At 37.8% G+C, this 139,564-nt stretch overlaps 19 protein-coding genes and 1 pseudogene across 27 annotated transcripts; 10 read left to right on the top strand and 10 right to left on the bottom strand.

The window, feature by feature from the left end:
• Positions 1–2,218: 2,218 nt before the first annotated feature.
• On the bottom strand, positions 2,219–3,828 carry LOC120007262 (zinc finger MYM-type protein 1-like). The gene is made up of 2 exons (XM_038857464.1): positions 3,670–3,828; positions 2,219–3,572 (listed from the first exon to the last, which is right to left on the bottom strand). The coding sequence occupies exons 1-2, from the start codon at positions 3,792–3,794 to the stop codon at positions 2,219–2,221; spliced, it is 1,479 nt and encodes a 492-aa protein (XP_038713392.1). The 5' UTR covers positions 3,795–3,828.
• Positions 3,829–5,995: 2,167 nt separating this feature from the next.
• Positions 5,996–7,029, bottom strand: LOC120007588 (universal stress protein A-like protein). Of its 2 annotated transcripts, none has more exons than XM_038857917.1 (4): positions 6,702–7,029; positions 6,518–6,621; positions 6,316–6,449; positions 5,996–6,227 (listed from the first exon to the last, which is right to left on the bottom strand). In XM_038857917.1, exons 1-4 carry the CDS (start codon positions 6,883–6,885, stop codon positions 6,146–6,148), a joined length of 504 nt encoding a protein of 167 aa, XP_038713845.1. In that variant the 5' UTR covers positions 6,886–7,029; the 3' UTR covers positions 5,996–6,145. The 2 variants fall into 2 exon arrangements, with proteins under 2 accessions (XP_038713845.1, XP_038713846.1); XM_038857918.1 differs by having other exon boundaries at positions 6,316–6,434; positions 6,702–7,018.
• Positions 7,030–23,760: 16,731 nt separating this feature from the next.
• Positions 23,761–26,191, top strand: LOC120006891 (E3 ubiquitin-protein ligase MARCHF8-like). The gene is made up of 7 exons (XM_038857009.1): positions 23,761–24,027; positions 24,124–24,195; positions 24,544–24,608; positions 24,734–24,893; positions 25,626–25,706; positions 25,791–25,901; positions 25,989–26,191. The coding sequence occupies exons 1-7, from the start codon at positions 23,893–23,895 to the stop codon at positions 26,058–26,060; spliced, it is 696 nt and encodes a 231-aa protein (XP_038712937.1). The 5' UTR covers positions 23,761–23,892; the 3' UTR covers positions 26,061–26,191.
• A 96-nt stretch (positions 26,192–26,287) lies between these two features.
• Positions 26,288–36,424, bottom strand: LOC120006888 (DNA mismatch repair protein MSH6-like). The gene is made up of 21 exons (XM_038857007.1): positions 35,348–36,424; positions 34,772–34,856; positions 34,333–34,435; positions 34,182–34,235; positions 34,030–34,104; positions 33,559–33,627; positions 33,349–33,432; positions 32,730–32,924; positions 31,794–32,341; positions 31,586–31,715; positions 30,613–30,704; positions 30,307–30,485; positions 30,023–30,225; positions 29,815–29,916; positions 29,171–29,333; positions 28,525–28,814; positions 28,313–28,450; positions 27,862–27,941; positions 27,653–27,752; positions 27,181–27,310; positions 26,288–26,875 (listed from the first exon to the last, which is right to left on the bottom strand). Exons 1-21 carry the CDS (start codon positions 36,138–36,140, stop codon positions 26,628–26,630), a joined length of 3,861 nt encoding a protein of 1,286 aa, XP_038712935.1. The 5' UTR covers positions 36,141–36,424; the 3' UTR covers positions 26,288–26,627.
• Positions 36,425–37,775: 1,351 nt separating this feature from the next.
• Positions 37,776–39,960, bottom strand: LOC120006890 (ribosomal RNA small subunit methyltransferase-like). The gene is made up of 2 exons (XM_038857008.1): positions 39,547–39,960; positions 37,776–38,771 (listed from the first exon to the last, which is right to left on the bottom strand). Exons 1-2 carry the CDS (start codon positions 39,859–39,861, stop codon positions 38,028–38,030), a joined length of 1,059 nt encoding a protein of 352 aa, XP_038712936.1. The 5' UTR covers positions 39,862–39,960; the 3' UTR covers positions 37,776–38,027.
• Positions 39,961–52,354: 12,394 nt separating this feature from the next.
• LOC120008004 (bZIP transcription factor 53-like) lies at positions 52,355–53,620 on the top strand. The gene has a single exon (XM_038858506.1). It carries the CDS (start codon positions 52,889–52,891, stop codon positions 53,327–53,329), a length of 441 nt encoding a protein of 146 aa, XP_038714434.1. The 5' UTR covers positions 52,355–52,888; the 3' UTR covers positions 53,330–53,620.
• Positions 53,621–56,670: 3,050 nt separating this feature from the next.
• LOC120007435 (probable glutamyl endopeptidase, chloroplastic) lies at positions 56,671–61,902 on the top strand. Of its 3 annotated transcripts, XM_038857659.1 has the most exons (12): positions 56,671–56,977; positions 57,310–58,288; positions 58,535–58,666; positions 58,785–59,084; positions 59,162–59,620; positions 59,734–59,799; positions 59,938–59,998; positions 60,092–60,241; positions 60,364–60,501; positions 60,718–61,031; positions 61,136–61,201; positions 61,485–61,902. In XM_038857659.1, the coding sequence occupies exons 1-11, from the start codon at positions 56,686–56,688 to the stop codon at positions 61,161–61,163; spliced, it is 2,919 nt and encodes a 972-aa protein (XP_038713587.1). In that variant the 5' UTR covers positions 56,671–56,685; the 3' UTR covers positions 61,164–61,201; positions 61,485–61,902. The 3 variants fall into 3 exon arrangements, with proteins under 3 accessions (XP_038713587.1, XP_038713588.1, XP_038713589.1); XM_038857660.1 differs by lacking the exon at positions 61,136–61,201 and having other exon boundaries at positions 60,718–61,019; XM_038857661.1 differs by lacking the exon at positions 61,136–61,201.
• A 1,808-nt stretch (positions 61,903–63,710) lies between these two features.
• Positions 63,711–65,797, top strand: LOC120008089. Its single transcript, XM_038858602.1, has 2 exons — positions 63,711–64,346; positions 65,023–65,797. Exons 1-2 carry the CDS (start codon positions 63,785–63,787, stop codon positions 65,565–65,567), a joined length of 1,107 nt encoding a protein of 368 aa, XP_038714530.1. The 5' UTR covers positions 63,711–63,784; the 3' UTR covers positions 65,568–65,797.
• Positions 65,798–68,736: 2,939 nt separating this feature from the next.
• LOC120006975 (protein trichome birefringence-like 6) lies at positions 68,737–71,528 on the top strand. Its single transcript, XM_038857102.1, has 5 exons — positions 68,737–69,639; positions 69,800–69,992; positions 70,097–70,287; positions 70,746–70,904; positions 70,999–71,528. Exons 1-5 carry the CDS (start codon positions 68,915–68,917, stop codon positions 71,315–71,317), a joined length of 1,587 nt encoding a protein of 528 aa, XP_038713030.1. The 5' UTR covers positions 68,737–68,914; the 3' UTR covers positions 71,318–71,528.
• Positions 71,529–72,127: 599 nt separating this feature from the next.
• LOC120006976 (F-box/LRR-repeat protein At3g26922-like) lies at positions 72,128–74,333 on the top strand. Its single transcript, XM_038857103.1, has 4 exons — positions 72,128–72,229; positions 72,324–73,160; positions 73,249–73,392; positions 73,668–74,333. Exons 1-4 carry the CDS (start codon positions 72,179–72,181, stop codon positions 73,977–73,979), a joined length of 1,344 nt encoding a protein of 447 aa, XP_038713031.1. The 5' UTR covers positions 72,128–72,178; the 3' UTR covers positions 73,980–74,333.
• A 537-nt stretch (positions 74,334–74,870) lies between these two features.
• LOC120006973 (histone-lysine N-methyltransferase EZA1-like) lies at positions 74,871–83,533 on the bottom strand. Of its 4 annotated transcripts, none has more exons than XM_038857099.1 (17): positions 83,430–83,532; positions 82,824–82,925; positions 81,959–82,233; positions 81,197–81,358; positions 80,216–80,300; positions 79,936–80,091; positions 79,766–79,813; positions 79,616–79,687; positions 78,269–78,921; positions 77,819–77,969; positions 77,403–77,623; positions 76,959–77,090; positions 75,998–76,085; positions 75,817–75,864; positions 75,613–75,741; positions 75,375–75,452; positions 74,871–75,310 (listed from the first exon to the last, which is right to left on the bottom strand). In XM_038857099.1, the coding sequence occupies exons 1-17, from the start codon at positions 83,466–83,468 to the stop codon at positions 75,119–75,121; spliced, it is 2,631 nt and encodes an 876-aa protein (XP_038713027.1). In that variant the 5' UTR covers positions 83,469–83,532; the 3' UTR covers positions 74,871–75,118. The 4 variants fall into 4 exon arrangements, 3 of the variants coding, with proteins under 3 accessions (XP_038713027.1, XP_038713028.1, XP_038713029.1); XM_038857100.1 differs by having other exon boundaries at positions 83,457–83,500; XR_005470119.1 differs by lacking the exon at positions 74,871–75,310 and having other exon boundaries at positions 75,417–75,452; positions 76,959–77,107; positions 83,430–83,533.
• Positions 83,534–84,848: 1,315 nt separating this feature from the next.
• Positions 84,849–86,772, bottom strand: LOC120007261 (DELLA protein RGL1-like). The gene is made up of 2 exons (XM_038857463.1): positions 86,334–86,772; positions 84,849–86,200 (listed from the first exon to the last, which is right to left on the bottom strand). The coding sequence occupies exons 1-2, from the start codon at positions 86,770–86,772 to the stop codon at positions 84,849–84,851; spliced, it is 1,791 nt and encodes a 596-aa protein (XP_038713391.1).
• A 2,993-nt stretch (positions 86,773–89,765) lies between these two features.
• On the top strand, positions 89,766–92,227 carry LOC120007260 (annotated as a pseudogene).
• Positions 92,228–92,789: 562 nt separating this feature from the next.
• On the top strand, positions 92,790–94,206 carry LOC120007917 (probable WRKY transcription factor 69). Its single transcript, XM_038858404.1, has 3 exons — positions 92,790–93,114; positions 93,220–93,357; positions 93,533–94,206. Exons 1-3 carry the CDS (start codon positions 93,032–93,034, stop codon positions 94,098–94,100), a joined length of 789 nt encoding a protein of 262 aa, XP_038714332.1. The 5' UTR covers positions 92,790–93,031; the 3' UTR covers positions 94,101–94,206.
• A 1,953-nt stretch (positions 94,207–96,159) lies between these two features.
• On the bottom strand, positions 96,160–100,503 carry LOC120007916. Its single transcript, XM_038858403.1, has 7 exons — positions 99,982–100,503; positions 98,456–99,174; positions 97,480–98,116; positions 97,289–97,389; positions 97,103–97,192; positions 96,877–97,004; positions 96,160–96,592 (listed from the first exon to the last, which is right to left on the bottom strand). Exons 2-7 carry the CDS (start codon positions 99,104–99,106, stop codon positions 96,454–96,456), a joined length of 1,746 nt encoding a protein of 581 aa, XP_038714331.1. The 5' UTR covers positions 99,107–99,174; positions 99,982–100,503; the 3' UTR covers positions 96,160–96,453.
• A 2,249-nt stretch (positions 100,504–102,752) lies between these two features.
• On the bottom strand, positions 102,753–105,622 carry LOC120007259. The gene is made up of 5 exons (XM_038857462.1): positions 105,277–105,622; positions 105,053–105,186; positions 103,887–104,924; positions 103,050–103,583; positions 102,753–102,830 (listed from the first exon to the last, which is right to left on the bottom strand). The coding sequence occupies exons 1-5, from the start codon at positions 105,620–105,622 to the stop codon at positions 102,753–102,755; spliced, it is 2,130 nt and encodes a 709-aa protein (XP_038713390.1).
• Positions 105,623–110,081: 4,459 nt separating this feature from the next.
• Positions 110,082–113,163, bottom strand: LOC120007115 (F-box/LRR-repeat protein At2g42730-like). 3 transcript variants are annotated; one of them, XM_038857297.1, is made up of 5 exons: positions 113,024–113,163; positions 112,198–112,300; positions 111,209–112,081; positions 110,961–111,104; positions 110,082–110,591 (listed from the first exon to the last, which is right to left on the bottom strand). In XM_038857297.1, exons 2-5 carry the CDS (start codon positions 112,258–112,260, stop codon positions 110,262–110,264), a joined length of 1,410 nt encoding a protein of 469 aa, XP_038713225.1. In that variant the 5' UTR covers positions 112,261–112,300; positions 113,024–113,163; the 3' UTR covers positions 110,082–110,261. The 3 variants fall into 3 exon arrangements, 2 of the variants coding, with proteins under 2 accessions (XP_038713225.1, XP_038713226.1); XM_038857298.1 differs by lacking the exon at positions 112,198–112,300; XR_005470146.1 differs by lacking the exons at positions 110,082–110,591; positions 110,961–111,104; positions 111,209–112,081; positions 112,198–112,300 and adding an exon at positions 112,530–112,707.
• A 794-nt stretch (positions 113,164–113,957) lies between these two features.
• Positions 113,958–116,768, top strand: LOC120007258. Its single transcript, XM_038857461.1, has 3 exons — positions 113,958–114,689; positions 114,789–114,935; positions 116,556–116,768. The coding sequence occupies exons 1-3, from the start codon at positions 113,958–113,960 to the stop codon at positions 116,766–116,768; spliced, it is 1,092 nt and encodes a 363-aa protein (XP_038713389.1).
• Positions 116,769–117,044: 276 nt separating this feature from the next.
• Positions 117,045–119,044, top strand: LOC120007257. Its single transcript, XM_038857459.1, has 4 exons — positions 117,045–117,989; positions 118,249–118,342; positions 118,512–118,674; positions 118,903–119,044. Exons 1-4 carry the CDS (start codon positions 117,168–117,170, stop codon positions 119,042–119,044), a joined length of 1,221 nt encoding a protein of 406 aa, XP_038713387.1. The 5' UTR covers positions 117,045–117,167.
• Positions 119,045–119,396: 352 nt separating this feature from the next.
• On the bottom strand, positions 119,397–120,956 carry LOC120007256. Its single transcript, XM_038857458.1, has one exon. It carries the CDS (start codon positions 120,954–120,956, stop codon positions 119,397–119,399), a length of 1,560 nt encoding a protein of 519 aa, XP_038713386.1.
• Between the last annotated feature and the right edge of the window lie 18,608 nt (positions 120,957–139,564).

The raw sequence follows: 139,564 nt of genomic DNA, 5'->3' as shown, positions 1-139,564 counted from the left end.
GTTCCCCACAAAAGCCGTATCAGGCTGGCTCGTTAGACTATTGGGAATCGACCCAGTTAAATTGTTGAATGAAACATTAAATTGGTCAAGTTTCAAGTTCAAATCCGGGATCGGCCCGGTAAAATGGTTCTCCTCCAAATACAGAGTAGCCAACCTGGTCAGATTGTTAAAGCTCAGCGAGATCACACCGAAAAAATTGTTCTTGGCCAAATTGAGGCGAACAAGGTTTTGCAAAGAGAACAGAAAATTGCGGAGAAGCAAGTAGAGATTCCTCAGAGAAGCAAGTACAGCTATGTCCGAAGGAATTGAAATCATGAGAGCATTAAAGCGGAGAGAGAGCGTGTGGAGATGCGTGAGGTTGCCAATTGCAATGGGAAGTTGACCAGAAAGACCCATTCCAGGTAACCGCAGCTCGACGACTTGGTCTTGTTGGCAGGTCACACCAGCCACCAGGCCATCTGCAGGGGCTGTCGGAGATATTCCAGAGGAGGGTCACATGGGGAGAGAGAGGCGTAAGAAGAGATACAATTTTTTATTTTATTTTTTCAAAATTTATTTCTTTTGCTGAATATGCCACATGTCATTTTTATTTTTTATTTTAAAATTCATATATTTTTTATATTACACATGTCATTTTTATTTTAAAATTTTGAAAAATTTGTGACATGTCAACAAATTCCGGTAAGAAATTGACCGGAATTAGACTAAAATGACTTAATTGCTTAAAATTAGAACATTGAGTGACTCAATTTGAAATTTCTTTGAGTAACCTAATTGCAAATGAGGTATCTTTTAGTGACCAATATGCACTAAACCTTCAAAATAAGTTTCTAAAACTCAAATTCATTTTGATGGTAATATTTCCATAACCCTAATTAATCTTATATTTCCTTTAACACCACCATAGATGATGAACCCTAGTGTTAACTCGCACTCAGTCCACATCTGTTGCTGGCCAAATGTATTTGCCCAAGTAGTCTATTTATTGGATACTTTTTCAGTTTTCAGTTCAATTGAAATGGCGAAGTCAAAGAACCGCACCGCCCATAACCAGTCTTACAAGGCCCACAAGAATGGAATCAAGAAACCCAAGAGGAACAGGCACACCTCAACCAAAGGGTCTGTACTTGCTTCGGACATAATTTAGTTTTTTTTCTTATTTTTCGTGTTTTTATGCTTCTGATGCAATAAAATTTCGGTTTTTTTTCCCCTTCATATTTGATAATGTTGATGGACCCCAAGTTTTTGAGGAACCAAAGATAGTTTATGAAGCATAACAAGAAGAACGATGGATCCGAAACTGAAGATTAGAAATTTGAATGCAACATTCTCTTGTTTGGCATTGTTGTGTTTATATTGGTGTTAGACAATATTATGATATAGTTAGTATTGATCAGAACTTAAATTTTTTGCTGGATGATTCTATGATTAAGGAGTAGAGCCAATGCTTTGATTTGCTGAACTGCATTGTTAGTGTGTTGGCTTGATGTTGAATGTCTGCCGAGTTATCATCCATTACATTGTTATGCTTCTTATGTTGGTAAATTCTTTTTGAAGTGAATAATAAGTCAAATCCTTTATTGAAGTTCAAGTAATTTAGGAGGGTCATTCTTTTCTATGAGCGTACTGGAAATTTTAGTGAAGAACAGGTGGGTAAGGTTTAGGGATTTTGGCTATGGCACTCACTTGTGCCAAATGCTGTTTTTATGGGAAGTGAACTCAATGAGGTTCTAGCAGCGGAATCACTTGGCGATAGTCTAATTGGTTTATCTCTCCAAATTTAAGGCATACAATTCCCAAGGTCGGGAATTCAAACCAACCAGTTGAGATATTTTCCTATGGAATTCTTGTTCCGTGGGCTTGTTCCACTTCCGATTCCCTACCCGCATGGGTTTCAAATATAAACGAGACACCATTCTTATGGGAATGAATTAAATCAGTTCCTTTATTGGTTTCTCTGTTGAACTGAAATTTTTACCATCCCTACCATCAGGGGTGGAGCCAGGAATACATGTTAGGGGGGACTGTTAAGAGTTGGTGGGGGTCCGGGGGCGCTGCCCCCGGAATTTTTTTAAGGAATCTTTACAATATTACACCTATTTAAGATACATTATCTTGATATTTTGATGGCATAAAAGGACCCAAAATGTCAAATATAAGTTCATTATACATATTGAAGTTCATGAAACAGAAGAGCATAAACAATATAACATAATATCTATTGAAGTTGTGCCCGACGATACTTCAAAGAATAGAAATCATCTATTACTGAATCTAAGTTGACTTTCTCAGCAAGTTCTCTTTCAATGTAAAGAACCATACAATCTGCAAGAAATTCATCATCCATTTTGTTGCGAAGTGCTGTCTTAACAAGTTTCATAGCTGAAAATGCTCGTTCTGTAGACGCCGTCGAAACAGGAAGAGTTAACACTAAACGAATCAATCTCTCAGTCAGATAATAGTTCTGTGACTTTCTTGATATAACTAATTTCCGACATAATTCGAAAAGTGTAGAAACTGTTTGAAACTCACAATCGAGTATTACATCATACTGATAATGTTCCAACTCACATCTCAATGCATGGATTTCTTGTGAACTAAAATCTTGAGGATAAAATTTACTTGCTAGATTACATATGTCTTCAATGTTAAATGCTTTGAAGGAATCACTCGGATCCAAAGCAGAGCTGAGTGTAAGAAGTTCTATAGTTTTCTCGTTGAATCTACTATTTAACTCCGTCAACTGAAAGTCAATTACCTCATTGAAGACATCAAAGTGATAATGGTGTTCAACTGTAATAGGATCTTGTCGTTGACAAGAACGACGCACTCTATAACGACCACCCATATCAGGAATATCAATGTCATGTTGACAACAAAATAACTTCACTCTCTCAAAAAATGTATCCCAACCATCTTTTCTTAATTTCAAAAGGAGAGTTTTCGTTGTTGAAATCAACCTCAAAGCATTCAAGATATCCAAGGATTTACGTTGTAGAGCTTGGCGAAGTACATCTGTGATTCCCATGATTTTATCAATCAAATGCAAGACAAATATGAACTCAAATGTCGTAATTGCTGCATAAACACCACTAGCTTCCCCACGTATAGAGCCAAATGCCCCATTCTTACTGAGATTTTCAAGAACTTTGCATGATGCACCATACATTTCTATCAAGCTCCTAACAGAGTCATAGTGAGAGCTCCAACGAGTAGCTCCAGCTCGTTGTAGTGAACTCATTTGATTAGCTCCTCTGCCAGATTGTCTTTCTCCATTAGCCAACATTAGAGCAATCTCATCCCTTTGAGCAGATTGTAACTCACTGATGCGTTTAGGAGAAGAAACCACAACATTAACGGCGGAAGTAAGATGTGAAAAGAATTGCCAAATGCAAGGCATCTCCTTGGCTGCTGCCACTAATGCTAGTTGTAGTCGATGAGCAAAACAATGAACATAATATGCATATGGACAATCTTTGAGAAATAATGCTTGAAGTCCATTCCAAGCACCCCGCATATTACTAGCACCATCATACCCTTGACCACGCATCATGTGAACATGGAGATTATACCTTGCAAAAAAATTAGAAAGCTCAACGTAACGCTATAATTCATAAAATAAAAATTGGTGACAAGAAGCTATTTAAATCAATAACATGGAGATTATACCTTATAAGAATATTAGAAATTTCCTTTTTTAGCGTAACTGCTGCAGTATCACTAACACCCACAACATCAAAGAAACGCTCAATTAGAATGCCCTCGCGATTAACAAATCTTAACACAATGGCCATTTGCTCTCTTTTAGATTCATCTTAAGCTTCATCAACAAGAATACAAAAACTTGCATCCCCAATTTCCTCACGAATCATCATTCTTACTTTGTTAGCAAGAATGTTCAAGATTTCCTTCTGCATTTGTGGACTAGTATATTTGGCATTTTGAAGGGCATTATCCAATACAACCTTTGCAATGTCATCATTTAAGGTAGCCATCATCTATAGCATTTCAATAAAATTTCCTCGATTTAATGACTGACGGGATTCATCATGGCCTCTAAAAGCACATCCCTGAAATGCAAGCCAACGAATACTCTGAATTGTTGTCTTTAGGCGCAACCTATCTTCATGACATCTTCCTTTGATTGTGCATTGATTGCCTTGTCAATATGTTGAGTTGGTTTCATTAAATCCTGGACACATCTCACACAATTGTTATGTGATGAGGATACACTCCCAACATGAACAAGAAATGCACATTTTTCACCGTTATTAACTCTCTTCCAATTGTTGAACCCTTCATTAACTAAAGCAGAGCTACTTTTAGTCTCAATGATGAAACACGGAAAACAATATGCTTTATCCTTAGAAGGAGAATACTCCAACCATGGAAATTGTTTGTACCAAGCATATTGAAATCGACGATGCTGGTCCCTAACTTCTGTCCCAGGATACTCAGAAAGTTTTGGTTGAAAAGGCCCTGCTTTTAGATATCTCCGTCTGATCTCATCTCGTTGGTTAACTGGATAATCACTAATTGGGATACGCAAGCCTGGATCTCGTTCAAAAAAAAAGGTGTCTGAAATGTGCACATTAGGAATTGAGCTTTCAACTACCACGGTTTCAGAAGTCACATTAGGAATTGAAGTTTGTGCTACCTCAGTTTGTTGATCATCATTAATACCATCTTTCTTTTTAAAGAAGGAAAAAAGAGTTTTCACTCTTTTAGTTGATGGTTGCTGATGAGACATTATGTTTATAACCTAAGTAAACAAAACAACTTTAACAATCAATTTAAATGCAATGGCATGTCACCCACATGCCTGGGATTAACAAAAAATCTATTAAATGAAATTTAAATGCAATGGCATGTCACCCACATGCCTGGGATTAACAAAAAATCAATTAAATGAAATTTAAATGCAATGGCATGTCACCCACATGCCTGGGATTAACAAAAAATCTAACCTTGATAGTAATAGGTTGATTTCTCCGCTGACAACTTCGATAAACAAATGAACTTTCTACAAATTGAACTTTCTACAATAACAAAATAATCAATTATCAATAGCTATCTCCATTCTAACCAAAGAAACACAAAATAGTAGAGGGAATGATTTCATATATTAATATACAGAACTATAAAAGAATTACAATTTACAAAAAATAGGGAATCTAAAGTGAAGAAATCAAACCCAGTATGCGAGTCTGGGTCTGGGTTTGGGAGGATTTGAGCAGAAACGTTGACTTTGTGAATCTAAAGCGAAGAAATCAAACCTAGTATTAGCTACGGCATACGGCGCTTGATAGAACGACTGAACGACAAAAACTGGACAGAAACCCTGCCTTTGTGAATCTTAGCTTCGGTGCTTGATAGAAGATTAGAAAGAGATTCTAAAAAATTGGGCTTACAAAGAGTTTCTTGTATGTTGTGGGCATGATTTTTTAATTCTTTGTATTAGGTCATAATAAGATGGCCTTCTTCAATTCTTAGTATTATATTATACTTATAAACTTCAATATAACTAATACAAGTAAAAGTATATGTGTATCGGTATAACTAATATATGAGTAAGTGTATTTTTTTTTAAAAAAAAAATCTGGGGGGCTACAGCCCAGTGCAGCCCCCCCCCCTACCTCCGCCCCTGCCTACCATGAATTAATGTCTCTGCTTTGTTTACCTGCCAGTATGGATTTCTGTTTTGTCAGTGTTCTACATGTCAGAAATATTTGTTCTTATCATTTTCCTAATCTTCTTTTTTTGGTAGGTAAGCGGGAGTGGGGGCTCGAACTCCCAATTCGGGTATATGCCTTACAACCACCTTGGGCTGAGCGGTTTCAAGCATGGAATCAAGGGTTGTATTTGACGTAGTTACAGTGCTATGGGCAGGCCTGGCCAGCATTTCTGTTAAGTAAATTCTCTTGCTCATACAAACAAATTCAGATCTTTTTGTTTATCTGGAAACAAATTCAGATCTTAGAGAAAGCCCTGGATCTTTTGATGAATAAGCTTGCTTTACTTTGTATTTCAATGCTTTGTTTCCTGTCAGATATACAAGATTGTTTACATTGTGCTTCACAAGATAAGTTCTTCTATATGCACATCCGTCCAGAATACTTGCATTGTACAGAATCCTGGTAAAACTTCACTTGTCGTGATTTTTCACGATCACCACCGGACACTTGACATTCTTAGCACAGTAATCACTCACACTTCCAAGGAAAGCTCTGCAACAATGAAATTCAGAGGCCAATTTCAGAAACTATGAAAAAATATGTGGGGGAACAAAAAACACCCTTTTAGGAGCCAGTTTACCTCTTTAAGAAGCCATAGCCATGGCTTCCCATGACCAAGGTGTCAGCTTCAAGTTGCTTCACTGCATTACATATAACATCCTTAGCTTCTCCGCTACCGACCACTCTCTCCACGTCTATCTGCACCATGCCCATCTGTAGTTGTCTTAGACACTGAAAGATATGGAGAAAGGAACCAGAGAGAGAGAGAGAGAGAGGCTTACACTGAAGTTTCTGTATACTGCTTCTGCTCGTTCCATTACGGACCTAACCAAATCAGTACCATACTTCTCCAGAGTTGCAATTAAATCATTGGAAAACAGATACCCTGAAGACAAAATACAATTATTAGTTTCAATCTCAAATATTTGGAGTCAGTTACATAAATCTGATCTGATAGCTGCAAACCTGGAGCATCAATGGAAGAGTAGACTGGAGGTGGTGGTTTAACATAGAGAAGGACAAGTTTGCAATCAGGGGTATGAGAAACCAGGTTGCTGAGACACCATGAAAGAGCATACATGCTCTCTTCACTCTCATCTACTGCCACCACTATCCTCTGCTCTTTCTTCTTCATGTCCACACCTTCCATTATCTCAAAATCTAAGAATAAAAGTTTCTCTCTCTGAAATGTATTGGCCTTAAGAAGTAATTGATAAAAAAGCAAGAAGAAATCAAGCGTTTATATAGATACAAGTTTGTGGGTTGTCTGGTTTCCAGGTTCAGTGGGTTTGATGAAATTATTGATCAGCGGTTTTTGAATAGAAAACGACTCTATTGTTCAATATGTTAGCAAGATAGCAGCCAACAACCAATTTGGGTCCAGTCTGTCTGACTAGTAAAGCAACTAGTTAACTAGTCTGAGCCTTCTAATAGATTAAAATACTGGTGAAATTTAGCTTACGATTGGATTTATTGATCTGAATATGGATTTGGTTTGTAGAACTGAATAAATTTGGTGCATTTCTCTCTTGATGCTAGAGCTGTGACTGTGGTGACTTCACCTAAAGCCAAAGGAATACAAGTTGAGCACTGGTTAGGTGTAAGTCATCGATATGGTTGATAAGTAAAGATTCAATTCTTCAATAAAGAGAGCCATTTTAAGAATAAAATCATGTGGGTCTTGGACCTAGAGCGATGTATATTCATGCGGTGCTCTCATGCGTATCCGAATGATAAGAGTGTAGGAGCACACCAGAAATGTGACATTTGATTGTCGCAGTTGAATCCCAGCCAATCCCACTTGTGCTTGGAAGTTGGAATAGAAATTTTCTTTTTCCTCAAACTTTTTGGGTACGAACTTGTTGAATTATTTCAATTATTGGCTCAACTCATCAATGAGAGCGGCAACTTGCTTTTGTCAAGGAAAGTGGGCCGCTGAAATATATAAAACAAGTCTAAAAAGTTCAGGATTGACAGAAAGGCAAGGATATTGACATTACCTGCAAAAATAATATCTCTAGTGAAAGACCCAGTCAATTATTGAAGATATTTAAAAGAAATCGACTGCAAAATATCTCTAATAATGAAAGAAAGGGGTCTGGGGTCTGCTATAAATTTTTTATGGGTTTCTAAAATTATAGCCATTCGATTAAATTACACTAGATCTCACCGTCTATTCAAATTACAGTGTGGGTTGCTGTAAAAAATTTACAAGACTCCCGGAACCCGAAAGAAATACTCAATCAATTATGAAAGATATTTAGAGATAAGTATCACAGAAGCCCTTAAATTTATCAACAAGGGTTAATTCAGCCCTCGTGTTTTTTTTTTGTGTCAAATCATCAATCCCATCACAGCCCTTCGACTTCAACAAACAATCCAAAGAAGCCCTTGGAACACTATTCCATCATAATATGGCAGACGTGGCAGATAACTGCTAACATGTAATTTATTATTTGTTTTCAATTTCCACATGACAAACACGTGGAAAATGTTCAATGAAAATATGCCACTTGTCAAAAGTAAATTTATGCTTAATCATTTTCATTAATTTTTGAAATATTATTTTAGGATCTATGAAGCCCTTAAAGTATTTGTTATGGTTCAATTAAGCTCTTGCATTTTAAGAAAAATGGTCGAACGACCCTTATTCGAAACAGCAAAACAATAGATATCCAACTTCCATCAAAAGTTGTCATCTTCCATAAAAACTTGAAAATCCATCTCTAGCAACCTCACTCTTCTCTCTCATCTGCCTCTTCTCTCTCAAAGCTTCCATCTTCAGTGACCATTCCATCTGATCGGCGATCCCCAAAATCGGTGTTCTCTTCTTCTCTCTCATTCTTCTCCTCTCTTTTTCTCCTTCAATACTGCCATTACCGACAGCCCTGGTGTGACAACTCGACTCGAAATTCAAGTATACTAGGAAACAACGAAGAAAACCCATCTCTGGCAACCAGCTTCCATCTCCGGCGACCTCACTTAGATTTGTAAATTGAAAGTCAAGTTGATCGATGACACCCAAAATTGAAAGCCCTAAAATTGGTGTGTCATATTGGAATGAAATCGTGTGACAATTCAACGAAGAAGGCAGTGTAGAAGAACTTATGGAGCAAGAAAATTGAAGAACTCAAAGAGAGATAATTACTTGGTGAGGTAGGGGTGTCCACCAGGTGGTAAAACAAGGCCCGACCCAGAGACCTGGTGATTATCGGACTGACCCAAATGAATTCTTACTGGTCTGGGTCTGACCCGACCCGATCTTGCCTTAACAAGTCCGGGTCCCATGTGCTTTTTTGGGATTTTCGGGTTAACGGTTGACCAGATAACCCGGTAAGAAAATTGTTTTAATTTTAAAAATATATTTTATGTGATTAATGTGGTATTTTTATGTGATTAATGTGGGCTTGTGGCAATGGGCTGGGCCTGTTAAGGATATCGGATCATCCGAAACCCTACTCGAGAAACCCGGTAACCATGTGATCCCTTAATAGGGTTACCAGGCGGATCACTCCATTGTCCAAAACACCGGGTCTGCCAAACCCGGTTCTATAACCCGAAACCCGGCCCAGTGGACACCCTTATGGTGAGGAGGAAGAAGAGAGACGGTGACTATTTAGGTATAGTGAGGCTGTGAGGGTTTTGATTTTTTCCTCTTTTTTTTTAGTTTTTTTTTTTTTCTAAATATGTCATGTTAGTAAATACACATTACTATTTTTAACAAATTAAAATATATGTCAGTAAATGGAGTCCACATAAACCCTTTTTAACAACAAATGTGAACCGTTTGTTGAAGTCGAGGAGCTGATTTGGCATGAAAAAAAAAACACGAGGGTTGAATTGACTATTTTTTCTAAATTTAGGGGTTTCTGTGATACTTATCCTAATTTATTTATTTTTTTAAAACCAATTTTAAATAAATCATTGCATTTAGCAAAGATATTACTGGATCAAATCATGTACCAAGGGCCCACAACTTTCTTTATGGCCACCGAGCGGGCCCAATATTTGGGCTGGTCTGAATGTTTGATTTTCTGATGGGCCGGTCTGTTATGAAATTAAAACATAGCCTTTGGTCCAATAGGCCCTAATCTTCTAAAACATCGACTTGGAAAGCTAAGAGCATCCACAATGGGATGATTTTGAAGTACTTGATATGATACTTTCTTGATAAGTTAAGTGCTAGATATTCACAATGGATATAATGGAGTGTATTTTAAGTACTTGAAATATTACTTTTTTGATAAGTATAGCGCTACATGCACACAATGGGTGAAATGTGGGCATTTTATGATACCGCAGGTAAAGGTGGCTTACACCTTCTTTGTTTTTACTCTTTTTTTTCTTATCGGGAAATTGATTCAAGATAATGCTATTAGGGTTGGGACTGGGTCGGTTTTACCGGCCGTTACCGGTCTGCCGATAAGCAACCATCAACCAACCCACAAAGTCAGACCGATAATATCACCCGACCCTTGTATAGATGGGTCGATTGATGATTTTGAAATACCTTAAAGTCGGTTGGCCGATAATTATCGGTCAACCGACTATTTAAAAGAAAATAATTAATAATTAAAATAGTTATATTAATACTGTAATTACAATACTTATTCTAATACTATAAATAGTCTAATATTTACTAGCAATGATAATTACAATACTTCTATTAATACTGTAATAGTCAAATTAATATTGATTTTAGAGTTAGATACTCGGTACTCTCCTACACTTCCATCACTGCCCTTCCTCCTCCCCTACCTCTTCTATTCACTTTTGATTCCTAAATTTCCTCTCTCTTCAGGGCTCAATCTTTCCTTACCTCTGCAACTGTACCAATCTCCAATCTCTCAACTTATCCTCCAATGCCCTCTGGACCCATCCCCGCTGATTTGCAGTCTCTCGTTAACCTCATCGTCCTCAACCTCTCATCCAATCACCTCAATGGCGAGATCCCTCCACAGATCTACACTTACCTTACCTAAATGTAATCGATCTCCACAATAATCTATTGACCGGGCAGATTCTGGAGTAGCTGGGTTTTCTTGTTTCGATCATTCGATGTGTCTAACAATCTATTGTGGGGGCCTATTTCAGTGAGCTTGGGGAACAGGAGCTGTAGTTTGCCGATATTCAATGCTTGTCTGTGATTGATTTTTGAGGCAATTTAGGAAAAAATGAGAAGAAGTGAAGAACTCAAGAAGAACACATCGATCGATTTGCTTTTAGCTTGCAACTCTGTCATCTCACTCTCACATGGGTTTTGTGACTGAAATTGCGACTATGTCATCTCACATCTACTGATCTGCTAGCGTTTGTGCCTTGTGGTTGTGACTTATGGAAGTGGAATTGAAAATCAAAAATATATGCAAGTTTTATGTTTTACAATTGCATACTTGCAGGTTGACGTCGGGTCTACCAGCAACCGACCTAGCAACCGTTCTGAAAAAGTCGATTGTCAACCGGCACCCGACTCATAAAAGTCGAGCTGATAATAGTTTCTGCATTTTGACAAAATCGGTTGATCGGGTTGGTTGCATTATCAGCCGATAATCAACCGAACCGACCTAGTCCCATCCCTAAAGGCTACAATGAATACCGCTTTACACGGTCAATCCCGAACACGTTAGTCCCCATCCCACTGGCACTGGGTAATCATAAGGAAATTTGTTAGATATGGGAGTTGAACCTTGAAAATAGTTAAGCCCTACAACTTATCACCCAACCAATTCTCTTAGTTTTGAGGTGACTTGTCTCAGTAACATCATTTAGTATTTATTGCCTACATGTTGTGATTAGAGCATCCAGAGTGGTGCTCTCGAAAATTCCTCTCTAAACTGGGTTCATATATGCATTCTTATAACTATCTTCAAACAATTTCTATGAATGAGATCCACTATAACCACTCTCCAAACAAAAAATGCTACAATTGTATTCACTAGCCTCTCCAAAAATGACAAAAAAAAAAAACTAAATAAAAATCAGCACATAAGGGTCACCATTTGGCCCATAGCCTAGGCCCGACCCGGGTCCAAAGTTACATTGAGCCTGGGCAGCTCAACCCTATACACGGGCATGCTTAGGCTCAATTTCTGGGTCGAGCTTGGCCTGAAGCCTGACACCTTGGGCCGAACTCTGGCTGGCTTGAGGCCCAACCCAAAAATGCCCTCTCTTCTTCACAATTTCACTCGTCTCTCTGTCTCTCATCTCAAAGACTCAGACGAACAGTACACTCTGTCAATGACCGTTGCTTTTGCCCGTTGGACTGGCCAAGCGTAGGTGGTCCCTAATAAGGATGAGGTTTGCAATTGCAGAGACCAGTCATCACTTACCAGAGTTGTAGACTTACAGATTTGCAGGCGCAGGTGATCGTTGCCAAAATCCGACTGTTTGCTTCATTTTGACCATTGGTTCATCAACCTACAAATATCCCCTTACCCATTCCCATTCTTCACAAATCTATCAACTTCTCAGTTCTCAATCTCAACTCTCAACTTCTCAGTTCTCAATCTAATTTGGCCTCACAATTACAAGAACATATACGCGAAGCTGAACTTAATAAAGAAATGAAAAACTTAAAGTTGTCAAGACCGGAATGGATTGAAAATAGTTCTACTGATGCTAATGAATGAATAGTCATAAATAATAAATTGTAGCTTAATAATTATGTTTTTATCTATAATAATATGAGAGTGATGCAAATGATTAATAGGTATATTGTATATAGGTGCCAACCTAGTTGGGATGTATATATTAATATATATGATGCAATTTTACTTTCTATAAAATATTTTTCAGTTGTATAAAAAATTTAATGCAATTATTCAATTGTCTAAAAATTTAGTGAAATTATTCAAAAATACCCAAGTAGAAATTCAAAAATAGTCAAAAATTTTAAAAAGTTAAAACCCGAGGCTCAAATTTCTTAGGCCTAGGGCCGGGCTTGGGGTTAATAATTTACCTCAGGCTCAGCCTGAAGCCCGAACTAGGTTTTTGGGCTTGATATGTTTGGGCCGGCCCGATGTCGTGCCCTATCGTCACATGACTCTTTAAAGAGCTCGCTATAGTAGCGAGCCCTCTAATGATGGCTCAAAAATTAAGAAAAGTGGGATCTATTTGTTGAGCCCTTTAGCATCCACAATGGGCATTGTATCAAGTGCATGAAACTACACTTTATGGTAAAATGTAGTGTTAGAACTTTACAATGGGACAAAAATGACACTTGAAACTAACTAATAAATTTAGACACGCTCCATTTAAAGAGTATACTATAAAAAAACATGTACATAAGCAGAATCCACAATTTCTATCATCTTTTTTTCCCTTTGTTTTGTTGAATTTCAAATATTGATGGTGTGTGTCATTGTGATTTTGTTGAATTTCAAATATTGATGGTGTGTGTCATTGTGAGTGTTTCATTATCTAGCCATTGATATTATCAACAATGGACAAATTTTAATACATATGGAGTACATCAAGTGTCCACCACAGCACACCCATCTCCAAATTTTAGCCACCTGACATAATAACACTATTTTGGCAAGCCTAATGTGAATTCTCTTAGGCCCAACACTACGCTTAAGTATTCTCTTTGGGCCTCTAAATGATTAAAAGGAACTCAAGTAAATTTAAATAGCAAATGCCATATAGGTACCACTTTAATAATTATGGACACATGTGTCCACTTCAAAAGCTCTTTTCCACATAAGTATCTCTTTTTCACATAGGTGTCTCTTTTAAAAAATTAATAATTTCATATTTGTCATTCTTCTTCAATAGGTATAAACGTAAGAATTCCTAGATCTAAGAAATCTCCCCTTCGTTTTCACCACCGCCATCGTCCATCTCCACCGTCGCTCCTCCACCACTGTTGCTCCTCCACCACAATCTTCTTCGTTTTTTTATTCTTTATCTTCTTATTTTTATTCTTCCTCTTCTCCATCTTCTTAGATCTGAAATGTAATATAAGATCTAATATCGTAATCTGAGATGCACTGAGTTCAGATCTAAAATTGTACAGATCTGAGACCGTACAGTTATAATGTTATAGTTTTAAAAAATAATATTATACAATCAAATAATTTAACTTATTTTCTTAATCCTCTATGTTTTGAAACTGTAAAACTATATAATCAAAATATTATCATTATATGACGTAGATGGATTTTTTAATGTCTATGTTACAATTTGAAATGGTAACATTACACGAACAAAACGAGCCAACTTCGGGTCTCCTTTTTCTGTGATCGTTTTGGATAAAATCTGGCGGGGCATTGTGCATCTTAGTGAAGGGAGTCTAACAACGGTGGTGGTGTAGCGAACCGTAGCCGTATCATCTGGATTTGAGACTTTTTATTTCATGTTAAAACAGTAACATGAACTGGTATATAGTGAGGGGTAGTGATGTAATTGGTATTTTCATGGGTACTTATTTGTCAATGTATTTTTTGAGTTGACCTAGATTTCAAAATGTCTCCTTAAAGGTATCGGCCTGAAACTTCCCCTTTAAATATCTCTCTCTAGGTTGAAATTCTTTCATTAATCAACGTAATGTTCAGTTGTAATTTTAGTTGGGAGCTCCATGGTTGATTCCTTATATAAACATTGTACAACTCTTGAGGACTGATTCAAATTTCCAGTACTCAGAAGATTTACAATTGATAAAAAAAAAAGGAAAAAAAAAAGAAGCAGAATGTTATAGAATAGCTAAAAAGGTGAATGAGTATAATGAAGCCTCCAAGACTCAAGCCCAAACCAAGCTAGCTACTGCAACTTAAACCAAGCTGTCTCTGAGGCCCAATGGCCCATCTACTTTCAAACTCTGATCCGTATGAATCAACGGATATGTTGTCAGTTGTCATAAGTTCTCTACTGTCATACGTTTTCTAGCCGTTGTCATCTTCAGCTTTATCATTGTATATATATCTATCTTGTAACCACCATATTCAATTAATGAAAATCATCTCTTCACATCACTTTATGGTATCGGGCTTTTCTTCATGCTGCAAATCTACCTTTTTCCTTTTGATCTTTTGCTTTCCAAACTGCCTCCTATTTGATAAATCGCCTTCCCTTATCTGTTAACACTCCTAGCACCCCATTTCAACTTCTTTTCAATCAATCCCCTAACTACCTTAAACTAAGAATCTTTGGATGCAAATGTTTCCCTTGGTTGAAGCCCTATACCAATCATAAACTAGAGCCACGTTCCAAAAGCTATATTTTTGTAGGATATTCTACGTCTCAGAGCTCATACAAGTGTCTAGACCTTACTACCAATAGAGTGTACCTCTCCAGACATGTCCTATTCCATGAAACAGTTTTCCGCTCTTATCAATTCCCTTCTACTTCCTTCTCAGATTCTCCTTCTAACACCTACACTCCCAAACTCTTTGTTCTTACTACCCTCCCACTCCAAATTCATGCCCTTCATAATTAAATTTCCCTAGCCTCAGTGCTCCCACACCTATCCCTACCACTACTGATGATCCACCTCCTTTACCTCCTTCCCCCACTTCTCCTCCACCTATCCGTTCTCATAGCATGACCACTAGGTCTATGAACCAGATTTTTAAACCAAAAACTACTCATCATGTTACTCTTCATCCCTTACCCACTACTATTGAACCACGTACTGTTAAGTCCGCTCTTTCCCAATCCCAGTGGAGGGTGGCTATGGCCATTGAATTGAAAGCTCTCCAGCATCATAAGACATGGACTATGGTCCCGCCTTCCTCAAATATCAAACCCATTGGTTCTAAGTGGGTCTTCCATATTAAACGTCATCCCAATGGTTCCATCGCTCGCTACAAAGCCTATCTTGTAGCACAAGGTTTTGCATAAAGGCCTGCCTTGGACTACACTCAGACCTTCAATCCGGTTGTCAAGGCTGCGACAATTTGAACTGTCCTTTCCATTGCCATTACTCTGAACTGGTCTATAAAGCATCTTGATATTAACAATGCATTTCTTAATAGTCCCTTGTAGGAAACTGTCTATATGCATCAACCAAAGGGCTTTGAAGACACTGATCATCCTAACTATATTTGTCAATTGAAGAAGTTAATTTACGGGCTCAAACAAGCCCTACGTGCGTGGTATCATGCCTTGCGTTCCTGTTTGGTGAACCTGGGCTTTGTTAATTCATTGGCTGATGCCTCTCTTTTTATTCTCAAAGAAAATACTGATTTAATGTATATTCTTGTATATGTTGATGATTTTATCCTCACTTCTTCCAATTCTGCTTTGTTATGCAGGGTAACTACTGCTCTAGCCAAACAATTTTCCTTAAAGGACCTTGGAGATCTCTCATACTTCTTGGGTGTTGAAGTTATTCCTACTGAGCATGGCCTATTTCTTTCCCAGCACAAATATATTTGTGATCTGCTTGATAAGACTGACATGGTAGGAGCTAAAATCTTCAATATTCCTCACCCAACTCACTTATTTACACATTCTGGCGATGGTGTCCCCTTGGATGATCCTACCCAATATCGTCAGGCTTTAGGCAGCTTACAATATTTGAGTATCACACGTCCAGACATCTCCTTTGCTATCAATGGACTTGCTCAATTCATGAGTGCCCCTACTGAGGTCCACTAGTCTCTCGTAAAGCGAGTTTTGCGTTATCTCAAGGGCATTATCACTCTCGGTATTACTATCTCCAGATCTCCTAACTTCAACATGCATGCCTATTCTGACTCTACTATGACTCGTTCTCCTGATTTCAACTTGCAAGCCTATTCTGATTCTGACTGGGCTGACAACCCCGATGATCGATCCTCTACCTCTGCCTATCTTGTCTTTCTTGGCTCCAATCTCATCTCGTGGCTATCTCAGAAGCAGCGCGCCATTGTCGGTTCTTCCACTGAGGCAGAGTATCGTTCTCTTGCTTCTATTGCATCTAAGGTAATTTGGCTCAAACATCTCCTTCAAGAACTACAATGGCCGGTATCTCAACCTTCTATAATTCACTATGACAATCAAGGTGCCACACAGCTTAGTCATAATCCAGTTCTTCATCCTTGAATGAAGCATATTGCTGTAGACATTCATTTTGTTCGTTCCTTCGTCAACAATGGTTCTCTTCAAGTTCAAAAGATCTCCACTAAAGATCAACTCGCAAATCTTTTAGCGAAATCTCTCTCGCATACTCTTTTTCACTCCCTGCGTTCCAAGATTAGTGTTACTTCCAGTCCCTCCATCTTGTGGGGAGATAATGAAGCCTCCAAGACTCAGGCCCAAACCCAGCTAGCTACTACAACTTAAACCAAGTTGTCTCTTAGGCCCAATGGCCCATCTACTTTCAAACTCTAATCCGTATGCCTCAACGGATATGTTATCAGTTGTCATAAGTTCTCTACTGTCATACGTTTTCTAGCCATTTTCATCTTCATCTTCAGCTTTATCTTTGTATATATCTATCTTGTGACCACCAATTCAATTAATGAAAATCATCTCTTCACATCTCTTTAGAGTAGATATTAATGTATTTATAAATCAAGTCCATTGGTAAATAATATGCTCTATTTCGTTTGCTAAGGAAGAGTGGAGAGTATGATTGTCAGATCAATCCAGCTGGTTAAATATTTACACATTACTACGCTAGATTAAGTTAGAACCAACATGTAACTCTCCATTTTTATATCGTGAAAACCTCTCCAAATCGAGACTCTTTAGGTCCACCTTTACAGCATAAACCCATGAATTTATGTACTGTACATTCCGAACAGCTATGAGTTTACATAAAAAGTCATGAATCAACTCGATCGGTCAACCACTTGGGTCACCTGTAGCTCTCCCTCGATAAAAGCGTTAACGTTCAAAATTTTCAAAAGTTTGGAGGTTGGTTTTGCCATTTTCTCTCTCTAATCATATAAATCCCAACATTTTGACGCCATAATTAGAAAATATTCCAAATTTCGAAAATAAAAAAAAAATAGAGATGATAAGACCGAGAAGGAGATAAGAACATTATATGTCACCTTCCAAAATACCAAATTAAGAAATAATAAATAAATAAAACAATTACTTTTTTTTTTCCTTTTCTTTTAGATAAATGTATTGTGGACATCGACTTTGAGCGTCCAAATTGGGGTCCACAGAATCACAGCTGCTCGTTGATTTTCATTAAGCGCGTGCGTTGCCTCTGGACTGGATCAATTCAATTTTCAAACAGTGGGGCCCCGTCATTTTAAACAAATCGGACGGCGCAGCCGTCAATGCCAGATCGGAGGGTTCATGTTCAAAAACTTCTAGAAAGCTGGAATTTGAATTGGCATCTCTTATCTTATGGATTGTAAACCAATGATATTGGGTATGGTCTGAGTCTCTGCTTCTTAATAATTTTTTACTTAACATAATGTCCCTCCATGACTAGCTAATTATATATAATTATTTTGGAGAGTCTGGGAGAATATCTTATTGTCAATGGCTTTCTGGCATCATTTATGTTTCAAAAACTTGTTAATTTGCTCAATTAATATATGAAATTATTCACATTTATGTGATTTTCAATTCCAACTGTTTTTTTTAGTTGGCCAACGTGTTACCCGTTACCCATTCGTATAAACAACTATGGAACCACCTGGGGTTAGTGGTGAACGTTTTTGGGGCCAATCTGTATGGGATCCAATGGTTATGAGTTAGATTCTAAATGAGAGTAATATCTTTATGGTCATGCGTTGAACTTTGAACCCCACTTATCATGTCGTCAAGTGAGAAATTTTTGTGTGTGCGGGTTTGACTACTCGAGTTTAGGCTCATATTGATTATTTAAAGGATAAATATAATAAGACAAACAAGACTAGTTAACTCCTGGTTACAAGTCCCAACAATTGCTCATCCAACGGCTACATTACTTGTCCATTTCTTCAGTCTACAACGGCTACATTGTTGTACTTTTATATATGTCTAGCTTTCCTATTTTCTAGTACTAGCTTTCACTATTTTATACATGTCCAGCTTTCACTATTTTCTAGTACTAGCTTTCACTATTTTATACATGTCTAGCTTTCACTATTTTCGAGTATCAGCTTTCACGCCATCTTATGATGTTCGTGCCTTTATATATGTTGTGTATATCTTACATCTTTCTTAATGAAAATACTGAGTACAAGTTCCTTTATGGTATCGGAGCAGGGTCGAGAATCAAACTCTCCTACAAATACATCATCTTCCTCCATGGCTACAACAGCTCATGGGGATGGCTCTACAACTGCAAACTCTTCTAATGGCAAGTCTCCTATAGCCATTAATGCTCACTCACAGCTTGCTATCAAGCTCAAATCTACCAACTTCACAAGTTGGAGACTGCAGCTTGTCTCTGTTCTTCGAGGCTACAAACTTATGGGGTATGTGGATGGAAGCAATGCCTGTCCACCAGATTCTGATGTTGATGGTCAAGAGCACTGGAACTGCCAAGACAGCCTTCTGATTAATGCCATTGTAGCTTCACTTCATGAAACTGTATCACCTCTTCTTGGCAATGTTTCCTCTAGTAAGGAAGCTTGGGACAAGCTTCACAGATTATTTGCCAACAAATCTAGATCCAGAGTTGTCCAACTCAAACAACAACTTGTCATTGTTCAAAAAGGTAACAAGTCAGTGGAGGAGTATCTCAATGGTGTAAAACAGATCTCTGATGATCTTGCCCTTGCTGGTCATCCGGTTGAGGATGAAGATCTGGTAATTTTTATCTTAAATGGTCTTGGTGCTGACTACAAGGGCACAGTTGATTCTGTTAATGGTAGAGAAAATCCTATCCAGTATGAAGCTCTTCGAACTCTTCTTATCTCTCAAGAAGCTTATCAACAGAGACTTGAACAAAGTCAGTCTCAACTTCTTGCAACAGCCAATTATGCTCAACAACAGCAACAACAAAATTATTCATCCAGAAATTCCAACAACAATCATCCTCACCGTGGAAACAATCAAAGGTTTCAAGCAAACTATAGGCAAAATGGATCAGCTCATTCTTCACAGCATCAATCTTCTACTGGAAACTCCAGTTATCATCAATCTTATCGTGGTGGATATCGTTCAAGACCTCGAATTTTCTGTCAAATCTGTGAGAGACCTGGTCATTCTGCCAAAACCTGCCGGAAACTCAAGGCATTTGCTTCTGAAAACATGCCGTCCGCCAACTATGCTGCAAGTGCTGCTGGACCTTATCCATCCTCAAATGTTCAACCATGGCTTGTGGACTCTGGTGCTAGTCACCATATGACTGCTGATCTGGGAAATCTGTCCATTAATTCAGAATATGATGGCACTGATACTGTAAAGATTGGTGATGGCACAGGTTTGAATGTTACATACAAGGGTATATGCCACTTGCACACACCTAAAACAACATTTAATCTTACTAACACTCTTTGTGTTCCTCATCTTAAGAAAAATCTTATTTCTGTGCATCAGTTTACTGTCTCTAACCGTGTTTTTATAGAATTTCACCCTCACCATTTTGTTGTTAAGGATTTGAAGTCGGCAGCAGTATTGGCTCAAGGTCCATGCATTGAAGGCCTTTACCAGTTTCACCCTCTGCAACCCAAATCAGCTTTTGTAGTTCAGAAGTCCCAGGATGTGATTTGGCACCAACGTTTGGGCCACCCCAACTCTGCCTTACTTTCTTATTTGATCAAATCTGCGGGACTATCTTCTATTGCTCCTTCTGCTTCCTTGTTATGCAATTTTTGTGATATTAATAAAAGTCACAAAACTCCATTTGGAGTTTCTACTGTTATCAGCAAAGGTCCTTTACATGTTATTTATTCAGATGTATGGGGACCAGCCCCTGTTCCCTCTCTACTTGGTCATAAGTATTATGTTTTATTTGTTGATCACTATACTAGATATACATGGATATTTCCCCTTTTTAACAAGTCTGATGTTCTTTCGGTTTTTCTACAGTTTCAAAGACTGGTTGAAAAACAGTTTGCTGCTAAAATAAAAACTCTATACACGGACAATGGTGGGGAGTTCATCAAACTCAGGTCCACTTTGAATCAATTAGGCATATCCTGGATGCAGTCACCACCTTATACACCACAACATGTTGGGCTTGTGGAAAGAAAACACAGATACATTGTTGAAACAGGCAAAGCACTCCTCAGTCAAGCCAAATTACCACCATCCTTCTGGTCTTTTGCCTTTGAAACCTCTGTATATCTCATGAATAGACTTCCTCTTACACCAACCAAACCTCAATCCCCATATCAACTTCTCTTTCACAATATTCCAAACTATCACAAACTTCGGGTGTTTGGTTGCTTGTGCTACCCTTGGCTCAAGCCCTATGCTGTCCATAAATTAGCTCCAAAATCCACTCCCTGTCTTTTTCTTGGATATTCCACCTCACAAAGTAGTTTTAAGTGCTATGATCCAAGTACCGGTAAACTTTTTCTATCTAGACATGTCATTTTTCGTGAGTCAACTTTTCCTGGCTTACCTGCCTTGCCAAATACTATTGACAACACTTCACCTTCCTCTCTGCCACCTATAGGCATTCTTCCCATTCCTCACTTTCATTCTCAACCGTCGACTCCTCCCGATTCTCCTCTATCACCCTCCACATTGTCTCCTTCTCTAAATTCCTCCCCACCCTCTCCACCTCCTACTACTGACTCTTCTACCCCCATAGCTTCTTCTCCCTCTCATGAGCCTTCTACTTCAACTACTCCACCTCGTGCCCATACTATGACCACTCGTTCAATGAATAACATCTATAAACCCAAATCTCTTCATCACAGTACTTTTCATCCCCTCTCTGAACCCACTGAACCCCGCACGGTTTATCAAGCTCTCAAGTCTCCTCAGTGGCTAAAAGCCATGAATGAAGAACTTCAAGCTCTCTCTAATCATCAAACATGGATCCTAGTGCCTCCTGATCCTTCATACCGTCCCATTGGATCAAAATGGGTATTTCGTATTAAACGTAATCCTGATGGTTCCATTCATCGCTACAAAGCCCGACTTGTAGCGCAAGGATTTCTTCAAAGACCCGGTCTTGATTATAGTCAAACCTTTAGTCCTGTTATCAAGCCTACAACACTGAGACTTGTTATGTCTCTGGCAGTAATGCATCACTGGCCGATCAAGCAACTGGACATTAATAATGCATTTTTGCATGGCACACTCCTTGAAACTGTTTTGATGAAACAACCCCCTGGCTTTGTTGATCCAGTGCATCCTCATCACCTTTGTCAGCTTCGCAAATCAATTTACGGTCTAAAACAAGCTCCTCGGGCATGGTTTACTGCTCTTCGAGATGCTCTGCTCAATCTTGGTTTTATAGCTTCTAGAGCTGATCCATCCCTTTTTATCTACCATTCCAATGCTCTTGTCATGTATATTCTTATCTATGTTGATGACCTTATTCTTACTGGCTCTAATTTATCTTTTATTCACAGGATCACCTCTGCCCTTGCATCCCAATTTGCTCTCAAAGATCTCGGGGATCTATCCTACTTTCTTGGCATTGAAGCTATTCGCACCTCCGAGATGCTTTTTCTCTGTCAGCATAAATATATTCGCGAATTGCTTGAACGTGCTAAAATGCATGAGTCCAAGTCTGTCGATACTCCACTACCTTCTACCTTCACTCTCTCCCAACACACAGGTTCTTCTCTTTCTGATGCTACCCTCTATCGTCAGCTGGTTGGAGGTCTCCAATATCTCTCTTTTACACGGCCTGATATTAGTTTTGCCGTCAATCGTCTAGCACAATATCTTTCTCACCCGACCACTGGTCACTGGCTCATTCTCAAGCGACTACTTCGTTACCTGAAGGGGACCATTTACCACGGCATTACTCTTCGTCCAGATCGTGACCTTCTTCTGCGCGCCTTCTCTGATTCTGACTGGGCCGGTAATCCAGATGATCGCTCTTCGGTTTCCTCTTACATTATCTTCCTTGGGTCTAATCCAATCTCATGGCGTTCTCGCAAACAAAGGGCAATTGCCCGCTCTTCCACAGAGGCTGAGTATCGCTCCTTGGCTGCCACTGCCTGTGAAGTTGTTTGGATCACTCATCTGCTACAAGAGCTTCGTGTCTCCTTATTTCAAAAGCCAGTACTCCTCTGTGATAATTTAGGTGCAACTCACCTCAGTCTTAACCCTGTTCAGCACTCCAAAATGAAGCATATTGCCATTGATCTCCATTTTTTACGAGACTTAGTCCATAAAAAGATACTCTGTGTTCAACATCTCTCCACTGTTAATCAACTTGCAGACATTTTAACTAAATCCCTTCCCAAACCTCGTTTTCTTCAGCTTCGACACAAGATCAGCTTGCGTGATGGCACCCTGATCTTGCGGGGGGGGGGGGGGGTAATAAGACAAACAAGACTAGTTAACTCCTGGTTACAAGTCCCAACAATTGCTCATCCAACGGCTACATTACTTGTCCATTTCTTCAGTCTACAACGGCTACATTGTTGTACTTTTATATATGTCTAGCTTTCCTATTTTCTAGTACTAGCTTTCACTATTTTATACACGTCCAGCTTTCACTATTTTATACATGTCTAGCTTTCACTATTTTCGAGTATCAGCTTTCACGCCATCTTATGATGTTCGTGCCTTTATATATGTTGTGTATATCTTACATCTTTCTTAATGAAAATACTGAGTACAAGTTCCTTTAAAATATGATTTGAATTTAGTCTCACATCGGATATTTAAAGTAAACATTTATATAATGTCGTTCTCGATAAAAATGATAAAAAAAGAAGAAGAAGCAACTACGGAATTGAACATGAACACTTCCATTTCGCTACAAGCAAATAAAGAAGTGTATACATATGGTATGAAATTCAAATTCAAGGTCATTTGACCAGGATTCAGGTGTGTGTGTGTGTGTACATATATATATATATATATATATAAGCAGGCCAACAAAGAGTTTTATAATTTCAGCTTTCTGGTCATTGTCCATTCACGGATAAGAAAAAAAATCATATTCATTTAGATGGGGGTAGTTTTGGAACTTCAAGTCCTTTTCTTTGTATATAAACTTGAGGCTATCTAGAGAGAGAGATGGAGTGAGAGAGAGAGAAAGGAACAGATACTCGTAAGTTTTTGAAATTTCAAAAGGAAAACACTTTTGTGTTCAGGGAGGAAATCATAAGGCAGAGTTGTTGTCTCAAGAACACCCCAAAAAATGGGAGAAGTGATATTGTATATGGATGATTTGCAATCAAGCTCTGCTATATCTCACTGTAGAATTTGCCATGAAGAAGAATTTGAAAGCTCCAAGACCCTTGAAGCTCCTTGTGCTTGTTCTGGAACTGTCAAGGTAAGAATGAAAAAAGAAAACAGAGCCATCTGAATTTTTCATTTTGGAGTTTCTGGTTTCTTCAATTTTTATTAAATTTGTGTTGGTTTTTTTCAGTTTGCGCACAGAGACTGCATACAGAGATGGTGTAACGAAAAGGGGAATACCACCTGTGAAATCTGCCTCCAGGTTTGAATAATTTCAGATCATCAAAAGAGAAAATTATTTTCTGGGTTTGTGTTTATTGATTGATTCCACTGTTTCCCAGAATTGGTTTCCTGGTTCTCTCCTTGTCTGCTCATAATCTTCTGGAGTTTGCTAGGCCATGTTTGGCATGCATATCCAAATTTTCTTCTACAGAGAGTGTCAATTGGATTTATTTTTGCCTGAATTAGTCTTAATCTCTGATAATTTAAATTTCTTTTACGCGTTTTGAATTTTGATGGGTGCGTGTATTTTAAGGATTTGACATCCGGAAGTGGGTTATTGAATGAAAGTAAAGACAATTAATGGTGGAATATTGAATGGATTTTGCAGAGATACGAACCAGGATACACGGCACCTTCAAAGAAGACTCAGTTCATTGATGCCATGACTATAAGGTTAATAAGTCAAATCCAATCACAAAGTCAGACTGCCACGTGGCATTATACCCAATTTTAACTTTTTAATTGGAGTGCAAAATTATGTTGAAAACATTTGTTGGGTTGTTTGTTTTTTGTTACAGAGATAGCTTGCGAATTTCATTAAGTGAAGAAGAAACAGAAGATGAGAGATCAAGGATTATTATCCGTGAAGGAGTTGTAAGAGTGTCAGAGGCTGAGTATTCACAATGCATAACAGCTGCTGATAGAAGTGCCTCCTGCTGGCGTTCTCTGGCTCTTACTGTGAGTTCCATCTTTCACATTCCATAATTAATATTTAATTAATTGAAAGTATTATTTTCGTTTGGTTTGTTTTCTGTTTTCATTTTTTTAAAAACAAAAACATATATTTTTCGCTTTATATTTTCAAGTGATTGTAGTTACTTTTTCTATTTTCTGTATTTTTCAAAATTGGAACAAAAAAATTGATCTTAATTACAAACTTATTAATGGATATAGAGTTAGTTTTATGGGGACATGATTTGTATTATTTGATTAAGAAATGCACATCTTAAAGTCAATAATTGGTGTGGGGGTATGAGACTTTTTTTTGTAGAAACTAGGTTTCTTGTTATATATAATAATATGAAAACAAGTAATACCAGCTTTGCTTAATTTACAAGGAAGAGTAGTTAGTCTTTGCGTAATTGAGCATTTAATTGACATGAAGGCAACCATGTTGTTAATTAATTAATATTAGGTGTAGAATTGAATTACCAAATAAAGTTGAATAGATTCAGTTGGAGAATCACTTACAGTGACCGTTAGAATCAGTTGTTTAGGATTAGGAGGAACTATGTGGGGCAAAAATTCCGTGACCAAACAGAAATAGCTTACTACTACAAAAATCCCACCCACCCAACCACCGACTGTTGGCTCACCATTTTTACATTTCCATTCTCCTTTATTCACCAATCCAAAAATCAACTAAATAAACTTATTTTATTTTATTTTATTGCCCTTTGGCATTGGCAGTTCACTGTTGTTATGCTGGTGAGACATACTTTTGCTGTGCTTGCTGGGGAAACACAAGACTATCCATTTACGCTGCTAACCGTGAGTATCGAAACCCTAAACCCATTTCACTAGGTGTACTAAACCAAGGAGTTTATGCTAAGATGTTTCTGTGTATGCTTTCAGGTACTTATTCTCAGGGCTAGTGGTATTCTTCTTCCAATGTACATAATGATTAGGGCAATTGGGGCTGTTCATAGAAGCATCAAAAGACAAATTCAACAAATCCACGTAATTGTAAATGCCTTAAACCCTACAAATTACATTGAACTAAAAGGCTGAATTCTTTGACCTAATCCAGTTTATCTGATGTGTATTATTCAGGATTCTGATGATGACACATCCAACTTGGGGGATGAAGATGACAATGACAATGAGTTGCAACAGACAGTTTAAGATTATCTTGATACGTCCCCCCATTACTTTAATTTGTGCACTCAATTATCTATTCATCTTGTCAATGGTCCACCATTTGTGGCCATGAATGAAAAGCAAAGGAAATGAAATATACAAATTTTTTCAACAAAGTTGCACGAAACCTATCGGTGTCCCACCAGGAACACTAATAGACTTATCCAACCATGAAAGCAAATATGGGATAGAAAGGTCAAAGCATAACAATATATATGGCTCCAGAGCAAAATCAATTATTTTCCAACAAGCAAACATCGCCTAAGTTTTCTCCAAAATGTAATTACTATGCACAAAAGGTTTGTCAGTGCAACTTACAAAAAATTAGGATTACCAGCAATCTAATCAGGCAAGATGTGATCGTCGTATCTATTTACAGCGAATGCTCTGATAGAGAAATCGGGAAGGTTGTCAGGAATAAAAGCAATTCTCCAGTGGAAAAACTTCAGCTACCCTTTGGCTGGATTATGAAAACAAGTTACCCAAATACCTCAGTGAACGCCATCATAATATGCCTTCTCACTGAAATTCGAAAGATAGAGGTCCATAACTTCAATCCGGTTGCAAAATCATCCTGGCTCTATGCTGGAGTGTAGTCAAGCAGGCCATGTCAATCTTCTCAGCGGACTTGCAACTCAAGTTCGACATAAAATTGTTTAATTTTTGGCTGAAAACTACTATCTCATCACAACAACTTTGCATGAGCAAGCGATCTTTAGAAACCTCCCCACTTCTACCATATAATGCCTCAAATTCTCTAGACTTATCGGCAGCCTTTTGAAGTACAGAGTCCGGAAGTCCTGAAGTAATTGTTAGCGAGTATTAGTCTTGGTCTAAGAAAATTTACAGAAGAAAAGTCAACTATCACAAAATCATAAAAATTAAAAGTTAAATGAGCATGCATAGTTAGCAGATGCCACAAAGTTTTATTCTCAATTCATCACTTCTGGAGCTTCAATTGGAATAACATATTCTTTCAGGGAAAAATGCAACCTAAAACTACTAAGCCCATACAGACTCTGAAATAAGTCAATTGTGGAGTATCAAGGGTTCTTGTCCTAGCAATTCCAAATGATGATCATAATAAGATAGCCAAGAAACCTACCAGCTAGCCGTGCAACATTAACACCGTAGCTTTTAGGGCATGCACCAGGAGTCAACCTATAAAGAAATGTAACTTCTTCCACACCTGTATCTCCACTCCCAACTTGGCAAGCCATATGACAGAGTGAAACCTGAAGAAGACATGAAAGACTAATAAATCCCAAGCAAATTGAGTAGAACCTAAACTAATTTGCAAAACCAGATTATTACATGGAAAAAAACTATCCTAAACTGTTTACCAGTTATAGTTTTTTTTGGGTGAATAATACTGACTTTAATGTTAGTTTTTGTTAGTGCGTGGTAAGATTTTCGTAGTTATCAGATGCATCTAAGCTAAGCTATAAATTGTTCTAACATTAGAGTGAAAAACTTAATTAAGTTCTAAAACATAAATGGTAATTTGAAGTTTCTAAAACAAAAATGGTAATTTGAAGTTTCTAAAACATAAATGAACAGAAGAAACACAAACTTACATTAGGATCTTTCTGGTAGTCCAACGCTAAGCGATGATAGTGAGTTGAAAACATTCCTCGACACTGCACCTTATGAACAAAATGATCAAGGACTGATTCCCTGCGAAGGAAAAGCCAATATTGTGTTGATATAACCAATGAATATTCTTAGAACCAATAATAAATGTCGAATTGGGAAGGAGACATCTTCTCCCAAGACTGTTACATACGCAATGGCTTGTCCATCTGAAGTTGACGTCCCACGTCCAAGTTCATCCAGTGTCACCAATGAATTACATGTTGCGGATGACTGCACGGAAAGCCACCATAAGTCAGTGCTCAACATTAAATACTTAAACTGAATGTGCATATATTTTATATTGTAATATAATGTGAAGGTAATGTACTTGCAAGCAATATGATTCAAGATCTGATAATCAGATGACATATACGTTGTAACATAGAGAAACCAAAAGGTATCAAATAATAAAGTAAGCCCAAATGGCAAATGTTTGAAAAAGGTATGTAGGATGTGATCCAGTTAAGAGTTTATAACAGTAAAGATCAGCTTTGAGACAAGCTAAGAAGTCCATCTGTGAGATATACAAGAGAAAAATCATGCATCCTATCCCTCAGTTTCATCCAATCTTGTAAATCTTAATATAGCGCTTCAGAACTCACCAGCATTAAAGAAGTTTCTGAAAGTTCGGTTAAAAATGTACTTTGCCCAGACATAATATGATCTTTGGCACCCATCCGTACAAAAATTCGGTCAACAGGTGACAGCTCAAAGCTTTCTGCAGGGACATCCGCTCCCATCTGAGAAAAAAAACCCAAAGGAGATCAACAAAAAAGCAAGGCAATTATAGAAGCGACAGTGGAAAATACGTTACCTGGGCCAAAATAACGGCCAAGCAAACTTGGCGAAGAAGAGTTGACTTTCCACCCATATTAGGACCAGTAAGAAGAATAAAGCTGGCATGACCCGAACCACCAAGAGATATGTCATTTGGGACAAATGCACCCTTGCCTAAAGAATCACTTTTAAGAACAGGATGCCCTAAACCTCTAGCAAAAAGCTTTGGCACTTCTTTTGATCCTGATGAGTCTAAAATAATAGGACGGCACGTTGGTCCTTCATAAAAGTCACTTGCAATAGCTATACTGATCAAAACATCCAGTTCTGCAACATGTGATAGCTGATTTCAGTACGGAAACAACAATGTCCAGTAAATTTGATAATATGTTAGTCCATTCAATGAAGAAAGCTGGTGCCTTAATTTGGTTTCTTTAAAAAGATTTGTCAAGTACCCAAAAAGGTAATTGTAGGTAGAATGTATAGTTTGAATTACTTTTTGGTGCGGTTGCAGTAAAATTAATTTTACTTGTTTGTTGAATTTCTAGATAGAAGGCAACACAATTAGGTATACAATTTCTTACATGACTGAAGTAGAAGCTGAGAACCCAACTCAAACCTCTTCTTTGGCAATTAAACTATGATGTTCTTAAAACATTCAAGTTCACAAAAGGCATACAAACCTGCAGTAGTAGAAACCAGTTGCCTCCACTTTTCATGATGCTTACAGAAACTTCTAACTAGTCTCTGCAAAATGCTCTTCAACGAGGACTCCTTTTCAGATTCAGCTTGTGATAGCTCTCCCAATAGCTTCTTGATATTTGGTGTCCAGTACCTGAAAAATCCCTATGCGTGCCAGGCAAGTGATAGAAGTAATATAATAAGCAGTACTGATAGGGAGAAAAACAAAGAGAATAATATAAGCAATTTCTCCAAGTAAGGCACCTAGTTAAGTCATAGTAAAATACTTCACTGAAAATGCCCTAAATAATTTGTGAGCAACTCATTATAACTTGACAAATCAATATCAGGTCAAAATAAATTTGCATGGCTGGCACTCTACAGTTGGCATACCCTGAACTCAAGACTATCACATGAGAAGAAACATATTGCATTTGTAAATTAAAATTGTTCGCACACAGTACATAAAGGTTAAGCAGAAGCAGTTAATAACAAAACCAAAGAGCTCTAAATGGTTGTAGAAATCACATACATATTTAAAAAAACATAGAAATTCACATAATTAAAATGTCCATAAATTTACACTCATAAAAGAAATTGATAAAAGCATTAATCGCACTCCAAAAACATACTCACTGCTACTTACTTTTTTGGATGAGCGTAACTCATAATCCCGAGGAACAGAACCGCGTAAACTCTCAGGCAATTCTAATAGATATGTCTCCTTTCCAACAGTGACATAAGAGACCTATCACAGATTAGGAGATTAACACAAGTTGATTCTTCAACAAATTCACAAATCTAGAAGACTATGAGAATGTTCAGCTTTAAAACATTTCAAAATGGCCTCTTACCGATGAATCTCCAAGTAATTCCCTTTGTTGTTTCAGATTTTCTGTCAAACTAAACTCAATCTCCCTAACTTTTCTACATGCAGAGTCATACTCAATATCAACTCCTTCGTGAGGTATAATACGTCCAGCACTATTAGCCTCACCCCAATCAAAGGCGTCCTTGAAATGTCTAAGATTTGGAAGTATATCAGGAAAACCCTTACCTACATTGTTAAAAACAGCCTTTTGTAAGATGAACACATTATGCATATAGTAAAAAATATCATAGTGAAAGACATCATTACCAGGCGTTAATAAATTCTTTAGTTGTTCAGAATCAGAATTTTCCAAAATTACAACAAGTGAACCGCATGCTTGAGCCATTAATTCACAGCCACGCAGAGCTGATATGAACTCTTGAAGTCGTTTCTTTGCAGCATCCTCGTATAAAATTACTTTGTTTGCATTTCTACCATTAGCTTCACTGCATAGGAATTAGGAAAAATAATTGAATATAGATAATCTTGTTGATCCAAAGTTCCAAACCAACATTAGGTGAGTGAAATTTTAGATGAGTACATATCAATGCATGGGAAAAAGGTAAGCTTTACCATCCAGCAAAGATTTTTGCAAGCAACCGCTCCATATCTGGAAGCCTGGACAATGCCTTTCGAAATTCAAGTGCATAGGCTTGGTTTACCCCCTAGGAGAAGATAAAATACAAGGATGAGTTAGAGCAGTTTGCAGTGCACATCACCATATATCAAACATCCAGTTCAACTCGAATTTGAAATCATGGAACAAATTCCTTGGTGCACTATTTTCATCCAGATGCATGACAATATAAATCCACCATATTCAAGCACGCAGAATGTTCCTCAGAAAAGAAGAGACACCGAAGGAAAGGTATGCAAATACAGGATAATCCATCGTTCACAAAGCTCAGTGTACTCTAAATGAATCCTTATGATTTCACAATATTAGTTTTGAGGATGTTATTGTTATTTCATTCTCTTACTCTAGAGTTTCTTCATCCGATTCTTACGTTGGATCTTCTCTAGAATACATTCTTTGTGCTTAAGCTGTATCCATTCTTATTTACTTATCCGAAACAAAACTACATACTAAGATACTATCAGAGAAAAAAGGGGAAAACAACAAGAAGAAATAAAGCAGTAATTCAGCGGAAAATAACACTAACACCTTCCTCATTTAATTAAGAGCAGCAACATGAACTGGCTCCAGGTCATACTCTTATTATAAAGCCCAGTAACAACTAACAAGTAGACTTATAAGAAACAGTGTGCTCAGAAATTGCTAATAGATGTAACACTAGTTCAATGCTATCAAACAATAACCAGGGGAAAACAACAAGAAGAAATAAAGCAGTAATTCAGCGGAAAATAACAATAACACCTTCCTCATTTAATTAAGAGCAGCAACGCGAACTGGCTCCAGGTCATACTCTTATATAAAGCCCAGTAACAACTAACAAGTAGACTTATAAGAAACAGTGTGCTCAAAAATTGCTAATAGATGTAACACTAGTTCAATACTATCAAACAATAACCACAGGAAAATTACTCGAAGACCAGCTACTGCATCCTGGCGTTCCCTTATTGATTCCAAATGATATAAAGGTGTTGCCAACCATGTCTTTAGCAACCTTTTCCCAAATGCTGTCACGCAATGGTTCAGTTGTGCATACAGCGTCCTGCGTAGATAAACAAATCCCAAATAGGTACAAGTTAACAATAAATTTGATATATTCATGAGTGTTTGATAAACTTACCCAGAAGGATCACCATTTCTGCTGTTCTCAAAAATCTCAAGGTTCTCCAGGGCAGCAGCATCAAGAATCATACATGGTTTTTGGGCAATATCTCTGAAATTGCAGCACGGAAGTGATTCAAACTTTGCAAATCTAAGCAGTGTCTCATCCAGAAAAGCCTGTCTCAAGTAATAGAGAGTTCCTCCAAGGGCTGAGAGTGCTAAGGTCCCATCCTCGCCAGCACTAATTAGCTCTAACAAAATGTCTGGCAGGTGGTCTAATGGTTCCTCCGTATGCATATCCATAGAACATGAATCTGATTCAACTAAAGATCCAGAAGCTGGTTGAACAGAGATACGCTTGTAGAGCGTTTTAATCTCGTGAACAGTTTTCTCTGCATCCCAGAATTCCACAACCGGGGCTAACTCATTCACAAGGGGGTTTCTTGAGTGTCTGACGATTGCTTTATCAGTTTCCGGACTAAGCATCTTAGCAGGCTTTATTATTTCGACAGGCCTTAACTGAGATAATAGGCAACACAAGGAACTGCACTCTGAATCATCCCTGAACTGATAAAGAGAACAGAACCATCAAAAAAACAAAGGATGAGCACAAAAAAAAACTAAACTGATTGGAATGAAAAACTGAATCTTTAGATATGCACAGCATCCAAAATCTCATCAGTTAGAGAATGCCAGCAAAGATGAGTCCTGCATATTTTCATAACTAAATACAGCAAGGACCCGATTATTATCCTTGATTACTTGTGCACACACAAGTATTTTGCTTAAAAGCAATAAGTGTAATTTCGACATAAAACAACATCATAGAGCTACTCTGTAAAGTAAAAAGTATAACTTTTTCTATGCAGTAAAATTAAAGTATAAATAAGTCAAATGGAAAGGAAAAAAAAAGAAAAAAAGGGGGACCTCAATCATAAACACTCTTTACACTCACCTGTCCCAGAACTACCTTGCTCGTAGCGGCATCAACCGCACAAACACCAAAAATTTTCTCCCCGCCTTGGTTTCTTAAACTTTGAAAGCTTTCAGTCACCGTGATTAAGTAAGATGCATCAGGGTTTGCAGACGTCAACTCTCCCTCAGCTAATGTTCCTTTCGTAACCACAGCACATATTTCGCGTTTCACCACCTATACACAATGCAAATGTCAACTACATTAGTTTTCCTTCTCACTTCTTATGGATGGGGAGAGGGATGAAAAACTTCAAGATCAATAATAAACCACAAAAACTCAATTAAAGAGAAGCACAAGTAGGGCTGCAGTTCTTCATGCTAAAAAGGTTAAATTTGAGAAAGAAGGAAAAGACCCGCAAAATCTATCAAGAAAAATACTCATTGACTAGAAGTTTTGGAAAAAAAAAAAGAAAAATAGCTGTGTCACAAAATCCATTGTGAGTTACTCCATTACAATTAACTTAACAACCTACTCTATAATTCAAAAAATTTATAGCGTGAACATAGAACCAGAAGAAAGCAAACTTTTGATTATTGATGCGAAATATCATGAATGCTTTAGCAAATAGTTGTTAGCAAATGCGAAGTTGCAAACATACCTTATCTTTAGAACCCTTCTCTTTCCGACGAAGTTCCAGCTGTTCTGGTGTTTCTGTTTGCTCAATGACAAGAACTCTATAACCCTGCTCGGTCATGATAACTTAATTAAAATCTCCCCCGCGAATATGAAAGCAGCTCATTAACAAAACAATGCAACATTTGCAATAAAAGAAATTGTAACTTGATATATAAATATATGCAGGACTAACCTTTCTAGCCAATTTCTCCACATTCATTGAAAAGTTTCTCTCTGGAAAGCCGCAATGAGGTTGTTCTCCCTGCAAAAGCAAGATGACATCAACTACCAATCTGCAATAGGTGAGCAAAACGCTACAGGTATAAAAGGTAAACAACTCCCGTGCACATAGATCTAGCAAAGGGCGGGGTCGGGAACAGACAAAATGTACACATAAGTTACCCCGAGAGGTTGTTTTTCAAGAATTGAATTTGTGACCTCTAGGTTGCACCCCTACAACTCTACCACTAGCCTGTAAAATACTATAGGTATAATTGAAAAAAACTCCATGACAGATTGAAACCTCTGCACCTATTTTAACGAGTCATCCACTAAAAGAAGACACCGGTCATGGGTTAATTGAAAAACAAGGAAAAAGAAAACAAAAGCAAGGAATTCAAAGAAAAAATCAATGACTTTGGAACACATCGAAACCAATTGATACCTTCATATACTGCAAATCAAGTTCCTTTGCTCCAATGTGTGCATCCATTTCGAAAAGTTCATAAAATTTGCCCATCTGATCAAGAAATGAAATGTTAATACTCAAATGCATTAATGATGATCACAGTTCAAGGTTTACATGTAATTGTATACCTTGAAAAAGAGAACCTTGTCCATATGCTTTGACTTAAAGTCCCACCATTGTCTCTATGAAACAGGGAAGAAAAAAAAAAGTGTGCATTAGATGGATAAGATTCAGGCCGAAAATTTTTCATAAAAAATGACAGATTACTTCAACAACTACCTGGCCACCTGATAATTTTTTTAAGAAATCAGAAGGAAGATATAAAGTCTTTGGATCATAATTTTCATCCCCAGGCCGTCTTCTATTTGCATCTCTTCGGTCTCTGTTTCCAGGATCCAAATCAAAGCGAATGAAAAGGACTGGTAACCGACAAAAAAATAACAGAGAAATCCACATGCTAATGAGTAACACCAGATTGTTGACTCAACTCCTTTTCATTTAGGGCCTAGGTATACATTATGCCAATAGTTCAAATGCCGATGCTTTAGAAGCATGATTCCATACAAAATAACACTCTCAACAAGATAGCGCACTAAAGCAAAATAACTAATAGAGAATGTAACATTAGTCCACGCTGTTCTATGGGAAAGCATATTCTCATCATTTTCTTAACAAGAATAGGGTACAAAAGCACATTATAATGCCTCGGAGTACTTACATCTCGAGGAAGCGGAACTTTGTAGCTTCACGTATGCCAAACCTTTCTGTAGCATCATCCACAAAACCATTAGATGCCTTCCCATCTGCATTAAAGGACGTTTTATCTGTTACAATGAATGCTATAACGCTAAGCCATATAACAACGTTCCTCCTATTTAAGAGAAGGTACTTTCACAGCATTTTCCATAACATGGGTCAAATAAAATGAACATGTAAATAGTGGTTGTCTACCATAGATCAACAGCAAAAGGATAGGCAGTAACAACAAGATTCTGAACAAAATTTCACACTTGTAAAAGGAAGACTTACTGATGAAGACTATAAGTTAATAGAACTTTCAGATGGTAGCGATATGCATGGCAAAATACATAATGAATCATGAAGAAACGCTTATCAGGCATAAGAAACTCCTAAACATGGAAGTTCCATTAGTCATATGTTGTACTTGATAGTTCATCATTTGCAATCATCTCATGTCTTCAATGAATTTAGCTAGGCATTCTCAACCACGCCTGAAATAAATCACAAAGCAGCAGGAAAAAAAGGAGGGAAGCGCAAAAACTCCATCACTTACTCTCAGCATTGTTTACCGGCTCCACACCCGAAACCTTAAGCCCTCCCTTACTTGCTATTCCATTACTCTTGCTCTTCTTCCCGTATACCAATTTTTCATCCCCACTCACCTTCCGCTTTCTCGATTTCTTTACCTCTATCTCATCCTCCTCATCAATCAAATCCGTATCATCGTCATCATTCTTACTGAGCTCCTTCTCTGCATTCTTCTTTCCCCAATCTTCATCACTAGAATCATCGCTCTTATCCTCCAAATCCCCAACCACCTGCTCCTCTTCTTCTTCAAGTAACAACTTCTTTTCACAAGCCAAAGAAGATCCCCTTCGCAACCTCTTCAATCTCTTGGCACTATCCTCAATCCACTGGATCTTCTCCTTCCGCAAATCCAACAATTCCTCCTCAGCATCTTCATATTGAACCAAGTGCTTGCCAGACTCCTCATCAAAAGACTTCACCAAACCTTCGTACCACACTTTGTCCAAGGGCCAGTAAACCTTGATCCTCTTGTCGACAACCTCTTCTCCGTACGACATGTTCGGTGCAAGAGTAGTGCCACCAACGACTAATAGAGGTTTCTTAGGTTTCGATTGGACGGGAGAAGGAGTGGCGGGGTGAGGGCTAGGACTCCGGGTAGGGCTAGGGTTAGGCTTAGGGTTCAATTTTGAGGTTTGTTTGGAGATGACGGGGGATGGAGAAGGCGATGGAGTCGCAGATTTAGAGAAGAAAGCCGTGATTTGGCGCTGTTGGTTAACCAAAGAAGATCGGCCGTTGCTCTGTCGACGCGACGGCGCCATTTGAGAATCTCTGTGCCTATCGACAGATGGCTCCGAAGTCTTCGCAGTTTACAGTTCACAGGGAGGAAACGAGAGCGTGATTATTGAGAATGTCGAGCTATGGAGAAGAGAGATTCATTGATGAGTTGTTGTCACTGCGTTTAAGGGTTTAAACTAAGCGGGAATTCAGGGAATTTTCCCGGGAAGTCTCGTGCAATCGGCGCTCTTTGGCGGGAATTAGTGCCTACTGCTTTGTTGGGCACTGCAAAACGCAAAGCCCTTCTTCAAGGGAAGCGTGGTTTTCTTTCTTTAATATTTTTTGTTTATTATGAATGAATATCATAGGCCTGGGCCTTGATTTATATATGGGCCTAGGCCTGCTAAACAATCGTTAGCAAAATCTGGTGATTTTGCAACTACCGTTCGTTGAGACGATGAAATCACAGCTATTACCAGTACCATATATTACTTCAACGAGCTCCATCGTCTCCACCTTCCACTGCTCTTTTATGGCGGCTTAATGCCTTTTTCTCTAAGTAAACCCATAAACACTTCAATCTTGCTCCGTCGTCACTGCCTACACCCGAGACTCGGCTCAAGTTTACAGGACTTAAATGGCGAACCCACGGAGCTACTCTCTCACCATCAGAGACAAAGCCGACGAAGAATACGACGTCAAAGAGAGCAAGTGTGCGCTCCTTGCGGTATCTCTCTGCCCTTGTCTCGTTTGCTTCATTCTTCTCCTAATCGTGCTCTCCATATTTCTAATCGTCAAATTTCATATATTCTGCCACACTCCTCTTCGCTCTATCATCTACAATAAACAATGCCACTGAGCTCCCGCTCTAGATCAAGTCTGCTTTTGTTGGAAGACTTGAAAGGGAAGCATCTGGTGTGTTCATGCTTATCAACTGCGCACTGGGTTTTTTAGATCTGCATAGATATGTGTTGTATATTGTTCTTGTGTAAGAATCTGCCTCTCCCGTATATGACTGGGGTTTCAAATGCAAATAAAGTAAATTTCGTTTTCTTTGATTTGACACGAGACTTCTCGAGGATTTCCTCATCCTCTTCAGAGGAGCTTTCAGCGGAGGGACATCACTGGGTATGCTCATGCTTTCTTCCTTCATCAAAAGCAGCTGCTCAGAAAGGGTACCCTTACTGGCATTGACAGAATACGTTTCTGATCCAAGGCGAAGCATGGCTTTGACTCGAGTCCATGAGGGAGTCTCCATTACCACCTTCTATACACTGCATTTAACCAGTTCAACACGTAAATCTCGACAAACTATAACAACATGTAGTAAACGGACACCCTCTTCAACAGTTCTGTACTTTACTGTGCATATACAATGGTGCTAGTAAAGTAGTAAGTAAAAGAGCGATATTAGAGTCCAAGGTATAGGATTTCAACAATTTTCTGATCATGTTTCGATGGCATTGATTAGGGTGACTAAGGGACCAATTAAGAGATGGCATGAGTTTCTCATTTCTCAGCTAATTCGGGCCATGGGAAGAAAATCCAAACAGCATCACAACACCATCAATGTCAAAGGAAGTTCTACATAAAGCACAAACAAAAAAGAAACGGAGCAGCATGTATTGAGTTTTACAGTTTGCATAATGTGCACAGAGAGGCTAACTGATAACAAAAGATTTTCATGGAAAGAGTACTCAATGCCATTTATCTGATACTCTTTTTGCATGAGTTAAATTACATCATTCTAGAGAAGAAATATTAATTTATCCGGCAATAATTCAGGAGTTCACTCATCAACCTATTATCACGGAACAAAAGGAAAAAAGCAACAGAATTACCAATGCTACAAGGGAGAATGCGACAAAAAAGGAAGCAAACAAAATTGGCCAAAAATTCGACAGGCTAGGGAGGACACATTTATCCTGGAATCAAGAGAAATGTATGCCAGCCTTGTTGAACAGAGAGAGTAGGTATAAGAACTCCTGTTGTGTTAGCTTAGAGGATCTCTTTTCTTCAAAATTTCCCTCCTTGAGGACACTTAAGACCTTATCTTTGAATTCAGATCCCTCGCACTCTGCATTTCCATCGTCCATCTCCATTTCATCATCTGTTCCATAATCCATGTCCATACCTTGATCCTCCTTTGTATCCCCAAGTCTTGAAATATCCATTTCACAATCAGCATTCCCCATAGAACCACTATGTGTGGGCTGGAGAGCCTGCAATGTCTTGTAATTCTTTTCCATCAAAGAGAGAACATTTTTCAATCTAAAAATCGAACCAAGGGTTTTGTTCTTCCTGATGAAACAAAGCCTTATAAATCCGTCCCACTCTTTAGCATTCACTTGGGGCTTTGGCTTCCTTGGTTCTATCCGAACTACAGAGGAATCAACCTTAGGTGGAGGCCTGAAATTATTCTTTCCGACTTTGAGGAGGTGGGACACTCGTGCATAGAGTTGTGTGTTAACAGAAAGACGGCAATATAGATTGTCACCGGGCTGAGCTACCAGTCTCATTGCAAATTCCCTCTGGAACATAATGATGGCACACCTGAAGGCCGGTTGATGGGCAAGCAACTTGAATGTAAGTGGAGAAGAAATTTGATAAGGAATGTTGGCCACACATATATCAAAGTAGGGAAGATCTGTCTTAAGCACATCACCTTGAATGACCTGCAAGAATGATTACAGACGTGTAATTAATTTTAGACGAACTCCATAACTGTTTGGCATTTAGAACCAGAAGTTGGGAACATTGCTCCAGATATAACCCTTGGACCAGAAGCACATTATGGAAGCCAACACAGTGCCAAATTAAAGTAATAGACCATCTTGTAATTGCCTAAAAGAATAGCCAATGACTTGGAGTGTAATCAAAATTTGCAGTCAAAGGGAAATCATGTTCACAGATTTTCATTTTAGAAAAAGAAAAACGAACATGTAAATGTAATAGACAGTAGAGACATTCTTATAAGGATCTTTGACAAGTGATCAAAAAACTATTTCAAAACTAACTGCTTGCACGATTCTATACAATGACCGGATGAAGCATCGATGGTTCCAGATGACAGACCACATGAGACCAAAGAGAACCCAAGCATAAATCCAGTAGAAGTTCCCTTTGAAAATAAACCAAGATCACCATAAACAATGATTCAAAACCCATTGTAGAATCTTCAATAAACCATGATATAAACGTGCCTAAGATGGATGATCAAAATACACACAACTTTCACGATTAACACACCAGAGGCGATGGGGTTTGCATAAAACAACATTCCAACTTCACGATTTCTCACTCAGAACTTCATGAATCTTTGAGAGTCTACCATAATATTAAGTCAATCCGAAGAACATCAATCACAGATTCCAACCGCAAAAACTGCATTTTTTTTAATTAATTACCTACATAAAATAATAATAATGAATAATAGTAATAATACAACACCTTCAAACGATTGGACTGTGGGGTGCCCTGAAACCGGCGCTGCAACTCGAGAACCATGCGAGGGTCGAGCTCAATAGCGATGACCTGCTTTCCAGCTTCTAGGAGCTTCTTGGTCAGATTTCCCGTTCCAGGACCCACTTCCAGGATCACATCGGTACTCATGATCCCGGATTTTTGCACAATTGAGTCCACCAACAAGGGATTCTTCAGGATATGCTGCCCCTTCGATTTGTGAAACGAAATCCCTCCTTGGTAGTGAGCCGACGGTGCTCTTGCGCCCTTCGTTTTCTCCTTCTTGATCTTGCCTCCCGCCATTGATGCAGTGTAACAGTTAGTATGGGTTTTGACGTACGACGGTTGAGGAGCTAGGGTTTCGTAGATGGGCAGGAGTGAGGAGGACTTGCTCCGTGGCAAGCGATCGCTGATAAACTATTAGAGCAACTGCAGTAATGTTAATTTGCTAGCCCAACAAAAATTTATATTGGGTCCCACTTCTATTACATAAAAAATTAAGGTAAACACGTCTCTCAATACAACCACATCAACAAAACACATCTCTCAATATAACCACATTAACAAAACACAAATTTTTATACATTTTCCTTTCCACCCAACATGATGGCCAACAAATTCTCATGCCCTCCATGTTGTCCCCAATTGAACTACACCAAAACACAATCTTTCAATATAAAACACATCTCTCAATATAGCCACATCAGCAAAATACAAAACTCAATACAATCACATAAGCAAAACACAAAACCTCATACATATTTATTGGCCCGGACAAAATAACACCGTTGCAAGTGCTCTTACGGTATTACTTATATTGAACCATTGATCTCGTCAACTTTTCAGTCAATAAAATAGTCTAGGTTAATTATACTTTGCGGCACACGTAAATGATTGGGGAACATCCGGCATGTAAAATACCGGACTATCCTTCTATACCGATTCTCAAACCATTGGATTTTCAAAAGCTCCAACGAATTGTTTTAATAAACATTATTTACACCTCATTTTTTACTAAGTATACCTCATTAATCCTTCAAAAGCTCCAACGAATTGTTTTAATAAACATTATTTATACCTCATTTTTTACTATGTATACCTCATTAATACTTTAAAAATATATTAAAATGGGATGTACTTAGTAAAAAATGGGATGCGAATAATGTTTATATTTGTTTTTCATACAAATTATTTTTTTTTCCTTTTCTCCTCTCTCAAATACTAGTACTTTACTTTCTTTTTTCTTTACTTCTCTGTCAAAGTAAAAATAAATCATCTGACAAGCTTTTCCTATTCTCATTATTTGATTAATTTGTATTCTAAGAAGTACAAATATATTTTAAACTTTTGATTTTTCCTACAACGTAATGAAAAACCAAGCAAAAAGCTCCCCACTCTTGTAAAGTCTCCGCATTCTTAATCCATTGGCAGACTTGTTTGATCAAGCAAAGTACTAAAAAACCAAGAAAAAAAATATCCCCAATTTCTAATGTCTCCAAATTCTTAGCCCATTTGCAGCCTTATTTGGATTTCTTAGCAGTGAAACCCTAAATTTCTCAATCCACAATTCAAACCCAGAAGCCCCAAATTAGAGATGAAAGAAGTCATGAAAAGGGAGCAACAAATCAGGATCCACATACTGTCGAACCTTCTTGTTTTGATGCTTGTTTTAAACCGTATAATGATATCACGGTTGGAACATGTGTGTTGAATGAGTTTTGTATTAGTTGAGTCAACCCCACATTTAGTGGGATGGTTATGGCTCAAATCATGCGATGATTTTGGACTAAGTAAGCTCAAAAAATCAGCATGGTTACTGATTTTTGGGGAAGTGGGTGGAGAGTCTCTACTATAAATAGAGGTCCCAATACCCATTTAGAAGATACAGACTTTTGAATATTCCTGCGAAAACTCTCTCTTCCTACACTCTGCATTCCATATTTCATGTCTTCTTGAGTCCAAGTTCGTGTTCCAAAAATTTTGAATTTGAGAGTACATTCTTATTGGGACAAATTTTCTTTAAGGAGATTCGTTAACAAGTACCTCGCTCCGTCATCTCCAGTCCAGTTAATTCAACATTTGGTTTGGTATTTTAATTCAAACAATAATTCTTGTACTCGTATGTTGCCGTGCTGTTGTTGTTTGTTATATATATGCTACTATGCTCTGTTTTAATTCAAGCATTTGTTTTATGCAAGCTTATATTCCAACAATCTTAAAGAGAATTTGAGTGTATTTCTAGAATAATTGCATGCTCATTACCTGTCCGTGCATATTGAGTAAACTTTGCATCTGGTCAACGTGAATACTATCTGTCTATCATTATACGTTTAAAAATTTGTCCAATAAGAAGTCTGTGCATGTGAATTGAGTGAGCCAATCAAAAGTCAATTGAAAATTAAAAATTTGCGGTCGTACATGTCTCTGTGCATGAAAATATATGTGATACACAACTAGAAATTTTAGTTAAGGATTTGTTATTATTGATCAATTATTGTTCACTGATTCTTACATGATATATTGAACTCGTGTGCTATGATATAATTTGTGTGGTTCCAATAATCGCTACTTGTGTAACCGGTTTTGAAAATTTGGAATTTCTTTTATAAACAAATATTTTGGTAATCTTTTTAGTGGTTAACAATGACTAAGCAATGTCTAGAAAGTTCTGTCTAGGAGAAGGGTTACATAATTGTGCGTCGTATTAAACAAAAGGCCCTCTTTTTTCTGGGAACGATCTAGTTGTTAAAGTTGTTAGTCTCTAATTTAGAAAGCCGACAAAGTATTTTTGTGCCTTTTTAAACCAATAATTTTGTGTTGATTCTGTGGTGTTAAATTACCGAGGCTTATAATTTTGAATTATTTGATCTACTTGTGTTACTTACTCTACACTTTGACTTGTGTAGAGAATCAATGAACCGATCAAAAATGTTGAGGGATACACGGTCCACACCGGAGGTGATGACTTGACCCCTGGTGGTTTGAACAACCCAGGTGGTGTGGCTACTCCTAGTGGAGATGTGCCAGTGACTGCTCCTATTGGAGGTGTGGTTGCTCGTAACAGAGGCAAGCCTAAGACTGCTCTTGTTGAGCCTGCTGCTCCAGCTTATGCTGATGGGAGGACTGCGGCTCCTCTGGTGGTTTTCGTCGAAAAGCCTGAAAAGTTTAACGACAAGGATTTCAAAAGGTGGCAACCAAAGATGCGTTTCTACTTGACCACACTGAACCTTGTCAAGTACCTCTACGAGGTGTGCCTCGTTCTGTCACCAAGCGAGCAAGACAGAACAACTATAGCAGCAATCCAGTTTTGGAAGGATAATGAATATCTATGTAGGAACTATATCCTTAATGGATTAGTTGAAGACCTGTACAATGTGTAGTCTGAAACCTCTTCAGCCAAAGAGCTTTGGGACTCTCTTGAAAAGAAGTATAAAACCGAGGATGTCGGTACTAAGAAATTTGTGGTGGCCAAATTTCTTAACTTCATGATGGTGGATGGCAAGTCTGTTGTCAACCAACTTGAAGAGTTCGAGCTCATCTTGCATGAAATACGTGCTGAGGGATTGGTAATAAATGAGCCATTCCAAGTGGGGGCAGTCATCGAGAAGCTACCTCCTAGCTGGACTGATTTCAAGAATTACTTGAAACACAAGCGCAAGGCGATGAACATGGAGGAATTGATGGTCCATCTGAGGATTGAGAAGGACAATCGAAAGAAGTTAGGACTTTCAAAAACTTCTAAGGCTCACCTAGTGGAAACTTCCAAGCCCAAGCATGGGAAGAGAAAGAGGGATCACTAGACCAAAGGGAAGCCGAAAGAGCAACCCAACAAGTTCCAGGGTACCTACTTGATAGGTATGATAATACCTATTGTTTTTGGTAGAAATATCCCCCTCTTAAGCTTTTTTTTGATAAATAATGAGTGTATTTATGTGTTGATTTGTATTTTGATAGGTTGATTGCGGTTTGGATGAAAAGCGACGGAAAAAGGGCTGAATTGAAGAAAATGTCCACCGACCTTCGTGTGTTCCAATAGTCATAACTTTCTGTCACGTTATTGGAATTGAGCGCAACAAAAGGCATTGGAAACTAGACATCTCAAGCTTTCCGTAGAATCTAAAATCATGCAAATCGGAGGTCATATGGAGAATTTATGGTCATTTGAATCATGTGCCTAGGGGTAACGCGCCTAGGCGCGCGCCTAGGCGCACAAATTGTGCACGCTCAGGATCACTCCTGCACGCCCAGTCCAGAGAGTTGGACTTGAATTTTAAGTTGTGCACGCCTAGGATCACGCCTAGGCGTGTGCCTAGGCGTGGTGCGCCTAGGCGTGAAAACAACGCGCCTAGGCGTGAAAAGCAATTTTCTGAGGTGTTTTAAGTCGCGATTTGTCCGAGCTACGGGGGTTTTTAGACCTAGAACTGATTTTCTGGGGAGCGAAACCAGAGGGGGAAGGCGATTCTTGGAGCTAGGAGGAGAGATTCTTCAGCTCAACTTGAATCTACTCAACTAATTGGGTTTATTCATGATTTTCTCATCTCTCCTTTTGTGTTTTTCTCTCATTATGTGTAACTAAATCACTTGTGCCAAGGCTAGGATGAAGCCTTGGGTTTGATGACTTTGTTTATGACTTGATTTACATATATATGAGTTGATTTGGGTATAAATCTTGTGTTTTTATGTTTGATTGCAATTTCTTCATGCTTGTGGTGTTTGGCCAACACTTTAGGTTTTTGGATGAAATTGTTTGGAGAATTTGCTTAGACAATAATATGTCAAGTAGATTATGCTTCTTGAAACACTTGATTATGAATGTGTCTCCCTTTAATTAGGTGACAATTTGTATGAATCCTAATCTCCATAGAACTCCATGAATTCCTATGCATGTTTAGACCAATAAGATGGCTAGAATGTATTTAGGAATATCCGACCTAGACCAATAAGATGGCTAGTAATCGATTTTAGGGAGATTTGGCTTAGGTGCGCTAAAACCGACTTAGGTACGGATTCGTTATGCTCGAATTAGCAAATATGTGTGTGAATTTGTGTCATTGCAAGTCATTTCCCAAGGGGGATTCCAAAGCCTTGGTGTTTATCTCATTTGCATTAGTTACATCCTTATTCAAAGAAAATACCAAAAATACTTTGCTCTTTACTTGTTTTAGTTTAATTACCAACCCAAACAATCTTGAGTTGATCTTTACTTTGTTTGCATTGTACATACATACATACAAGTATACACTTGGATTAGACATAACTCCATCCCTGTGGATTCGACCCTTGCTTATCATTGTGCTGTAGTCGCCGACTAGTACACTTGCTAGTAAGGTTAATTTAGACCCAACACTACTTTGTCTGCGACAAACCTGGACATCAGGCCAAAGATTGTAGAAAGTGTCCTAACAAGGACAAGGCCAATAGCAAGGGAAAGAAGCAAGCCCACCTAGTTGAGGAGAAGGAAGATCAAGAGGTGTTTTGTGCTGTCATCTCTCAGGTGAACATAGTGAGAAACACCAAAGATTGGTGGATGGACCCAGGTGCAACCACACATATCTGGGTCCACAAGGAACTCTTCTCAACATATGAGAAGAAAGATAATGGTGAGAAGGTTTATATGGCTAACTCTGCTTCAGCCACCATCGAAGTTGTTAGAAAGGTGATCCTGCAATTCACTTCCGGCAAGAAGCTTGAGTTGCTGAATGTGATGCATGTCCCAAATATCAAGAAGAATTTGGTATCAATGCCCACTCTGATCGAGAAATGATTCAAATTAGTATTTGAGTTAAACAAATTTGTACTCTCTAAGGGTGAGATTTATTTAGGAAATGGGTATATCAATGATGGGCTTTTTAAAGCCAATTATGTTGTAATAGACGAAAAGTCTACATTCCTGTACCAAAGACTATTATCAATAAAGAAGAGTCTTCAGCTTACATGGTTGTCTCCTTTTCTATGACATGGTAGATTAGGACATGTAAACTATGGTACAATGAAAAAATTGGCAAACTTAGGTTTAATTCTCAAATTCAATTTGGATGTCAACGACAAATGTGAAACATGTGTTGAAGCAAAGTTTGCCAAGAAACCCTTTCCCAATATTGAAAGAAGTACTAAGCCTCTGGCATTAATCCATACATATTTATGCGACTTGAAATTTATTCAAAGTAGAGATGGAAAGAAGTACTTAATCCACCAGACTACAACGCCATATACACCTCAATTAAATGGAATTGCTGAGAGGAAAGAGATGGTTAATTCCGCGCTCATAAGTTTAGGTCTACCACAGAATTTGTAGAGGGAAGCAGTCTTGATTGCTAATTACATTCTTAATCGAATGCCCCATAATAAAACAGGTAGCATTCCACATGAGATATGGAATAACATACCACCATCCTTCAAATATTTGATACTGTGGAGGTGTCTTGCTAAGGTGGTTGTACCTCCACCAAAGCAAGTAAAACTCAGACCTAAGACAATGGATTACATATTCATCGGATATGCTCAAAATAGCAGTGCATTCAAATTTTTGGTACACAAATCTGAAATAAATGACATCCATGTCAATACGATTATGGAAAAGAGAGATGCAGAATTTTTTGAGAATATTTTCCCTTGTAAACGAGGTGAAACCTCTCAGAAACGGAATAGAAATTCAAATTCTGAGAATGAAGAAATCGGTGAACAAGAGACTGATGAAACAGAATCGAGAAGGAGTAAGAGATCGAAAATCTCTAAGTCCTTTGGTTCAGATTATCTAACATACATGTTAGAAAGCGAACCTCAGACTTATAATGAAGCAATGTCATCTCCAAAATCTCCATTCTGGAAAGAAGCTGTTGACAACGAGCTAGAATCCATCCTAAATAACTTTACTTGGGAATTGGTAAATCTCCCACCCGGGAATAAACCATTTGGATGTAAATGGATCTTTAGGAAGAAGCTAAAAACTGACGGATCCATTGATAAGTATAAAGCAAGGCTTGGGAATTGGTAAATCTCCCACCCGGGAATAAACCATTTGGATGTAAATGGATCTTTAGGAAGAAGCTAAAAACTGACAGATCCATTGATAAGTATAAAGCAAGGCTTGCAGCCAAAGGATATAGACAAAAGGAGGGTCTAGACTACTTTGATACTTATGCACCAGTCATGAGGATTACATCTATTCGAATGTCAATCTCGATAGCTTCGCCATATGGATTGGTGATACATCAAATGGATGTAAAAACTACTTTCTTAATCGGTGAACTCAATGAGGAGATTTATATGGAACAACCTGACGGTTTCAAGGTCAAAGGACAAGAACACAAAGTGTGTAGACTTGTCAAGTCATTGTATGGGCTTAAGCAAGCTCCAAAGCAATAACATAGGAAATTTGACCAAGTAATGATTCGAGATGAATTTCGAATCAACGAGTGCTACAAATGCGTTTACACAAAAAACTATGAACAATGAGTGTGTAATTGTTTGTCTATATGTCGATGATATGCTAATTCTTGGTCATAATGTTGAGATCATCAACAAAACCAAGAAAATGCTATCAAAGAACTTTGATATGAAAGACATGGGTGAAGAGGATGTGATACTAGGCATTAAGATTCTCAAATCTTTGGAAGACCTAGCTTTATCTCAATCACACTATATTAAGAAAGTGATTGAACGGTTCAAAGGACATGGCATCAAGGATGAGAAAAATCCTTTTCTCCCTCACATGGTCTTACATAAGAATACTGGAAACAATATTAATCAACAAGAATACTCTAGTATTATTAGAAGTGTCATGTATATCATGAACCATACGAGACCGGATATTACGTATTCTATTAGTAAACTAAGCGGATACATTAGCAATCCTGGACATGAGCACTAGAAAGCTCTATTGAGAGTATTGGGGTACCTAAACAAAACAAAAAATAATGTTTTTGAGCTATGGTAAATACCCTGTTGTTGTAGAAGGATAAAGTGACGCCAATTGGATTTTAGATACGGAGGAATCAAAATCAACTAGTGGTTGTGTATTTCTTCTTGGAGGGGCAGTTGTATCATGAAAGTCCTCAAAACAAACGTGCATCGCACGATCAATGATGGAATCGAAATTCATCGCTCTCGATAAAATTGATGATGAAGCATGGTGGCTTCATAATTTTTTGGAGGACATTCCAATATGACCAAAGCCTATGCCTGTAATTTACATTCATTGCGATAGTCAAGCTACAATTGCAAGAGTACAAAATATGATATATAACAGTAAGTCCCGACACATTCATCGAAGACATAATTTTGTTAGGCAGTTACTCTCGAGTGGAATAATTTCCATAGACTTTGTGAAGTCTAAAGAAAATCTTGCTGATCCATTTATAAAAGGTTTGAGTTAAAAGGTGACATACTTCGCATCGAGGAGAATGGGCTTAAAAACCTTGATTCAATAAGTTACCTTGATGGAAACCTAACCTAGTGATTGGAGATCCCAAGGACTAGGTTCAATAGGACAACACAAGTTGGGTGTAACTTAAGTGTGAGCAGTACGAAGTATTACTCCAACCCATTCCTAGAATTCACAAAGTGCTGCTAGAATGTGTGTACAAGGTTAAGTTATGCTTTTAATGATTACTATATCTTGTGATAAATATAAGTGGAGTATTAGAGGATTCTCTTGATAGGATATCATCTATTTTAAAGGTGGGATTTTCTAAAGCACTCACTAAACCCAAGATGTTCAGGGCCGAAATAATGAACACAACATAGAACCAATTTTGAATTGGATTGGTGTTGTGTGAGGTCTATTGACTGGGCTTACATAAACAACTGACAGTTCAAGGCTATAGTCCACTGACTAGTTAAGTGGGTCCGATAGGCTTTCACTAGGGAAGGTTCAAAGCCAAAAGCTACCTATCCTGATGCAATTTTTTTTCCTACTGTACTCTCGGACGATTTTACGTGTCAGTTTGTCATCAATTCTCATTCAATGTGGGGGATTATTGGAACATGTGTGTTGAATGAGTCTTGTATTGGTTGAGTCAACCCCACATTTAGTGGCGTGGTTATGGCTTAAATCATGGGATGATTTTGGACTAAGTAAACCCAAAAAATCAGCATGGTTGCTAATTTTTGGGGAAGTGGGTGGAGGGTCTCTACTATAAATAGAGGTCTCAATACCCATTTAGAAGATACAGACTTTTGAATATTCCTACGAAAACTCTCTCTTCCTACACTCTGCATTCCATATTTCCTGCCTTCTTGAGTCCAAGTTCTTGTTCCAAAAATTCTGAGTTTGAGAGTACGTTCTTATATTGATTCGATTGAGTCCACCAGTATTGCAGTGCCGCTTAATCGTGGTGTGGAGCGTTGTATCTTAGGAAAGGACTATCCGGATAGTAGAGGCACCAAGTGGTTGGGACAAATTCTCTTTAAAGAGATTCGCTAACACGTACCTCGCTCACTCATCTCTAGTCCAGTTCATTCAACATTTGGTTTGGTATTTTAATTCAAGCAATAATTCTTGTACTCGTATGTTACCGCGCTGCTGTTGCTTGTTATATATATGTTATTGTGCTCTGTTTTCATTCAAACATTTGTTTTATGCATGCTTATATTCCAACATTCACAAGTCTACACACCATCCTTTTCTGACCTGGAACTTTAAACCCTTCTGGTTGTTCCATGTAGATTTCAAATTCTAAATCTCCATTCAAGAAAGCACTTTTAACATCCATTTGGTGTATCTCGAGGTTGTTAAGAGCTGCTATAGCTATTAATATACGTATAGATGCTATTCTTGTAACTGATGAATACGTGTCAAAGTAGTCCAAACATTCTTTTTACTTGTGTCCTTTTACAACAAGCCTGGCTTTGTACTTTTCGATAGATCCATCAGCTTTCATCTTCCTCTTGAATGTCCATTTACACCCCCAATCGTTTATTTTCGGGAGGAAGATCCATCAATTCTTATGTATGATTTTGCATGCTGGATTCTATCTCACTGTTTATGGCCTCTTTCTAGAGTGGCGCTTCTGGAGTCAACATAGCTTCTTTGAAGCCTTGAGGCTCATTTTCTAATTTAAAAGTTAGAAAATCAGGACCAAAAGTTTTTGCAACTTTTGTTCACTTACTTTGTCTAGGTTTCTCCTCATCTTCAGTTCCTTGAGGATCACTACTAATAGACTCATATATCCTCTTAGTGGTACTATTTTCTTGTACATTTTTATTTGAAAAAATATTTTTTAAAAATGGGGCATTCCTGGATTCAATATTGTATAGCTGATAAAATTGTATCCCCCACAAGTTCTCATGTTATCCTGAACTCATCAAGATAGCATTCATCATTTCTTTCAATGTACTATTCTTGTGTTCAACGATACCAATTGTTTGAGGCGTATAAGAAGCAGTGGTTTGATAGACTATGCCATGCTCGGAATTGAATTCATCAAATGGTGAATCATATTATTCCCCACCTCTATCACTCATGATCGCTTTGATATTTTTGCTAAGTTGATTTTCAACCTCACTCTTGAAAAGTTTAAAAACTTCCAAGGCCTCGTATTTACTTCTCAGCAAGTAGATGTAACAATATCTTGTGCAATAATCTTTTACAACTTCTCTTCAACTTCTTTTTTTAACTTCTCATGGACAACTTCTTTTAGGACACAACCATTCACAAGAGGTGTGTCTTGTTAAAGTTATGTCATTTTGGTCATTCTTGGTTGTTCTTGGGGTTAATATCACTTTTGCACACCGAAAGATAGTCATTGTTTCAATTTGCACACTGTAGTTTAAAACTTTTCAATTTAGTCACCCAATGATAAAATTGTTTCAAGTTGATCACTTGGGCAGGATTTCTGAGTTTTGGGCAGTCAACCGCCTATGTGGCATACAAAAGTCAACTTTTTATGATGATGTGGACTAGCATTTCCAATTTGTAAAATAAATTTTTTTTTGAAAATAATGACATGGAACATTTTACCCACTAACATCAATTACAACTAATTACAATTAACTACCATTAATTAAATATCTCTAAACCACTTATCAATTTAATTAAAATAAAATTAATTAGACAAAACTAAAAACCTAATTACCTTCTTCTTCCCCCTTTCTCTCCCTGTCTCTTCTGATTCCTCATCTGAATACAAAGTGATGCTTCACCATCAACTTTTGGGTCGAGAGAACGAATGTGGTCGAAGAGGATTTGATTGCACATATGACAGAGATCTCTGGAGAGGAAGGGGAGCCACCTCATCAGAAAGGGTTGTCCTTTCTGACCCGATCAAGATCGCCTGTCGCAGCCATGGTTGGGTCGACTCAGTTGTTGGCGAGTAGATTCGGTAATGGTTCACTGGCTCACACAAAATAGCCACAAAAGGGCAAACCAATGCAATTGGGGCAATTGGGATTTCTGAATTTGGACTCTAATTTCCTCTCCCAATCTCTATTGGGTTGGCTACCTCATCATCCTAATCCACAAATCAACCAAGCTAAGAAACGATCTTCATCTTGGCCATTTTCGGAGACGATGAAGAGGTCGTCGATTGGTGTTGGAGACAAAGAAGAATGGAGGAATCGTTGATGAGAGAAAAGTAAGATAGGCTTGACAAGAGAGGAGAGGAAGGGCACAAGTGATGATAGAAATTGGTCCACATATTTTTTTTTTAAAAAAAATTTGGTTATGTCCACGTGGAACTCATTATCCACGGGGAATCAAGAATTGGTCAGTTAATGTGCCAAATTGGCAGTTTAACGACCTCAAATTGAAAAAACATGTTCGAGAGACCAACTTGAAACAATTTTATCATTGGGTGACTAAATTGAAACGTTTTTAACTACGGTGTACAAATTGAAACACTGACTATCTTTCGGTGTGCAAAAGTGATATTTACCCGTTGTTCTTCCTTTGTGCATAAGGCCGAACATCCAATGTTAATAGGTGGTGCTTCATTGTATCTTTGAAGTGTATTTGCTGCTATCCTTACACACTAATTGTTGGAGACAAATAATACTTTAAGGAAAACGTTAATCCGTGTCTTAAAGCAAAATCTACAGTTATAATCCAATTTTCTAGTACTTTTACCAATTACCATGGCTCGTGTCCAAAAAAGTTATTTGTTCCACATAACGGCTTTGGTGTTGTGGAACATATATACATCAAGTCCTGATTAATAATCAACAATTGGGCCTTCTAACCCGGTTGGGCCTTTTTGTCCAAATCAGGAACCCAGTTGGCATGTCCGCTCTATAATTTAACTAAGGCGGCAATTTTTGTCCTAGACAAGGACTGCTTGGCACCATGCAGGAATTTGGACAAAAGCATTGTTTTCACTCTTCACAAAATAACTTTGCCATCATCACCAGATTTCATGTTCAATGATTGATATAATAAGCCTTTAAAATTGAATTTTTCTATATTTATTTTTCTTATCATTTTAGTCATTTGCAGAAATTAAAATATAGTAAAATTTTGAAAAACTTAACTTGTTTAGAAAATTGGAGAAGATGTTCTTCCTCATTTTTCTTCGGATATTTTGCCCAAAATTTCCGCCAAATTAAGACATTTTGGATTTGGTGTATTCAATCCATCCATCGGGGTAGGTAGAGATAATTGTTACGTACCTTCCAATTTTACCCTTCCATTTGACAAATTCTGGCTATTTATGTTTGGACAGAATCGCCCAAGAGTATCCAATGAAAGCGATTTCGTGGAAAGCCTTGCGTAGCTGGCGTCACCCCGTACGTCAGCGTTTTACACTCCGCTCAGTATAATAGACAAAAGGCAAAATGCCAGAAACACCCCTACAACGAAGCCATTAGGCGTTTTTTTATCTATAAAAGCGCCCCTTCCACGCCTTGGAAAACCTTCTTTCGCTTCTCATCTCAACCGTCTTCTTTCGTCTGCGGGTTCCGTTTCTTCAACGCCGCCAGCTAAGTTTTCTTCCCTTGCAATCTCCGCCAACGCTTTTTGATAGATCTGTGCTTTTCGTTTTTGTTAAGACATCAATAGGTGTTTTAGATCTTCAGATCTGATCCAGATTTGGGGGTCGAGATTTTGAATTTCATCGTCTTCCATTCTTTCTTCGGTTAGGGGGTCGAAATTGGGGTTTTTATATAAATCACCCATGAATTTTCTATGAGTTGCCATATCCTGATGCGTCGAATTCGAATTCTGCACTCTTTCTCCGTTGTGTTTCTCTACTGGTTCTACGTGTTTTCATGAAAAATCTGCCTGTGTTGATCCCGATCTGGAAGTGCTAATCCATATTCTTTGGTTTCTGTTCCGACTCTAGAAATTCGGATAATTTGTATTAATTTTAATTAGCGATTTAAGGAAAAACAGCTGAAAATGTCATCCAAGAAAAGGCCAACGACCAGCTCCGGATCCGACAGCGATCCCCGCTATGCAATGGTCGATGAGAGGAAGAGGAAGAGAATGATCTCGAACCGTGAATCGGCTAGGCGTTCACGGATGAAGAAGCAGAAGCAGCTGGAGGATCTGATCAATGAAGGGAGCCAGTTGCAGAACGAGATCAATCAACTCACGCAGAGTATCAATACTACCAGCCAACGTTATGTGGAGATAGAGTCGGGCAACAACGTTCTGAGAGCTCAAGCGATGGAATTGACTGATAGGCTGCGGTCCCTGAATTCAGTGCTGCATATTGTGGAGGAAGTCAGCGGGATGGCTGTGGAGATTCCGGAGATTCCTGATCCTCTGCTGAAGCCATGGCATGTTCCTTGCCCACTACAGCCCATTATGGCCTCTGCTGAAATGTTCCATTGTTGATCATTCTCCCATATGGGTCTTGGAAGGAAGGAGTATTGCTGTCTTTTATCTTTTTGGCCGTCTGTCTGTCCTTTTGTAGAAAGTTGGGTCAATGTTTGTGTCTTTGAATGACAGTACCATTCTTCTTCACAAGATATGGTACATTTGGATTTCTTCTATCAATGTTTGGGACTTTTAGTAGTTCTCTTATGTGTGTGATGGTTTTGGTTCTGGTATTTTCCTGATCAATGGGTGTTTGTATTTGTTGTTGTTTTGAATGAATTCAGCATTCTAGTGATATGTGTGGTGAGTCGAATTATCTGGTGTTATCTATTTGGCATTGGTTCATCTTTGGAGAACAGCGAATATTTAAAGGCCATGTTTAGGAATCTTTTGATGTCTTCCTCCTGTCAGCGTAATTTTGCTACCATCATTTTAACCTTCATACATTGTTGGACTGTAAATTGAACGAAGGAATCAACTCGTCTTTTGAACATCTGATATTTAAACTGCGCTGCCTGTTAGCACATAAGTTTTTCAAAGGATAAATTGGGCAAAAAAATTGTGCACATGGGGAAAAGATTGTGATATTGAACTCATAGTATTCCTTGTCTATGCCATTGGACTCCATAAATTCATCTACAAAGGTGCCTGTTTGGCAAGGTGGCTCCGCCCTGCCAAACACAAGATAAACTCCAGCGAAACCGTTGACAAATGCCAACGGTTCCTCTACCTAAAAAAGAAACTCTGAATCGGACCATCTTTTGAGGCATTAATAGTGTTTAGTTTTCTTTTTAATTATAAATCAGATAGAGCCCACTGTAATGATACTAAAGTTTATTATGATGACAATTATTTACACCATATTTTTTACTAAGTACACTTCATTCTAATATGTTTTTAAAGGGTTAATGAGGTGTACCCAATAAAAAAAGGGGATGGGATCCCACTTTTGATTATTGTCAATATTTCTAAAGGCTAACTTTTTTTTTCTAAGTTCCGTAGGTCCCACAAACTTATTAATTTCTCCACATTTTTTTATTAGCATTTCTTTATTTACTTTAGTTAAAAAAAATTATATTAGTATTCTACTTAACATTAAATTATCTCATGTTACATAAAAAAATTATATAATTTTAAAATATTATATTTTATACTTCAAATTATTTTTAGTAACAAAAAAAGTCATTTTGTTAATAAATTACTAATATTTTCTTTAAAAATATAATTTTTATTTTATCATTTTATTAATATTTTAAGATAATCATTTTAATTTTGATATAAAAATATTTAATAATTTATAATAAAAATTATCTTTATTAGATTAAATTTAATAACAAAATTTAGTATAAAAATCATAAAATATAATATTATAAGACCTTAATTCATCAATATTTCCGTTAGCGTCAGCTTTTAGTTCACAAAACACGTAATAATATATTACATAACTTTAAACTCAGTTTTTTTTTTTCATAATTTTTTCACTAACATTGAAAATCAATCTTTCCGTTTTATCAAACGGAAGCAAAATACTTCCAACTGGCAACTGGTAGTAGAACAACCATTAACCATTGTGTGAGTAGTTGAGGGGTTTCTTTAAGTTGGAAGTTTCCCGGCTAGGTTCTTAACGTGTTTTCAGCCCCAAAAGTTGACCTGGTTGAGGCTTCTTTCCCTGTCATCATTTATATCGTTTTTCACGTGTCATAATTGTGTTGGGTGGTGTATTTGGATTGAATTATCTAGTCTAGTATATTATTCTAGATGCTTCACAGAAGGTGGTATACCAGATAAGGATCCTCTGAACTTCATCAAACGATCAAATCCTAATCCTAAAACTAAACCTATAGGATTCCGCCAGCTCATTAGGATATTATAAGCCAAACCCAAGTTTGATAGAAATCTCTGTCGACTAATGGAATCTAGACAAGTATGAAGAATTGCATTAATCATATCATTAACAGGTACAGCCAATTGGATAATGGACTTTTAATGAAATGGGTGAGCTTTGTTTCCATCAAAGTTTCTAACAATTACACCTCAATATATTTATACCTTATAAAAATTGAAAAATAACTAACATCACCCCAAATAACTAAAAACTGACACATTTATTAAATATACCCCAACGACAAAAAATAGCCAACAATGATTTTTTTGGTAAGTAAATAAGTGAGATTGCAATAAAAGATGTACAATATACAAGGACATATCCTAAAAAAGTCCGAAGAGAGAAAAACTTCAAAAGATAATAAAACTCCCACAACTAGTAGCCCAAGTTAACTAAGAAGTTATAAGTTGTGTTCTATAGAAATAAAGTAACTCCACACATGATATCAAACTGAACAAAACCAAACAATAATAGTTAGACCTAGCAAATTGCAGAGAAAACAAAGCTGATTGGTTTGTAGTAAAGAAGCAAGAACCGAACTGCTTCAAAAAATTACACCAAAACAGATTCAAAATATACATAAATCAGCTCAAAAATCTGAACCAAAGCAACTCCAAATCTATTTTATTTTGGTGCAGGCAATCAGAGTATAGTTTTATACTTTTGTTGTTCTAGATATGGAGTCCAACATACCTAAAAAAATGATCAAAAAGTAATTTTGGGCATAAATCTGGGATATTTTATTGATGATTAGAAGATAAACTGCAAAGAACTACCAAGGCAAAAAGCTAGAGCTCCAAACAAGAAAGAAAAAACATCAAAACTTTTTTAGAAGAAACAAACTACACTAGCCCCCAATAAAAGTCCAAAAATCCACTACAAAGATCAACACCAACCAAAGAGAAGAGGGCAAAACCAATAATTGAGCATAAAGAACACAAGTGGTTATGATTATTATCAAAAATCCTAGGTATACACTCACCATCGTCCCAGATAGACAAACTGAAGTCATCAATTTGCTGTTTCCGAGAGAATCCACACGAGCTTCTTGAGAACAATGAGGATAGACGTAGGACGTCGGGAGGATTCTGCAGATCAAGAATTGGATACTAGAGATAGGTTGTAAGTCAAGTTTGGAGTAGGGTATGGTCAAAGGTAAATTTACCAAAGTTGGGATATATAATTGATAAAAATTAGGGTGTAAATAAAGCTCACCAATGAAATGATGCCTATAATGGGCCAAATCCTGGTCCAATTAAAGGACATCGTGTAAGATTGGCCCATTAACAGACTTCTAATACGGGCCCATATTTTGCAAAGCCCGAGGCCATGAGTCCCTATCGTACTACCCAGTAAAATATAGGAGACGATTAGACGAATATTTTCTTTCTTTCTAGTTTCTACTACACGCGCCTTTTTAATAATGTACTACAAAGAAGACTACAAGTAGTACAGTACAACTACACTCTCTTTAAAAAAAATCTATCAAATGATGCGTATTCACAAAGTATATCATCGCCTTTCTTTTCTCTCGCTATCTCCTCCATCTCCTCCTCCCTGTGCTCTCCCTCTGAAGCTCAGCCAGTTCGGACCGTTACGTACAGCGGGCCACCTGAGAACTAAATCCAGAAGAAATTCGGCTAGACTCAGCTCCACTATGATCTCCTCTTCATCCTCTAGGCTTCGCAATCTTGTACCTGTCAATTCGGTTCTGGCTGAAGACGGTGGTTCTAATGGTTCCGCTGCTTCTTCTGCTGCTACTGCCACGATTGAAGATGAAGGTATTCTTGTTTCCGTTCTTGTTGACTTTGATTTGTTTTGATTTTGTGCTTTATGTTGCTATAAGTGTTGTTGATCGAAGAAAATCGCTGAATTTACGTAGTTAATTTGGTGTGTAGTCTTCTAATTTAGGGTTTGATTTCAGTTTTTGTTTTGTTGATCGGGAATTACTTGAATTAGTGTTTTGATCGAAGAGTTCATTTTAGTGTGAAGTTGAGCACATAAAATTTACGGGTTTAAGATATTTGATGATTGTGCACGGGAAATAGAAGTTGAAAATTCGTGCTTCACTTTCACAAAACTAATGCTAATTTATTAAATGTGGTAAATTCAGCCTTGGAAGCGGGATATCGTCTTCCTCCTCCAGAAATTAGAGACATCGTTGATGCGCCACCCCTTCCTGCACTGTCATTATCACCACATAGGGATAAGATTCTTTTTTTGAAGCGCAGAGCTTTACCTCCACTGGCAGAACTAGCAAGACCAGAGGAAAAGCTGGCCGGTATGCGCATTGATGGAAAATGCAATACCAGGAGTCGGATGTCTTTCTACACTGGAATTGGGATTCATCAACTTTTGTCCGATGGTTCATTGGGACCAGAAAAGGAGGTTCATGGCTTACCTGATGGTGCTAAGATCAATTTCGTTACTTGGTCACCTGATGGCCAACATTTATCCTTCAGTGTTAGAGTTGATGATGAGGAAAACAACAGTAGTATGCTTAGAGTATGGGTTGCCGATGTGGAAACAGGGGAAACAAGACCATTATTTCAGTCGCATGACATCTGTCTAAATGCAGTGTTTGAAAATTTTGTTTGGGTGAATAACTCTACTCTGTTAGTTTGTATGATCCCGTTATCTCGAGGAGATCCACCTAAGAAGCCTTTGGTTCCATCCGGGCCAAAGATTCAATCCAATGAGCTGAAAAATGTTGTCCAAGTTAGAACTTTCCAAGATCTGTTGAAGGATGAGTACGATGAAGATTTATTTGACTACTATGCCACATCACAACTTGTTTTGGCCTCATTGGATGGGACGACTAGAGAAGTTGGCACCCCTGCTGTGTATACCTCAATGGACCCCTCCCCGGACCGAAAATATCTTTTGATTACTTCAATTCATAGGCCATATTCTTTCATTGTACCATGTGGAAGATTTCCCAAGAAAGTGGATTTGTGGACAACTGATGGGGTGTTTGTTAGAGAACTTTGTGATTTGCCTCTAGCTGAAAACATTCCTATTGCATTTAACAGCGTGCGAAAAGGAATGCGATCTATCAATTGGAGAGCAGATAAACCTTCGACACTTTACTGGTATCCATCTATCTATTTAAAATTTATTGTGTGTTCTCTTCTCGAGAGTGTTTCCATATGGATTTGGCACAAATGTTGGGAATGTCTAATTATTCTCGACAATAACTTCTTAAGTTGCTTTATATAATGTTATGTGGCGCTTGAAAAAAAAGAACTTTAAAGGAGTATAAATCTTTTTATGATGCACGCAATGCTCAATTCATTTTCCTAGTAATTTGTAGTTTAACACCGTCAGGATTTTTTCAGGGCAGAAACACAAGATGAGGGTGATGCTAAAGTTGAAGTTTCACCACGTGATATAGTTTATACACAGCCTGCAGAGCCACTAGAAGGTGAAGAAAAGCCAACAATCTTACACAAACTTGATCTTCGTTATGGGTATGAATTTTGAGTCATACATTTGCTTTTAGTTTTTTGTTTATTTTCATATATAATCGTACTAACATAGATCTTTTAAGAGATTCTCTTACTTATGAAACTTTATTTATCTCCACAGAGGAATATCCTGGTGTGACGATTCATTGGCTCTTGTTTACGAATCTTGGTACAAAACGAGACGAACAAGAACATGGGTGATATCTCCTGGATTTAATGATGTGAGCCCTCGCATATTATTTGATAGGTCATCAGAAGATGTATACTCTGATCCTGGCTCGCCTATGTTGAGGAGAACATCTGTAGGGACTTACGTGATTGCAAAAATAAAGAAGGAAAATTGTGAAGGAAACTATGTTTTACTAAATGGGAGTGGTGCTACACCAGAAGGGAACATTCCTTTCCTTGATTTGTTTGAAATGTAAGTATGTTTCAACCTTGATCATATTTCTTTCACATAAGTTGTTTATTTTTATTTTGTTGACACATTTTTTTCAGAAACACAGGCAGCAAGGTACGAATTTGGGAGAGCGATAAGGAAAAATACTATGAGACTGTGGTTGCTTTCATGTCTGATCAAAATGATGGAGATTTACTTCTTGATCAATTGAAAATACTGACTTCCAAAGAGTCTAAAACTGAAAACACTCAATATTTTATTAAGAGCTGGCACGATAAGAAAGCCTGCCAGATTACAAACTTTCCTCATCCATATCCACAGTTAGCATCTCTACAAAAGGAGATGATTAGGTATCAGAGAAAAGATGGAGTTCAACTTACTGCCACATTATACCTGCCGCCAGGCTATGATCCCTCAAAAGAGGGTCCACTTCCTTGTCTAGTTTGGTCTTACCCTGGAGAATTTAAGAGCAAAGAGGCTGCTGGACAGGTTCGCGGTTCTCCTAATGAATTCCCCGGCATTGGTCCTACATCGGCTCTTCTTTGGTTGGCAAGAAGGTAGATTTTTACCCAGCATCTAGGATGTGTCCTTGACCATTGTTTTCCTATAGAACTGTTTGTTGGCTTCTTTTACTTGTATAACCACATTGTGATTATTTCATGTGGTTCAGGTTTGCAATTTTATCAGGACCTACTATTCCTATTATTGGTGAGGGTGACGAGGAGGCAAATGATCGGTAATTCAATCTAATTTTCGTATTTGAGTTTTCTATCCATTCATAAGGGCTATGGTTTTACATATTTAGGATAAACCATTATTGCATATTCTATATACATGAATATTATGTGAAAGTATATGTTTTTCATATGGACAGATATGTAGAGCAACTAGTTGCAAGTGCTGAGGCTGCGGTGGAGGAAGTTATCCGACGTGGTGTAAGTTTCTTTTATTCTCCATCCAAGATTTCCGATTTCGATCTTGCATTGCAATTTTTTTTAACTGATTTTCTAATGCTGCACTTCTTCAAGGTGGCTCATCCAAGCAAAATTGCTGTTGGAGGACATTCCTATGGTGCATTCATGACTGCAAACTTGTTAGCCCATGCTCCTCATCTTTTCTGTTGTGGAATTGCACGTTCTGGGGCTTACAACAGAACACTTACACCTTTTGGTTTTCAGGTTGTACATCCTTGTTTAATTGATTTACTATATATTTGTGTGACGATTTTTCTTCTATGCCTTGTTTTGCCTGTTACTAGTTTTGTTTTGGATAAGTTAGTGACTTTTTCTTTGTTGAATAGAATGAGGACAGAACTCTATGGGAGGCCACTACCACTTATGTAGAGATGAGCCCTTTCATGTCAGCTAACAAAATCAAGAAGCCAATTCTGCTAATCCATGGAGAAGAAGATAGTAATCCAGGAACACTGACCATGCAGGTGGTAGAGATGATTGTTTCTTCTTGCTCGCTCTAAAATTTGTGGTTCTATCTTGTTATCACACGCTAACCTACTGATTAATTCACAATGTCCTCTTGTAGTAGTTTGCCTAAACTAATTTCAATTTCCAATGTTAGATTTTGGAAGTTCCTATAGAAGTACTTACTCTCTCTAGCTTGTATCTTCTCGCTTATTATGGATGTTCATATGATGCAGTCAGATCGTTTCTTTAATGCTTTGAAAGGTCATGGGGCTCTTTGTCGTCTAGCCATTCTTCCCTACGAAAGCCATGGCTATGCTGCACGTGAAAGCATAATGCATGTCCTCTGGGAAACTGATAGGTGGCTGCAGAAATTCTGTGTATCAAACACTTCAGATGTAAATGCAGATCTTAATACATGTACAGATGATGTCAATGTTGGAGCTACAGATTCTAAAAGCAAACCAGTTGCAGCCAGCGGAGGTGGTGGCCAAGAGCTGGTAGAATTTGAGCATGAAGATAGACACCCTATGCCAAGGTCATTGTTATGGTAACTTCTTCAGCTTTGTGTTTGGCAATTTCCAAGTAGACTGCGTATTTTATATTAATTCATCATCACTTTACCTGCCATCGTTTTGCTTGGATTTCCGCCAGCCCATTAATGCATCGAAAGCTGTTTTGATAACATGGGTCCTGGGTTGGCGAGATACAATTCAAATGGTAACTCTTTGATGTCTTAGTGTTTTACTATGTCTTCTGAAAATATTATTTCAACTGCGTCAAGGAACAGATTGAATAGAGAATGATGTGATGGGATGCATTTCTTGTAAATAATGTCAGGGCTGGATTGATAAAACTTGTCCTCTCTCTCTCTCTCTCTCCTTGCTCTGAATTACATTTTTAAGCATATGATGATTTTCACAGTTATTTTTTTAATTATTTTAGTCAATCATTAGGCCCGAAAGTTATGATGCTCATGTTTTTTGAACTTCTAAATTTGTAGATTCAGTGGCTGCTCTTTCCCTCCCAAATAATAAAACTGGAGGTATCAGTATTTAAGAGGATTCTGAAACAGCAAGATACCCTCTCCACAAGCAAGATGATTCGCTAATCTTTTGCAGCGAAGCAATTTGACTTGCTCTTGGTTTTGTATCCACACTCAGAACCCTGTATGTGATTTTTCAGAAACTTGGTAATGTGCTTCCTGTCAAGTTTCTGGTATTTCTTGGTGAGACAAACTCTGAAATGTTGCACCAATTGATCTAGATAGTCTCTTATGGAATAACCAGCTGGGAAAACTGACTGTCAAGTCTCGTTTTCTTTGCTCTATTGAACTGTATGTAAAACCATCATCTTCCTTATGGAAGTGGAGGAAAAATTTGGCAATCTATTAGTCACAGAAATGACGTGATTGGATTACATTTCTAGTTGTTTGATTAGAGGTAGAAAATCCAGCTCAATTGTTCATCACTGAATCTGTTATGTGTGATTGTGTTCGAGCCAACTATAAACATGTTTTGTTAAGGCGAGCCTAATGCCGTTCCCTCCTGTTTAGTAGCAGCTGGACCATGGGATTTTGATTTTGATGAGAAAAATGAGAGGTTCCAGTGTCTGTGTTCTGTTTAGGATTTTGATTTGGTCACTTCTGCCTCTCTATGTCATGGAGTTCATTTTGTTGGAAAAAAAAAAAACACCAAGACTTGTTGACAGAATATACTGTTCTTGTATGCAAAATTTGGGAGATATCAATGGAGTTTATTTTAAGGATAAGAGTTGCTGCAGAACATATAATCCGAAGGAAAGAGGACAACAGAGGGAGTGCCGTTTTTCTAAGGCAACGACGCTGGAAGAGACAAGTTTCCTACTCTGTGATACAATCCAATTTAAGTATTCTCGGTGTGAAGTAGACATCTAGGCCTCCATTTTGGCTATCCTCCGCCGCCACCACCACCACCACCATTATGCCCTTTAGGTTTCACTAATCATTTTGGATATCCACCGCCGTCACAATTTTTTGCCCTCTGGTTAATTTTGTTAGGTGAGAGAGATTCTATTCACTCGTTTGAACTTCAATTGAAACAATTTTTTTGGCGTTGAGGACTTAAAAACCTATAAAATTGTATCTAATACCAATTTGAACATTTTAAAGATCAAATCGAGACTCCAAATTATGTTTTTGACATCAATATGTTTAAACGCTGGTGTGTTTGAACAATAATAACTCACTCGTTTCATCTCTAATGGGGACAATTTTTGTGGTGTTAGAAAGAAAACTAAAAACTACATAGAATTGTGTCTAATACAGTTTTGGAGATTCGAACATTGCTTCTTAATTCACCAAAATAACAAGAATAGTAAATTTCAGAGAATCATATAGGCTCTTAATTCATTGAGATAATAAATCGATTCGTTTAGAGAAAATGTGATTGCTTCCATACTTTCCTAATGGGAAGAAAGAAGGAAGCAGTCATGGATTTGTTTTCTTGGACTGGATTTGTTTTTACTTCTTGATAAGCTTGAACTTCATTTGTTGCTTATTGTTCTGTATTCAAACCTTTGTATTTTGAAGATTTTCGTTGTTTTCGACTCATTATGTTTTCTCAGACTTATTGGTCATTTCCCCTAAACTTTGAAATGGATGCATAGCCAATTTTATTGAAACAGTTTATTAAGTGTTTTATCCAATCTTAAGAGTAAAATGCTAAGAATCTCAATATTTTTTGTCCCATCTTAAATGTTGAGATGGACACAAATAATCTATATGGAATCGTGTGTATCCATATCAGCATTTAACATATCTGAGACAAAAAAAAAACTGGGATTTGTAAGACTTGTTGAATTTTGGAAGATCCACTTGCATCACACTTTGGAAGTGATATTTGACACGAAGACTTTAAAATGCATTATTATACAATCGTGTTGCTATTACTTTTACCAAAATTTTCTATTGCAGGTAGTGAGAAAGTCATTGCTGATGATGTAGCCATTGACCTTGAAGGCAATACATACGTTATCAATGCCAAAGGTAGGCAACAAAGTTTGGAAGGTTGCGGTGAATGGTGATGCTGTCTAGCAATCATCAGCAGCCCACTTTGTAGGACCAAACGGAATTGTTTACCAGCCGGAAGAGTTCTTGCTTGTCATCCATACAGCGACTGCCAATTTGTACAAGATTTAACTTAACCAAAGAGGAAATGAAGTGAACTTGGTTATGGTAAGCTCCCCAACATTTGATAGTATGACCAAGTACGCTTGTTGTAGTTGCTGTGCACCCTTCTGGAAGATTAGCAATTGGTAGTGTCAATGCGATATAAGTGCAATATATATATACAACATAAAAAATTCGAGTTCAACGCAATATATATATATATAAGCGCTCCCCTGTCTACCATTCAACGCAAAACCCACCAACTCTCTTTCTTTCCATCAATGGCGATCCAACTGCGCTCCACCAAATCACTCATCTTTCTCTTCCTCATCTCTGCCGTTCCCATCGCCTTCATCATCCCTTTGGAGCTCTCCAAGCCTCCCACACATGTCTTCCACTACCACAGCTCCGGCTTCTTCCGCGAGTCCGCCAAATGGGACGATCTCAACCGTCGATTCATCGTCGGGTTCATGGAGGGCGGAGTGGGCCAAATCAAGGTCCCCGACGATTACTCGCCCGGCACCGTTTTGGATGAGGTCACCGTGGTCAAAGACGTTGACTTGGCCGGAAATGCTTCTCTCGGTGTACTCGTTGACCGCCCGAGGAATCGGCTCCTCGTGACCACCGGTGATGTTATTAAGGGACGGTATGGTGCTCTGGCGGCTTATGATTTGTCGACGTGGCAGCGATTGTTTCTCACCCAACTCAGCGGCCCGAGTAAGTGGTCACAGACTTTCTTTTTCTTTTTTTTTTTCCCTTTTTCTTTTGAAACGTAAACAGGAACGGGATTCGAACTCTGATCATCAGGCGATATACATCATCTTTATCATCCTAATTAATGACTCGGGGGTACATTATTGATAATTGATGCTTGTTGATTGAGATGATTGATTCCTTAATCCTAACCATTGATACAAAGCCTAATTATTTTATTAAATTAATCAAAGTAATTATGTTACCATCTCAATTTGTCGTTTCATTTGTCACATCTTTTTGTCTAAAATTAAAACATTTTTTAAAGCTAATATTTTATGTAATTGCCATGATAGTCTATTGAGCAGGCGAGGTAGATATGACTTTTATATAACTTATTCACAATAAAGTAATAAGTAATAAAATCAGTCTAATAATTTATGTAGCAATCAGTTTTGTATTGTGGGAAATCAGTTCCTGAATCAAAATGTAGAGTTTGGAGTAACTCAGGGGTGAGGGCGGCCGAGTTGGTTGGAGTGAATTTTGAGACCCAAATTTAACTCTCTACATTAACACCGTACGACTTATAAATTTGGCGTTTATATGAACCAAAGGCTCATGATTACTCGTCAGTCTGGAGTAGGATTTATCATTATGAGATGATCGAGAATCAATTGATGTTAGTCCTTAATTGTTGCAGGTGAGAAGACTTTGGCAGATGATGTTGCAGTTGATGCAGAAGGTAATGCTTATGTTACTGATGCCAGAACCAGCAAAATTTGGAAGGTTGGGCCTAACGGCGAGTTCCTAAACACCATCACAAATCCACTCTTCATAGTAAAAGAATGGTACAGAAATTTCATGGCAGCACTAAATGGAATTGTTTATCATCCTGATGGATACTTGCTAGCCATCCATACCGGTAGTGGGAATCTGTACAAGATCGACATTGCCAAAGGCAATGAAGTGAAGTTAATTCCGGTGAATGGCTCGTTGATATTTGGAGATGGTATGGAGCTGCTTTCTCCAACTAAGCTTGTAGTTGCAGGAAACCCTACTGGGAGATTGGTGGAGAGCTCGGATGGGTGGGAAACAGCTTCTGTTGTGAGCAAGTTTAAAGGGCCTGCTCATCGGCTTGCCACTGCAGTGACCGTGAAGGACGGGAAGGTTTACGTTAGTCACTTGCTCGGTATGGGGTACCCTGCAAAGAAACATGCCCTTGTTGAGGCAGTTTTTTCTACTTGATCGAAGGGAATACGGAGTTTGACACATTACGTTCATAAACTCGCATATTTGATTGCGTTGTGCCGTTGACATGATATGGGTGTGCTGCGTATTTTTTGAGGATATTTTCATCAGTTTTATCTCGTTGATGTTCTCTTAAACTTATGTAGCCGACTCTAAATTTTTGGAATAAAGACTTTGATAATGATCAGTTTTATCATTTATGAATGAATGAATTGTTGTTTGGAATCTTTCTTGATGGATCGGTCAATTTAGCCCGCTAAATATGATTTTGGGTTTCCGCTTGGGTCTAGTTCTCCAAAAGTTGTTAGCCCAGCCTCACGGCCATGGACTATGGGCCTAGGTCTAACCCAAAACCCAATGGTGCATAAACAAGGAAACAATTAGATATGTGAAATTCGATGATTCAAATTGAATTTTGGCCAAATATGCTATTATTTGGTCTCTTTTTTTTGGATAAATTACTATTGGTCATTATTCAGAATCCTATAGAAAATCTGACTTATATGAGATTATGACGCATAAACATGGAAACAATCAGATATGTGAAATTCGATAATTCAAATTCAATTTTAGCTAGATATGTTACTATTTTGAATTTATATCCGATGGTGTATAATTGTCATATCTTTTTCATGTTAAATTTAATTTTTGTTTCGAACAAAAAATAACTCGTTGGATTCATTATGATGAATGATATCCATTTATGATTTTTAAAAATTTAAATTTTTGTTGCATGAAAAAAGTGTTATAGCGGGGCCTGTCGTATTTTATTACAATAGACCTTGCCACTCTAACTCACTAAAATATTCATCTACGTAGAGTAGGGGTGACAAAAAAATCAATTCCAAGTCGGATAACATCACGTGTTTACGAAATATTTACATGTCCGGACCCTTATTCAGATTGGATTTCGGACGTACTTAATTGACCAAATTTGAATTGGTTTAAGTCCGAACAAGTAACCTAGACAATACCTAATTCGGATTAGGGTTTCAACAAGTAAATTAGACAAGATTTATGTGTTTTGTCCCATACCCAGTTTTAAACCGGATAAAAATTTTGTGTTTCAACTCGGATTTTGAATATATAACTTATGTCTAAACTTGACTTAATCTGAATCAGATAAATTCTTTCATTTAGATCGGACAAAGTTTTGTCAGCTTAACGTTGAGTGAGATCAACGAGTCGATCCTATCCATAATCCTACATGAACTAAGCACCACGTATCTAAAATTCCAAATGGACTAATTTAATCCATCTTTAGCAACTTCTTGCTGTCACTGACAAGACTTAGGGTCCAGTTCATGATAAGGTGGTGCTTTTTTTTTTTTAATTTTCTTGAGATTAGGTGGTGGTTACACTAGCCCATAAAATGCATGACCATATGACAATCACTTCATTAGATTTGCCAGAAAAATAGTATGTGATCCACGTATATTTTAATGATATTTTATTTTACCAAATTAAATACAAATGTTAAAAAATATTATATGAGATATTTTTGGGAAGAAAAATATTTGAGAACTCAATTTATGTACCCATTTTACTCCATTCATACGAAGAGTTGAATGTTAAGTGAGTCTTACGTGTATATTTATAATCAATCAATGACTAACGCACGTATATACCACATATAATCGAGAGTAAAATGAGCGTAATAAATTGGGGTTCTATAACATATTAGCATTGTTTGGCAAAGAAAAAATACTTGAGACCCACAATTTATGACTTTCATTCTACGCTCAATTTATATGAAGTATTGGATGTTAAGGAGTCCTATATGTGTATTTATAACGGATGACTATCCATGTATCATATGATTACAAATGAGGCTCAATATGTAGCATTGCTATTTAGGGGTGTCCACGGTACGTTTGTTTCAGTCGATTTTTTGACATAAATTTAACTAATCAATCGATAGGTTATTGACAGTTTAATCGATTTTTCGATCGATCATCAATAACAAATATTTAACAATAACCGATCAATCGATCGGTTTGACGATCGAGTCGTTTTGAGTCGATTGTTTTTGGACAGTCCTATTGCTCTTGCCCAATTAGTTATTTGAGCACAATAGTATTACAATCTTAATTACTAAGGATATTTACGGATTTACCACTACCTTTAATGTTAAGATTTAGAAAATTCTCGTCATAAACGCCCTGATGAGAACCACACCGGCCCACAGCCACAGAGACCAACCCCCCTTGCCAACCAAAGCCCAACCGACGCCCTTACGGGCCGGCTGTAACCAAGGCCCATGGGCTGAATCCCATGAAAACCTTGGCTGGTAGGTTGAGAGGACCCTGCGCTTATAAGCTAGGTTTGGTCCTCCTATTTTTCCGATGTGGGATCTCAACATTCCTTCCCCCTTGGGGGCCGACGTCCACGGCGGCTACGCTCACCTGGCGGCTGCACTCGCCTGGCGGCTGCACTCGCCTGGCGGCTACGCTCGCCCTTCAGACGGCAGCCCTTTCCCGGACGGTAGCCCTTTCCCGGACGGTAGCCCTCTCCCGGGCGGCAGCCCTTTCCATCAACGGACGCTCTCAACGAGAGCACCAATGATGAGAACCACACCGGCCCACAGCCACAGAGACCAACCCCCCTTGCCAACCAAAGCCCAACCGACGCCCTTACGGGCCGGCTGTAACCAAGGCCCATGGGCTGAATCCCATGAAAACCTTGGCTGGTAGGTTGAGAGGACCCTGCGCTTATAAGCTAGGTTTGGTCCTCCTATTTTTCCGATGTGGGATCTCAACATTCCTTCCCCCTTGGGGGCCGACGTCCACGGCGGCTACGCTCGCCTGGCGGCTGCACTCGCCTGGCGGCTACGCTCGCCCTTCAGACGGCAGCCCTCTCCCGGACGGTAGCCCTCTCCCGGGCGGCAGCCCTTTCCATCAACGGACGCTCTCAACGAGAGCACCAATGATGAGAACCACACCGGCCCACAGCCACAGAGACCAACCCCCCTTGCCAACCAAAGCCCAACCGACGCCCTTACGGGCCGGCTGTAACCAAGGCCCATGGGCTGAATCCCATGAAAACCTTGGCTGGTAGGTTGAGAGGACCCTGCGCTTATAAGCTAGGTTTGGTCCTCCTATTTTTCCGATGTGGGATCTCAACACGCCCACAAAGCACCAAAAAATTGGCAACTCCCTTGCTCCACGGCACGAGCGAACAAACCTGCTTCCCGCATTACATGCTACTCGTCCCTCTCTGTCAAATGTCCAAGTCTGTCTCTTTTTCACAAATTCAATTCTTTTCTTCCGTCGTCAGTCTCATTCACATGAATTTTCTTCCACAAACATCTCCTAATTTTCTCAGACAGTCGTTTTGAAGTGTAGATGGAGAGGCAGAGGAGTTTCACATTGAAATCCACGAGATTCTTGGTATTTTCCTTCACAATATCGTCTTCTATCATTTTCCTCACCTTCTTCTCCTTCTGGGTTTTCAAATTTAACCCTTCGATTCGTCAAGAAACCCATCTTGGACTCAATAAATCCTTCCGCAATCTGGGTCTCACTCCCTCGACTGTGCAGGCATTGACTGGTTTCACTGGAAATTTCTCCGAGATTTCGATTTTGAACGATACCTATTTGAGTGTACATCGAAATACTACTCGGTATGCTGAAATTTCTGTTTCTGATGGGCTTGCACAGCAGAATGAGTCAAGAGTGTCTGAAGATCAAATCCCGGCCGTGGAAGTTATGCTCGAAGCTTCACCTGAGAAACTTCAGGTTTCAGGCGGTGAAGCGGTTGAGGATGTGAAGAGAGAAGCAAGCTCATATGAGAAACTTGAACTATTGAACAGTGACGGGAACGAAGAAAGGCATAACAGAACTACTTCAATTGAGAGAATTGGAGGTCCAAGTACTGGGAGTATAGTAGAGAGAAGGACAGGAGACTGTGATATTACCGTAGGGAAGTGGGTCTATGATGAGAGCTATCCTCTCTACACAAATGGTTCCTGTCCTTTCATTGATGAAGGTTTCAACTGTCAAAGTAATGGAAGACAGGATCTAGATTATACGAAGTGGAGATGGCAACCACGAGACTGTGACATTCCCAGGTAAACATTTCTTCATCCAATCTTAATACTATTTACAGAATTGGATTTCAGATCTGGCTTTCGTGATTCTTTTCCATAGAGACTTAATTTGACCAAGTCACAAAAAAAAAATATTGATATTAACAGAATTGTTTCTTTTTGGCTTGGGCTTGTGCTGTAGATTCAATGCTCCAAAAATGCTGGATTTGATCAGAGGAAAAAGGATGGTTTTTGTTGGTGATTCAATTAATAGAAATCAGTGGGAGTCTATGCTGTGTATGTTAATGGGAGCGATTAAAGATCCAAAGAGGGTTTATGAGACTCGTGGGCGCAGAATCACTAAGGAGAAGGGGAATTATAGCTTCAAATTCGTGGTAACTAACAAATTATGCAGAAAGATATTGTTTTCTGCGCGTTGGATATTTGAGAACTTTAGTTTAGGGTCTGAAGTTCCTGGTTTTTGAGGTTGCCATTGCAGGATTATCGGTGTACTGTTGAATACTATGTGACCCATTTCTTAGTTCATGAGAGCAAAGCAAGAGTTGGGCGGAAGCGGGCACAGACCTTGCGAATTGATACTATTGATCGTGGCTCATCAAGGTGGAAAGGAGCCGATATTTTGATCTTCAACACTGCACATTGGTGGTCTCATCACAAAACAAAGGCCGGGTTAGTTCCATCATTTAACTGATGCGCTTCGTAACCTGAGGCCAGAATATACTATTAGATATGTTTATGCAGTGTCGTATCTGAATTCCGTTTGGTTAGAATGTTTTCAATTTCATTCCAACTATCTATAGCCATTATAAAAGCTTATATTATATATTGTGTTTGAAGTGCATAGGATTTTTCTTGTATAGATAAAATGGAGCTCTTTAATATAATTGAATAGGAACAGTGGAAATTATTGGGGGGAAGAAGATGGGAAACATTGGCTGTCTGGTTGATGAACCAGGGGCAGTTGTTTGCAAATGTCACAGGTGACTGAACTTTATGAAGGGATCGTCTACTTGTTCTGTATGGCTTATTTCCCCCAGATTGTCCATGTCAGTTCAGTAATAACTCACTTTGTTGGTGATCCTTTTGTGAGGTATTATGTGCGTAATCTAAAAAGAACCACATTGCAGGATCAACTATTACCAAGAAGGGGACCAAGTTTATCCCCGGCTCGATGTTAAGACAGCATTTAGAAGAGCCTTGATGACTTGGGCATCATGGGTTGACAAACACATAAACCCAAGAAAAACTCAAGTTTTCTTCCGAAGTTCATCGCCTTCCCACTTCAGGTTTGTCTTATTTATGCTTCAATAATAAACTAAAAAATTATTTTCTTTTTTTGTTTTTGAAGATTTGCTGACCAGACTATTATTTATCCGATAGCGGAGGTCAATGGAATTCGGGTGGACATTGTATGGAAGCTAGTCGACCCCTCAATAACACTATAAGCATCGGCTATCCTGAGAAGAATATTATTGCAGAGGAGGTTCTGAAGCTGATGAAAACTCCTGTCACGTATTTGAATGTGACGAGGGTTTCTGAGTTTAGGATCGATGGTCATCCATCTCTATATGGGAGAAAAACAGGAAAGTCTTTGAGCATTCAGGACTGTAGCCATTGGTGTCTTCCTGGTGTTCCAGACGTATGGAATGAATTGTTGTATTTTCATTTGCAAACTAAACAAAGTAAAAGTTTGCACTAGAAGTGGTTTTGTGTTTCATAGCTTAATTGTCATGTCATTCTTTCAAGCTTATTGATCTCTTGGGGCTTCTTGTATTCAGGAGATGAAAATGTCTCTGATTTTTGGAAATGATCCCGAAAAGTGGTGTAAGTAGGGAAGTATATTGTATGAGAATTATTAGTGCAGTGTTAAAACTATATTGTATGAGAATTATTAGGGCAAATGTTAAAACCGTGAGGGTCCTATGTGATGATTTGGTATGCCATGTCGCATGTTGATTTGGTATGTCAAAACCAATATTATTATGACATTTCATCGGTTGTGATGTCAAATTATGAGTGGATTTTCATCTCCAACTACACATGATTTGACATCAATCTCCTATGAATTGTTACAATATTATTGGCCCTAATACACCGTGTTAGTATGTGACATAATGTACTAGGATCACTGAATATTTTCTCAAAAGCAAGTTGGCTTTTGTTGTAGGAAAATTCTTAAGCACTTTATTGAGAGATGAGGACGAAAAATGTTATTTTTGGAAATAGAACTTGAAAGAAAAAAAAAGATGGGTTCTATTCTATGTGCCCCCAAGATGGATGGGAGGACATACGTTGCTTTTTTCCTCTTCAAGTAGAGATTGTTGGGCGCGGTTGGAGACTGGGCTTGTTTTAAGATTGATAGAGATAAAACTGGGTTGGCTAAAACACTTGAAAATGGGCCGCTTCTTGGTAATGGGCTGACCACTGAATCCTGATTAGATAGTTGGTTTTGAATCTGATCCACATATAATGCTTTTGGGCTCAGCCCAGATCTGTAAGTAATGCCAAAAGAAAGAACACTAGAGTTTTCCCGGAGAAACCAGAAGAAAGAAGAAACTCCATGCCAGCAGCAATGGAGGTGCAGCCAAGTCATTCTGAATCATTTGACCAGGTAAACAAGAACAAATATAAATTATGTGCTTCTCTCTATCCTTTTTAATTAATATGTGTTTCTCGTGGTCGTGGATGGATATACGTATTTCCAGAGTCGAGAGAGCGTCCACGGTGAGGAGGATCGGATCAGTGAATTGCCTAATGAAATTCGTGTTTCAATCCTGTCGTTGTTGCCGATAAAAGACGCAGCAAGAACCAGTGTTCTCTCTCGGCGATGGAAACATCTGTGGAGATACTTCACAGGCAATTTGTACCTGAGTACCTTGAACTCAACGATATGGAAAATCGTGAGGGAAATGAAATCACTGAAAGTCGAAAGATTCCACTTCATAGGGTATGTAAATTCCATTTTGGAGGTCCTTCAATGTTCAAGTTTGGATTCATTTCGAGTTCGTTTCGATTTGAACGAGCGATCAAAACGATATATCAACAGTTGGGTTGAGTTTGCAATGACAAAGAGGGTTCAAAGGCTGGAGCTTGATTTCACTCCTTTCTTCTATGCAAAGAAGCTCTACAGTTTCCCTAAACTTCCTGGTATTGATTCCTTGAAATCCATTACTCTGAAATATGTTAATGTGAGTGGAGAGCTTGTAGAGTACTTCATGTCACAATGTCCTTTGTTGGAGAATTTATCTGTGGCCTTTTCGGAGAAATTAGTGAATATGAGGGTTGTGGGTGATTTACTCAGCTTGAAGCGCTTGAATGTATCCAATTGTGAAGAATTGGAAAGAGTAGAAATTTGTGCCATAAATCTTGTGTCTTTCAGATATTTTGGAAGAAGAATTGAATTACATATTCAAAATGCACCCAACCTTGTCGATTTATCGATAGGCGGGCGATTTCAGGAGCTTGTTGAGTATGTTGTTTGCCCACTTTCTGGCTATCTTGCTCAGATACAGATTCTTACTCTAGGCATGAACATTTTAGAGGTGCAATTGTGTTAGATATCTGTTTTCTATGGTCTAGTTTTATGCTCTGTTGTCATTGGTGATGCTATTGACCTTTTTTTTTTCTCAGGAAGATTTGGAATTCCCACAATTACCAAAGTTGACAAATCTTCGGCAACTGAAATTAAGAGTCTTTGCACCTGATGGGAAATGCCTCCTTGGCTTAACATCTCTGATAGAGGCATCACCTTTCTTGGAGAGATTTACACTGAGGGTGAGCTTGCATTATGTGCTTTACTTTTTAAATGTCACTTTAGTTTTGAAATTTTGAAAATGGCATTGAAGCATAGTGGTTCACACATTGCATTATTTTTTTTGCGGGGGTTGCGGGTGTATTTCACTTCTTCCTCCAACTTATTTTCTTGAGTTCCTACCGTGTTCTTTGGTTTTAAGTTAGTGGTGTCTCTCTTACTATTCATAGTGGCTCTTCATTTATTTTTTTTCTTGAAGACTTAAACATCCTTGACATTGCTGTTTTGCCATTTTTAGTTTGTAGGGAGTGGACAATGGGGTGGATCCAGGAGACAAAGAATGGTGAAGAAGTCCATGAACTATCCCAATAAGAATCTCAAGGTGGTGGAAATAGTTGGATTTGTGGGTCATGCAAATGATATGGAGCTTGTCACTTACTTACTTGAAAGTGCCAGCATGCTGGAAAAGATGGTAGTTAAACTCTCTCATCCATTTATATTTGGGGCATCTAGTGAGTGCATGGAAGCTGAAAAAGAAGAAATGGCAAGAAAGTGTTCCCTGAGACTAGAGCCGAAACTTCCACTGGGAGCTAAACTAGTTATCTGTTAATAACTTTGGACACTTTGGAAAAGTTGGCACATTCTCTTGAGTGCTAACCAGAGAACTAGCTACCCAAGCCAAGTGCCTCTTTTCAAGTTTTTCCAAAAGAGCCCTCTTTTCTTGTGGGTGTGTTTTGGACTCCGGAGTAGTTGTTCATATGCAGAGGATGTAAAGGCACTTATGTGGACTGGATTACCTTGTGCTTGGTTGACCGCCTCATGGCAAGTTGCCAAATCTGCTTATGGTGACACCCTTTGTCAAACCCTAACCCTGTGGATGTATGTATGAGGTCTAGTAAACTGGAGTGTGAATGTGTGATTCAATTTCTTCTTACTGATATTATTGGATGGCATTGTATTGTAACCGGTATAAGTTTCCATCTTAGGCTCTGTTTTTTTCACGAAAAACACTCCCGGAAAATTGCCAAGGTTCCTTGGGGATTCAATATCCAAAAATGTTAAATGTATCCCAATGATTGTCTTAACTATTTCAAATGTTGAGATAAATATACATGATTTATGTAACATGTCACACATGATCTATATGAAATCATGTGCGCCCATCCCAATATTTGAGATAACTGAGATAAAAAACAATGGGATCTATAAGATTTTGCAAACGTAAGCCTTGAGGATATTCTCATTTTCCAGAACCTCCGATGTCCACTGCTGCTTATGCCTCCTGACATTCCTCTATTGTCATGTCTTAGGGGGCTTGGAGGCAAAAAGAAATGAAACCACATTTGAAACTCTTAAATGTCTTTTTGATAAAAAACAAACAATATCTATAAATAATTTCATTTATTATCATCACTATTGTATATAGGTCTATTAGATTTCTGCCAGAAAAATCTCCAGCTTATTGCTAAATTAAATCACAAAGTTTAATGAACACATCTTCTGAATCTACGGTTTGGTCCTATATTTTATTCACCATTAGGCTATCACCAAAATGGTCATTATTGCTTGACATCTATGTCTTTAAAAATAACTCAACAATAAATATATAAATGCTCCAGGAATTGGTACTGGCTTACCCACAATGAAGATTGCCTTCATCGTAGGCGACACAAGCGAGCCAGTAGAGAATACTGGCAGAAACAGGCTCTGAAAGTTTGAATATAAATCACAAACATTGTCAACAATTCATCAATGCGATTGGTGCTTCTTTGCTCTACCTTGGGACACTGAAGAATCATCTCTCTTGGAACCCTCGGGTTTCCGAGCCCATGCAGGAGCTTCATCAGGACCATAGCGATAGTCATAGAACAGCTCTTCACCAGCTTCAATATGCTCATTGGCAAAAATGCCAACTCGATGATCTCCGGCCACAAGCATTACCTAAACAAAGCCAATATGTTAACCAACAATAACTGGCACCATAGGAATAACCGAACATGTATACCTTGGCATAGCAGTTAGGGTTTGATGAGTGGTTTGCAAATTTCAGCTTGTCTCCTTGACGATAAGCATCAAGAACATACTGCACAGAAAGCAGTAGCTTTAATATCTCAATTCACAACTCTGATGTTCTTGTATGCTAAAGAAGTCACGTTTTGAACCAAAATATGTTGAAATTTATGTAAATTTCCAATCCAACAGCTGGCATGTCATTGTCCGCATTGTAAATGAGTATCACCTACCTGATCATTCAAGTCAAAAAGGAATGATGAATTTGCAAGATCGTATGTTTTTCCACGCTTATCTGCTTCTCTGTGAGAAATCAGTTCACCAGTGTACTCTCCAAGATAATCATTTTTGTTGACTGGATTCTGCAATCAGATCATGCGTTCGTTAAAGTACCATTGTCAGTCAACTAATGAAAAGTAATAGAAATTTCCACTTACCTTTAGAAAGGCTCCCCATCCAGCAATGTCGGACTTTCCCAAGAGGATCTAAAGATTGGAAAACGAAAAGGGGGGGTGGGGGGGGGGGGGGGGAGAAGGAAAGGGGAGGGAAAAAAAAACATCAGAGCACAGCTTTAGGTTAACCATCAAATTTTTGAAGAAAAGTTTCCAAAGTGCTCACCCTCTGCTGCTGCCTAAGAAGAAGCCGCATATTGCCACATTGCCCATCACCTCGCCTGGTTGGCTCACCTAATGAACCATCTCCACAACTGCATGAAAGCATGGATTACATAAAAGCAATGCCAGAGATGAAGTAACACTCCAATAAAAAAATGATTTGTTCTCTAATCAGGGAACAAGTGACGCTCAACACATGAAAAACTGGGAAAAACTGAAAGATTTCATTGAACCACATACATGACTGTCAAAAATAGGATATAACATACTGTGCATATATGAATCGTTTTGTAAGTGACTGATACGTTTTCAAACTACTCTCGACAATAAAAAGAGATAAGAATGATTAAGAACTCATCCCAGCCCCACCACCCTTCCAAACCCTAAGAAAGAAATCAGCCAAGGAAAGAAGAAAAGGAAAATGGAAAGTATGAAATGAAAAACCTCCATTAAATTAACACACCCCCGAGCATGAGGACATACATCTGTAAACATTCTCAACTCTCCATGGCCCTAACGAGTAACAAGCATAAATAATATGATTAAATCCATGTACAAATGCACGTGCTGGCTACCAACTTTAGCAGTAAGACTTAATCCACCAACCTGAGCTGATGTGAATGCCTAAAATGTCTCACATCCCAGAGAATGTGCTTCTCATAAATGCATCTGAAATGCTTGGTCTTACTCTTATACACGATAATATCATATTATTCCTCCATCAATCTTTAGTTAAATACAGCGTCAGAGTCTGTTTCTGATGAATTTTCAGTTGTTAACTAAGATACTCTCTTTTTGATACCAATGTAGCACATATATGTCCATTCTAAAATCCGTAAGGGAAACCAGAAACCGCTTGAAATCCATGATTAGCCATATAATTAGGGGGAAATACTTTTAACATGGTGTTCCAAACATCTATTACACTAGTATTCACAAAGTAAGCATGGAGAGAAATTTAATACCTAACCCAGCAGTTTCGACAAACATCCGGATCACATTCACGTCCAGCAGCAAAACATGGACACTGTCGGCTTCTGCATTGACTTTTCGCACAGTGGCATCCCCGAAACCGGTTTTTACAACTCTTTGAGCACCTGGAGAATTGTAGCTCCTTGCATAATTCAAATTTTGATAGCACTCAAAAATTAAAAGAGGTGAATTTTCTCTTCTATTGAAATGATTCAAAAGACTAGCCAAAATAAACAAAGCGATCTTGTAATCCAAGACATCAAATAAATTCATGGTTAACAAGAAAAAATAGATGGGCAAATGATTAAGGAATTCAACATATCTCAAACTCACATATTACGCAATCTAGAATAAACTTTAACCATGAGGAATGGAACCTAAACCGAAGCGCATTGAACATACTCAGTAATACCTAATCGAAATGCAATTCAACATACCCGCAATATTTTTCACAGCATGTTCCGTCAAGCATACAAGGGCATTGTTTTCCACACATAGACTGGCATCCACAAGGGGAGTACTGCTTACATGACTGGCTTTTCCCATCAGCAATTCTTTTCCTAAATGAGGGATGACCTGCAGACTTCCGGGAATATTTAAGCTTTCGTGTTCTACCCCTTCTACGAAGTAGACGTGACCTTGTTGGCATCTCTTGCTCCTGAAATAGTAAAAAATTAAGATATATAAATGGCATAGATGTTGCTTCCCACAACTGCCTGTGAAATTTAATAATGCGAAGAACACAGACATTCTTCAATATATTGTGCAAACAACAAATAATCTCTAAATGCCATTAAAAAAGGCCATAAGACTTTTTAAAAGAAAATGAAAGGGAAATTATGATAATACACACCGTATTATCTGTTTCACTCTTCCCACATTCTTCCAGAGACAAACTTGGTGCAAGAAATCTATGAGGCACTGTAGCTCCACTGCCACATATGTAGTTCGAAACTTCTACGCAAGTCTTCAAGCCCGAGAGCAAATTCCTGGCTATAAGGCAACTGCAAAAGCGTAAAGCTATATGAAGTAATAAAGTGGAAACATATACGTTAGAACACAGAACCGCAAGAAAAATAAAATAAAATGCAAAATAACTATGTCTGTATCAAGTATAGCATATGCTTTTGGAGAAGTGTCAATTATGAAGGGATCCTTGGATGAATAAATAACAGGTCTACAGATTCTATTAAATTACATGAAATCAAGAAAAGATTCAATATTAATTCTCAACCATAATTATCAATGTGCATCAAAGACTATTTAAGCTGAGGAAAATGTAGCAGAAATTGGAAACCCATACCTGTTTTTCCCGAACATCTCCACTCCCTTCAAGAATAATTCTTTCTCAATAGGTTTCCAATCAGAACCAATTGCAATCCCACCAAGATCTCCTCCTGGAGAAGAAGAAGATGAATGTGGTTCATGAACTTCTGTTACGTCTTTGGCTCCATCTGTGGTAACATCCATGCTTTCCTTCAACGTGTGTTCAGTAGATTCACTTACAGTGTTTCTTCCAGTTATCTGAAGGTCAACATTTTCTATAACACCTGTGGAATTGTGATCCAAACTTGGCTTAGCTTCACTAGCTGCAACAACTACATCCAAAGTCAATAGTTTCCTCTGTCTTTTACTCAAAGAATCCTGAAATTCCTTTGAAGAATTTGCTGAAGTATCTTGTGCAGCATTAGCATGTTGTATGATCTTGCGTTTTCCCACATATTCTCCAGTGTCTTTTACCTCTGCAGTTTCATCCAAGTTACTATTAGGATCTTCATAAGTACTAACAGGTGTCATTGTTTCTGCAACTAGTGTGAAGTTGGTCTCCTCCGCAGCCTTTGGCTTGTCCGCATCACTGGCCACAATAATCCTCTTATTCTCTTCTAAAGCCGTAAATTTTGTTCCACGCCAGTCACAAGTAACTGAACCTTCTAACAAGTTTTTCACAACTTTTACCTGCAAGCATATACATGGGCATGGAACTGACATGACATGACATGACAAGACATGACATGACAAGACATGCAGAAATCGCAAAGAGATACTGATTTCAAAACCATGAGGCAGGTCCAAGAAGCAATAGTCAATATACCATGCTAATTTCGAGATCAAATTATGAACCTGGGTACATGTAATCACTTGATCCGCGCAGAGATTCTTTTTGCCAAATGGCTTAGGGAAAGTGCAGAGAAGAGTTTCGCCACATGGTTTACTAACACGAGATTCAATGAGGGGATGGAGGTAAAGACATGGGAATTCCACCTTTTGAATAGGCAGAAAAAACTAGAGGTTGTAGAGAGCATATTAATCCACAAAATTCCATGGACGAAACTTCTGCATAACTGTTGTCAATATATTTTCTTCATTTTCACAAGTATTTTTAATCCTAAACTGTTGTAAATATGCCTCATTTGATTTCAGACATTAACTGACAAGATTTTACAAACTTTGCCCTGTAAACAATTTGGGATTTCAATAGAAAGATGCTTGACATGTTTTGAATGATGTTAGCAGAAAGATCACAAATCATCATACAATGAAGATTAAGGAACTATATATAACTTAGAATATTAAACATCCAAACCTTAATTTCAAAATAGATATATAAAACATTCATCAGAATATATCAAAAATAATAAACCACTCATACCTGGAGGTAACACTGATCACTGCAGGGTTTTCTGTCATCTTCGTATTCAGACCAATACGTCTGCTTTTCACTCTATCAGATGCATTATAATAAGATTGATGGTCAAAAAGACAGATAAAGTTGTAAAAAATGAAGAAATCTGCTACTTACAGGATTGACCAAAGTTTGAGAACAGCCATGCAGTCGACAGTCAAATAACTGTTGGATACAAATAATAAACGCATTGAAATGGTGCAATTAGAAATTACATCAGAGACTGTCAAACTAATAATATTCTAAAACAGATAATCTAAGACTAGAAATGGTCAGAGACTTAGTACCAAACAACGACGACAAAAAAGGTTATCAAAAGAGTCTAGACCAGCGCTAAGGCTCTTATCCAACATAATGCCCCTTTCACTTCCAGAGTCCCCAGAATCTTTGAAGTTCAAGTCAAGTTTCTCATGGAATTTTTCCTTAAGCATGCTGTAACGCTCCTGCAAATTTCAAATACAATAAGCTCTAGCAAAATGGGAAATAATTCAGAAAATTTAAACTATGAAATTTAAAAAATTGTTAGTGATGGAGAAAATAGATTTTTTTTATGCTAATCCAGAGTACCTCGATTTCTGTACTAGTGGCTCCAATAAACTGAGTCACAATGTTCAGTACTTGCTCATCTAGGCCATGGTCCTCAAGAGCCATCCTGTCAAAAGTGACCAGCAAAAATAAAAAACACTTGAATTGGCATTGATTGAAGATGGACATCACTAAGATTACACAATAAACATTTTTATGGTAATAGCATTTCACTTTGCTGGAGAAACTTCGTTGCAAGACCACACATGGTAAGGTAGCTCCATAAGTAGTAAATACTAGAACAGGCACACTGTCAATGAAATTGATCTCAAAATATTACTACCGCAATCTTTTCACTTTCATGAATTTTAAATTTGACCCATTCAGACTCTCAGTAGTTCCCCCAGCAACAAATTTCAATAATTAGAAATAGGTCTTCCACTTATACTTCTTTAAGTTGAAACTCCGGAATTCAAAATTTTCACTCAGTATTGCAACACCGAGTTTTTATAAGCCTGCTATAGGCCCCCATGATGTATGAAACTCAATGGTGGACTATTAAGAGACAATATGCTTGAGAAAGAAAAATATGATGTCTTCTGTGCAGCAACACAAGAAATGATATGATAACAAACAAGTTTATTTAATCTATGTAGTGCTGAAGAAAGTCAATATGACAATATGAGAGAAAATCATCCAGCATGATTTGGGCATGTATGACATACAAATGTTGGTGTGAATGAATAGGAGATACTAAAAAGAGAAGAGGAAAGCCAAAAAAACACATAGATAAAGTGATAAGAAAGCACAAGAATGGCAAAGGTATATCCAAGTGATGGATTCCAACTAATTTCTTACAGATCATGTGACCGGCCTTGAATTGTTTGGGGTTGAGGCATTGATGATGTTGATGAAAAATGCAGTAGCACACATCTCATAGACATAGTGGTAGTAGCTATAACATAAGTTTCTTCAAGATAAATTAGATATGATCCTAGCAGTCTGGTATCAATTTATTCTTACCATAGAATACGATCTTCCCCATCAGTAAATTTGTGTTTTGGTTCTTCTGGTTCTACAAGATCTTCTTCACTGTCACTACAAACAAGTGCCTCACTGCCATGCTGATCATAATAAATGCGTCTCCTACCAACGATAGACTGATCTTCGGCCATTCTCTGATTTCTGTGCTGTGAAAATCATATTTGAGATAAGAAAGCAAACCTTCATACGAAACAAGTGGAGGGTAAACCACAAAACTGTTCAAACACATCAACCCCCCCCCCCCCCCCCCCCCCCCCCCAAAAAAAAAAAAAAAAAATTTTGGGAACTCCCTATGCACCCAGTCAGTGCAAACGACAAATAACTCAACTTGCTGATATCAACTACAGCTGTTCGTTAATAACGATTAACAATTTTGTGTGAGGAAAGTGTAATGACACTGCTTACCCTGCATATATTATGCAAATTACATTTTATGTCATATTATGAGGCTGCATCACTTGTGTTTTTCTGGGAAAAAATACCCATGCTCTAAGTCCTTAAGCATTGGAAATGTATACAAGAATTTGAAACCTAATTAATGCTATGTGCATCTGGAACAAATGCATGATAATTGGGGCCTTAATCAAAACTGGCTACACAAATTGAAAAAGGCAACAACTAACCACTTAAATCCAGGTCTAAGTTTCAATTCATAGGGAGAGCACTTGACACATAATGAATATGTCCAAACTAATTAAAGGTCAAGAAGGAGATATAGAACTTGCATTCTTAATCACATACCGATCCAAGAATATCCAGGTAGTATACGGTGGTATTTTCTCAATATAAGGAAGATTGATACTGGCAGAGTATATGATTTCATGACCATTGATAACGTGCCCATCTCCTGGTCCTTGAGTAAATCCACCATACTTGCAGAGTGGATAATTGATTCTTGACGAGAGTATTCTCCCATGTGCACTACAATCTGCAGATAAAACATCATTTCTTGATGTTGCCAATATAAGCTGGGAAACATGAGTTTCTAACTTCCTCTTGTTCTTCTCAACTTTTTCCTGCATGAATTATTAACATTGCATATCTATCAGAAACTAGAACAACAGAATTCGCATCCCTTTAGAATGCATAATTTGACTGATAAAATCAATTATGATATGCACTTAAACTTTCCAATCAATATGAAGTCTGGAAAGTAGATCCTCATAACAGAGACAAATAGACCTCGATTCCAAGAAGTAAAAAAAGGGGGAAAACTTCTCTATGGGAAATTTATCTATCTAGATAAGGCAAGGACTAAATTAAATATATATAGCAACAATTTACAGAACTTAAATTTCCACATAACCAAGCACTGGCAAGGCAAGTTGTTTTAGGGTGATAGTCAATTTCTTTTCCGGAAAAAAATTATTATGCTGCTACATGATTTCTTGCACTTGCTTCTCATTTGACCAAAGTAAAAAAAATAAAATAAAAAACTAAACTCAGATTTCATTTCTCTGTGACAGAAAATAAATTTTCTGTAGATAAAGGATTAAAAAGAAACAACAATGTAACTCCAACTACATTATTTAAGAGGCATTGAAATGTGGTACCACAAAAATTTAGAACAGGAAAACAAAGTAAAAGAAGACCAGATTAGACTCACTTTTACTGTAATAATTCTCTCTGCTTGAATTTGCTTCTTAAGCTGATTTAGCTTGTGAGAAAAGTTCACAACGCCCTCATTTGATTGTTCTCCATGCGATTTCTGGAAATATTGAATCAGAGTTTATAAAAAATAGTAACATTCATTAACATAGCAAACTGTAAAATCAGATATAGTCACTAACAATCACTAGTAGATCAAGAAAAATCATAAATAATTATTATTATGATGTATTATTCCTATAGCTATATTTAACCTTGCTCGGCAAGCCCTAGGCCTCCCCAATTCCTTTCAATTCAGATATAAATTCTCAACAACCAAACAGGGGATCAGGTCAACAAAACAATAACTAAAACCCAATTCTCCCAAACATCAAAAATATCAAAGCAAAAGGAAAATCATCAATTTCAAGTTCAATTATGCAGTGTAAAATTTAAAAACAAGGGAAAATCAAGAGATATACTAGTAAATACTATCTGCGATAAGAGCGAATCATCGACAAATTTCACTACTAAAAAATTTGAAAGAATAATCAAAATTGTCCAAAATAATAATCAAATTCAACATGGAAAAGCTATAGATGCAGAGGGAATCAATCAATCGAACTCTAGTTTTGGAGGAAGAGTCGCTTGCTTTGGACACCATTCTTACAGTGCCGCTCTGCTCCCCGCCGCGACACGATCGAAGAGAAAAACGAAGTTTAAAAGACACTTACCATGGGTTGACACGTGTAACAACAAAGTAATCAACGAATTTTTTGTTATTGAGTTTTCCTATTAAAACTAAATATATTGTTAAATTACTTTGGTTAGATGATGGGATATTCAAACATTAATTAAAGATAGAAAAAAAAACTACAAATGATAAATTTTTTTAAAAAAAGTACATACAAATTGTGAAAATCAGACCAACGAAAGGTGGTTCGATTGACAATCGGTTATATTAGACATATGTGTACCTTAGATCAATGAGAAACATATTTCTTAGTGATATTGCAAAAAAAATTATGAAAATTAGGATTTTTTTTTTACAAAACTTTAGTGAAGAAAATGTGTCATTTCATATTCTATCTCCCTCATCAAAGGATTTACTATGGACTACATAAATTTATAAGAATAATCAATGATAATCCATCACGTAAAATCTACAATAAATTTTAAATATGCTATATGTGTAGTATACCCACCTATATTAGTCATCTTAGATCTGTATGTAATTTCCCCCCATCCTTTGTAACCTTCTAAAAAATGTATTGAATGAAATATATCATCAAAGTATCTTTCATTAAAAAACAAATTGATGCAATTCAATTAAGTTTGTTAAGAAAAAAAAAATTAACAAAGTGTATTGAGATTAGATTTTACCTTGTCTTGCGACTCACTGGGATCATCCTTGGGTTCCTTGTCCTCGTTTTGTTTGTATGGCTGCAATCTCGAACTCATCCTAATCACTCTCTACTAATGTTCTCAAATCAATACTCAATCATATGTCTTTCAATTAGCCGCTCAAATAGAATACCTAATGTTGAGTCAAGGAGCGGCGCTCATTGCAAGATGCTTTTTCGGCGTATGCCTTGACGAGATTAGGTTAAACTTGATGCATTCGTTCATATTTAAACAATTTTTGAGAGGTGGTATTTTTTTGGGTAAGTGGTATTATACCTTTTTAAACTTTTAATGACAATCTTGCATAATACCTTGGCTAGAATATTTGGAATCAAGGGATTAAAATTGTTCACTCATTGAAATGAATTATGGATCCCAGTCATCCCAGTAAACAATCATATATCTTGATTGATGTGCATCAAGTTTTATGGACCCCTATACTTACATCAATCAATGGTTAAGATTAATTATCCAGATGACTGAGATTCATTTACCGGGATCGCTAATATTTTTGATGAATTATATAATAAAATTAAAGAAATTGAATTTTATTCACTCATATATTAAAGAAATTGCGACTTATTTGGTAGTTACCTCAATATTAAATAATAAACAAAAAAAGCAGAAAATAAATATCCAACTATTTTGGATTTTGAGAATTGTTATTCTTAGAAAATGACCTCCATCTCTCTCTACCGAACTTCCAAGCTGTAACAGAGTGCAATGGCGTTCCTTTCCACCCAACAATCAAACCCTTGCCGTTGTTGTGAAGATTAACAGATCTTCCACACGGAAACTGCTTCGCGACCAAGCTCGCTTGGTACAGAGACGATTCGCTAAAACCTACTTCTACCATCTTAAACCTAGCGAAGAACGTCCTCCACACCTCCAATTTAACGTTTCGAGCATGTCTCTCGCTGCCCTCCATTGCTACTATGTTTCGAATTCCACTGCATAAGATCTCTTCGTTTCTGATTCTGTGTTCATCTCCGCTATCCATACATGTTTCGAAAGCATCAAAGTAAGCACTGTAGAAGAACAAGACTTCGATGAAACGATTCACGAATGAAGGTGAATTGTGGTTCGCTTCGACCTCTTGAATCACCATTATGAAAGGATTGAGGTTTTTGATCACTCTCATTAGATTTTCCAAGCAAATTGGCCTGGAAAGCAATGTTCTCAGAAACAATTTGGAATGGATAGCTAATGCTTCGTCGTGTCTGATTTCGAACATGTCTTGTCTGATGTCGTTCATGTCTAGGACATAGACAGCCTTGAATGAGAATGGCAAGTCCATGGATTTCGCGAAACTTGATAGTCTCTGCCCGACGTCTTCTATCAGATGACTTTTCTCTTTTGATCCGATTGCAGTAATTCTAAGTAGCTGGACTGGGTTCTGTTGGCGCTCACCAAGTGCTTGCATAAATGCCGTCCAATGAACCCCACTCCTAATTGCAAGATCAATCAAGTGAATCCTTTTAGCAGATCCAACATTTTCAATCAAGGATTGAACTGTAGTAAATTGCATTACTTGACTGAAAGGAAGCTCTTGGTGATGCTTTAACATAGACAACTCGTAACCCATCCCATCATTTGATGATATATTCTCCTGAACCAGATATGAGTTTTTTGGGAAAATTCCAGTCTCTCTGTCGATTCTCTCCCGGAGTGCAACAGAGAAGTGGTGGACGATTCTCTGCACAGAATTTCCCTGCTGCGATGCAATCCACTCACAACGAGACAGCAGACTGCTTGCTCGTTCAAATTGTTGAGAACCAACCTTCTCTGCTGCATTTAGAAGAAGATGAGTGAGCTCCACATCTCTTGTTTCCTCTTCAGACAGGCCTGATAGAGCGTGCCCAAAAGGGTGCATAAGCATGGAGTAATCATCGAACATCTGGTCGGAAAACTGTATGTACCTTGCTCCAGCTATTCTCATGATTTCTTCCGTTGATATCTTCTTTCCATGATGTTCATTGTTGCTTGTGTTACCTGTAAAATATAAGAGAGTGTCATATTTCTGGTATAGTGAAAAAAGGATCTTGATTTCTAATTCTAATAAAAGAATTGATCTACAATTACAAGTCTAGAGAAAACTAACACAAATAGGGAAGTTAAAATTTACCAGACTGTTTCCCCTTCAACTTCTTGACACCACTTAGGTAATTTCTAAGGAGCTCTAGATTTAATAGAGAATATGACGGAGGAGGGGTGATTTCATTTCCAGGTTCTTGATGATCACTTTCTGTTTGGCTAGTTAGAAAATTTGTGGTTTTCTGGGTCGGTTGTGGTTGTGGGAAAAATTCAAACGACTCACCCAATTGTTGAATGAATTGGGAGGGTTCTTCCGTGGCTCCACTTTCTTGATTTAAAACACCATATCCAGAACATGACGTGGAATTCTCAACCTGTCGTGCTAAATCTTCAAAAAACAGGTCTTGTTTTCCTTTCAATGCCACATTCTCTTTCTCATAATTTTCAAAAGGAGGATTGTGATCACCTTGAACTTCAATGGTGAAATCAAATGGTGTGAGAGAGAACATATCATGACTAGCCTCAGCCATGGTATTAACTAACCAAAATTGTCTCTCAAAATATATATAATATCATCGATATTAACTAGTAATACAAACAAGGTATTAATAGTTGAGATGGGGTTAAAGTACTGGTCAGTAAAATAATATATATATATATATATATATATCACACACAGCGAGGATTGTGACTGATGGTTATTTATCCATATTGCCATCACAATCTGCAGCCTGCATGAATCCATTTGAAGGCGGCTTATTGGAATAACCGAATAGCACAATAAGGACGACTCTTGTATGCATGTCTTGTATAGTTGTATGATATATACTTAGAAATATATCCGACATGTTTTCATAGCTTAAAACAAGAAGGGAGCAATTGGAATGGCATGGAATTTTGTACATCTTATGCAGTCCGAATCTACAAAGAGAAATAGAGCCAAAAAAGAGTAGACAGAGAGATTACTGCCTTAGAATAGTACATGATACTATGATAGAATGAGACATGATTTACAGACCAGTGCAAAGAGTTGATGATAGAAGACGGAGTAGAAGAGGCCATTTTGTGGGTTAGAGGAATCGAGGGGGGAACACATATGCTGTGCGACAGCCTGACTATAATAAGAATGCATATTTCTGTAGTATACCTAAGATATGAAAACACGATGATATTCTTGGATTTCCAATGAGTTCTAGACATAGATATTGAACAGAAAGGACAACTAAATAACTAGATTAATAAAATACATACATAGATATCAGACACAGATTTTGAACAAAAAGGACAATGAGATAACTAGATTAATAACATACATATATAGATCTCTATAAAATGAAATGCACGTCCATCTTGCTTTGGAGTCTATATTCATTGATCTTTCAGTTACATAGAGTTACAATAAGACTGTTGAATCTCTTGGTTCTTGGCTATTCCATCTTCAATTGAAGAGAACTTATGAGAGACCAGGGTGTATAATATATATACATACATACATAGAGAGAGAGAGAGAGAGAGAGATGTGTGCAAGGCATACTTTTAGATTAATTTTGAACAATCAACCTGTGCACCTGCTTAATTTTTGCTCATTTTTTCACATTTTCTCTTTGAGAATCATACAGTAGTAGGTTAAAACATGATGCATAACTTATTTTTAGACCAGCTAAAAGAAATCAAGGATACATGGTAAAAGTAATCAAGGATAGATAGTGTAGGTCATTAATTAAGTACTTTAACAGATATGTGCCATCTCTGTTCTATGTTTTGGCTGTTGTTTCCTCTTTTTTTTTTTAAAATACCCCTGTGAGATATGCTTCTCATTGGAATTAGTTTCTGCGGAACAAAATCTACATAAGAAAAGAGAATGCTAATTTGTTTTCTTTGAACACTAGTTATTCTAATACAATGACGTACTTTAGTTGCACACCAAGGCAAACAATTGCCGGCTCGCATCTAAAAGCCAGAAAAGCAATTACTTTGTATATTACGCCAGCATCAAATTTTCCCTGAACCAGAGAGCTTGTAGGGTAGCATGTAAACAAATATTTTAGGACGTGAAATTTTTACTTTTTCAAATCTATGTTAACTGGTATTTGATTTGGATTTCTTGCTTGGTCACAACGATTGTTTTAATTTCAAATCAAAGTGTTGTCTTTATTGGTTTGGATATTTCTTACTTTCTCAGTAACTCTTTGTTTTGCTGCAATATTGCCAGAACATCCCTTTCAAAGCTGGAAGGTCGATAGAATCGAAGAAAACAACAATGGGGATTGCATTGTATTCATCTAGACAAGCCTTCTTCCCTAATATGGTTAGACGACCAATAATATATTAGTGGTGAAAATAAGCCCAATGCTTTGGCAGGCCTAAGATAAAGTGCCACGGGCAAGTCTTCTGAAAAACTAACTACATTGGACCTCTAATTCAAAGTTTCTTTAGTGAATGGGCCGAGAGAACTAAGAGAAATCCTACCCAGTCCATTTACAACTACGACGGGAAATCATGGGCCTTTTTGAACCATGTAAATCCCGATCAGCCTCCCCAAATACCTGATAAGAGTTGAATTTGGTTAAACAACTACACAGCCTAGATTTCTTTTTTTTTATGGCACAAAGACTATAATAGCCCGAAATAATGGCCAGGGGGAGAGAGCCACTTTCTAAAAATAGCAGTAAATAAAGAAAATAAGAATTGAAAATGCATCTAGATTTTAAACCCGATGCGGCTCATTTGGCCAGTTTATCGGTCCAGACATTTGAGTGTTTGTTAACTTTATGAGCGAACCGTAGAGATATGTTCTCCAGCATGCTCCTGGACTAGAAGATAATTGGAGAGATTGTCCAATCTTCGATCCCACTCCACAAGAAGCAACCTTGATGACAATTTAAGATATTTCTTCAACTGAATGGTAGTATACTTTAATTCGTTAAATCACAATGGTATGTACAATTATTGTATAGCCAATAAAAGCAATTAAACGTCAATAAACTGTTTGAGAAGATATGATTTGAAGTGTTGAGAAAAAAAATATAAATTCAATAAGAACTGATGAAAGTATGATTCTAAATAAAAATGAATGACATAAACAATTACAGGTATCATGTTGATTTTCTCATATAGATTGCCGATCCCAAAGTTTTGGAATAAAAGGTCTCTCTTCGGGAGTTAATCAAGTGTTTGAGATCAATAAATATTATAGAACTTAATAGTTTTTTGCCTCCTTCTTAGGGAGGTATGATACTATGATGTAAGAAGAAAAAAAAATAAAGAAATAGTAATCAAAGATAAAAATCTAGGTGAATAATAAGAAAAATCAAATAAAATAATTACAAAAAATGATGGCAGATCAGTCCCCGGGAGGAGGTATAAAAATGCCCTGCCCTGCCTTTTCATTCCAATTCATTGTTCCTTGATTAAAGCATATTTAACCTATAGTGTTTAATGAATGAAGCGAGGATTGCAATCATATTTAAATGAATAATAATTTTTTGTTTAATGAATGAAGCGAGGATTTCAATCCTTTTGTATTGTTGTTCCTTATTGATTATTGTGGTAGTTGAGAGAACGGAATACAATATCCAACAATGAACAATGAACAATTGTTTGAGGTACAAAAGCTCCTTGATAGAGGTTCCTGCTATGGAGTGAGCAGATGTTTAGCTTGATTTATGCTTTGTTAGAGGCATAGAAATGGTTTCATTAACCTTTCTGTTGGCTCCAATGTTATTGACCTTGTGATTAGTTTTGGTTATTGTGAGTTCACTGGTATAAATGTCATGCAGAATAGTTGTAGCCTAATATGCCTTCAATGGTAGATCAGCGGAGTGGAAGTAGCCACCCTCCAAAAGTCCAAATGCAAGAAACTCTGGAGCTGGAAACACTTACTCTTTTAATCTGGACATATTCAGCAAACGATTGAAGAAGTTGTATTTGCATTGGAGTGAAAACAAATCCAACTTATGGGGATCTATTGATTTCCTTGCAATTGCAACGCCTCTCGCTTCTGAGGATCTGCGGTGCTTGAAATCCTCAGCGCTGAACATTTGGATGATTGATTACGAGTTTCCAGAGGCCATTATGGTCTTCATGAGGAGACAGATACATTTCTAGTGCAGCTAGAAGAAAGCTTCATTGCTTGAAGTTGTGAAAACCTCTGCACGGAAGTCTGTCAGTGTGGATGTTGTCATACATGTGAAGGCAAAGAATGACGATGGGACTGCACTCATGGATTCTATTTTTAGTGTTATTCAAACTCACCTGAAGGAAGACAGTCATAATACAAAGGTTATTGGGTACATTGCGAGAGAACAACCTGAAAGGAATCTACTGGAAACATGGGCCAAGAAGTTAAAGAAAACAAGTTTTCAACTTTGTGATGCGACCAAAGCATTATCCGACCTGTTTGCTGCCAAGAATGATGGAGAAATTTTGAATTTGAAGAAAGCTGCATACTTGACTCTGTTAATGAGATGAAGAATGCAGTGGTTCCGAAGCTTGAGAATGTCATTGACGCAGAGAAAGAGGTTACACATTCTTCGCTAATGGTTGACACTGAGAAGGCCATCCTGGAACCTGCGAGAGCTAAAGTGAAGCTGAAGGCAGATAATGTTGTTATATGCTATACTGCTGTATTCCAGAGTGGAGGTGAGTTTGATCTAAGACCTAGTGCTGCCAGCAATGATGAACTACTGTATTATGATTCAGCCAGTGTGATTGGACTCTGTAGTTGAGATGGAAGCTCCTGAATTAGTTCCAAACTTGACAAAATCTGCTGGGACTGGCATTGGTATTGAGTTTCGGGAGTCAGGATTGAGTTCAAATTCCAAGAATGATTGGATAGTGAAAGCAAACATGATCTTTAATTTGTCACTTGGACTCCACAACTTGTAGAGCCAGACCAGTAACTTGAAGAAGCAGAACTTTTCTCTGTTACTGGCAGATACAGTCATTGTGGAAGAAAAGAAGTTAGATATAGTGATCAAACCTGTTAGGGATGTGGCTTACTCATTCAATGAGGATGAGAAAGATGACGAAAAGCATAAAGTGAAACCTGTGGCTCATGGCGCAGATACCAATATCTCTCAGACAACTCTCAGGTCTGTCACATAAGAAGTTTCAAAAGAAAAGCTCAGGATGCAGCATCAGGCCGAACTTGAGCTTCAGGTGGGCTCTTTTAAATGTCAGATGGGCTCTTTTAAGTATTCTGTCTCTTGACTTCATCTTTCTAATTAAACTCTATTGCTTTCAGTGGTATCTTTCAAAATAAGCGTGTCTTCTGTGTTGCAGAGTCCAGAGCAATTCATCATGTAGAAACGCGAACGGGGAAACACATCTGTCTTCTATTACGAATTTTGTTGCTTGATAATTCAACAACGAGAATGCGAAATATGCACCTGCTTAGACGGATAGGAAGGATTTGTATATGCATGATTTAAGTTTTAGTACATTTAGTTGCATATGTGGGGATCTAAAAGCATGTGGTGCACATTCTTCAGTTCAGTTGTTGTCATATTTGTCCCTCTGTTTGTTTTAAAATTAATACAAGACATGCCTTGTTGCAGGTTTGCTATTTTTGTTTTCAGTCTAATAGCAATGGCAATGATTCCTGTATTACCTTGGTGCACATACTCAATGCAGCTGGAGAAACTAAGTTTCGGCGCCGACAGTTGTATCACAGAATTACTTGACTTCCAAGCGCTCGATTGAATATCTTAAAGAGCCCATCTTCAGAGACCTTAAAACGATAGTTTTGTCATCCAGTGACTGAGTCATCACTACAAATATTTCAACCAAGATATGTGATAGTTTTGTCATCCAGTGACTGAGGTATCCCTACTATTGTTTTAACCACGATAGCGTCATCCAGTGACTAGTCTTCCGCGTTCAATTACCCCAGATGTTGGTGAGTTTTCAAAGCTCAGTGACTGGAGAACCGTTAAAGTCCATTTTCTGGACTCCGGCTCTCCATGCTTGTTTAAATATGGTTAGTTTGCATCTGGAAGCGGTACCTAATGCAATGAGCATTTTTTTTCTGTGTCAAAATTGCTGAATTTTGGCACATTCTACATGTCTTTTTCTTGACTTCTTGTCCATCTCATTGTCTTATTTGTTTGCATGTATCAAGTGTTTGATGCCCAACGGAGTTGGGAGGGGATGAACTAGTTTTATTATTTTTTACTCTCATTTTACATAGATTTTTAAGAAATATTTTGTTTCTATGTGTGATGACATAGCCGCCGCCCCCCCCACATTACACCAAATCCCCTCCAAATGCATTTGAGGTTTTGTGTTTGGAGGTTCCCAAATGGATTTGTCGATTTTACAATTGTCTGCATAAGAAAGCAATTCCTGCTTTGGCATATTACCACAATAATTCAAACGTGGCAACTTGAAGGGGGCCCACGTCCAATCAAATGGTGCTTGGGCTTGGGCCTACCATGCTTTGCCCATGAAATATCTCCACACAATTAATCCACATTTATGTGCAACTGTAGGCTGTGGCCTATGAAGAGTTTTATTTTATTGCAATGTGGGGGGAGTGGGGCTGGGTGGTGTTGGGTATTGGATATGGACATATATGTTTATAACTTTATATTAACTGAAGAAAAGGATGAAAGAAACTTGATGGCCTTGTCATCTATTTGCTCTCCTCCGCTTTCTCCCTCTTAATCCTTTTTTCTTATCTCCTGCAGAGTCTCTCTCTCCATAACCACTCCCTCTGTCTCATTAATGTTCTTTTGCCGTAATATAGTAACAAGAAGCACAGGCAAAGGCAGCAGAAAGTAGGCTGTCATGGTCATGGATGGCTCTCTCCCCCCAAAATTGGACTCGGAAGTTTCAGAACTCAAACCAGAAACTCAAACATCCAAGAAAAGGTGGGTGGGTCTGCTGCTGTTGTTATTTTTCTTGGATTCTTGGTTGCAATTTTGTTCTTTTTGTAGCATTGCTTTCTTTGAAACTTCTGTTGTGTGCTTTTGCAGGAAGGTGGTTCAGAAGAGTGTAGTCACAGTGAAAATTGGAACCAATGTTGGGAAGCAAAAGAATGAAGGGCCACCTTCTGATTTCTGGTCTTGGAGGAAGTATGGGCAAAAACCCATCAAAGGATCTCCACATCCTAGGTTTATTTCTCATTTTCCATGTCAATCATCTGACAATTTTGTCTCTTGTTCTTGATTAGGGTCTCCTAGATGCCAATTCCAATGATTCTCTGAATATGCTTGGGGTTCAATTGATCAGTTTTTCATTTCTACATTAACTTGAAAGGTTTCTCACAAGTCCCAGTGGTCCTTGCAGGGGTTATTACAGGTGCAGCACATCAAAGGGTTGTTCAGCCAAAAAACAAGTTGAGAGATGTAGCACCGATGCTTCAGTCCTGATCATCACTTACACTTCTAGCCATAACCATCCAGGCCCTGACATAACCAGCCTGACCCAACAACCAAAGGAGCCTCAAACTTTGCCAATTACTGTAGATCACCCCATATCACCTAAAGAAGAACAGCTGCAGGAACAAGAGGAGGAGAGGCAGGAGCAGCCCCTTATGACAACCAGTGACGTAGATGCAAGTGAAGATCACTTTCATTACCTACAGTCCCCAATAAGTAGTTCTCAAGATCTAATATTTGTAAACCAAGAACCACCCTTTACAGAGACCCTGGACAAAACCAGTGACACCCATCTGGGTTTTCTCTTGGACAGAGAAGCCATCTCTTGTCCTCATCTCATGACATTTCCTCCAGTACCCAGATCCGAAGAAAATGACTTCTTTGATGAGCTTGAAGAACTGGATACATCTTCAGCTTTAACCAGCTTCATGAGGAGCAGTTTTTCCAATGAAAGGATTCCTGTTGTCCCTCTTTGATCCTAGTGTTTTTAGTGCTTTCTTTGCATCCTAGAAAAGTGTACTTTTAGTGTTCATATATGATAATTAATATATACACCCCCACTCCTCGAAGTTCCACATGGCATATTATATAGTTTCTTTTGATTTGCTTTCTTCAATAATGAAAAGTTTCACTATTATGGCACAAACAAGTAGTAGTGGTAGTGGAGGATGAATGGGTGGATGTTATCTCTAACTGGGTTTCTTGAGATTTGGATTTAAATGCTCCTGAAATGGAGAGAGAGAGAAAGAGAGGGGGGCCTTTTGGTGATTGATACAAGGCATATACTAATTAAAGAAGGCACGAGGTTCATGAATGAGTGGTAAAAGATGCTTTAGAGACAAGGTTTTCTGCCCCCTCTCTTTATGATTGTTGAGTGGTTGATTTGGTGGAAAGAGATTTCTACCTTTTCGTTTTCGGACGTTTATTGGGGAATTTGTGTAATGTCTCTTCTTTAGGAGTAGGGGTGTGTGTTTCTTAACAGCTCTAGATTCCCTCGTAGAAAATGCCAAAAAACTACCTGCTTTTTCAGCTTTCATAGTGTGGGGTAGAGGTGGTGAGGCAAATTCGTCTTCGACGAAGGGGATGGCGGGGGATGTGTTCGACATGAAGGTTCATTGAGCCGTCTGCATAGATCTCGAACACTACTAGGTCGAGCTGAGCAACTGAAAATATGACTCGAAGAGACCATTATACAAAGGGCAAGCATAAACCCCAAAATTATGATAAGGAAGATCTTGACCATTATACAACCAAAGTTGAAGTTTTCGGAATATGTGACTCAGAATGTTGCTAGATAAATCTCTAGTAATGGTCACGAGAGAATCTGCCAGATACTCTGACATTTATGAATTTTAGTAATGGACTAATTATAAAATCCATCAAGCTTGCGATGGGCCTCAATATTCACACATTCAAATTTTTAATTGATGCAAGGACGTAGCTGTCCTACCTCAGCCTTTTGGGTGGTATTACTATTCTTTATCCCAGTTAAAGTGCATGGCCTTGGGCCTCACGGTCCTGACCAGAAGAGAGGTGTTGTTGGGTGTGCCCGAGTGTCAAGTCCAGACGATTTTTGGCCACTACACTCGACACTTTTTCGCCACTACAGTATCAGTATGATGTTTTAGAAAGAGTACGAAAAATGAAATTCAAGAAAAGGAGCAAACTACAAGACACATCATCTACATTGTGAATTCGACCATGTTAGGAGATGAAGCTTAAAACCTACTAGAATTTCGTAGGCGGTACATAGTTCAGTAATAGATTAGAGCAAAACTTGGGAGTTTTTTTTTTTGACTAATTAACAAGAAATGAATTTCTAAATGCCACAAGTCCCATCATTTTTCAAGTAATTTTGAACCAAAGAAACAGGATGGATTTTGAAGGGAAAGAGCAAAGATTTGCACAGTATGTAGGCTGCACAGTAAGTAGAGAGATGAATGAATGTAGGTGTTAGAAGACTTCACAGTAGGAACAGATTACAGAGGTCTCTTTCCCCACTTCAATAAAATTTGAAAGAAAAGAAACGACTAGCTTCTACCGCTAGCGCTTGGACTTGGCAGCAAGCTACAGCTACCTTGAATCAATCACTGAATGACAGTAGAATGGTATGCATAAAGGAAGGTAATGACTCAAGGAAGGGACTGAAAAGCTCCTTACTTCTCTCGGCCTAACGAGACTTATTAGATAAATGCGGGCTAAGGACCAGTGCTTACATATGCAGAAATGTGGGCTAAGGACTCTCTCTCGGCCTATTCCGGGTGACAGTAATAACCTCTCCCCCTCCTTGTCCCAATGGCCAGAGCTTCCCCATCACCTACGCTTGCCCTTATACACGCCATATCTGGCAAGATAAGCAGAAATGCCTGGAAAAGTAATTCTCTTATGTCTGGCCTCACAACTGTAAGAAAAAAGAGGCCTTAGGACTGCAGAACCCCTACTTGATTCAGGGGCAGGGACTGCTTAAAGTAAAGGTTTAAAAGACTCCAGAGAAACTGCAATGTATAATCTAATTTATCTTAAATAGAACAGTAAGCCTCCAAGACCAAAACACTTCTTATTACTTGGGATTGGATCCCAAATAGAGTAGCATCAAAAGTATTTCCTGCGTTTAATGAAAGATTAACATGCATTGCTTGGCACAGAGTAATCTAATGTGCCTCGCTTCACCTTCAATTCGAAACCTTTCATAATGGTTGCCATATAATAATATTTGTGAATTCTTTTCTACAATAAGTTCAGAACAAGATCTTTCTAACCTCTAATAAGAAGGTCTGTTATTACCAAGGACATGCAGGAATGTCTGCAGTAGCAAAATTTTGGCAAACCTCAATTGGTAGTTTTGGTCATCTCCTCAACAGCCTTGTAGCACTTGAGACTGCAAAGAGGAACATTGAGCTTCGAGTGCCGGTATTTGTATGGGTTAGCACACAATGGGCCTGCACAGAGTTCACGCGGAGGAGGATAGCTGAACAGTCCAAACACAAAGAACTCAGACCATTAGAAAGCATGCATTTTGATCACTCGCAAAATAAATTTTGTGCTTGCATATGTCATAACAGTGCTTGATTTCAAACTCAGAAAGGAGATGCACCGTCTAGCCAATACAATGCTATCACAAAGAGAAACCTAACCTAGAACGTCCTAAATTCAAGTCAGCAAAGTCTCAAGTGCAGCTGCCCAGCGGGGGGGTATGTTAATTGGATGATTGTATACTCAAAGAAAAAAGAAACAAACAAAGCTAGGAGTTACCTGCAGGATTTGAAGTTGAATATACTAGGAAAACCCAAATCATCAGAAAACGTCACCACAGTCCCAGTTGGACCATTGACACACCTGATGGTGTTTGGTGCCACCTTCAGTGCATTGGCAGCCTTCTCCTGTATGGAAGACCACAAATTTTGTTGAGATATTGAAAATATGAATAAGCATTGTACTGGGATTTATTGAAAAAACTGTGGCTAACAATGACAAGTACCTGTGCCAATTCTTCTTGCCGTTGTTTAATTTTCTCTTCCCGCTTCTTCCGACCAGAATCTTGCCCCAGTATTTTTTTAATAGCTTCAGCCTACAAAATTTAACCCAAGATGCATGTTTCAACCAATGCAGATGTCAAATGTTCAAATAAACTCAATAAAGTGCAAAAAGGGGGGAAAAAAAAAACCTGAGATTCCTTAGCAGCCTTCTCAACCTGCATTCTACGTCTCTGAGCAGCCTCAGTTTTCTTCAGTTGCTCTTCCACTTCTGAAAGTTTCTCTTTTTGCTCTGTAATTAACAAAATTAAAAGAGAAAACCACAGTTAATTCCAAATAGATTAGTCAGAAATGGTTGAAGATGCAGTCATAAAGATAATACTTCTTGACGGAGCAGGTGGTAATCCATCCGGAAACTCGATTAAGCTTGATCCACGGTTAGAAGGGCCGTCTTTGTCTTTGTTCGATCGAAGAGCCCGTTGACGTCTTGTGAGAGCAATTGCCCTCTTCCCATCTGACGATGTATCAACAGATTCCTTCTTCTGCTTGTCATCACTTTCAAGCTCACCATCAGAGACTAGTTCTTCATCTTCCCGGAAATCCATGTCACCACAAACTCTTTCTGGCCCCAATTTCTTCCTCCAATCTTCAACTGATTTGGAAGAATCACTTTCCAGGTTACCAACCTTACTGAATCTCCGCCGTTTCTTGCCTGGCCCTTCCTCTTCTTTATTATATGAAGCATCAACACTCAATTTGAGTTTCTCCAGGTAACGGATCTCATCATCATCATCTTCCTCGCCGAATTCTCCATCAAACACATGCCTCTTAGGAACTCGCTTGCTTTTACGAATTCGTTCCAACTTATCTCCTACCTTTCCAGAGGTATTCTTTCCAGACATCTTCACTATTGAAGACAACTTTCTGAAATTAAAACCACCATGCGAGGAATCCTTCTGACGAATTCCTTGCAAACAGCTACTCCTATCTGGCACATAATGGCCATGCCATAAATCCCCCTGCAATAAAGCGAATTTCAATAAGAAGATTAGGAATGATTCTGTTGTTACCAAATTATGCACACAATAATTAAGACACGACAAAAAAAATAAACACACCAGATATTATTCTATAAGAGGCAAATAAGATAAAAATTCATGTTGAAAATTGAAATTATAGATATCCTTGGGAGTTCGGACCAACAAATAGCTCAACTAGGACTTATGTACCCACAATGAAACCTTATGAATAAAGAATCAGTAAAACCAAGACAATGATCGCACACAAGCAAATATATTTACAAGAACAAGAAGTTACAATACGCTAGTCAAGCTTACAAGAGACAACTATAAAGATACCTGAAGATTCTCTGGCCCTAATCTAGAGGCCTCTGAGGATTGATAATTCTTTGCAGAAAGCATTCCGCCATCTGAAACTTTAGATGCAGAGTTGGCATGAAATGTATGCGTGACACCACCAACCTTGAGCTTAACAACCTTTTTCACCTTGTTCTCACTTCCTAATCTTTCTGCAATCCCACCATATTTCCCTGAATTCTGACTTTCAACTTTCCTTCCAATGTAGATTTCTTCCCTAGATGTGAATGGGGCCAAGCCAGCCTTAACCTTGCTTGTGTTTTTACAATTACCAGAGGCAATGATACCTTTACCAGATTGTTTGTCAACACTTTGTCCTTCCTCACAACTGACAATAGCGGTGAGTAATCCATTCTCTTCATTGTTCACATGTGACTTTTCATCTTCAGCTCCTACAGCACAATCTGGAGAGAAACATTGACTATGATTGAGCTCCTTCCTCCTAGGATTAGTATCAAAACCATTCTCCCAACTGGAAACCTTGCTCACATCATCCAAAGAAGGGGTAGATGAGAAGGATGAACGATCATGAAATTCGGGATATGGCTGTGACTCAGGCCAAGGTCGACGAGAAATTTGACTCCTCTTCTTCCTCGCAGCACCATCAAAAATAGTACAATCAAACCCTTCCATCGAGTACAATTTGTTAAAACTGGCCACTTGTGGTTCTACACTGGTCAACCCGTGAGCATCACACCATGCTTCAAAACCCAAGAAAATGATGCGTCAGAGAAACATGGAATGTAAGTGCTTGCAGTGGATAATTCATGATAAACAAAATCACTCATACTACTCTACATTGAAATGTTGAAAGAGATCTCCCATAGTGGACTCTAATTAATTTTTGTTACGTAATGGAACCCCGCATATTTGAGATCAACGATTTGATGATAATGAAATCCACTAAAGTACACACATAAGGGAATCAAGGGAAAGTTTCTGAAAAATGATAGCAGATAATTGGCAAAAGTATAACTCAATGACAACATCATCAACTATCAAGAAAACCTATATCCAGTTACACAATTCACTATTAGGATGTCTACCAATGTGAGTAACATAGAACCTCACCCCCAGAAATTTTCTCTAGGTTTAAAAAGAAAAACAAATCCACATTGAAACACTAAAATGTCAAAAGGTATAATAAAGTGGGAAAAATTAAGTTGAAATAAAAGATTTCCAAACACATAAGAGCTAACATGGTAAATTAAATTAAAGAGAATTATAAAAAATTAGGCAAATATAGCATCAAGATTACACATTTAGCAAATATACGTAATCAAACCTACTAACAACTACGCAAAACAAATCGAACACACTGTTAAGGATCATACAAACCTCACAACAATCCAGGCGAATCAACTTCAAACCAAAGAAACAAAATTCTCCCAATCATGACCATAAACAAAAGAAATAACCCAAAACCCAGAAAGTAAAAATAAAAATAAAAAACGAACCACGACTAATAAATAAATCAACGAAAGAATTATTGAAGGAAAATTCACTACCTTCATAACATGATCACTCCCAGTCAAACACAATCCCCAATTCTCCGTGAAAAGAAACCCAGAAAGTAGAGAACCAGTGCCAGAGAACAACGAGAGGATGAGAACAGAAAGAAATTAATGTGATTCGATGGTGTTTGGTAATTACGACGACTCGGGTAAAAGCCAAAAATAGAGACAGAAGAGTTAGGGTTAGAGAAGGAGAGGTAACAATGGGAATGTGAGAAACAGGAAGTAAAGTGCGAGAAAGGGCTCTATTGCCATTTATCTTCATCTCGTTGTTCTCCATATTTGGGTATTGCCACACCACCCCGAACAAGCGACTCTTACTCACCCTCTTCTATTTTTCTCTCTTTGTAAAAAAAAAAATGTTAAATCGGTCACTCGGTTCGTGACTCGCTGCACCAACTCAGTCTCCCGTTTGGTCTCTTCTATCTCTTGAAGACAGTCTCTCTCTTCTTATGAGTTATGCCTCTCGACTTATTTCCTTCCCTCTTCTTCTACTACACGGTTACACTGCAAGTGGGTGCGCAGGCTAAGACCTTGCGCATCAGCAGGCTTACGTTAGTTGGAGTCTTTTTGTTGGTATCTACCATGTCGAGTCTTAATTGGTTTGGCAGCCAAAGCGGTTTCAGCCCAGTGGGCCTAGATTGGTGGACCGAGAAGACCACTTTGTGAAGCTTGTTAGTGGTCCTGTTTGGTAGTGCTGTCAACTGCTATAAGGTGCTGTGCAGTGTTGTGAGTTATAAAACTGTGCTACTGTAGGGTGAGTTGGAACACAAAAAATTGTTTGGCGCATCACTTTTAGAACTATAGTACGGTGCGTTTGGCGTGTCACAAAAAACTGTAGTGCTGTGAGGTGTGGTACACCTGAACACTATTGAAACACACTACCAAACCCTACCAAAGATAGTCCACAGGACTGGAGGGGATGTCTTGCCCATTGGGATGAAGCTTTGCGTTCAAAACTCACAAGGGGAATCCACAAGATCTTCAGCAATTACATCTCCCTTTACCCCAAAAAAGAGAATGAATCATAAAAAAGTACAACATCTATCCCTCCGGTAGTACTAAGCAATTAAAGCTAAGGAATTACATATCCCTTTCATTTTCACACAAAAAAGAAGAAGAAGAAGAATTCAGATTCATTCAAGCTAAAAGTCAATAAACAAAAATTATGATAGAATTAGAGAAGCAATCACATTTAGGTGTTGTGCTCATTTGATCAAGTGTCTAATGGTAGAATTAAAGAAGCAATACTATCATTAAGATTGATAATACTAAAATAACCCCACCAATCATATACTGACACGTGGCACCTCTAAGCCGGCTAGACAAAACTTATCCAATTGGCCATCAATAAGAAGGTACCTTAGGACCGACCGAGGTAGCTTCTCAAATACCGACCAAGGTACATTACATCTATTCGATCAAGGTGAAGTACCACTTCAGTACATTAATGTCTCAATAGGACGCTAACTCTCATCAGAGTTCAATTCCCCTTTGGAGAGGAATACGGATGAGATTTACCCTCCGAGAAATTCTCTGAAAAACCAATGAGAGAGAGTTTGACTCCTACAGCAACTCAAATACCTTAGCTCATATAAAAAGGGGACCTCAAACGGCAGGTAAACATTCTAACTTCTGTACTCCAAACTACTTACTTACTGAGCAAGAGGCAGAGCTCCGAAGAGCAAGTCATCCTCCAAAGTTTAGTATTATACTGACTTGAGCATCAAAAAGGTCCTCCGAGCACACCCTCGGGGCCCTACCATAGCTTATGTTTGTTCCTTGTGCAGGAAGGAAAACAACTGACCAGGAAGGAAGGAATTGGTCTGACTAACTGATTCGTTCAGTAGGTTCAACACTATTTTTGACGTCATCAAAGATAAAAAGAGGTGTGAAAACATACAAAACGTTTCTACACAGAAGATCTTGCTCCTTCATATGGCTAAACGTTAACATTCCACCCTTCCCTAATAAGTTCTTTGAGCATCCTCATTTGATTACCTGTCCTCACCCTTATGTCTTTGTGTTTCATGACTCTGTCCTTCAATTTGCCACACCTTTTCTTCATCTTCTGAATTTATTTCTGTTGCGGATGAATCTTCTTCCATCTTTCTATCACCTCATCCTCTTTCTTCTTCAGAATTTTTTCAATTTTCTTATCAGATTTTGTAATTATTCTTCTCACCAACTCATCTCAATTTGCTTTTCATATTTTTCAATTATTCTTCACACTCAAGATCGTACGATCAAGATTGGGATCTTGAAAATCATGCATGTTGGATTCCCAGGCAGAATCCAACACATTCTAAAACTTCAAAGCCCTTTTCTTTGCATTCATCAATGGAGAACACTGATTGCGGTCAGTCCATACGATGCCAATCATGATCTTGAGTGTGATATGGAATGCATGATCAAAGAGTTAGGATCTCGATGATCGATGAACAATTTGAAATTCGAGCCAAAACGGGGTATTTGGGTAATACTTATAGAGAATGGATATGGGCCTCATACCACCCCCTCACACTAGGTTGAGCCTTTTTGGCAATTACATACGTTTCCTTTTTTTTAGGTAAGTATCATTTCCTGAAATCATCCAATTATGATTAGTGATTGCCGTAGAAAGTAGTCATTAAATGGTTCCAATTAGTTATTGTAGGGGCAAATTATTACAATTTTTGGCAACTACAGTTACCACACCTTAGATATTAGTAGAATAGTTTTTTTGCCTTTTTTTTTTTTGAAAAGGTCATAGACCAGGAATATATTCAAGAGTCCCAAACTGAAGGACAAAAGAACTGGAGGCCAAAAGGCACTCGAGCCACCAATCTGGTGGAATTGTCTAGCTACATTATAAGCAAAAGTAGACTAACCTAAAGTGCATGGCTATGAAGCTACAGCGCAGCTCAAAACGAAAGTGACAGTGAAAAGCAAAGATAAAAAACTTAAATGTCTATCTAAAGTGCCAAGCCTGGTACTCTCGGTTCCATTTGGATGAGTTCTCATTTACGTTTATCTTCTTGAACAATATGCAAGACAGAGCCTGGGACTTCCTCTATCCATACCCGTAGACCAGGAACATGGAAAGAGAACTTGGCCAAGGCATGTGCTGCAGAGTTCACATTTCGACGAACATGATAAACCGACCAACTATGAAAGTATGTAAGCAGCCTCCGAATCTCCAAAATCACAGAGCGCCAAGCAGAAAAATACATCTCTTCGCCACCAATTGCTGCTACAATAATTGAAGAATCACCTTCCAAGATAAGATGAGTAAAACCCAAATCACATGCTAGTTTAATAGCATGTAGAGCAGCAAAAGCCTCCGCCAGAGTAGAGTCCAATAAAGATGGTCTGTCAAGTGTACTACATGCCATAACATCCCCATTCACATCTCTAAAAACAACACCAAACCCAGTTCGTAAAGTTTGGGAATGAGTCGCCGCATCCCAATTAGCTTTGATATAATTTAATGCAGGCCCCCTCCATATCTGTATATCCTCCTGGGAAGTTTGTTGATAAGATGTTAATTGTGCAACCTCCTCTCTTATAGATGCCGAAGTAAACTCATCCGCTGTAAGAATGCCATTATTTGCCACCTGCGTTGGGTGCAAAAACACATCATCATGAATGAACTTGTTTCGCCGTAACCATATCATTCGCATAGTAATAGCCAGCATCGCTCGTTCACGCGGTGAGAGATTTTGAAACATTTTTAACCAGAATTGAGCAAAGTCTCCAACTTGCAAGGAGTTCATTTTTTGTAACTTTTTGATGCTGGCACAAAAAACATCTCTTGCTCCCGGGCACTCTTATAGTGCATGTAAGGTTGTCTCAATATGCCTTTTATTTAGTAGATAATAGGTTGGTAAAATATCATGAGCAGCCCTCCATATAAAGACCTTAGTAGAAGGAGGAGCAACCAAGGACCACACTGAATTCCATACTCTACCATAAACATCATCACCTGGATCCGACGAAGATGCTAAAGTTCTGCCTCTTATCTCCATTGCACGATGATAACCACTCTTCACCGTATAGACACCATTTGACGTCCCAGACCAATAAAGAGAATCATTAATATAGTAGGACCCCATTGATTGTTGTAGTATAAACTGGGATGTTTCCTCATCAAATAAGTGGTTAAGAAGTTCCACATTCCACCAGTTTAAGCTCCAATCAATAAGAGAGCCGACCAGAGCATCCTTGTTGAAGCCCATCATCTCTGCATGTGATCCGTGATAAATATGCTTGGGCAGCCAATGATCTTGCCAAATGTGAACCCTTGCACCATTGCCAATTCGCCACTTCAAACCATCTTGTAATAACCCCCGAGCACCCAACAGACTAGCCCACAAAAAGGACGCATTTCTTCCCTTCTCCACATGTAAGAAATTAGTACCAGGAAAGTACTTAGCTTTTAGCACACGACTAGCCAAAGAATCAGGGTTTGTAAGAATTCTCCAACCTTGCTTTGCTAACAAAGCATCATTGAAAGCTTCAAAGTTTCTAAAACCCATACCTCCATCTTTCTTCGCCTCACAAAGTTTGGACCACGGCAGCCAACTTTTTGGGTTATTTTTAGCATTATTTCCCCACCAAACCTTACGCAAGACATTATCCATTTCATTGCAAAGATTTTTAGGGAACTTGAACAATTGCATGGCATATGTAGGAATGGCCTGTAAAACTGCTTTGATAAAAATTTCTTTCCCAGCCTGAGATAAAGTGCGATGCGACCAACTTGCAACCCTCTTGTTTATTTTATCTAGAACATAAAGGAAAGCACTTCTTCTAGATCTGCCAACAATTGCTGCCAATCCCAAATAGCGATCATACCGCTTGGCTTCAGTAGCACCAATCATTGACACTAGCCTTCTTCTTTGCTGTATAAGTGTAAACCGACTGATGAAAATACTAGTCTTATTGAAGTTTATTAACTGGCCAGAAATTCTCCCATATTCAGACAACAAATTATGGAGACATATCCAATCTTCATCTTTGGCCCGGCAAAAAAGAAGACTATCATCCGTGAATAGTAGATGTGAAATCCGAAGTCGGCATCTACCAAAAGGAATCCCCGAAACAAATTTACATTGTGCGCCATATGTAGGTTACTACAGAGGGCCTCAGTACATAAAACAAAAAGAAGCTGAGAAAGAGGATCACCTTGTCGAATGCCTCTTGTAGGATAAATAATATCTGAAGGAGAACCATTTACAAAGACACGATAGGTGACAAACTTAATACATTGCATGATCCACCCAATCTATTTATCTGAAAACCCCATACGCGCCATTACCTCCTGTAAAAAATTCCATTCCACTCTATCGTAAGCTTTACTCATGTCAAGTTTCACCGCCATGTAATTGGTTCTACTTCTAGCTAACAAGCTCATGGAATGCAAAGCCTCAAAAGCCACAATCACGTTATCAGTAATCAACCTACCACTGATAAAAGCTGACTGATTCCCCTGCACAATTTTTGGTAAAATAGTCCCCAATCTATTGGCTAGAACTTTGGAGATAATTTTGTAAGATACATTGCATAGACTTATCGGCCGATATTCTGTAACCCGAATTGCATCTTTCTTCTTCGGGATTAAAGCAATAAGGGTACTATTAAGCTGAAACTCCATCCTCCAGTTTCCAAAAAATCATTGACAGCCGCAAATACACAATCACCCACAGTATCCCAATGAGTTTGGAAAAAACCTGATGAGAATCCATCAGGTCCAGGGGCTTTTTGAGAGCCAATATTTTACACTGCACTCCAAACTTCCTCCCTTGTAACTCGACGACACAGGATATCATTCATATCATTATCAACAATCCTGAACAATGGATTTAGAAATGAGAACTCTGATTGACATGGACCGGCCGTAAAAAGCTTTGAGAAATATTGGTGAAAGGCACTACAAATATCAGCTTCTGACTCCCACTTACAATCATTTTCATCTAAAATTTCATCAATACACTTTGATCTTTGACGATGCTTCATGCTTTGGTGGAAGAAACGTGTGTTCTGTTCCCCATCTTTTAACCAGTGCTATTTACTCAAATGCTTGAATACCTTCTCTTCTTCTTCATTAATACAATTCAATTGGCGCCGGATGAGAGAAATATCATCTTGATTGCCATGGTTCTCTACCTCTACCAAAGCCTCAAGCTTATTTTTCAACACTGTAGTAGAGTGAAGTTGTCTCTGTCGGTCTTTAACTACCCACCTTTGCAACTGGGGGCCACACTTCTTTAAATTCAAATTCAACTGGTTCATTGCTGGCTGCCCGGCTCTGCTGCCATCAACTCTGATCCACTTCTGTTTAACTAAATTTCTGCAATTATCAGTCCTACCCCATGTAGGTTCATAGCGAAATCCTCTGGAAATAGGACCCCTTCGCAGAATCTTATTATCCCAACGCACATACATGTAGCTATGATTTGTTAATTTGCCATTTGGACATTGGGCCATCAGGTATGTAAGTATATAAAACTTATGGAGGCACAAAGATGATGGCTCCTACAGTGTAGTAGGAGCTTGGATGAAGAGGAGATGCAACTTAGGGATCAAGAGACTGGTTCCCCTGATTTTTTCTTAAAAAAATTATATATAATGTTAAGTTATTTAATTTAAGTGTATTTTATAAATTCTCAAATTTTCTAATAAATATGGACTAATATTTGATTAAAAGGCCTAATTCTGAATTATCACCTACTTGTAGAGATGTCCTCCTAAGGAAGCTCGAAAAGAAGTTAATTTAAATGAGTTAGAAAGTGATTCAGGCCTTAGATAAAAAAAAATCTCAAACTATCATCCCAACGATTGAGATAGAGTTCGTCGAGCATATTAACGTTCAATGATACTTTTATTTTTCACTTTGATCATGCTGCCCTTGATCCCTCGTCAACCTTTAGAGTGTGTTTGGATTGAGGGATTTGGGGGGGGAGGGAAGAGAAGGGGGGGGGGGGGGAGGGGGAGAGAAGGGAAGGGAGGGAGGGGAAGGGGGACTATTTTTCCATCTCCCATGTTTGGATAGATAAAAAAAGAAGGAAAGAAAATTTGTTTATTTTACTAATTTATCCTTATTTTTATATTAAAATATTATGTACGAGGGTAAAATAGATATTTAACTTACAAATGACTTGATTAGTAATTCCTTCACTCCAAATGACTCCATTTAAACAAAAATGTAAGGAAATCTTCCTCCCAAATCCCCTCAAATCTCTCCCCTTAATTTTTAATAAACTATCCAAACAAGGGAATTGGAAGGAAACTTTATTTTCCTTCCTTTCCCTTCCCTCTAAATCCCTCAATCCAAACACACTCTTAGGCTTCCTCATATGAATTCCTAACTTCATCCTTGACCGCAAGCGCCCCGACCACCATATATATAGTATATGTTCAACTAAGTATATGCCCAAGTCTATTTAGAAAAGGATGAAACACTATGCTATGATTGTTAATTATGTATTATGCCTAATTATGGGAAAAGATTGACTCCAGCTAGAAAGCAATTAAGGTTCTCAAATCAATAGTTAATCATATATCTTTTGATCGGCTGCTTATTCAAATGGAATACCTAATGTAGCAGCAGTGTTCATTGTAAGATGCTTTTTCGGCGTGTGGCATGAGATTAGGTTAAAATTATGTATTCATTTGTATTTGAAAGTGTTTTTTGATAGGTGGTCTTCTTTTTTCCGGTAAATGGTATTTTTATACACATTGTACCTCTTTTAGATTTTAATGAAAATCTTGCCTAATATCTTGGTAGAATATTTGGAATCAAGGGATTAAAATTTGTTCACACATTGGAATCTCATAATTTTTTTTTTTTTGGAATTTTCTTCACTCATACAAATGGAATAAATAACCGAAAGTTCGACTAACCACTTAAGTTTGGGACTTATTTGGTAGTTTTTTTTTGATAAAGACTTATTTGGTAGTTACCTCCATATTAAATAAAAAACAAATCAAGCAGGAAAAAGAAAGTCCAACTATTTTGGAATTTGAAAATTATTTTTCAGAAAATGAACTCCTCTCTACTGAACTTCCTAGCTATAATAGAGTGTGCAACGACTTTCCTTTCCACCCAACAGTCAAATCCTTGTCGTTGTTGTGAAAATGATCTAGTAAGTACATGCTGCTTGTTTGGTGCACTGGATCCGCTGTATCAAACTCTATGAGGTTCCGCTGCACCAAACGGTGTAGCGGAACCAGTAGATCTGTCCCAAAATATAAGCTCCCTTTGGGAGCTTATTGACAACGTTTAGCTGTTTTCTTTTAATGATGTGGGACCCAATTCTGACATTAATTTTTTATTATAAAATTTGTAAAAAACAAACATGAGCCCCAATTTTTAGTACTTTTAACCTTTTTATTAATTTTTTTAAATAAATCAAACATGGATCTCACTTTTTATTCACTAAAATAATTATTTTAGGTAACAAATTTATTACTTTTTAAATAAGGGTTGGGCCCACATTTGTTTGACTTAACATTCCTTTATTAATTTTATTTAAAAAATATTTACATTATAATTTTACTTAACAATTTTTATTAATATTTACAACATTATATTTTATTATTGTATTTCTTTTACTAATTAACATTTTCAGTTTTGATATAAAAAAACACTTTATAATTAATGATATTAAATTAATTTTAATTTACTATAAATTTTGATAAAAAATTTATAAATATAATATTATGATACCATTTCACAACATATTTTACAGCTTTAAACTCAGCTTTTTTTTCACAGTTTTTCGGTTATAATTGAAAATAAATCTTTCCGATTTACCAAACGGACATATAGAATACTAGACAAGTGTCTTATGATAACTAATTAAAAAGATTTGTGGCATATGGTAAAATAAGGTAGAAAACGTTAAAACGTGTAAGATCTATGAACCTAAGAAACATGCCACACATAGAAACATGCCACACATAGAAATATAACCGTAGTACTGATTATACATAGCCAAACATCCCTAATTGTACATAATACACCTGTCATGCTACATGAGTCAAGCGATGTGTCAATTTCAAAATAAAAATATGAGATAAAAATCTTTCTCTTTCTCTCACACACTCTCTCTCAAAAGCAAATCTCTGCCATTTTTCTTCACTCTCTCTCTCTCTCTCACTCTCTCTCTCTCTCCCTTTCTCTCAAACAAACAACGAAACCCATTTTGCAGTCGTCCCAAACACCATCAACACATATTGGTCTTCCATTCACGGCGGTCATCGCGGTAGCACTTATTTTCCAATTGTCTAGCACATATCGATCTCTCACTCTCGTAAGTTTTTACTCAGACCCATTTACACAGCCTCCCTTGATGATGAAACTCATTTACTCAGAGAAATCGGTCTTCCGTTCATGGCAGTTGTTGCAAATCTCATCACTGAACAAAGAGGTTAGTTTAGTCATTTTACAGACCCCCTCCGGGATGGGTCGTTACATTTACCACTACATTTGCCACATAGATTAAATAAGTTTATGGATGAAAAAATTATGGACATATATCATTTTGGATAATGAAAGACATTGGTACCTAAAAAATAATGAAAAAAAACATAGAGGCCGGTCAGAATTCGAACTTGGAATTGTGCCGTAAAAAAGGATCAGATTGGCCATTAGACCAATGACGTATAATGTATACAATATGCATAAGTAATATTCTATTTTCCAAAATCCAGGGGGCCTGTGCCCCCTGGTCCCTTAATGGCTCCGCCCATGTTCTCGGGATGAAATAAGATGGCAAGAACTTGAGGTCTTTATAAACACAAAAAGTAGGAATGAAATCGAAACAAGATAGAAAAGCTGAAAAGAAGAGAGAAGCCGAGAGAAAAGAAGAGAAAGATTGAAGAGGAAGAGTGGTACATTCAAAAAGTGAAGTCCAGAGTAAATAAAACTAAGGTAAGAACCAATTTTTGGTTTGATTGAATAAGAATTTATGAGCAAATTTCTTATGAGACATATATGGTCCTACTAGGGATTTCCAGAGAGAGCAATTATCTGTCAGCTAGCTTTGAATTTACAACAACGACCAACTCATTTACGAACAGCATGCAATAATCACTGGATGACAAAGAGCAAAACGAAACATGCAAACCAGTTTGCATTTAAATAAATATCCCAAAAATGAAAGATTTTCCATCTCAGTCAACCATCACTGGATGAAAAGAGCAAAACAAAACATTAATTGCATTGTCCAGGTACATAATACATATCCCAAAATGAAAGATTTTCCATCTAAAATGATGAAAATATGTTGCTAAGAATATAAAATATTACGAAGCACTAATTTGGGAAATTCAGATTTGAGCTGCACTGCTCTTTCACCAGCAGCCTTTAGCCGCTTCGCATACAAGTCTATCATTGGCTTTCTCTTAAATGGTAGTAACATAAATTTTACCACAGGATCAACGATAATTTCCTCGAGCATGACAGCATTCTCAATGAAATATGTGATCATTTCGATCTCCATTGTACGCCCCACAAAGCCAACAAGTTCCACCACTTTAAGACATTGGTGAGGACATTTTGGGGCCTTCTCTACACTGCTCCTTGCCCTAGAATAAGGCAAGTGATGATTAGACATTACCTGCATCAAGAACAAACTAAGTTATAGCTCGCTTGCTTTAAGTGAGATCTAAGTATATTTTTAAATAAAAATAAAAGTGGGGGAACCTGTGGTTTTGCACAGGTAAACCACAGACACTTGGACCCCAAGCATAAGACAAGTCTTGTAGCATTTTGGTTGAGACTCCAACCATGGTCCAACATAAGTTCCTGGACATAAAACTCAACTAACACGATACTTTCATGCCGTGCTTTTCCATTTATCAATGCAACGTTGTTGAACATGCTAGAGATGAACAATAATGGGCCTTTTTAAACTTAAAACAACTTATAAAACAACAAGTGCCCTAAAACACCATCATTATATATCCACGAAATCTATAACACTCACCACTAGTACAAATTTATGCAAGGAGGGAGATGCCTCTATCATGGAGGGAGCTAAAGCAAGAAGTCTCTCGTCATCATCTGACAGAACATACAATCTCAAATTCTTGAGGTGTGTCAACACAGGAAAGTAGACAACTGACGTTTCCTAAATAACAACACAGACATGTACAAGAAAAACACATATGAGAAATCTTTCAATCAACATAGGAAAGAGGACATCATTAGCTAGGCATAGTTTAATGTGCTTACCTGGACATGATATACATTGAGAGTAAGTGTCACTAGTCGAAAGGCAAAATTTCGAAGCTGTAAAAAGTTCCATGTAATATATTCACCATATTTGTCCCCACAACGTAATTCAACAAGGTTGGGGACATTCCCAAAAGAGACTTGAGGTCGACCAGCATATTTGAATGACAACAGATTTGTCGCGGAAATATATATGCTTTCCAAATTCCTGCAATACTTTATCTTCAAATGCTTCAAGCTAAGTGATTGACCATCCACTTTAAGATGGACAAGAGATTTAGAACTTACTACATATAATTGTTCAAGATACATGCAAGAAGATAACAAGTAATCAATACCATCTCCACTCACATTTACGTCTTTTAGCAGGAGAGTTCTCAGGGAACTAAAATCAGGAAACCTTCTTAGACTGTTGCAGAATAGAGGGAAGGTGTACTTATGGTCCTGAGCAAGGCCACCAAACTTATTTAAGTCCATCACAAACTCTTTGACTTTCTTTTCACTTGCAAAGTTCACCCATCTATCGAGATCATGTTTATTAGTTTCATTCAAATCAAATTGAACCCTGAATTTATCAATAGTAGAACCCTGATATGACTCCAAGACACGATTTATCCAATTTATATGTCCAAGTCTTGCAGCATGAACCAATTTCAATGCTCTTGGGGTTGCATACATTGATACTTCCGGGTCTAGCTTATATGGAGCGTCAAAGTTCAAGGAAGGAATAAAAGCCCACACTTTGCGCCACCGACGTGAAAGGACACTGGTCCTAGCTGCTTCTTTCATTGTCATGAAAGACAGAATGAACACCAATACGTCATCTGGCAGTTTACTTATCTTATCCTCCTCTACATTATTTTCTTTCTTTCTCTAAAATAAGATAAAACCAATAAAAAAACAGCATAGAATCAGTGAATAAAAATAATAAAATTATTCAAATTCAATATGAACACAGTAATTAATGCAATTTGATGCAAAGTTGCCACCTTGTGTCTCTTTACATGAGCATATCTGCATCGCCTTTTTCTTCTCATTATCAACTTAAACATTGTTTGTATAGCTGAAAATATTATCTGACAGCTATATTATCTGCAAAGAATAGTTTATGTTATGGATTTAATAGCCTTAATATGTTACAGTACTATTAGGATTACTTATGTTATGAATTTAATAGCCTTAATAGGTATATTAACAGTACTATTAGGAGCTACTTTAGCTCTTGCTCAAAAAGATATTAAGAGAAGTTTAGCTTATTCTACAATGTCTCAATTGGGCTATATCATGTTAGCTTTAGGTCTGGGCTCTTCTCGAGCCGCTTTATTTCATTTGAACTTGGGACAAAAAACGTGAGGCAGAACCCTAAACTAGCTAGAAATTCCAAAAATATTCAAACTCATAGCTGAAAGGGGTAAGTTATAGCTGCGTTCACCGAAATTTGATCCCGTGCAGCGAACTGTTATGTGCCTGTTATAGGATGCAGTTCACAATTCATGGCCCTGTAATGTGAATACGAGTCTAACACACAAAAGTCAAATTATATTTTGTTCTTTTGAAATTTTAGAGATTGTAGTTTACAATATATATCGGTTTTGATCGGTTATGTGTGTAGTTTACAACTGGGCCAAAATTTCTTTCTTTATTCTCATGAGTCATGGCTTTAACATGATATTGAAATCAGTTAATCAAGAATAAGACCTAACGAAGCCCAACTAACAAATCAACATGAGATTGAAATCAATTACTCAAGCATAAGACCTAACCAAGCCGAAATTAACAAAAGATCTAGACTTGAAGAGGCCACTGAAGAAGAACCTGGTTTGAGATTCAGAGACGGAGTGAGGCAGTAGAGAGTGGCTGTGCGACTGTGATAGAGAGTGAGAGGCAGAGACGTGAGAGAACTGCAAGTCTGCGACGCTGAGAGACCGTGAGAGCGCGATTCGACGATGGTGTAAATACTGGGGAAATTGGCAAAAATGACCCGGTTTAATAACAAAACCGTAAAAATGACCCGATTCTTAAAAAACAAGGAAAATGACCTAATTTATAATTGTAAAGACCAAAATAACCTTGACAATTCTTTCTCCCTCCGTTTCTGTTTCCCGAAATCCTCTTTTTCATTTTCTCCTTCAAACACAGTTTCTTTCTCCTTCAAACACAGTTTCTTTCACCTTCAAACACAATTTCTTTCTCATTATCAACTACTACAGTTTGCATCAACTACAACAACGGTTTGCATTCCATCAACTGTTTTGAATACTCCAAGGTAAGTTTACCATTTATTCAAAAACGATTCCATCAACGGGTAGTGTGTCATTACGGGTTTCGTGAGGTTTCACCAATTTTGCTGGGTTCCATATAACTGCATGACTTTGCTTAAAACAAATTCGCACAGCTAAAAACGAACTTTTCAACGTAGTCGAGTGTTTGAGCCTTTCGTCGGGCATTTTGAGGGTCTGTGGTCGAGTTTAGGGGTTTTCTGGTCGAGATTTATTGTTATGGGGGTCAAGCATATCTATTATCTGGTCGAGCATTCATATTTACTGGTCGAGCATTCATATTGACTAGTCGAGCATTCATATTGACTGGTCGAGCATTCATATTGACTAGTCGAGCATTCATATTGACTGGTCGAGCATTAGTTGATTTTGTCGAGCATTTCATATTTACTGGTCGAGCATTCATATTTACTGGTCGATCATTATTAACTTTTATTTATTTCACTTATTTTTTTTATCTTAGGTTTATAATGGCTTACATTATTCCAAAGGGTCAGCATTTTCCTGCAAAAGTGTCAAACTTTTCTCAACCAGATGTAGTTATTTGTAATATCAGGGATAAGTTAAATGATGATCAATTGGAGACCTTTAGTAGATCATGCTTTGGCATGTATCTTCGTATTAAGAGTCTAACTTTTTCCGGGCAGCTTGTCCATCAGTTATTGTTAAGACAGGTTGAATCCTCCGACCATAGTTTTGGCACAACTTTCAACTTCAGGTTGGCTGGAAAGCAAGCAACATTTTCATTTGAAGATTTTGCGCTTGTTACTGGATTAGCATGTACTGGAATTCCACCCATCTCTTCACTTGTTGATACTAGCACACATAGGCTAAGGGATGCTTATTTCAAGGGGAATAATAGCATTAAGAGATCTGAATTAGAGAGTACATTTTTGGGTCTAAAACCTCAGCCTGACAATGAAGATGACGTTGTCAAGTTAGCTCTTGTTTATTTTGTGGAGTTTGTGTTGCTTGGTAGGGAGCGTAGTAGGAACATTTCTGATGTGGCATATCTCCAATTGGTTGAAAACTTGGATAAATTTAACAAGTATCCATGGGGATCTGTCAGTTATGCACGTACCTCCAAGTCACTTGCAGGAGCAATGAAAGGACGTGTTCAAAAATTTTTAAAAAAGACTATAAAGCCAACCAAGACTCAGAAGGAGCAATACAGTCTCTATGGATTCCCGTTAACTCTACAGGTATTTAATTTGCTAATCATTTATCTCAATGTTGTTTTGATTTATAGCTTATACTCAATATGCTATGCATGTAATTGTATATCATTGTTTGATTTAAAGATATGGAGTTATGAAGCTATTCCCCTTATCAGGAGGACATACGCACAGAAAGATCCAGAAATTCTGTATCCAAGGATATTGAACTGGAGTACATCAATCACTCCTGACTCAACAGAACTCATCCTAAGTGTTTTTAGAAGGAAGCAGGTATCACATCCATCTGTGTGTATTAATTTAAATTTTGTGAGATTGTCTATTTTATAGAAACTAATGGTTACTATGTGTACCTGTTGGGTCTAAATTAACCTTACTAGCAAGTGTATTAGTCGGCGACTACAGCACAATGATAAGCAAGGGTCGAATCCACAGGGACAGTGTTATGTTTAATCCAAATGTATATTTGTATGTATATATGGACAATGCAAACAAAAGTAAAGTTCAACTCAAGATTGTTTGGGTTGGGTAATTAAACTAAAACTAGCTAATAGTAAAGTATTTTTGGTATTTTCTTTGAATAAGGATGTAACTAATGCAAATAAGATAAACACCAAGGCTTTGGAATCCCCCTTGGGAAATAACTTGCGATGACACAAATTCACACACACATTTGCTAATTCGGGCATAACGAATCCGTACCTAAGTCGGTTTTAGCGCACCTAAGCCAAATCTCCCTAAAATCGATTACTAGCCATCTTATTGGTCTAGGTCGGATATTCCTAAGTACATTCTAGCCATCTTATTGGTCTAAACATGCATAGGAATTCATGGAGTTCTATGGAGATTAGGATTCATACAAATTGTCACCTAATTAAAGGGAGACACATTCATAATCAAGTGTTTCAAGAAGCATAATCTACTTGACATATTATTGTCTAAGCAAATTCTCCAAACAATTTCATCCAAAAACCTAAAGTGTTGGCCAAACACCACAAGCATGAAGAAATTGCAATCAAACATAGAAACACAAGATTTATACCCAAATCAACTCATATGTATGTAAATCAAGTCATAAACAAAGTCATCAAACCCAAGGCTTCATCCTAGCCTTGGCACAAGAGGTTTAGTTACACATAATGAGAGAAAAACACAAGAGAATAGATGAGAAAGGCATGAATAAACCCAATGAGTTGAGTAGATCCAAGTGGAGTTGAAGAATCTCTCCTCCTAGCTCCAAGAATCACCTTCCCCCTCTGTTTTCGCTCTCCAGAAATCTGTTTTAGGTCTAAAAGTCTCCCGCAGCTCGGACAAATCGCGACTTAAAACACCCCAGAAAATTGCTTTTCACGCCTAGGCGCGTTGTTTTCACGCCTAGGCGCACCACGCCTAGGCACACGCCTAGGCGCACGCCTAGGCGCAATCCTAGGCGTGCACAACTTAAAGTTCAAGTCCAACTCTCTGGACTGGGCGTGCAGAAGTGATCCTGGGCGTGCACAATTTGTGCGCCTAGGCGCGCCACGCCTAGGCGCGCGCCTAGGCGCGTTACCCCTAGGCATATTATTCAAATGACCATAACTTCTCCATATGACCTCCGATTTGCATTATTTTAGGTTCTACGGAAAGCTTGAGATGTCTAGTTTCCAATGCCTTTTGTTGCGCTCAATTCCAATAATGTGACAGAAAGTTATGACTATTTGAACACATGAAGGTCGGTGGACATTTTCTTCAATTCAGCCCTTTTTCCGTCGCTTTTCATCCAAACCGCAATCAACCTATCAAAATACAAATCAACACATAAATACACTCATTATTTATCAAAAGAAAGCTTAAGAGGGGGATATTTCTACCAAAAACAATAGGTATTATCATACCTATCAGTACCTTTCACAGCTTCAAGTACATAGTCGACTTATCCCAACCCAGTTGGAGATGGCACAAGAATATTGCATAAAGGCTTCCGATGTACTAAAAAATGTTGTAGGAACAATGGTTGGCAAAGATAAAAAAAAGCCAAAGGTTGTTATAGATGAGATTGAAGAGGAAGAGGAAGAGGAAGTTCAAACACATAGGGATATTTCACCTGTTATAGAGGTAGTAATATGAATTTTTATTGATTGAACACTTAGTTGTGTTTGGTCGAGCATTAATTTTTTTGGTCGAGTATTGTATATTATGGTCGAGCATTAATTTTTATATGGTCGAGCATTATATCTTTTGGTCGGGCAATAAGTATTTATATGGTCGAGCATTATTTGTATTGGTCGAGCATTTAGTATTTGTATGGTCGAGCATATTTTCAAATTTAGGTCGAGCATTGATATCTATTCTAGTTGAGCATTATTCATTTCTGGTCAATCACAAACTCAATAATCCAATTTGTATATTTTCCATTTGCAGAAATATGTTTTGAGGGATACTATTACAAGCAAGATTGATATATTTGATAGTTTGCTTAAGGATCACTCCAAGAAGCATAAAGATCTGAAGGTGGAATTGTGTTTGATGTTGCAATTTGTTGAAGAATCCATGGGGACTCTTCTAGAAGTTGTTAAAAAACAAAATGCAAGAAATGAGGATGATGGGAATGGGGATGTGAATGCCAATGATGGTCTAGGGACTACTGGAAAAGATATTGCAGAGGTTGTTTTGGAGTGTCCAAGAACTGTTGGACATATAGAGCTATTCGTACAGGAAGAGCAACATCTTTTTGGTCAAATTGAGCATGAGGCTGATAATGCAGGAAAATATGGGGATGGGGATGCCACTGATGGTCAACTGCAAAATAGGGAGGCCGTAATATTTGTTGAGTCCCGGGAAGTTCCTGTGGAAAATATAGAGGAGGCTGTTATGAAGGGTGATGATGCTGTTAGCCTAGGTGCAGAGGACGATATTATTTCAATGGATATAGCTGCCACTACTTTGGGAACACCACACAAGATGGATATGGGCACTGAGGGGGTGGAGATTGTCACCTCATCCAAATTCCCAGTTGCAAAAAAAGGTGGGGTAATTCCTTATGTCTCAAATAAGGAAAAGCGCAAAAGAAAGCTTGGGCCATTATTTAAAACACCCTACACCAATCCCACTAAAAAACAAAAAACTGATTCATCCTCCACGGTAACAGAAGAGGTTGAAATTCCCAAAGACATATTGCCAATGGCTTTTGAACTCAAAAGGCCATATCGAAGGGAGTGGTTAGCAGAATGTCACAAATGGATGAAGGATCCCAAAACACAACATGACAAAATTGAATGGATTCCTTGTACTGTTGACAAGGTCTGGTTTGCTGAGGCAATTCAACCTGACAAATGGTTGAGAGACCTGGTAAGTAGTTTTAATTTAGTACAATATAACTGACATTTTAGGTAGTCGAGCATATTTATAATCTGGTCGAGCATATCATACATCTGGTCGAGCATTATATTATTTGGTCGAGCATTAATATTGACTGGTCGACCATTAATATTGACTGGTCGAGCTTTATATTTCTCTGGTCGAGCTTTATGTTTCTCTGGTCGAGATTTAATTTTATCTAGCTGATCATGTATGCTAATTAATTCCTTTTTTTAAATATTTGATGCAGCATCTTGACATTGCTACATACCACATACGTCGGAGACTTGCCAAGTACCCTACCATATTTAAAAGGAAAGCGGCAGTGCTTGACACAATTTTCTTTGTATGTGTCCAATAATTTGCTAATGAACTATAGATATTCATATTCATAGTTAACTAACCATCATTTTTTAACCATGTAATAACAGAGCAAGATTGGTATTACCTACAATGTATTCAAAGAAGATCCAGGAAATTGGGTTGATTCGGATACTTTATTCACAGACTACGTTGTCGGTACCAGTCCTCCTGAAGGTGTTCCCTGGGGAGAAGTGGACTATGTGTACTTTCCTGCAAACTTTGATGAGAAGCATTGGGTGGCAGTAGAGATGATATTATCATCACGGAAAATAAATGTCTATGATTCTTACCATGACCTTACAAGTTCTGAAAGGTTTGTAGAGATCATGAGTCCATTGTCTATAATGACCCCCATACATATTACGTCCTTGTGGCTATGACATTCCCACGACACCATGGGAAGTTGAGAAGGTCAATCCCTGCCCTCAACAGAAGTCAGGAGGGTATGTTTTTTTTACAAATTTGTGTACTAAATCATTTTTATTGTGCATTAGTTGTTGTACGCAATTTTAATCACTTTATTTTTTATTAATAATTACAGGGGCGATTGTGGTGTTTTTACATTCAAATTCATTGAAGCATTGATAGCAGAAATTCCTATTACTGAGATAAATCAGAATGACATGACGTTTTACAGGAAAAAGTTCACAGCAGAGAGCTGGGGGGGAGAGTTCTCATTGTGAAAACTAACTCTGTTGTACTGTACATTTAGGAGTCAATTGTTGTTGTATATGCTTACTTATTTGTGTTTGCACATATTTTTGCACTATGCCAATTTTTTTATTTTGCTCGACCATTAATTTAGCATCAATCGACCAGATTTATACATCACTCGACCACAGTTTTATTGCTCGACCATTAATTAAGTTTTGCTCGACCATTAATTTATTATCGCTCGACCATCTTATCTACATCGATCGACCACAATTTTATTGGTCGACCATTAATTAGGTATTGTTCGACCATTAAGACAATTTACACAACACAATTATTATAGCAAATAATACAGCAATATCAAATGTTAATATCAAAAGTTCATTCAGTTCTTGGATGCAACGCTATTGGTTCCTTACAAGTTTGACGATTATGACCACTTTTCTTACATCTACCACAATGTCTGATAATCACAGTTTCACCTTGGGAAGGTATTCTTTGCTGTTTAGGCCTACCACCTGGTCTTTTCGCTTTAGGTGGTAATAATACTCTTATATCGTTTTCAACGCGCTGGTGCTCAATACCAACTGTGTATATAGGTTCAGCATAAGCTACCAAAATAGCTTCATTGGTATAATATCTTGAGCACAAAGAATGTACCGCGATTTCTCTATTGGCACAAGCAGCCAATGCATGTACACACGGTAGTTGTTGCAAATCAAACTTCTTGCAAGAACACGTTCTATTGTGCAAGTTAACCTCACCATTACCGCATCCATCACGAACGTAATATTCAATATGTGATATTGGTGTAACGTCCATCCTACGAGACCTATCAATCCGCTTCCGTATATGTTTGTCTACCTCTTTGCAGAGTACAGAATTCAGAGATGCTGCTTCTGTACGTCGCTCATAAAACCATCTCTGAAGCAAATCCCTCAAGTGTTCAACCAACATTGTTATAGGAAGGTGGCGAGCTTCTCTAAGAACAGCATTCATACTCTCTGCAATGTTTGTAGTTAGTATATTGTACCTCCGACCAAGAAAATGTGCACGAGACCATTTAGCAAAACCAGCCTCAAGTAGATAACTCTGTGCACGGGGATCAATTAAGCTCAACTGTGTCATTAGGACCTCAAATTCAAAAACACGATATGCCTTCGTTGCCTTGAAATAAATTGGAAACACTACAGGATCGAATTTCTTTGCCTTCATGTTTTGTTTGATGTGGAATATGCAGTGACCATGGTATGATTCTGGAAAAACTAAGGTCGATGCCCTTTCAATACTCTGATGCCTATCTGAAATTATAGCCAATTCAGAGAAGTCATCAAGTGAGATTGCCTGTCGTAATTTCTCAAAGAACCATATCCAAGATTCGTTATTCTCCGAATCTCCAACACCAAAAGCAATAGGATAAATGTGATTGTTACCATCCAAAGCAGATGCAATAAAAAGCGTGCCTAGATACTTTCCCTTTAGATGGGTACCGTCAACAGCGATGACACGTCTCATCGAAGATCTAAAACCACGCAAGGACGGAGCAAGAGCTAAGAAAAAATATTTAAACATGTTCTCTTTGTCTGACTCTATACGAGTGATAGTTCCGGGGTTATTCTTCTCTAGCTCCGCACAATAGTGTGGCAGATAGGCAAAAGATAACTCTGGAGATCCTCGTATTGATTCTAAAGCATGCTCCCTAGACCTCCATGCTTTATCGTAGGTAATATTGACACCAAATTCTGTCCGCACATCTTGTATTATGTCTTTCGGCCTGTAAGACCTCCCTACACCATCATATTTTCCTTTAATGCAATCCCCAATCACCTTCCCTGATGCTTGCCTATGATCTCCATTTAGATAGTCCAGTGAGCAAGTGTGAATGTCATTGAACTTTGTCACTTTGAATAATGGTGATTCCTTGACTCTTATGGCTCTCATACGCCAATCGCAGCCTGTTCCTAGACATTTAACAACTATAGAGTCTTCGTCGATTTTATCACATGAAATTGGAAGTTCCCTTTCATAGCATACAAAGCAATATGTTTTTGTAACTCCATTTTGTCTAAGAAAATCTGCCCAACTGTGATCTTGTAACCGGTGGAACAATTACTAATGGTATTGCTCCCAACACATGGAACAATAGAATTTGATCCGATGTTTTTAGGCATCTCCACAGAGGCAATGTCAGGATGGCTAGGCACATTAGTATCTGCTGGAGGTATTTCTTTCTCAACATCTTCTTGAACGGTATCATCATGAAACCAATGATCCTCAAATAGATAACCCTCATTAGGCTTATAATGATGTTCATTGTCATCATCACCATCATTATCCGGATTTGATGATGCATCTATATCGTTGAATCCACAATCAACAAAACCCTTACACACATTTGCCGATTGTCGAATAAACTCCTCCTGTGTCTGGGGAATGAAACTCACATTTTGTGAGGGAACATTATCTTCATATATAGGAAGAATTGATGCACAAAGTGGAGTAGCAGGTCTTCGAGGATCATCATTTTGCCTTAAGAAGAATTTGAGATCACGGTCATTACTTAAGACCATTGGTTCCATGTCAAAATGTGTATTATATGCAAACTTCAACTCCAAAACATGTGTATTACTATCAACTTCAAACAACTCATAGATCATATCCACCAACTCCGAATACGTAATGGTATCTTTAACAATGGCACCTTGACTTCTTCCACCTTTGAACTTGTACATACCGCGAAAAATTTCCCATTGGCCACCATATAAGACCACGAAATCAATTGATGTCATCCCTGCAAAAAAAAGGTACATGATAAATGATTCAAGACCAGACAAAAAAGGTTGATCGACCACTAAAAACATTTCTCGACCAAATATTAACAAACACTCGACCAACAAAAATACACAAACAAGTATAAATATAATGCTAGAGCATATACAAGATATTGCTCGGCCAAATAATTTCGTTATATTCAACCAAAAAAATAATGCTCGACCAAATAAGTTCCATATACTCGGCTAAAAAAATAATGCTCGACCAGAGATATTGCTCGACCAAATAATTTCGTTATATTCAACCAAAAAAATAATGCTCGACCAAATAAGTTCAATATACTCGACAAAACAAAATAATGCTCTACCAGATAATTTACTTTTGCTCGACCAAACAAAAAATGCTCGACCAGATAATTCACTGTTGCTCAACCGAATACTTGACTAAAAATAGATTGATCGACTATATAAAATGCTCGAGCAATTTGCTCGACTATAGCAGGACAAGTAAATGAAACTGAAGACGACCATTGTATATATATGTACTTACTTGCAATGAGAGCTGTGCGAAATAACAACGAATGTTGTCGATACAATGGGTATTTCAGATCTGTGCTTTTCGATCAAGGTTTTAGTGTTTTCAAGTGCAGATTGAGGTGGAGCAGCTGCGTTGTAGGGTAGAAAATTTGTTATTTTGTGTTTCGGGAGAGAAGAAAGAGAGAATGATATTCTGTATTTGTTTTATAAGGGTAAGGGTATATTTGACTTTGAAAATTCAAAAGAGGTCATTTTTGCTGTTTTTAACAAACTAGGTCATTTCTGCAGTTTGGTTAGTGGATGAGGTCATTTGGAGAAATTTCCCTAAATACTGTGAGAGAGTCGGCGAGAGATACAGAGGGGCAGAGATTTATTTTAGTGTTTTAGGTTTGCCCTACAATCTTGGCCATTCATTCAAAAATCTAAATCGATGGTCAAGATAATGGTAGATTATTTATAATATATATTAAATTTAACGGGGTAAGTGATGCCTAGTTTAATAAAGTATTTTGTAAAATAGTAAATATGTTAGTAGAAATGATGGTAGCAGAAATACTGAATAATTTTAGTAATAGATATGTTGCATGAATGTTTGGTATTGTTTGGTTCAACCTTTACTGATAACAATTATGCTATGTAGCATATTGTGACAAATTATTTGCAAGGGTATCATGCATTTTAGTTGTGATAAAGATATATAAATGTATTTAAAAATAAAAATTAATTTATAAAATAAAGATAATTAATTAAAATAAAATAAAGATAACTAATTTATTAAAAAAAATAATTATTTTGTTCTAATAGCTAATTAATTAATTTATTTATTTATAAATTTTTTTAATATTTATTAATAAGGACAAAATAGACAAATGTTAGGCAAATGCTACTAAAATGCTTGGTTTTTGTAGCATTCCAAAAAAGCCATAATATACTCCACAAAATCCCTTGAATTACGTGCACATAAAATGTTATTTGGATAGATACAAGTATTTATACTAGTGCGTAATATAAATGTTTGTAAAAAAGCTTTATCAAACGGGCATTCAGTCTTCATTGAATCAAAGTATCAAACACTTCACCTAGAGCCACATGTATGGCCAAAGAGCATTCGCAACAGTTTAGTTTAATAGATCCACTAAAATACAGACAAAATGTCATTTTCTCTTATGTTACAAATTCCTTATTCAACAAACACAATATCAAATTATCTATCATATTCTCTAATTCATTAAAATAATATTTGTTTATCTTCCCTTTCTTATTTTATTAATATACATTTAATTTTATTTAAAATATCACAATATTTAATATTAATTATCCCTTTTTTTGTGGAGAGAACCAGATCCCCTCTTTTTGATGTCTCATGTGTGTGAGTGGGTGATGTAAGTTTTTGATATGAGAGAGATCAACGAGATTGTATAGTGAATTTGATAACCGAAAATTCCTTCCCTGTGGGCAGAACATCAACATGTTACGAAAAAGTTCATAATGCCCTCTTTGAAACCCGGAAATTTCTCCGATGACTGGAACCCGGCGTCTCAAACTGAGATCAATGGTATCAATGAGCAAGATATGTGAGAGTATGCAGAGCTCTGTGATGGTATGAGATAGTATGCAGAGTTGTGTGAAGAAAGTGAGGAGAGAGGCTATGCGTTAAGAGAGGATGTGTGACAGTACGAGAGAGAATGTATACAGAGGAGAGAGAAATAATATTTTATTTTTAGAGAAATGAATAGTAATTCCCTAGATTTAAGGAATTATTATTCATATTCAATAAAATATAGAATTTTTAAGTAATATGATGTAGAGGTGTTTTTTGATAAATTCTCAATAATTGTTCCTTATTTTACAGACAGTCTTATATTTAGGTTGTAACATCCCGATCTCCAAATTTGTTTTAATTAACATTTAGTATGGATTAATTAGAGGAAACAAATGAAAGGGCATATTTGGGATACTTATTTAGTGGTGGTAAATGGGTAAATGGGTAATTGAAGTAGTGGGCTTTAAATAAAATAGTGGGCTTTAAATGAGCTCTAAATTAAAATAATTTATGAAGCCCAAATCAAATTAAATTAGTTAAATGGATAAAATATAAGATAAATTCAAATCAAATCAAATTCAAATAAAATAAAAATAAAATCAAAGAGATAATCTTTGATTAAGTGATTTCTCTACAATATCCTTAATGTCAAGGGTTAAGGCCAATGGTACATCAAGTAAATTTCACTTCTCCCTTTTCCTATAAATACCAAGCTCATTTGGGAAAAAAAAAAAGAAAGAAGGGGAGATGAGAGGAAAAGGAGAGAGAAACTATCTAAAGACTCAAATTTTCTTCAAGTTCAAGTTCTCTAAATCCGGAATTCTTTGAATTCCTTCAAGTCTCAAGTCCAAGTCAAATCTCAAATTCAAGTCCAGTAATTAAGTCCCAAATTCAAGTCCAGCAATTAAATCCAACTGGAGTTTATTACAAATTCGTAGAATTTGTTTTAAGTGTTCAGCTAAAAATCAGAGGATTCCGTATTCGGGTGGAATACGTCGAAAGAAGAGATCAAGTCCACTTTGATTTAAATATTTGTAATTTATACCAACTTCTAAGTGTATTTAATTTACACTGAGAAATTTGTTGTGTATAAATTTCTGGCACGCTCGGTGGGACACTCTTCTCCTTTCATCTTTCAGTTGAATTTATTAAATTCAGTCTAAGTCAAAACTATGGAATCCACGATTCCTTCGAAGGAGATTGATGTCACTGATGACGTCTCTCACGCAACTCGTACGCGAGTTAAAGCCGAAGAATCACAATTGATTTCTCCTCTTAAGAAATTCTCAAAAAGGGTCAAAAGAAGTCCCATGTGAGTAAATCCAAATCCAAATCCCATAAATCAAAAAAAGGCGGAATATGTATATTCCAGCTTCTCGGGTGATGAATCCTAGTCCAAATCCCTTCAAATCAAAGATGAAATGAAAGAGGCAGAATATGTATATTCCAGCTCCTCGGGTGATGAATCCGAGTCCAAATCTCATTCCGTGAAGTTGGCATCATGGAAGTGGGGTGATTACACCTCTCCTTCGTAGTCTAAATCTGAATCCAAATATCCCAAGTCAAAAGGAATGAAATATGTATATTCCAACCCCTGAGGAATCCACATCACAGAAGTGGGATAATTACATCCCAACGTCGGAATCAGAGATTCCTGTACCTGTTATGATGACCGAGGCAACAAATTCTGAAGATCAGGTGAAACAAACGAATGTCATCATTGATCAATTGACAAAGTCCTTAGAAGAGAAGGACAAACAAATTGTTGCACTCATAAATCGATTGGATTTCCCTAAACCAATCACAGAACCGAGCCATGAAACCTTTGTTTCACGAGAAGGTAAAACTCTAGAAAGTTCAAATTCTCTTAAAGCTCAACAAAAGCAAGAAGAGCAAGATCGCTTGACAGCACAAAATGCTCTCTGTGATTCCACCAACTTATCTGTTGCTTCACTCTCTGTTAATCAACTTCAAAACATGATTGTTGATACCATCTGAGCTCAGTATGGTGGAGCCCCACAATCATCTCTAGTGTACGCAAAACCATATAGTCGCCAGATTGATGAAATCCGCATGCCGTAGGGTTATCAACCCCCTAAGTTCCAACAATTTGATGGGAAGGGCAACCCAAAGCAACATGTTGCTCATTTCATCAAAATTTGCAATAATGCAGGTACATTTGGTGATTCCAAGGTAAAATAATTCGTGCGTTCCCTAAAAGGAGTTGCATTTGAATGGTATACTGACCTTCCAGTTGGCTTCATTGAAGGTTGGGATCAACTTGAGCACGAGTTTCTAACTCGCTTTTATAGCACTCGACGAACAGTTAACCTCATAAAACTCACAAGAATGAGGCAGAATAAAGAAGAAGCTGTGGTCGAGTATATTGAACGTTGGAGGAACCTTGCCCTGAATTGTAAGGAACGTATAAGTGAAAGTTCCTCCATCGATATGTGTGTTCAAGGAATGCATTGGGGGTTACTTTACAATCTTCAAGCTAATATCCTCATTCCTTCGAGGAACTTGCAACCCGAGCCCATGACTTGAAAATCCAAATAGCAAGGCATGGAAGCCATTTGTCAAGTGACCCTCATGAAAAAAGAGAATTAAAAAAAGAGGTGAAAAGGGATTCAAAGCCTTCACGGACTAAATAATTCATGGCTGTTACTATCGACCAGTTAAGATTTCTACACAGAAATCTAAATCTAAATTCGAGTCCAAGACTCGTAAGGATCAAACTCAAATCAAGGAGCAACCAACCTTGAAACAAATGCTAGAGAAGGAATACCCATTTACAGATTTCGAAGTGTCTGGAATTCTAGACCAATTACTTGAACAAAAGCTCATAGAGATTCCTACTTCGAAGCGACAGAAAGAAATTGGCCAAACTGATAATCCTAAGTACTGCAGGTATCATCGGATCATTAGTCATCCGATTGAGAAATGTTTTGTCTTGAAGGACATAATCATGCGGTTGAACAGGGAAAACAAGATCGATCTTGATCTTACTGATAATGTTGAAGTTAATTGCGGAATGGTGGCTTTTGGGTCATTTGATCCCATTCCAATATCAATGGAATCTCAAACGATGCCCTCGTCCCTAACTAACGAGGAACCATCAAATATAGAACCGACCACTGAGCTTCCTAAAGGAGCTGTAAGAGTCCAATTCATTGTAGATGGAGAAGCCACCATTGTTTATGCATATCCCAAAATGTCGAGACCACAAGCTCCTAATAGGCCAACGTTGTATGAAATTACGACGGATGATCTAGATGCGTGGGATTCGTCACCAGAAGTGTATAATTCATTATCTGAAAGTGAAGATGAAGGTTGGATAGAGGTGAAAAGTAAAAGACAATACCCATCACTAATCCGATCTCTTCCAAGTCCAATACCTATTCCGAATAAAGAGTTCGAAAGGAGAGAAAATAAGAAATCTCGGCCTAAGAATCGATTAAGAAGAAATCGAAGTAAGACACATGTTGATGTTGAGACAGAGAACACTCATTCAACTCCCCAAAAGGAAGTAACTCTTAAGGAATACTTTCCGAAAGATTACTTTCTAGATGAACATATGACATCATATGTGATCAGTGCAATAGACTCTAAAGAGTCACATGAAGAAAGATATGGTTCTAAGAGGGAAACCTCAAGCATTGAGAAGAAAGGAGTTGTTACGTCACTCCGAGAAATTCCCTCTGACATGAACATCTCAGAAGTCCTTGAACTCCCAACAGATACTCGTTTGGCGCTAGTTAAAACACTGCTCAATCCAGAAGAATACAAAGGGAAAATATTTTTCCAAATAAGAAAAGTTAGTCCCATTGATTGTATGACAACAATTACTTTTACGGACGATGACTTACAGCTTGGGACAAGACTTCATAACATGCCACTTTATGTTAGTGGAATTATTCGAGAACACAAAATATCTCGAATCCTCATTGACTGTGAATCTGCTGTAAATATTATGCCGATTCATACAATGAGAAAGATTGGAGTCTCAGTGAATGAGCTTTCTAAAAGCAAACTCACAATCCAAGGTTTCAATCAAAAAGGACAATGTGCCATTGGCACAGTCCGGTTAAAGATTGAGATGAATGATTTGATATCATCAGCTTTATTTCATGTAATCGACTCCAAAATATCCTATGAATTACTTTTGGGACGTGTCTGGTTACATGAGAATGGAGTAATTCCTTCAACATGGAACTAATGCTTCAAATACAGTCGAGATGGTGAGGAAAAATGCATTGTAGTCGAATCAAAGCCATTCGCAAGCGAAGAATCTCATTTTGTGGATGCAAAATTTTACCAGAAGGAAGATATGCCCCAAGAAACCCTTCCAGTGTTGATTCAAGAATCAAAAAATGATGTAAAAGATGACTCAATTGAGGACATCTTATCAAGAACCTTTATAAAGGAATCATCAAAAATTGAGTTGTCGAATAGTGATATTGACATTCTCAAGGAAGACCTGATCCTTCCGATTCCTTCTATTGGGAAAGTTGTGAACTTAAATTCTACACAAGAAAATGTCAAGGAAGCTGAGCTTCCTAAAGCTTTGGGAGACCATTCAAATGGATGGTTTGATCCACGTGTAAAGAAGCTCATGGAGAACACTGGATACGGAAAAGGGAAGCCACGCAAACTTGGCGAACTTGATTCCGTTATGTATAGTGGAAAAGCTCCGGTGATAAATAAACAAGGAATATCTATTCCATAGCCAAAACACGGATTGGGACATGAGTCTCACGACTCACACCCTATCCGAATTAGAGCAAAGAAAGCATCGACCAATCAAATCAGATTTTTGAGTATAATGATGACAAGCCCGTAGAGCTCCTTGCTCCGAGCCAAATACAAGAGCAAAATACTCAAATTTTAGTATTTGAACGGATGGGTGATAATCCATCAACATCAACCCAAATGGAGTCTGTACAAAAAGTCTCCGTATTTTCTGGGCTTGGGCCAACATTTGTAAGTGGACTTCTAAGTCCAGAAGAAGAAACAAAATACATCCAGCTTTTGCAAGAATATATGGATGTGTTTGCATGGACTTACAAAGAAATGTCAGGACTAGATCCAAAGATTGTTATCCATCACTTGTCTATCAAACATGGAGTACGTCCCATAAAACAAGCTCAAAGACGATTCCGACCGGAATTAGTCCCAAAAATTGAGAATGAAGTCAATAAACTTATTGAAGCTGGATTCATTCGAGAAGTTAAATACCCGACATGGATTGCCAATATTGTCCCAGTGATGAAGTTTACTTCCGAGATTTAAATAAAACATGTCCAAAGGATGATTTTCCATTGCCCATCACGGAGCTAATGGTGGATGCAACTACTGGACACGAAGTGTTATCCTTCATGGATGGCTCATCTGGATACAACCAAATTCGGATGAACCCAAAGGATGAGGAATTCCCTGCATTCCGTACTCCAAAAGGAATATATTGTTACGAAGTTATGCCTTTCGGATTGAAGAATGCCGGAGCTACATATCAACGTGCCATGCAGAAGATCTTTAATGATATGTTGCATAAAAAGGTGGAATGTTATGTGGACGACTTAGTCGTAAAGACGAAAAACCGAAAAGATCATTTAGATGATTTATGGGTTATATTTGAAAGACTTCGTCGATTTCAATTAAAGATGAATCTTCTCAAGTGCCTCTTTAGTGTCACTTCTGGAAAATTTCTTGGCTTTATCGTAAGGCATCGAGGTATTGAAATTGATCGAACAAAAATCGACACCATTTTAAAAATGCCAGAACCGACTAACTTACATGAGCTAAAAAGCTTGCAAGGGAAGCTCGCATACATTAGAAGGTTTATTTCAAACCTTGCTGGACGATGCCACCCATTCAATAAGTTGATGAAAAAATAGACTTCTTTTAAATGGGATGATAGTTGTCGGAATGCCTTTAATAATATCAAGGAATACCTTCTACATCCGCCTGTACTAAAGGCACCAATTCCATATAAGCCATTAATCCTATACATTGCTGCCCAAGAGTGATCATTAGGAGCACTTCTTGGACAAGTGGATGATGAGGGGAAAGAAAGCGCATCGTACTATGTGAGTCGTACGTTGGTAGGCACGGAGTTAAATTATTCACCAATTGAAAAGGTGTGCCTAGCATTAGTCTTCGCAACAAAGAAGCTAAGACATTATATGCTTGCACATGTTATTCATTTGATCTCAAAGGCGGATCCACTTAAATTCATCATGTTAAGACCAGTCTTATTCGGAAGATTAGCAAAGTGGGCGCTTGTTCTATCGGAGTTTGATATTACTTTTGTACCTCAAAAGGCTATAAAAGGACAAGCTTTAGCGGATTTCCTAGTGGACCATCCGATTCCAGCAGAGTGGGAGCTTCCAGAAGAATTTTCAGATGAAGAAGTCTTTTTCACTGATGTAATACCATCATGAAAATTATTCTTTGATGGTGCTGCACGAAAATATGGTGCAGGAACTGGGGTAGTCTTCGTTACCCCTCAAAATGAAGTCATGCCTTTCTCCATTACATTGATGGAGATGTGTTCCAACAATGTGGCGGAATACCAAGCCTTGATAATTGGCTTGGAAATGGCTTTAGAGATGTAGCTCGGACAGCTTGAGGTTTTTGGAGATTCTAAGTTTGTTATTAATCAACTTTTATCAAAATATGAAGTCTGGAAGATCAATTTAATTCCTTACCAAAAGCATACGGTAAAGCTCTTGGAAAAATTTGACATGGGTTAATATTATTCATGTCCCAAGGAATGAAAATCGGCAAGCAGATGCATTGGCTAACTTAGCTATTGTATTGGCTAACTTCGATAAAGATATCACGATTATGTCCATTTATCAAAAATGGGTAATTCCATCATGGACACTTGAAGATGAAACAAAAGTTAATAATATCTCAGTTGATACAACTGAAAATGAGGATTGCAGGCAACCAATCATTGACTTTCTTAAATATGGAAAGTTATCAAATAATCATCACCATAAAACGAAAATTCGGCAACATGCCTCTAGATTCATCTACTACAAAGATACGCTTTATCGGCGTTCTTTTGATGGCGTGTTTCTCCGATGCCTAAGTAAAGAAGAAGCGAATCAAGTATTGGAAGAAGCCCATTCCGGGATATGTGGTGCCCATCAGTCCGGACCAAAACTTCACTTTCGGATAAAAAGGATGGGATATTATTGGGCAACCATGGTGAAAGATTCCATAGAATATGCTAAAAGATGTGATGCTTGTCAAGTTCATGCAAATTTTATACACCAACCATCGAAACTCTTACATCCGACTGTTGCTTCATGGCCTTTTGATGCCTGGGGTTTGGATTTGTAGGACCCGTAACTCCAAAGTCGTCTGCTGCCATTTGTATATCTGGGCAGCTACAGATTATTTTTCAAGATGGGTGTAAACACTTCCATTAAAAGAAGTTAAAAAAGATACCGTTGTCAATTTCATCCAAGGTCAAATCATTTATAGATATGGAGTTCCTCGATATATCATTACTGATAATGGGAAACCATTCTATAACAATCTAATGGACAAACTTTGTCAAAAGTTTCATTTTGTCCAACATAATTCCTCCATGTACAACGCAGCAGCAAATGGACTTGCAGAAGCCTTTAACAAAACTCTCTGCACTTTGCTAAAGAAAGTTGTCTCCAAGTCAAAGAGGGATTGGCATGAAAGGGTAGGAGAAGCTTTGTGGGCCTGTCGAATAACTTATCGAACACCAACACAAGCCACACCATATTCTTTGGTTTATGGCGTTGAAGCAATAGTACCATTGGAATGTCAAATTCAGTCTCTCAGGATTGCTATCCAAGAAGGCCTTACAATAGAGCAAAATGCTCAATTAAGGTTGGAAGAACTTGAGTCTTTAGATGAAAGAAGGTTGGAAGCTCAAAAGCGACTGGAATGTTATCAAGCTCGTATGTCCAGAGCTTTTAATAAAAAGGTACGTCCTCTATCATTTCAAATAGGAGACTTGGTCTTAGCTATAAGAAGATCGATTGTGATAACTCGACGGACTGGGGGCAAGTTCCTACCCAAATGGGATGGACCATATGTAGTCACAGAAGTCTACACAAATGGTGCTTATAAAATTATCGACAATGACGATCTACGGATCGAACCTATCAATGGAAAATTCTTGAAGCATTTTTACGTTTAGAATTAAATTGTAATACTCCTTGCCCATATGAGTATAAACTATGAATGGTATTGAAAAAAAATCGCTAGATTGAAAACCCGAAAGGGTAGTCTAGGCAAAAATAAGAGTTAAAAAAAAATAAAAACAAATCTTGCATGGAACTACGTTTGACTTGATCTTCTCAAAAGGAGTACGTAGGCAGCTTGAGAATTTCCAAGTTCAGTCGAATCCAAATAAAAAAAAAGACTTTGTCTTTTATTTCCAAGTTTAATCCAAAAAAAAAAAGACTTTGTCTTTTATTTTCAAGTTCAGTTAAATCCAAATAAAGAAAAAGACTTTGTCTTTTGTTTCCAAGTTCAGTCAAAATTCAATGAAAAGAAAAAAATTTCTTTGTATTATCATTTTGAAAGGACAAAATCGAAGCATGTAAAATATACATTCTTGTTATGATTTAAGGTTCCTTTCTTTAATGAGAATATCTTTGTTTATTGGTTATACGTGTGTAATTGATGGTGCGCCAAGTTATAACATTCAAAAAAAAGAAGAGAGCAAATGAATTCATTGATATGAATGTTCATTACATAGAAAAAGCTAATCGAAATGACAAAGAACAAGAATAAATAAATAAAGAAGCCTAGTTCTTCTTGATCCAATTCGCTAGCCCACATAATCCATCTTCCAAAGTTGCCTTCCGTTTAGCAATCGACTCAGCTGTTGTGGCATCCTTAACTTGGAGCTTCTCTAGCTTTGAATGTGATTCCTTCAATTGATTAAGGTCATCACTTTCTTTCTTCATTTTCTCATCAATGGAGTCAAGTTTGGAAGACAAAACATTATCTCGCTTCTCTAGACGAGAAATCTCAAGTCTAACTTCCTTTTGTTCTGCTTCTTTCTTGCAACGTTCATTGGTCAAGTCTGGAATAATAAGCATACAAGTAGAAATAAGATCTTCCAAAGAAGCCAATTGCTTTTGCTTTTCCTCTAAAGATGGAAAAAGCATGGTGTCATTCTCCTCATAAAGAAAGTGCCCTGGAAATGATTGAGTAATTCTTCCAAGATCTTTTCTATCAAAAGAAAAAGTATGTGTAAGACCTTTATAAATACTCGCTAAAATAGGTGGAACCAAACTATATCTTACACCTGCAGCCATCCAGGAAGCAACTTTAAAAGTTGCAGGTCTTAAGTGGTCATCGCCTGATAGAAGAACAAATCGACAAAGCCAAATAGAGAGATATGCAGCTATATCTAACTCATCAATCTTGGTGGTAGATAATTCAAGATCTAACTCCTGTAAACATTTTAGATCTCTGATGTCTTCAGAAGACACATTGGTTCGGAATGACTATGGGCCTCCACACTTTTGTTGTTATTCCACATTTTAGAAATTCATACTTTCCCAAGTTTGATAATTTCTTATATTTCGAGTCTCCTCGAGGATTGGGTTTCCGAGAAACCCCATTAAGCCAAAAATTGATTCAATCTGTATGCTTGATTCGATCAATATCCTTTTCTCCGGCTATATGTTGAAAAGCCTTAAAGAGATGAAGACAAGAATCCGGAAGAGATTTTCCATCAGTGAGTTCCCTCAAACTCAGAATGACCTCTTTATAATAATCACCAAGTATAGACAATCCGGAAATATCTCGCATTTCCCAAAGAGAAATGCCAATTTCTCCATGCCTTGTCACAAAGGTATTGGTTTCAGGACACCATACCTCACATAAAGCCCGATATGCTGAAGGGGGACGATGATATTCCATCGTTGCTGCTTCGACTGCTAATGATAAATCCTCCAAGCCTCTATCCTTAAGGAGTCCAGCAACCCGTCTGGATCACTCCCAAAATCCATTAAGATATGAAATCTCTCCTCTGGGGTTCAAAGATGTCCCCCATCTAATAAATTTGTTCCTAATATTTTCGGCAATCAAAGGCCGTGGGATGAAGTCATCCTCATTATGATGTGGTGCAATACACAAGTAAGGTAGATGTGAATTATTCGCAAGCGGACAAGTCACACAAGTAATAAAGAGTGAATAGAGTATTGTTCCCATGAAGATATATTGGCAATTTCAATTCAATGTCAATCCAAGTAATTATCACACTAAAATGGCAATGCGAATTGTTGGTTGTATTTTATCCAATGCTAATCAAGTAATTAAGAGATTACTAAGTAAATCACAATTTGAGTAATTAACCAAACAACAAACAAGAAGTTTAGTTTTCAAGAAAAATAAACACTAGGGTTCCTAATTTCACCACCTCTTATCCAATTGAACTCCATTGATTCATTAATTCCGAATTCTCAATTTAATTGTTGACAATCGATTTCCCAACTCATTCAATGCTCTATTCCTAGATACACCGAAAGTGTTTTCAATATAAATCCCTGTTATTCCTAACACTCGGATTAGTATATTGAAAACCCGTTAAGAATAATGGAAATCATTTAACGATTGCATAAGTCATAAATCTATATTCCTATGGTTCATGCAACCTATGTTCTCTATGGATTCTTGCAACCCTAGGCATATCCTTCCGGTCTCAACCTAGGCTCAAAATCATTCAAATGGTGATCAAGCATTTGAAAGCAATAAGCACATCCACAGAAAATCAACAACACAAAGAGAGATTCAAGAATAATAAACCGATTCCATTCAATCTTCAAAGAGGGGTTCCATTAGGACCCCTAGTTAGAGGATTAGTTCCTCATAACCAAGGAATACAACTCAAAATCCAAAATGGCAGTCATTAAATATAAGAACAAGGAAGAAATAAAGAGAAACCCCTGGATCCCCTTGCTCAAGCTTCAATGGCTGTTGTAGAAGAGTCTCCAAAACCCTTGATTTTTCTTCCAAAAGTAAAAAGTTTTTAAAACCCTAAAAGTCTATGCCTATATACTCCCAAAAAGCCTAGAATCATTTTTATAACAAGTCTGTGTCATTTTGAATTTGACCCACTTGAGTTGAGGGTAAGTTCTGGCATGTAGAAAACTTCAAAATCACGAATTGAGTCTGGCCGATCGATCGGAATATGGTCCGATTGATCGGATTTTCTATCCGTTTCTTCCCAGCTTCAACGTTGTCCGATCGATCGGACTATGGGCCGATCGATCGGATTTCTTCTCTGACTCCAGTTTTGGCTCTTTCTCTCCATTTTTCTCCTTTTATTCCATAATTGCCCTTACACCTGAAATGCACAATTAACCACTCTTTAGGCAGAATTAATTCCAAAACGACTCTAAACAATGCAAGATTTCATGTGAAAGGATGTACAATTATATGTATATAATTGGCACATCAAACACCCCCACACTTAATCTTTGCTCGTACTCGAGTAACTCTAGAATCAAGAAGAAAAGAAGAATATATCTTATTTTATATATGTATAGATATATTTTTTTTTTCAAGAAATCTACAGCTATCCCACAATCTCAGGACTGAAAGTAGTTCAAAGACAAAAGGGAATCATCAACGAAATTGCAGCTCAGTATAATCTCTTATAAAATGTCAAGTCGCCTTAGGATCATATATCAAACTCAAACAAAAAACACAACACATTACAAAGCTCTTAGCTTCAACTTCAAGCCTCACATATATTCACTCACAAGCAAAATCGCACTGAAGTGGCTAAGTGTTTCTCTCAAGTGCATGTGGGCGGAATAATGTAAACAAGAAATCAGAATTCCCACACGCAATAATTCAATGAACGCTTAAGAAACAAATTAAATGATCTCATGAATGGATGTCACTTAACCAAGCTATTGACCTACATCCTTATTCACAAACTTGTGTTCAAATCCAAAGTATTCTCAAAATAAAGTGGGACTTTTTAAGCTTGTAATGTAGGGTGAAGGCTAGATGAGAAGGGCAAAGGGTATAAAATCTCGAATAAGTGGAGAAACATTATATATAGAAATACGTTCAAACTTTCCCACTACTTCACTGTCTTCTCATTCCTCCATCATTCCCTTTACTTCACAATCAAATTTACAATGTAAGACCAAATGCAACTGCATTTTTATTTCATTCTTATCATAATTTTTTTTTTTCAAGAACAATCTCATGCTCTTTTTACAAGATTTCCAATTTTTCATTGATCAACATCCCACATTCCTTTCAAAAGAAAACCACAACATGCATCCATACTCCCTCAATGTCCAATAAATTCAGCATATACCATTCCAACTTCTCATGTAAGATAAACAACTCTTTCTCCACAATAATAAAAAGAAGGAAAATGATCATGAACAAAAGGCTAGTGTTTGGCTTCAAATAAGGGTGCAATGGATAACATGTATAAGATAGGGTGAGAAAGGTATTTATCGATCCAAAAATGGCCTTACTCTCATCTTTCAAGGACACTATTGAACTTCCCACAAGAAAATGATTAGGATGTAATATCATGTGATAAATACTTAGCAAGCAACCATAATGAAGGATAATGAGATCAAACAAATATTATAGTGAGCGGAACAAAAACAATAGAGTTGATTTTCATCACTCATTGAGAAACGAATGGCTCAAAAAACTCACATTGGTTCAAGTCTCCACAATTTGCTAAGTAATGGATGTGCAACTACCGAAAAGTTTTCAATTTGATCCTTTGGCCACAAGTTTTTGAAAAGCAACAACATCAATTTCTAAGCCACAATTCATCAATTCATCTCCATTGCAATAAACACATCAATAGTAAGCATCATAGAAGGGGAAAGCAACACTAAAATTTTAAAAGAAAAATTACACAACCATAAAATTCAGGAGTTCCAAAGGAAAGGAAAAAAATAAAAGGAAAGTTTCCTTCCCACCCCCATACTAGATGTGAACACTGTCCTCAGTGTTTCAAACTGTAAATACAAAGTAGGGAAGATAGGAACAAAACAACCTAGGTGATCTCAAATAGAACGCCGCCTCGATGGAAGAGGAGCAATGGTAGGCTCAAAAGCAGCAAGTGCAAGTGCAGGCACAGCCGGTGTTGATGTAGACTGCATGGACAATTGGCGCAACAGATCTATCATCTCGGAGTGTTGAGCACAAATAGCAGTCAGTTGATCACGGGTCTCCATCTGACACAACTCAATAGCATCCAAGAGCTCCTTAGTAGAGCGAGTAGGAGGGGGATCAGAAAGACTGGACGGAGCACTGGGATCCACCGGCTTAGTATCACTATTAGCAGCCGGAGGAAGATGACCTGTTCACAGATTCCAGTCGGCTTTGGAGAGCCAAGAAACAAGAGGGACAACATCGTAGGTCTCTGGTAGCTGGTGGCCCAAATGGCGGAGTATACGAGTGATCAACCGTGGAAAGAATAACCGCATCTTCTTCCCTTCACGCACCTTCGTCGCACACTACAGCATGGCTCATACAAAATAAGATCCCACATCAAACCAGCACTCCTGATGAAAGTAATAAAGTAACTCCAAGGCTGGGCCGCGCCTCTCAGATTTAAGGCCATGTGGCCATAAATTCTTCTTCACCATGCTATCAATAACCCAGAAGCGTGATGGAATAGAGCCGTGTGTAGCAGCATGCCTGTTCTTCTGACGGATCGCCAAATCTGGGACCAAGGTGTGGAACATAGTAGTATGGTCCACCTCCATCGAAGGGCCTACTGAAAGATCCTCAGAGTAGGTAGCTGGATAGCCGAGAGAGGCACATATATCTATAGTAGTGAATGTATATGAAATGGCTCCTTGATCAACTTTGGGCAGCCTCACTGTATAGTGAGTGGGACCGTCCTCGCCCTCAACTGTATCAACCGGGCACAAAGTGCGGCAGAAAGCACGGACTAGGGCTGAGTAGACATCAATCATGAGATGGTTGAAGGTCCATAAAAAACTCAACCGGGCGTGATGTAAATATGCCTTAGCCCATGAGTTCAATGGTTGGATCATAATAGGGTCGTCTATCCTCCAATCAGGCTCAATAAGAGCAGAGGCAAAATTATCTTCAGAAGGCCGAGGGCGCGGAGGAGCCACAATTTTCTTTTTAACGCCACGCGCTCTCTTGGGTGAAGGTGGTGGAGTAGTAGAGCCGGATGCCTCAGCTACCTTGCGTCGTCCCATGCTGCAAAAGACGAGGACAAATGAAAGCATAACTAAAAAATATAGAGAAAACAAAGACAACAAGGTGCGACACATTTAGCATGTTCAAAGCAACCCCCACACTCTGAAATCAAGTCCCCACAAGAATCCATTCCATAATAGTTTCAGCACCCAACACAGCCCCACACCTATTGCCATACTATTTTGCGCAAACATAAAAATTGGCTATAAGTAATAAAGAGTGAATAGAGTATCTTTCCCACGAAGATATATTGGCAATTTCAATTCAATGTCAATCCAAGTAATTATCACACTAAAATGGCAATGGGAATTGTTGGTTGTATTTTGTCTAATGCTAATCAAGTAATTAAGAGATTACTAAGTAAATGACAATTTGAGTAATTAACCAAACAACAAACAAGAAATTTAGTTTTCAAGAGAAGTAAACACTAGGGTTCCTAATTTCACCACCTCTTATCCAATTGAACTCCATTGATTCATTATTTCCCAATTCTCAATTTAATTGTTGACAGTCGATTTCCCAACCCATTCAATGCTCTATTCCTAGATACACCGAAAGTGTTTTCAATATAAATCCCTGTTATTCGTAACACTCGGATTAGTATATTGAAAACCCGTTAAGAACAATGGAAATCATTTAACGATTGCATAAGTCATAAACCTATATTCCTATGGTTCATGTAACCTATGTTCTCTATGGATTCTTGCAACCCTAGGCATATCCTTCCAGTCTCAACCTAGGCTCAAAATCATTCAAATGGTGATCAAGCACTTGAAAGCAATAAGCACATCCACAGAAAATCAACAACACAAAGAGAGATTCAAGAATAATAAACCGATTTCATTCAATCTTCAAAGAGGGGTTCCATTAGGACCCCTAGTTAGAGGATTAGTTCCTAATAACCAAGTAATACAACTCAAAATCCAAAATGGTAGTCATTAAATACAAGAACAAGGAAGAAATAATGAGAAACCCCTGGATCCCCTTGCTCAAGCTTTAATGGCTATTGTAGAAGAGTCTCCAAAACCCTTGATTTTTCTTCCAAAAGTAAAAAGTTTTTAAAACCCTAAAAGTCTATGCTTATATACTCCCAAAAACCCTAGAGTCGTTTTTCTAACAAGTCTGTGTCGTTTTGAATTTGATCCACTTGAGTTGAGGGTAAGTTCGGGCATGTAGAAAACTTCAAAATCGCGAAATGAGTCTGGCCGATCGATTGGAATATGGTCCGATCGATTGGATTTTCTATCTGTTTCTTCCCAGCTTCAACGTTGTCCGATCGATCGGACTATGGGCCGATCGATCGGATTTCTTCTCTGACTCCAGTTTTGGCTCTTTCTCTCCATTTTGCTCCTTTTATTTCATAATTGCCCTTACACCTGAAATGCACAATTAACCACTCTTTAGGTAGAATTAATTCCAAAACGACTCTAAACAATGCAAGATTTCATGTAAAATGATGTACAATT

Source organism: Tripterygium wilfordii, chromosome 10 (genome assembly GCF_013401445.1).
Source record: "Tripterygium wilfordii isolate XIE 37 chromosome 10, ASM1340144v1, whole genome shotgun sequence".
Classification (NCBI taxonomy): Eukaryota; Viridiplantae; Streptophyta; class Magnoliopsida; order Celastrales; family Celastraceae; genus Tripterygium; species Tripterygium wilfordii.
Note: the sequence above shows the minus strand (reverse complement) of the source record. Positions and strands in the feature narration are given on the sequence as shown.

Coding starts and splice junctions, on each gene's coding strand:
- LOC120007262 (XM_038857464.1), bottom strand. CDS start 3,794: ATGGCCATTGTGTTAAGATTTGTTAATCGCGAGGGCATTCTAATTGAG. Junction 3,573..3,669: donor ATTTCTAATATTCTTATAAG/GTATAATCTCCA, acceptor TTTTTTTGCAAG/GTATAATCTCCATGTTCACA.
- LOC120007588 (XM_038857917.1), bottom strand. CDS start 6,885: ATGGAAGGTGTGGACATGAAGAAGAAAGAGCAGAGGATAGTGGTGGCA. Junction 6,622..6,701: donor CTCTTCCATTGATGCTCCAG/GTTTGCAGCTAT, acceptor TTTTGTCTTCAG/GGTATCTGTTTTCCAATGAT. Junction 6,228..6,315: donor GGCTATGGCTTCTTAAAGAG/GTAAACTGGCTC, acceptor TCATTGTTGCAG/AGCTTTCCTTGGAAGTGTGA.
- LOC120006891 (XM_038857009.1), top strand. CDS start 23,893: ATGGGAGAAGTGATATTGTATATGGATGATTTGCAATCAAGCTCTGCT. Junction 24,609..24,733: donor ATTGATGCCATGACTATAAG/GTTAATAAGTCA, acceptor TTTTTGTTACAG/AGATAGCTTGCGAATTTCAT. Junction 25,707..25,790: donor ATCCATTTACGCTGCTAACC/GTGAGTATCGAA, acceptor GTATGCTTTCAG/GTACTTATTCTCAGGGCTAG.
- LOC120006888 (XM_038857007.1), bottom strand. CDS start 36,140: ATGGCGCCGTCGCGTCGACAGAGCAACGGCCGATCTTCTTTGGTTAAC. Junction 30,486..30,612: donor GCAAAAATCTTTGCTGGATG/GTAAAGCTTACC, acceptor ATTCCTATGCAG/TGAAGCTAATGGTAGAAATG. Junction 27,942..28,312: donor CAGAAACTTCTTTAATGCTG/GTGAGTTCTGAA, acceptor CTTTCCGTGCAG/TCATCCGCAACATGTAATTC.
- LOC120006890 (XM_038857008.1), bottom strand. CDS start 39,861: ATGGCGGGAGGCAAGATCAAGAAGGAGAAAACGAAGGGCGCAAGAGCA. Junction 38,772..39,546: donor CACAGTCCAATCGTTTGAAG/GTGTTGTATTAT, acceptor TCATTCTTGCAG/GTCATTCAAGGTGATGTGCT.
- LOC120008004 (XM_038858506.1), top strand. CDS start 52,889: ATGTCATCCAAGAAAAGGCCAACGACCAGCTCCGGATCCGACAGCGAT.
- LOC120007435 (XM_038857659.1), top strand. CDS start 56,686: ATGATGCGTATTCACAAAGTATATCATCGCCTTTCTTTTCTCTCGCTA. Junction 60,502..60,717: donor CAGGAACACTGACCATGCAG/GTGGTAGAGATG, acceptor CATATGATGCAG/TCAGATCGTTTCTTTAATGC. Junction 61,032..61,135: donor ATGCCAAGGTCATTGTTATG/GTAACTTCTTCA, acceptor GATTTCCGCCAG/CCCATTAATGCATCGAAAGC.
- LOC120008089 (XM_038858602.1), top strand. CDS start 63,785: ATGCGATATAAGTGCAATATATATATACAACATAAAAAATTCGAGTTC. Junction 64,347..65,022: donor CACCCAACTCAGCGGCCCGA/GTAAGTGGTCAC, acceptor TAATTGTTGCAG/GTGAGAAGACTTTGGCAGAT.
- LOC120006975 (XM_038857102.1), top strand. CDS start 68,915: ATGGAGAGGCAGAGGAGTTTCACATTGAAATCCACGAGATTCTTGGTA. Junction 69,640..69,799: donor CGAGACTGTGACATTCCCAG/GTAAACATTTCT, acceptor CTTGTGCTGTAG/ATTCAATGCTCCAAAAATGC. Junction 70,905..70,998: donor TCATCGCCTTCCCACTTCAG/GTTTGTCTTATT, acceptor TTTATCCGATAG/CGGAGGTCAATGGAATTCGG.
- LOC120006976 (XM_038857103.1), top strand. CDS start 72,179: ATGCCAGCAGCAATGGAGGTGCAGCCAAGTCATTCTGAATCATTTGAC. Junction 72,230..72,323: donor ATTCTGAATCATTTGACCAG/GTAAACAAGAAC, acceptor ACGTATTTCCAG/AGTCGAGAGAGCGTCCACGG. Junction 73,161..73,248: donor TAGGCATGAACATTTTAGAG/GTGCAATTGTGT, acceptor TTTTTTTCTCAG/GAAGATTTGGAATTCCCACA.
- LOC120006973 (XM_038857099.1), bottom strand. CDS start 83,468: ATGGTGTCCAAAGCAAGCGACTCTTCCTCCAAAACTAGA. Junction 82,926..83,429: donor ACTCTTCCTCCAAAACTAGA/GTTCGATTGATT, acceptor CAATATTTCCAG/AAATCGCATGGAGAACAATC. Junction 78,922..79,615: donor GTGATCAGTGTTACCTCCAG/GTATGAGTGGTT, acceptor ATATGCTTGCAG/GTAAAAGTTGTGAAAAACTT.
- LOC120007261 (XM_038857463.1), bottom strand. CDS start 86,772: ATGGCTGAGGCTAGTCATGATATGTTCTCTCTCACACCATTTGATTTC. Junction 86,201..86,333: donor GTTGAAGGGGAAACAGTCTG/GTAAATTTTAAC, acceptor TATATTTTACAG/GTAACACAAGCAACAATGAA.
- LOC120007917 (XM_038858404.1), top strand. CDS start 93,032: ATGGTCATGGATGGCTCTCTCCCCCCAAAATTGGACTCGGAAGTTTCA. Junction 93,115..93,219: donor ACTCAAACATCCAAGAAAAG/GTGGGTGGGTCT, acceptor GTGCTTTTGCAG/GAAGGTGGTTCAGAAGAGTG. Junction 93,358..93,532: donor AAAGGATCTCCACATCCTAG/GTTTATTTCTCA, acceptor TGGTCCTTGCAG/GGGTTATTACAGGTGCAGCA.
- LOC120007916 (XM_038858403.1), bottom strand. CDS start 99,106: ATGGAAGGGTTTGATTGTACTATTTTTGATGGTGCTGCGAGGAAGAAG. Junction 97,390..97,479: donor ACCACCTGCTCCGTCAAGAA/GTATTATCTTTA, acceptor TGTTAATTACAG/AGCAAAAAGAGAAACTTTCA. Junction 97,193..97,288: donor AGGCTGCTAAGGAATCTCAG/GTTTTTTTTTTC, acceptor TAAATTTTGTAG/GCTGAAGCTATTAAAAAAAT.
- LOC120007259 (XM_038857462.1), bottom strand. CDS start 105,622: ATGGAGTTTCAGCTTAATAGTACCCTTATTGCTTTAATCCCGAAGAAG. Junction 105,187..105,276: donor TTTACAGGAGGTAATGGCGC/GTATGGGGTTTT, acceptor GTTCTCCTTCAG/ATATTATTTATCCTACAAGA. Junction 102,831..103,049: donor TCCATGTTCCTGGTCTACGG/GTATGGATAGAG, acceptor CTTATAATGTAG/CTAGACAATTCCACCAGATT.
- LOC120007115 (XM_038857297.1), bottom strand. CDS start 112,260: ATGTTTAAGTTGATAATGAGAAGAAAAAGGCGATGCAGATATGCTCAT. Junction 111,105..111,208: donor TCAATGTATATCATGTCCAG/GTAAGCACATTA, acceptor GTTGTTATTTAG/GAAACGTCAGTTGTCTACTT. Junction 110,592..110,960: donor TGCATAAATTTGTACTAGTG/GTGAGTGTTATA, acceptor TTCTTGATGCAG/GTAATGTCTAATCATCACTT.
- LOC120007258 (XM_038857461.1), top strand. CDS start 113,958: ATGGCTTACATTATTCCAAAGGGTCAGCATTTTCCTGCAAAAGTGTCA. Junction 114,690..114,788: donor GATTCCCGTTAACTCTACAG/GTATTTAATTTG, acceptor TTTGATTTAAAG/ATATGGAGTTATGAAGCTAT. Junction 114,936..116,555: donor GTGTTTTTAGAAGGAAGCAG/GTATCACATCCA, acceptor TACCTTTCACAG/CTTCAAGTACATAGTCGACT.
- LOC120007257 (XM_038857459.1), top strand. CDS start 117,168: ATGTTGCAATTTGTTGAAGAATCCATGGGGACTCTTCTAGAAGTTGTT. Junction 118,343..118,511: donor AGTGCTTGACACAATTTTCT/TTGTATGTGTCC, acceptor TCACAGACTACG/TTGTCGGTACCAGTCCTCCT. Junction 118,675..118,902: donor GACCTTACAAGTTCTGAAAG/GTTTGTAGAGAT, acceptor TAATAATTACAG/GGGCGATTGTGGTGTTTTTA.
- LOC120007256 (XM_038857458.1), bottom strand. CDS start 120,956: ATGAGAGCCATAAGAGTCAAGGAATCACCATTATTCAAAGTGACAAAG.